This window comes from Schistocerca serialis, chromosome 6 (assembly GCF_023864345.2).
Source record: "Schistocerca serialis cubense isolate TAMUIC-IGC-003099 chromosome 6, iqSchSeri2.2, whole genome shotgun sequence".
Taxonomy (NCBI): domain Eukaryota; kingdom Metazoa; phylum Arthropoda; class Insecta; order Orthoptera; family Acrididae; genus Schistocerca; species Schistocerca serialis.
This window is the reverse complement of record NC_064643.1, coordinates 255,562,588-255,680,988: the sequence shown is the minus strand read 5'-3', so window position 1 is coordinate 255,680,988 and position 118,401 is coordinate 255,562,588. Positions and strand designations below refer to the sequence as shown.

Here is a 118,401-nt window from a genome sequence, read left to right as displayed (position 1 = left end):
AAAATTGCAGAATTACATTGCCAATACACACTCCACATTGTACATCAGAATGTACAGTCATTAACAAACAAAGTTGATGAAATAAATATACCACTCAATAGGGAATGCAAAGACATTTCAGTTTTACGTTTTTGTGAGCACTGGTTACAAAAGGAGTATTTTCAATACTTGAAAATATTGAATTTGAACCTTGCAAACTGCTTTTGTACAATGGAATCAAAACATGGAGGAACTTGTATATATGTAAAAAAAAATGTAGATTATAAGAGTATAGTCTGTGTTTGCAAACTTGGTTTTGAAAAAGACTTTGAAATCTCAGCTGTTGAGTTAATTTTTTTTTTTTGCAAAAAACTGGACCTTGCGTTAGGAAAACTTAAGACAGCTGGGAAAACAGTGGTAGTGTGTGGAGATTTTCATTCTAACTTTCTGAGTCATAGCCCTCACAGGGAAAAGTTCTTAAATACCAATGCCTACAATCTTTGTCGGGCTATTAGCTCTCCAACGCATGTAACAAAAACTAATGTCGCTCTCCTTGATCAGGTATGTGTAAACATGGACATGTGTACATCAGAAACTTTGATACCGGCTATAGTGACCACTTTTCGCAATTACTAACCATACTTGTAAATCACATTTCGAACAGTGTAGCAAATATTACTCACAAAAGGATTTATAGTCAGAAAAATATTGAATACTTACAGTATCTAATCAGCAAACAATCTTGTAGAGAAGTAATACCAATGAAAAGATGGAAAACTTTTTGAACATTTTCAATCATAACTTTGACATAGCTTTTCCATAAAGGAAAGTGATTTCCAGAAGCACAGATAGATTCAGAAACTGAATTACATCAGGCATTAGAGTATCTTGTAAAAGGAAGTGGGAACTTTTTCTGCAGTCAAAAACTGACAGGAATCCTGAATTTATTAGTTATTTCAAAAATGCAAGCTAGTTTTGAAACATGTCATAAAAGAGGCAGAACATCAAGGAAAATGACAAATATATTATGAAGTTATCCAATAAAACTAAGTCCATGTGGAAAGATGTGCAGGATCTTATGGGGAAGAAGACAACTCACAAAAATATTCTGATATTGCACGATAGGAAGCATATTATATACCCTAGGGAGGTTGCAAACAGCTTCAATTCTTAATATACATTTGTTGCTGGAAAATTAGTGAAGGAAAATTTGGTAATCCACCTAATACAACATGGAAAGAACTTTCATCGATTGAAATAAATAATATAACCATGTCCTTGGCCAATAGGCCCAAGAGAGCTCCTGAATATCATTAATTAACTGAAGAGAAACTATTCAACTGGTATTGATGATATTCCAGATTGCATTATAAAAATAACAGCAAGACAAATACTCTCCTTCATTAAACATATGCAATTCATCTTTATCTTGTGGTGCCTTCCTATAGTAACTGAAAATGGCAAAACTAATATCCCTATATAAAAAAGGTGATCAGCAATGTATGGGTAACTATAGGACAGTGTCTCTACTGTCAGGGTTTTCGAAAATTATTGAAAAAATTTACCTTTCACAACTAACTGCATTCTGTGACAAGAATAATATTATTTCTGAATATCAACATGATTTCAGACCAGAGCGATCAAATGAAACAGCCACTTTCAAACTGATCAACCACGTCTTAAATACAGTCGACAACCACAGAAATATCTCAGGTTTATTCTTAGACCTAACAAAAGTTTTTGATGTGATTAATCATTCTGAGCTCCTGAGGAAGCTTGAATGATATGGTCTAGGAGGTGCGCCAAACCAGTGGCTTAAATCATATCTGGAATATCGCTGTCAGGTAACTAAAATTAAGTACATAGAAAGGAATGAACTCTGAGTATACCTTTCAGAGCCATGTGGACTACGTTCTGGTGTTCCACAGGGCTCTATTTTAGGTTAATGATTTCACATTACACGTTAGTGTTTCTGAAATAGTACTGTTTGCAGATGACACCAGTCTATTGATTGAAGGGAATAACGAAGAAAATCCTACTGCACTTGCAAAAGATATTATAAAAGAAGTGTCTGAATGGTTTACCAGATACAGGCTAATAGTTAATCCCCAAAAAACGATACTCATGGATTTCCACAGAGATCAAAATAAAAATGTGGCAAAACCCTTAAAATGTATAGATACCCAGAACATTAGTGCTGTCAATGAAACTAAATTTCTTGGAATTCACATTCAGGAAAATCTTAACTGGCGCACTCATATCACATCCATAAATTCAAAACTAGCAAAAAATGAGCTATGTAGTAAGAATTCCTTGCAAAAATATTTGTGCAGAAACAGTTAGGGGTGTATTCTTTGCTCATGTACATTCAGTACTGAAGTATGGTATCGTTTTCTGGGGGAAATGTACACCAGGCCATAACAGTTTTCAGGAAATAAAAGCAATTATAAAGATAATGAAACAACTGAGGAATAGAAATCATGTGAATCCTTCTTCAAAGATCTAAAGATCTTACCCCTTCCCTGCACTTATATATTGGAAGTAGTCTTGCATGTCAAAAAAAGTGTGCAGAGAAAAGAAAACCTTTCTCCTCAAAACAAAAGTGTCCATGATTACAGTACCAGGTAAGACTGTGCCTTACATGTTAATCATTGTAACACCACATTAAAAAGGTGTATATCATCCAGGAACAAAACTATACAACAGATTACCAAGACATAAAATCTCTTCCTAAACTACAGAGCTTTAAAAAGTCTGTGACAGCCCACCTTGTGAAAAACTGCTACTATTCAATTTCACAGTGTCTTATGCAAGAGAAAATATAGTTTGTATCTTTAATTGTAGAAATAATATATAAATATAAAATATTTAAAAATTGTAATTGTTATCTTTATATATCCAATTTGTTATAAAAATTTACATAATATATGTTTGATGTTTGACAAACCAATAGATAAAAGGTTTTCTGTCCAATATCTTGTATACGATATATGTACTGAAAAATAAATTTATATGGACACATAAATATAAAATAAAGAAACACATAAATAGTATACCCAGAAAAAAGTAGCAGATTGGTGGCGTCCCACATGTGGCATGTAAGTTCCAAATTGTGTACAATGGAATACACGATTTAATAAAGTTGTCAGATTGATACAGATGCAACATTTCCACACATAATAATATTCCATCAAATACAGGACTGCAAAAGATGGTGAATTGTAAGTAGGTATATAATATAGAAGCAACTTCGAAATGCAGTCTGCTTCATGAAATAGTTGGTCTTTCCAATCCCTCCAATAAACAGTAACAACACAGACATCGTGGAGTCTAATTTGATTGAAAATTATGAAAGGTGTTATTGACTAGCTAGCTGTTGTATTTATGTCTTAGACTGATTAATTAATGACAGTAGCAATGGGTGTTCTACAGAACAAACCCGTGCTGAATTACTTAACACTGCTAGTACATTCACTTTTGCGGTTCTTGGGCATATATAAATCCTGTTTCTGTGGTGTTGTGATTATTAATTATATTGAGGGTAGATATGAAGAATAATATTCCAACACTTACAAAATGCAACCTTTATCTTTTTTTATAATCATGGGGTAGAAATGCATCTATGGTATGTATCAAACTGGAGGTTGTTGTTATTGTATCTCACCCTAGGTATTTGAGGAACAGTAACTATTTCATACATAATTTTGGCTTGCGCAATCATCTTAGCAGTTAAATGTCATCTAGGAGGGAAGAGGACAAAACTGGAAGTGAGACTACTTCACTGTGTTCATTCTTCTTCTTTACAGTCATCTCAGTCACCTCAGCATAGCACTGTCGATTTAGTTTTCAGAATAAAAATACCTATTTTCAAATTTGAAAGAAATAGCAGAGTTGCAGACGGTGTTGCTATGAAAGTAGTTTGAGAAGAACCAGAGTGGTGATGAAGAACTGTATTGGTTAAAAACAGAGCATAAAGTACAAAATTAGGAGCAGAAAATAAAATTAATACATGACTTCAGAATAACATATGTAAATCCACGTCGACCCAAAAAAACAGCTTTTCAACAGACAAAAGCATGGAGGAAAGCTCAACAAATGCTATTAGCCCAGGTGGCACCCAATGCACTGTCGTGTTGGATGACACATGCAGGTCTTCAGAGTCTGGGGAGCCTACACCAACACACTTGAAGGTATCAGAGACTCCTGCAAAGATTAAGCACAAACGCCCAAATTACTTTGCCACCTTTAATGCCAACTCACTTCTGAAGGCTGATAAAATGAAACAATTTACAGATACCCTGCAGCAACATAAGATACTAATTGCAGCGATTGAAGAAACAATATTCTCAGATGAACATACCTTTGAATCAGAGGGCTACAGAATATTTAAAGGTAAAACTGGCAAACGCGTTGTAAAAACTATTCCTCATCTTAACATAGGATTTATAGTCAACAAGAAAGTTCTAGATTCGATCATAGACTTTGTCTCATAAAATATCCGAGTATCTACTAATTCTTTCCAAAGCACAAACAAAGTTTGTATCATTATTAATGTTCATTCACCTACCAACCAGGCTAACTATAACACCTCCTACCCAAGATCCCAGACAAACACATCATCATCCTGCTTGGAGATCCCAATGCGCAACTTGGCAAGGAGAGAAAATTCCAAGACATTGTTAGAAATTATCCACCACATAAAAGAACCAACCACCATGGAGAGAGACTCACGGAACTGTGTAAAGCTTTTAACCTAGTCATGAAACCAACAGCATTGAAACACTTGCCAAGAAAACAGAAAACTTGGTCATGCCCAAATCCGAATCTTGGAGAATATCAAATTGATGAAGTTGCCATCACCCAAAAAGCACAATGAAACATCCAGAATGTTAAAGTTCTGAGGAATGCCAATCTGGATTCAGATCGCTGTCTTTAAAAGATTAAAATTAAGGTAATTCCAAGAAATTCCAGCAAAACACAGCAAAGAAGACAGACAGACTTGACACAGAAAAGCTGATGTACAATCGAGAATTCACTCGTAAACTTGAATACTTAGATCCAGATTCTGGTCAGAACGGCAAAGGAAACTGTTCAGCTTCTGAAACCGAAGACACATGCTTGGTGGAACAGTGATTGTGAGGCAGCAGTGAAGCAAAGACAGAAGCGTGGCAGAGATGGAATGCCAAGAAAAATGAAGCTAATGAAACTAACTTCCTGGATGCTAGAAAACACGCTGCAATGATCGTACAGGGAATGAAGCGTACATTTAAGAAAATGCAGTTGCCACAAATTGAATAAGGCTTCCAGAAGACAAATACACGAAACTTCTATAGAACGTTTAAGGCCAATCTCACCAAGTAAAATCCTCCAAGCCTACACTTCAAAGCTACCAATGGGGAGCTAGCTCACAATGATAAAGACCACTACCAGATGTTAGCGAATTACTTTACAGCTCTTCTGAATTGTGAACCTTCAAACTCCACATTCCCTTTACCGACTATGTAGAAGTACACCCAAATTCATCACCATCCACGAAAGAGGAATCAAGCTAATTATTCACTCGCTTAAGAACAACGAACAGGGGAAGATTATACAATTGCTGGGATTTGGAAGCATGCACTGGATAAGGCAGTAGATAAACTAAAAGAAATTATCAGCCAGATTTGGGAAAGACTCCCACATGGCTGGAATTCCGCTCTAATTCATCCTCTTCATAAGAAAGGCGACAGAACAGATGGAAATAACTATCATGATATCTCTCTCATATCAACAACCTACAAGATTCTGTCGAAATCTCTGGAGCTAGGACAGACCCACAGCTACGAGAGTATCAAGGAGGTTTCAGGAAGGGGCGATCATGTGTCAAACAGATAATGAAACTCAAATGCATCTTTCTGTACCTGAAGCCCAAGGAATAAAAATTTTGTTGTGACGTTTGTGGATTTCAAAAAGGCTTACGACTGATCGCAAAGCCCTGGTCAGAATTCTAGAAGAACTTGGCCTACACAAGAAGACCAAAGCGACAATCCAACAAACATTAACCAACACAACCTCGAAAGCTAAATTTAGAGGAGAAACATCAGAAGCTTTTGAAATAAAGACTGGAGTGAGGCAAGGAGATGGGCTCCCACCTCTGATCTTCAATGGTGCCCTTGAGAAGGCGAAACGTGAGTGGCGCACAGAAATGGAAAACCAATTAATTGAAAATGGTGCTCCAGTTGATTACAAGAAAGAAAATCTTGTAATCGATTGTCTCGATTTTGCAGACGATCTTGTAATTTTTTCTGATTCTATGGAAACAGCTGAGAGATAGATTAATGAGCTTAAAGTACATGCACAGAAGACTGACCTCCAAACTTCATTTGAGAAAACCGAGTTTATAACGAACATAAATTCACCACCAAGGGAGCTTGTAGTGGGTCAAGGCAAAATTAAGCGTGTTGAAGAGTTTAAATATTTTGGAGAATGGATAACAGACACATTATAAGTGAAAGAAGCCTTCACATCACGCATGAACAAAACGGAAATGGCATCTACAACAAAAGATCAGTATCATTAAATGCAAAGTTAAGACATTACTGTAGTGTTATCCGTCTGGAGGTCTTGTACGCTTCTGAATGCCTCATAATGAACAAAAACGCCTAATCGAATTACTGGAGGCAAGGAAAGGAAGATTTTGAGAAAGATCTTATGTCCCATCAAAGAGAATGGGGATATAGCAGACGTCATAATTATGAACTGTATTCCCACATAGAGAAGACTCGCCAACCATATGATCACCTACTTTCAGGAGAAGAAAACAAAATGGGCCTGGTTCACAGAGGTGGAGAAAGATCTTAAAGAAGTGGGGATCACACATGATGTCACCTTGGAGTGTGTACCACTCAAGGAGAAACTTCTGGCATGGCAGGTTTTCCAGGAAAATCCAAAACTAAAAACTGGAAAAGCTTGGATCCTGAAGAAGAAGGAGCAACACCAAGAACGAATGCTGGAGAACATATCAGAACATATAAAGCAAGACAGTTGAATTAACGTTGTCCAAATATTCCCTATACGAAATGAATGAATGAATGAATATTAATCCATACATATTTGCTTATTATCTTTTCTTTTAATGTCAACAAAGAACTGAAATAATAAAAAAACTGGCTCTTGTGAATGTTGTCTATCTCATACACATATTTTAATAATCCTGCTGGCTGTCCCTTTGCTAATACCAATGAAGTCTCCAGACAGAAATCACCAGAGGCAAAATATTCGAGTGTCTGTAGTACCTGGTTCATTGGTCGAACAGAATGATTCCTGAAAAAAAGAAAAGAATAACATGAGACAATTAAAGAGAAATTTAAAACCTAACTTACCAGCCACTCTTTCCACTGTATTTATGTAGATTCAATAATTAAAGATTCCTGTTAGCAAAATGACAAATAACTACATTCTTATAACAAAAAGATAACAATTACTATATGATAAATATGAGTGTGGCTAGGTGGATAGTACTAATAAATGAGAAATACGACAGCTATATGCTATAGCTTTCCTTGAAAAGACTGACTTCCCTGTTAACTGTACCATGTTAAATTTATCTTGAGCAAACACAAATAATTTACATGTTGTGTTAATAATGCTAGGAGGTGGGAAATATTGTTACTCTGAAGCATTAACTAAAAGATGTGAAGTAGTTGCCCTAATGAGAGGTAACAGTGAACAGTATTTTCTGGTACAGATGTGGCTGAGTGAATGTGGAGCATTAGTGTACAATCAAATTTTTTGTTAGACTAATCAATCATAATAAGCCATAAATTTCAGAGAAATATTACATCACATAAGTATAACATAACGTATTTAAATTTACGTTACCTTCAACTAGCCACAATTTTACACTGAAAATAAGTTGTTATTCAAGGAAAGTTAAAAACAGCATTGCAAGCATTCCTTCCAAATGTTACAACTATATAGATTCAACAACTAGATTACTGTTCTCCTCTTATAATGTACAAATATAGCTAATATTTTATGGTAAATATTGGTGAGCTTATGTGGCAAATACTAATAATAGAGAAACACAACAGTTATGTTCTATAGCTGGGGAAGCATCACTTAAAAAAAAGAATAAATGCCAACTTTCCTCTTAAACTCTCTGTGTTAAACTTAGCATGAGTAAGCACAAATAGTTCACAGGCTTCAGTGAATAGTGGTAGGGGAGAGACAATGTTGTTACTCTGAAGTGTTAATGGGCCTGTGGTCTCAGTATCTTCACTAAAATACGTGAAGTTGTTCCAACACTGCTGTGTTGTTTACAAAAAGGGCTATACATAATAAAAAACAATGTAGAACAATATTTTCTGCTATTGACATAATGTGGATGAGTCAAATTGGGACACTACTATTTTATCATAGCGTTTTGCAACATGAAAATCGATGTTTTGTCTAAAAGCGGAAAAGCTGTTAACACAAACAGCACACAGAGCTGTTGTAGTTTTACGATTTTTTGTAACACACGCCAGGTAAACAAGGCTATTTTGGCATGAATCGTCATTTTAATGTGCCCAATTTTCAAAAATATCACAACAGAATTCACAAAGTACTGAAATCTAATGCATCACCAACAGATAAACAGTATTATTTAAGAAAACAAAGGCATAGTCGCGCCTGTCCGTCACATGCTCCACTTTCTCACGTGCAAGACTGAAAAGAAGAAGTACAGCTTCCCCTGACATGCAAAATCTAGATATAAATTGAGAATGGGTATTGTCTCATTTTCTTCTCCTTCCTCATCCTCACGAGTAGTTCAGCCAAAATCTCCTTATCTCTGTCTACATCCATCACTGTTCCTGCCATCTTTCAAACTTGTTCCCCAGTTAAGCTCAGTAAGCGACCAGATCTTTTTCTGGAGTTTGTACATCTGGCCCTATGCAGTGTTTTGTGTGCAGGGATGTATTTGTTTACTTCTATAATAAAACTAATTCGCCCAAGTTGTTCTAAGCCTATAATATACAGCGAGTTTTTTGATGATGGTGAAGCTAGCAAAAACCTTCATCATATTTTGTAACATTTCCGAAACTTTAGTGGCAAAAGATCATAAGGTTTTGTGATGGAAAATTTAGTTGCTGCTTGGAATGGATGGTCGAATTCAATTTTTGACTGTTGAATAGGCATTACTCCAATAACTTTTTTTGTTGCTGCCCGGAAAGTAAACACAATATGCTTTTACATTAGCAAGTGTGGATTACAGGTGGAAATGTCTGTAATGCCCTGTGAACAGATAATTATTTATTTTAAATTATAGAAACAAATTGTAATAGAGTATTTTATGCACAAAGTATTTAACACTAAATTCTTCTAGAATCTACATATGTAAATGATGCTCTAAGCCCCCCCCCCTATTCTAACTCCGTCTTTTGCTGTTGCACAAGGATTAAAAAAAAATACGCGAACTGACTCTAATCAACCCTGCCAGTGGCGTAGAAGAGAGTTTGGCACCTGCAATAATTTAATTTGATAAATAAGTTAAATAAACGAAGGTTTCATTAACATAGTGAGGAATGATAGGGTTGCTCTACCGATTAACAGAATGAAAGTTCTGTCCAAAATAACAATATGATTTATTAAGACTAAACACAAAATAATAAACAAAAACACGTGAAACATTTACAGTACATCAAATTGGCTCAAATTGGATACTCAAACAAACGCTGTGAATGTGAAGTTGTCCCTAAACTAGATTGTGGGGATTATGACGAAGTGCTATGTGGTGCCAATTCCTTGCAACTCAAATCTGAAGAGAAAACACATAGCCAACCCAACATTAATTGCTGCTACCCAAGACAGAACAAAGTTAGAAAAAGACGAACAGGCGCGCTCTGCTGAGTTCTGATTATCACCTAGGAAAATCCCTGTCTGCCGGTGCTGCGGACATACCTTACCAATCTGTCTTCTTTAACGAGATTAGTTACGTTTTAGGATTGGAATACACATAAATACATGGAATAATACACATATATATACTGGCTTTCATAAGCTTCATTGCTACTACAATTAAAAAATATTCACTACCCACCAATGAAAAACTCTTTCATCCTTACATGCTGTTGCATGTCTTGAATAAGATTTTAAAAGCATGTTTAAAAGAAATTTTCAGAGCATTCTTAAATCTACGGTTATTTATTATTTCCAAATAGCAATTGTCTTTATATTACTCTTATTCTTAATAGCTACAAGAATGAATAGCACATACTCTTGGAGACTCACTGTCCTTACATGCTAGACTGAAATTAGAACATATGCATATATGAAAAGACACACTATAAACTTAACGTAATATTTACACTTGGAAATATTGCTCTATTGATCAAATTTCTTCAGGTCTTTGAATGGATAGAATCCTTTTATCTCTTCAGATAGGATGTCGCCTAACAAATAGCTACATCTGTGTGGTATGTCCATGATTTTTTAGGGCCTGGCATATACCAGTTGCCATTTCTTATTCTTTTTAACTAACAGTGATGACTTGGGCAGGGTCTTTATTAGCACCAAGTCACTTGGTTGATATATTGTTACCTTTTTTATCTTCTTATCATGTTTCTCCTTTCTGTGCTCCACACATCTCATTAAATTATTAAAGGCCTCAATTCTCATTTGTTCATGAGGTACAACTTGTTGATTTACAGTCAACAAGGGTGATAGCCAGCCATTAATTTCATTCTTTCCAAACATAACTTATAACAGAGTATAACCTGTGGTTGAATGTGGCTATCTATTGTGGAGTTCTACCAAAGTCGAAGCATATTCTATTCATTTAGTGCGGAGATTCGGAATGTAAGTTCGCATGACCCTGTTCAGTTCTTTAAATGTGTGTTCTACAAAACTGCTTTCAGGGTGAAATCGAGCTACAAAAATGTTCCTAATATCTTGACCTTATAGAAACGTTTTCCATTCGAAGCCAGCAAAACAGGTGGCATTATTGGATACAATGATCTGTGGTTTGCTAATATTAACAAAGTAATCTGTTCATAATTTCTGGATGAGGGGTGCGGCCATTGAATTTTTCACAGGGTATAATTTTAGAAATTTTGAAAAGGCATCACACCTGGCAACTATATACTTCAGACCTGCTCTACCAGTGGGTAGTGGTCCTTGAATGTCTAAAGAAACCAGTCTTAATGATTTGTTAGGAACAATAGGTTGTAACTCACTTACAGTGGGCAGATTTGTAGGTTTCGTCTTTTGACAATTTAAACAGGTCCTTACAATGTTCTGAACTATTCTTTTCATATTTGTGAAAGGACACTGTCTTGCTAGAAGAGCTCTACACTTTTCAATGCCCATGTGTTCCCACGAAAGGTGCATGTGCCACATCAGATAATTGATACATATTTCCGCTACACAAATACACCATGAGTACTTGTTAACATCTTTTTGGTAATATAATACCCCATTTTGTACAGAATAATGATTGCCGATTTGATTTCCATCCGAAGCTATGAGTTCTTGTTTGATTTTCCCCAAGACAGGATCTTCATTCTGTAACCTAGGTAGTTGCTTGCATACCTGCAGGAACTTTTTGCAATAAGTATACTCCTTCATGGTTAAAATTTTATATTCTGATGCCTGTTCTAGTGTTTTTGTCAGTTCAGGTAGACCCTGTGGCAAATGGGATAGGGCATCAGGTATTACGTTGTCACAACCTTTTATATACATTATGTGAAATTGATATTACTGCAGTGCAAGCACCCACCTAGTCAACCTGTTGTGCATTAACTTGCATGTCAATGGAAAACTCAAGGCCTGATGATCACAGAAGATTTTTACATTTTTTTCCATGTATATATCTGAACTTCTTCATGGCCCATACCACTGCTAGTGCTTCGAGTTCTATGACTGCATATGATCGTTCATAACTCGACAACTCTCGACTTGCAAAACCGATTATTCTTATGTCCTTGATTCCTTCCTCCTCATCGATTTGGAATGAAAAAGCGCTTATTCCAACAGTGGAAAAGTCTGTAGCAAGGCAAAACTCCTTTGATATGTCAGGAGGTGGCAATAGATTAGCATTTAAAAGTGCTTGTCGTATTTCTTCAAATGACTGCCAACACTGTGCATTCCATATCTTGGGTATATTTTTTCTTAAAAAGTTTAATAGTGTATTATCATTTAGAAGCTGGTTGGGTATGAATCGTCTGAAAAAGGATACTACACCTAGAAATGCATTTAACTCTTTCTTGGTTCTAGGAGGAGGGAAGTTCTCAATTGCTGCCATTTTCTTGGGATCAGGCAGAATACATGTTAGGTGATATTATATGCCCGAGAAATTTTATTCTTTCTCTGCCTAATTTGGATTTAGCGAGGTTTGCGGTTACGCCCACCTCCGAAAATCTTTTTAGTATGCGTCTCAATGTGTCCATGTGGCTTTCCCAATTGGGAGTAGCTATTAATAGGTCGTCTACATACCACGTTACGTGGTCTGACAAATCTGGTCGCAATACTATATCGAGTGCTGCAATGAAGACACCTGCACTAACATTTAATCTAAATGTTAAAACTTTAAATTGGTAATTTCTACCAGCAAACACAAATGCAGCATACTTTCTTGATGATTCAGTTAGTGGGATTTGCCAATAGGACGAACTCAAATCAACAAAGGTCAAATATTTGACGCCAAAAAACTTTCGTATGTGTTTATTAACATTGCGCGCATCAAGCACGAGATGTATACTACCATCCGCTTTCGCTACTGCCACAAGTGGGCTGCTGTACAGAGATAGAGATGGTTCGATTATCCCCCAATCAAGCATTTTTAATATTTCCTTCGTAACTGCTTCCTTCTTTGACCACAGGATGGTGTGGTTTGCGTGACACAAAGTATCGTGAGGCACCACCTTGATGTTATAGGTGTAGCCCTCGATAACACCAGGTTTTTCCGAATGGTTCAAAAATGGTTCAAATGACTCTGAGCACTATGGGACTCAACTGCTGTGGTCATCAGTCCCCTAGAACTTAGAACTACTTAAACCTAACTAACCTAAGGACATCACACACATCCATGCCTGAGGCAGGATTCGAAACTGCGACCGTAGCAGTCGCACGGTTCCGGACTACGCGCCTAGAACCGCGAGACCACCGCGGCCGGCGGTTTTTCCGAGAACTCATCTATAATCTATAAGTAGCTGAGTCAATTCGGTTTGTGGTGCTGTAATCAAATATTCTGACTCCATGACTTTAATGATTATCAGCTTCCATTTTTCCTCCCTGTCTTCAGTAATAGACTATAATATACTTGTCTTGCACTCAAGTCAGAATATAAATTCATCACCTATAGGCCTTCGAATCTAGACTGAAAGCTCCGGCAATATTTACCGTTCATTTCCCGTGTCCTCAATAATGGCAAATTTACACGTCTACCCTCATTCATAATGGTTACTTCCTCTCACAAGAGGCCGATTTTTGCGTCCCTCTGGCGCAAAAATTCTATCCCCAGAATGCTAGCGACTCCTAATCCTACTAGAAACGAGCTTTTCATTACTTCTACATCTACATCTACCTTTATACTCCGCAAGCCACCCAACGGTGTGTGGCGCAGGGTACTTTACGTTCCATGTTATTGCCTCCCTTTCCTGTTCCAGTCGCGCATGATTTGCGGGTAGAACGACTGCCAGAAAGCCTCCGTGCGCACTCGAATCTCCTTAATTTTACATTCGTGATCTCCTCGGGGGGTAGAAGTAGGAGGAAGCACTATATTTGATACCTCATCCAGAAACGCACCCTCTCGAAACCTGAACAGCAAGCTACATCGCGATGCAGAGCGCCTCTCTGAACCGAAAATAGAAATCTTAAAACTATATGCTCTGCAGCAACATCTGGCAGCTGTGAAAAAAAATGTTATTATAATTGTAGCGGGCGAGTTTTTCGCTTCCGCTAATTTTATAAGTTAAGATTGCCACCTAATGCCGTTGTTGGCTGCAATGGCCGCCACAATTGTTGCGCTTTAAATTACTTAAAGGACAAGGAAGCAGACATGAGATAGGGCTCACCTCTTAGAAATTAAAAGTGAATAACATGAAACTAATATATTATATATTATCTGATTAAAGATACAGTATTGCTCACACTCAACGGCACTGGCCAAGAAGACCATCTACTCACAACAAAGGCAAGAGAAGAAGTGATAATGTCTAAAATAAGACAAATATAGCTCCTTTTTTATTTATCTGGTCCGTTTTTGTTTCGAGTGCATCTTTTTATTCTCTGCACTCGAAAATGATTCACAATAGTTTTATGCATAATAATAATATGCATGAGAGAAAATTGTATCTCACCTGAGCGGTTAGTGTTCACTTATAATCTAATATTAAAATGTTTTTTGTTTTTCTTTCACTGTCATTTCCAAGTTATTTGTAATATTTCACTGGGGATGGTGCATGAACTAGGTAGACATAGAGAAAGCTGTAATGACAAAAGGAATTAGTGACAAGTTATGGGGCACATTTGGAATGGTGGACTTACAAGAAAAGTCAGATTACTCTGTAAACATATAACCACTCAACTGGTAACAGCAAGAATGTGGACGAGTATGTGAGCAAGTTAAAAATCCTCATCTAAACGACTGAGAAACACTCGGCTCCAGATTGCCAGTTATTGAGTAGAGACATTATTGCCTGAAAAATGTACACACATGATTGTGAGGATAGAAAGCTTGGGCATACTGATTATGAGACACAGCATAAAAATGAAGATCCTGTATGATGTGAAAAGTATGTCAGTGTACCTTAATTTGGAGAAGGAAACAGCTACAGCTCTTTATTCTAAGAAGGTGCTACAACTTCTGGAAGATGGGTCACATCACATCCCAATGTCACCAAAGTCCAAGTACAAAGGAAAAAGGGTGTGGTGCAAGTAGTCCATGGAGAAGAACGGCCGATCAAAGTAAGGCACACTATATTTATTACACTTTTGGAGTAATGAGTAATAGAAAACCAGAATGGATATTAGATTCAGGAGCATCAGTGAATATTATTAGTGATTATTTGTGGTGCTACTAATAAAACTTGTATGGGTATATCCACAGTGGATGATACTAAGTTACAGTGTTCGATTTCTGGAAAGTTGATCTTAAGATAACTGTAAATGGAGAATGAAAGAATGTTACAACACAGGATATTTACTATCTAAAATGTATTTCAACTAGCTTGTTATCTTAATGTGAAATAGTCAAGAAGGGAAATGGAGTAACTGTTAATATAAAGGGAGCACAAATAGTTAACCAATATGGGCAAGTTATAGCTACAGCGACAGATGAAAGGGGAATTTTCATCTTAGATACTGCTAAAGACATAGGTAAAGTTGTAAAACATTCTGTGTACTATGCAAAAGTTTTCTTATAGCATAGAAGACTTAGGGCACCGAAACAGAAAAGATATGTCATTATTAAAGGATATCATAGTGACAGAAATGGAAGATGGTGGTAAATACTAAGAAATCTGTGAAATATATGTACAAGGGAAACAGATTATATTATATTACGCTTTAAGCCTAGCAAAAGGATAAGCACAGACCTCTTGCAGATAATACATATGGATGTTTGTGAACTGATGGGGTGTGAATCTATAGGAGGCAGTCATGATTTTATAACCTTTATTGACTACTTTTCAAGAGAAAACCGTGTTTTTATTTAAAAAGTTCTAAAGATCAAGTGAGTGGTTTGTTTGAGAATTTTCGTAAAAAGGTAGAAAGAAAAACTGTAAAGAAGATTAAAACTGCCAGACCTAATAATGGGACAGAATATAATTCAAGTATCGCTCTGCGATAGAAATGGAGATACTATTGAAGACAGTTCTGCCAAAGCAGATTTACTAAACACAGCCTTCGAAAATGCCTTCACAAAAGAAGATGAAGTAAACATTCCAGATTCGAATCAAGAACAGATGCCAACATGAGTAACATAGAATTAAATATCCTCAGAGTAGTGATGCAACTTAAATCACTTAATAAAAGCAAGTCTTCTGGTCCAGACTGTATACCAATTAGGTTCCTTTCAGAGGATGCTGACGCAATAGCTCCATACTTAACAATCATATACAACTGTTCGTTCTATGACACATCCATACCCAAAGACTAAAAAGTTGCAGAGGTCACACCAATATTCAAGAAAGGCAATAGGAGTAATCCACTAAATTACAGTCCCATATAATTAACATCGATATGCAGCAGGATTTTGGAACATATATTGTGCTTGAACATTATGAATTACCTTGATGAAAATGGTGTACCGAAACATAGACAACACTTATTTAGAAAACATCATTCTTGTGAAACACAGCTAGCTCTTTACTCGCATGAAGCGTTGAGTGGTATGGACGAGGGATTTCAAACTGATTCCATATTTCTGTATTTCCAGAAGGCTTTTGACACTGTACCACACTAGCAGCTTGTAATGAAATAGCGTGCTTATGGAATATCGCCTCAGTTACGTGACTCGATTCGTGATTTCCTGTCAGAGAGGTCACAGTTTATAGTAACTAACAGGAAGACATCGAGTAAAACAGAAGTGATTTCTGGCTTTCCTCAAGGTAATGTTATAGGCCCTTTGCTGTTCCTTATCTATATAAACGATTTGGGAGATAATATGAGCAGACATCTTAGGGTGTTTGAAGATGACACTGTCGTTTATCGACTAGTTAAGTCATCAGAAGTTCAAAACAAATTGCAAAACGATTTAGAAAAGATATTTGTATGATGTGAAAATTGGAAATTTACCCAAGGGGAACGAAAAGTGTGCGGTCATCCACATGAGTGCTAAAAGAAATCCATTTAACTTCGGCTACACGATAAATCAGTCAAATCTAAAGGCTGTAAATTAAACTAAATATCTATGAATTACAATTATGAACAATTTACATTGGAAGGAACACATAGAAAATGTTGTGGAGAAGTCTAACCAAAAACAGCATTGTAGTGTGCCTACACTACACTTGTCTGTCCTCTTTTAGAATAGTGCTGCACGGTGTGGGTTCCTTACCAGATAGGATTAACGGAGTACATCGAAAACGTATCATTGCAAAGTAGGGGAGCGAGTGTCACTGAAATGATGCAGGATTTGGGGATGGACATCATTAAAACAAAGACTTTTTCGTTGTGGAGCAATCTTCTCACGAAGTTCCAATCAGCAACTATCTCCTCCGAATTCGAAAATAATTTGTTGAAGCCGAACTACATAGGGAGAAACGATCACCATGATAAAATGAGGGAAATCAGAGATAGTATGGAAAGACATAGCTGTTAGTTCTTTCTGTGCACTATACGAGATTGGAATAATAGAGAATTGTGAAGGTAGTTTGATGAACCCTCTGCCAGACACTTAAATGTGATTTGCAGAATAATGATGTAGATGTAGATACAAAACCAGCATTGGATACTGTCTGTCCCAGAATGGAGTAGCAGAGAGAGTAAATAGGACTATTGTTGAAAAAGCAAGAAATATATTCGCTGATGCTGGGTTACCTAAATGTTTTTAATCTGTGGTGGTGTCGACAGCTGTGTATTTGATCAACCGATGGTCTGCCAGAGTGATAACAAATAGAACCCCCTATGAGGTATGGATGGGGTCGAAGCCGTACACAAGAACTCAAAAGTTTTTGGATGCAAGGCTATGGTACAGATCCTGGAACAGTTAAATGGAAACAGGGATCCCAATTCTTAAAAATATGTTTTGTAGGCTGTTACTCAAAGGGTTACCTGACTCATGAATCCTATGAATAAGAACTGACTGGTAGAGATGTTGTTTTTCTTGAAGATAATAAAAACGAAATAAAAGAGGATCATCAAGAGAGTGCAAACACTTCATTATCGTCGTCAAGTCCACAAAATACTAATTCTAGAAAAGAAACAGAAAATGAAGATGAGGAAGGAAAAGATGGCAACGAACACATATATACATTCTATGAAGATGAAGTTTTAGAGGATCAAGAAAAGGAAGAAAATATTTTGAGACATTCTTCTCGTGTATCTAAACCTAAAGCATACACTGATTATGAAATGTATGTAGCCCAACCATTTAATGTTGGACCTACAACAATTGAAGAGGCTATGAGCCCTCTGAATTTTCAACAATAGAGGGAAACTAAGGAAAGAGAATTAGAGTCATTTTATGAAACTGGGTCGAAATGTCAGAAAGGAAAAAACCGTTACAGTCATGATGGGCGTTTAACATAAAAAATCTTGAGAGTGCAACACGAAAATGTAAAGCGTGACTTATAGTCAAGGGATGTTCACAGAAAGAAGGGATAGATTACAGAGAAACGTTTTCGCCACTGGCAAAATATGAATCACTTAGACACATTTTAGCCCTGGCAACGAAATAAGGTTTACTAATTCACCAAATGGATGAGAAGACAGTTAATGATACAGAAAATTAAATGAAGAAATGGATGTGATCCCACCAGAAGAAGCTAGAAAAACTCTTCTAGTTGAAGAAAAATATTAATGGATTGAAACAGAGTGGCCATTGCTTGAACAGATGTTTGCGTGAAACCTTGCTAAAGATGGATATGAAACAATAGATCCTGGTCTCTATTATAGAAGAAGTAAATAAGAGATCACAACAATGACTATGTGACTGGTTGGTTTATTGCTTCTAACTAAAGATGAAGACGAACAATTTTAAAAGATAATTAAAAAACAAGTTTAACATACATGACTTGAGAGAGATGAAACAATACTTGAGTATCAAGATATTTAAAAACAGGAAGGTAGAAGGGTTATGCATAGACCAATCGTCTTAAAGGAAGAAAATGTTGAAAAAGTTTGGCATGAGTTACTGTAAACCCAATTCACTGATGGAACCTGGAGCCAAGTTAACAATCAATGAGTATTTAGTGCAACGAAAACATTTAGAGGCTGTAGGGATTCTTTTATATTTTAACAAACATCAAGCCCTGATATTGCTTTCACCACAAATGTTGTAAGCAGATTCTGAAAAAGCGAAAGAGAGAAACAATGGAGAACTGTTACAAGAATTTTTAGGTGTCTAAAGGGCAAAACAGACTATAAATTATGGTATTGATAAGAAGAAAATGTAAAACTGAAGGGCTATAGCGATGCTTATAGGATAAGTGAGTTGGACAGCAGACATTCCACTACTGGATGTTGTCTTAGATTAATAGGAGGACTTATATCCTGGTCCTATAAGAGACAGAAAACAGTAGCCTTGAGCACTGTAGAAACTGAATGGCTTAGTCACACACAATTCAAGAAGCATTGTGGATCAGGACTATAAAAATCATATAGCACCAAATATCAGTATACAACCCATCAAGATATTCTGTAACAAAAAGGGAGCAATAAACTTAGCCAAAAATAATGTCACTAGTGCCAGAACCAAAGACACTGATATACAGCACCATTTTATAAGCGGTAACATAGAGCAAGGAATGCTGAAGTAGACTATTTGTGTCCAGAAGAGATGTTGATTGATCTACTAATCAGACCCTAGAAGAAGGAGAAATTTCGGAATATAGTGAGACAATATGGTTTGACTTGTGAAAGTGACAACGGAAACATCTGTTCAAAGGGAGTTTTGGGTATATATGAACAATATATCCTCAATGTGAATGTGTGTATGTGGCAAAGTGTAGTGCAAGGAGTGTAATAGACCTCTATGCCCATGCTTTGCATACTCTGTGGCATTACCTTAACGATGTACTCTAATGCATTCTTTTATGTACTTATGGATGTTGAAATATACCTAAATTGTTTGTGTTTAGAATTATTTATTTCGCCATGCTGGTTCCAACAAAACTTCTTTTTTTTCAGAAATACTTTTTCTTGCTATTGTCGATCTGAGTTTTATATCCTCTCTAATGCAGCCATAGTCGTTATTTTATTGCATAGACAACAAAACTCATTTACTACTATTAAGATTCCATTTCTTCATTTACCTCTCTCTTCAATGCCTGATTGAATTCGGGTGCATTACGGTACTCTTGTTTTATTTGAGCTGACATTTATCTTATAAACTCTTTTCAAGACACTATCCAGTCTGCTGACCTGCTCTTTCAAGTCCTTTCCTGTCTCTGACAGAATTATAGTATCATTAGCAAACTATAAAATGTTTATTTCGTTTCACTGATCTTTAATTCCCTTTTCAAATTGCTGCTTACTGTACAGATTGAACACCATCAGAGAAAGGCAACCACATTTCCCTGTTACTGTTTTCCTTTCATGTCCTTCAACTCTTATGATTCAAATAAACTTTTGTTGCACACGTTTTATCCCTGTTCCCTTCAAAATGTCATAGAGTATATTCCAGTCAACATTGCCAAAACATTTTTGTTTGACTGCAACAATTATTAATTTAGTTTTACCTTTCATCAGTCTGTCTTCAGGATTAAGTTGTAGGACTAACATTACTTTCCATATCTATACAGGATAAAATTAAAGCAATAGCAGCCCTCGGTTGCAAAAAAAAAAAAAAAAAAAAAACTTTGGACCTACGTTCCAGCACTGCTATGAGTGCCTTCATCAGAAGTAAAACACTCAAACTGGCCTATAACACAGTTATAGGCCAGTTTGAGTGACATGTATAGAACTAAATATCATATATATATTTATATTGCTTTAATTTTACTTTGTAATTGGCGCTGACCAATAATTTCGCTTGTAATGGAAAACAAACAAACTCTTTCCGTCGATGCTGGGTGTGGTAAAAAGCAGTGAGAAGCAGTACTTGTCTTTTTGGCTGACACAAGCTACACATTGCAATAACGAAATCTCAAATATCTACCGAAACAACAGAGAAAATGCGCCTGACAACCAATAGGAGAGACACCTGGTATACTTTGGTTAACAGAATCTGCAATGTATGTTAGCAAAATAGCTCTACATGCAATCATGCAAGAAAAAATGACAATAAATTCATGTCTGGGGTGCCAGAAGATCTGATTATGAGAAAAGTATCCTTCATAATGGAACAAATTTATACAGTCACCATCCTAACAACATCACATTGATAAAGAAAGAAAAGCTGTTCAAAAAGCTGAAATCACTTTTAATGGACCAAATTTTTTACTCTGTAAATGAATTTCTCACACAATGTAGATAAGTACCATAATGTACAATTTACAATTACTAGTCATGTTATAGCAGTATATGTGTTGTCAGGAGTAAAAAATGACAATAAATTCATGTCTGGGGTGCCAGAAGATCTGATTACGAAAAAAGTATCCTTCATAATGGAACAAAATTATACAGTCACTATCCTAACAACATTACATTGGTAAAGAAAGAAAAGCTGTTCAAAAATCTGAAATCACTTTTAATGGACCAAATTTTTTACTCTGTAAATGAATTTCTCACACAATGTAGAGGAGCAGCATAATGTACAATTTACAATTACTAGTCATGTTATAGCAGTCATATGTGTTGTCAGAAGTAAAAGACCTGACAAATATCCTTCATTGTTGTATAACAGCATGTTACTCATAGCAACATAATAAGATCAACAGCAACTCCTCTAAGAACTTACTTAGCAACACTGATATCATTACATATATATTACGATGTGAAAATGTAATTTAGACTTCCCTTTACACTCTGCAGCAGGGTTCGTATTTTATTATTGACTCAAAGGTTTAACATAGTCTTTTCAATCAATGTTTTTATTCTCAATAACATCTTCACAGGTAGACAATTAGTAAAAATATCTGTTGCTTGATCTTTTACTGAAACGTATTTTACATTTATCTTCTTCTCACTGGCATGAGTACTGTATATACTGATAACATGTTTTAATATGTTTAGAGCTTTTGTAGAGCCCTGTTCCTTTTATGTATTTAATACTGCATTCATTATCACTGCATACTTTAGTAATTGAACTTTCTTCAATAATTGTAATGTTCTTCAATAAATGATCCAGCTACACTAATGATTTGCTTGCCTTACTTGCAGCAATAAATTCAGCTTCCATTGATAACTGTGTAACACATTTTTGAAATTTGCTTTTTCATATTACTGGTCCAGCTCAATACTTAATTAAAACTCCGCTTGTAGAACTTGTAGCAAACTTTTCACCTGCATGAGCAGCGTCACTAAAAGCTTCTATAACAGAATCTGTTAATTCTCTGAACTGAATTCCATCTTCAATTTTGCCTTTTAGATAGTGAATAATTCATTTTAACCAACTGAAGGTGGGCTTCAGCAGGTGAATGTTGTGCTCATGAAGCAACATTGGCAATGTATGTTAGATTTGTGTTCCCAACGTTAAATATGTGAGACTACCAATAATCACTCAGTAAGTGTCACTGTCGCAAGGTGGTGGTGAATCACCAAGTACACATCCAGGTTCAGTCAGTAATGATACTGAATTTTCATCAGTCATACCATACCTTGCCAACACTCTTTTTACACATGCAGTCTTATTAATCTTTACACAATTTTCAAATCTTTGGATTTGGAGACCAAGATAGTAATCCACTTTACTTAACACAATATCAAAGTCTTCCTGTAATTAGTTTTGTAACTATGAACCATTCCATCAAATCCCATTATCAATCCATCATCGACATGAAATAAAAGGGTCCAATGCTCATTAAAGTTCATATATGAATCAGCACTGATCTCCTGTGAATTTTATTTCTTAAGGCACTCTTTCAGCATTCATATCCAGATTTTGCTGCTCACTTCAATCCATACAAGCTTTGCGACAATCCGAAAAGACGACCTGTAGCATCATCAAAACCCTGTGAATATTACACGTAAATTTCTTCTGTTGACGTGCCTTTCAGGCATGATCATTTCACATGAAATTGTTTAATCCTCCAATTGTGTTGAACTGCAACACACAAAAGAGTTCTCATTGTTTCAGATCTTATGACATCAACTCCTGGTCTCTCACTAAATTATTCTACAACTAATATTGCATTGTAGCAGATGATATCATTGTTATTATTCAATTTTGTTGCAGACTCCCAGTGATTGCCAATAGCTATTCTTCTGACTGGCAAATAAACTGATTTCCAAGTACAAAACGTTTGATGTGAGTGCATCTGTTCATCCATACCAGCTTTCCACTATCTTAAGATTTCACCATTTCATCATAGTTCTCTGAAACTTCCAGCAGCATCATCACCTTTAGTTGCTCAGGTTCATTTGGGTAATCATTTCTGTATTGCTCAGTACTCAATGTCCATCTATATTTTCAGCTCCATTTAAAGAGATCTGATTTGCATCTTCAGTAGCTTCGCTTTGATTGTGATGATTCAGCACTTTCTTGTGAGGTTTCCACATCATTTAAATTACATGGTGTTGCATTTTTAAAATCATCCACAGTCGAGACATCAACTAACTTGTTAATATCACTCATCAGTGCTGGTTGTAATGTTCCATTCTTGAATTTTACATCTTGGCTAATAGTAACTGAATACCTGTCTGGAAGGAATACATGATAGCCACAGTTGTCATTGCCAAGTATGCAACCTTTCAAAGGTTTGTCATCGAACTTCTTCCATTTCTGTGCTGAAATCCAGACAAAACATTTTTCCCAAATACTTTCAGATGACCAAAGTGAGTATTCTTCTCAGTAATTCTATTGGTATTTTCTATGTAAATCTTTTTGGTCCAGTTCCTTTCAGAGTGTGAGTTGTATCAAGTACAGCTTCACCACACAACATGTTTGGCATATGCCCAGATGACTGAAGCCACAAACATACCACCTCACATATAATCCTGTTCTCATATTCAGTAACTTTATTTATCTGATGTGTATATTGTGTGGTCAGAGAATGTTTCATTCTAACTGACCCAACATATCTTTTTACATCACAGTTATGAAACACCTTGTCACCATCAGTTCACAGTTCTTTAATATTTAGTTGAGCTCGTGTTTTCATCACCTCAAGAAATACTGGCTACTTCTGTTAAACTTCACCTTTTTGTCATAAAACATGCGTCACTCTGAAACCAGCAAAATCATCCTTCAAAACAAGAAAACACCAATAGCAAGTTAAATTCTTTTCTTCCACTGGACCAGAGAGATAAGCAATGACTAATTCTGCTGAGCCACTTGATTTATCGACTTCGTTGCCAGGAACTAGGTACTTTGTTTACCTAGCAAACAATCTTTACAAAATTCGCCATCAGCATTACATCGATACCATGTCCTGTCAAGAATGGCTGTGCATGACGTTTACTCTCCTGAGCAAATCTTTCATGCCACGTTTGAAGATTATCACTGGCTTCCTATACAACAGACTTTCTTGCTGAATGACCTTCACTACCAAACGACCTAGTTCATTCTTGTTATCAGATAAAGCAACAGCAATTGGTATGTTGTTTCAATAAAATAGCCATACTTTGCCATAACCTTTGATATTTTGATGAGTGTGTTTGTCTCCAGCCTTTGTAACAGTACATAATTTACAAGCACCATCTACAAAGTACCACACATATTGAAAGAATTGTCTAGTCCAAATTTTTCCATCAGACATTTCAACATTAGTATGGTCACTTCCAAATGCTTTGATATGCACATTATTCTTAGGACTCCCCAGTTACTTTGGCATATAAAAAGGATCGTTCGAAACATACCGAGCTTAAAGGTCCATTACTTGATGTGTAGCACCATTATCACTGCACCATTCGTCACACACTGATATATCTAAGGTTTCAGGTATATCAGATTTCTCGAACATACACTCCTGGAAATGGAAAAAAGAACACATTGACACCGGTGTGTCAGACCCACCATACTTGCTCCGAACAGTGCGAGAGGGCTGTACAAGCAATGATCACACGCACGGCACAGCGGACACACCAGGAACCGCGGTGTTGGCCGTCGAATGGCGCTAGCTGCGCAGCATTTGTGCACCGCCGCCGTCAGTGTCAGCCAGTTTGCCGTGGCATACGGAGCTCCATCGCAGTCTTTAACACTGGTAGCATGCCGCGACAGCGTGGACGTGAACCGTATGTGCAGTTGACGGACTTTGAGCGAGGACGTATAGTGGGCATGCGGGAGGCCGGGTGGACGTACCGCCGAATTGCTCAACACGTGGGGCGTGAGGTCTCCACAGTACATCGATGTTGTCGCCAGTGGTCGGCGGAAGGTGCACGTGCCCGTCGACCTGGGACCGGACCGCAGCGACGCACGGATGCACGCCAAGACCGTAGGATCCTACGCAGTGCCGTAGGGGACCGCACCGCCACTTCCCAGCAAATTAGGGACACTGTTGCTCCTGGGGTATCGGCGAGGACCATTCGCAACCGTCTCCATGAAGCTGGGCTACGGTCCCGCACACCGTTAGGCCGTCTTCCGCTCACGCCCCAACATCGTGCAGCCCGCCTCCAGTGGTGTCGCGACAGGCGTGAATGGAGGGACGAATGGAGACGTGTCGTCTTCAGCGATGAGAGACACTTCTGCCTTGGTGCCAATGATGGTCGTATGCGTGTTTGGCGCCGTGCAGGTGAGCGCCACAATCAGGACTGCATACGACCGAGGCACACAGGGCCAACACCCGGCATCATGGTGTGGGGAGCGATCTCCTACACTGGCCGTACACCACTGGTGATCGTCGAGGGGACACTGAATAGTGCACGGTACATCCAAACCGTCATCGAACCCATCGTTCTACCATTCCTAGACCGGCAAGGGAACTTGCTGTTCCAACAGGACAATGCACGTCCGCATGTATCCCGTGCCACCCAACGTGCTCTAGAAGGTGTAAGTCAACTACGCTGGAGAGCAAGATCTCCGGATCTGTCCCCCATTGAGCATGTTTGGGACTGGATGAAGCGTCGTCTCACGCGGTCTGCACGTCCAGCACGAACGCTGGTCCAACTGAAGCGCCAGGTGGAAATGGCATGGCAAGCCGTTCCACAGGACTACATCCAGCATCTCTACGATCGTCTCCATGGGAGAATAGCAGCCTGCATTGCTGCGAAAGGTGGATATACACTGTACTAGTGCCGACATTGTGCATGCTCTGTTGCCTGTGTCTATGTGCCTGTGGTTCTGTCAGTGTGATCATGTGATGTATCTGACCCCAGGAATGTGTCAATAAAGTTTCCCCTTCCTGGGACAATGAATTCACGGTGTTCTTATTTCAATTTCCAGGAGTGTAGTTTTCCCTGGAACTACTGCTGATGATATATTCATAGCTGATAACATCGTAGAATCAGCATGATTGCATTGAACTGCTGATCCACCATGACTAGGACGGTTCTCGGATAGATGACCTTCATGTTTGCATTTAAAGCACACTAAAACTGCTTTGGAATCTTTCGAAATATGTCCATTTTTACCACTTCTTCACATCATGTTTGCTTGAATTTTGGCCTTTTAGCTGTGCTGATATCATCTCTTGGATTCTGAAAACATTGCAGTTGCTAGATTTGTATCATCTGTTCCTTATATGTACAACTCGTAATTTAAGCATTTTTCTGTAATGTATGAGAGTTTTGCACTTCTTGTGGTGCATGTACACAAGTCAGCTCTGCCTATTGGTTTATTTAGGGTAGGAATCTTTGTATTCCTGTTCGATTTCAAGAAACTTATGCTGCAACAAGGCAATATTTTCTGCACATTTACAATCACAGATATTGTGCAACTTTCCCTATATATATATATATATATATATATATATATATATATATATATATATATATATATATATATTGCATTTCCACATGTGTCAAATCAAAGTTACTGTTTTATATCTAATGACAAAACGAAACCTTTCTTTGCCTTGTGATTTGCATTCATCCAGTTAGCTAATTTTTCAACGTAATCTTCAGAATTTAGTTGTGATTTGATGAAAATACCACTTACCACATCATAAACTGCCTCACATACCAATATAGCTTTTGTGTGAATATGTCTTGCTGCCCATTTCTCTCTACAAGTTAATTTTTTGATTTATTATTTTTATTCAGTTATGATGTTTCTCCTTGTCCGCATGTGCCAACCGAAATACTTTCCCTCTTCGTTGTCTTCTTGTATACTTGTAAAGACGTGCAATGGCTTTATTAACTGTCCACAATGATGTGATGTAACATCACAAGTTGTCTGATTGAATTTGTCATTTCCTAGATAACTTTATTAAATTACACACCTAAACAGTTGATCAAATCAGTGTTTGGCAGAATCACACCCATCTGCTACCACGCCAAGAACAAAATACTTACTTAATGTGCAACATAAGCAAAGATTTATATAATGTTATTTATCAACAAATGTAGTCATCTCAACCTAACAACAGCAATAAGACCTCAGCTGGGAACTAACAGGGAAACACTTATATTGGTCACATGCAATAATATATGAACCTGTAATTTGTGCATTCCTTTACATGAAGGGTAAATTGCACTGATGTTATTATATACACGTAATTTTCTGTTATTAATGACCTCTATCTGGATAGGATGTCTCAGGCCCACTACAAAATAAATAAATATACACACCTATCGGCACCTACCTTTTTTAGAATTGGAATTTTTCTGCTTCTAGTTTAATGGCATCTCATCTGCCTAAGTGTCTTGTGTGCTGGGTGTAATAGAGGAGCCACAGTACTGTAAAATGGGGTGAAGTGATACAGTTTGCAAATTAAAAACATATTAACACATATAAAATTTTTAATAATCTATTTAAACCAATGGCTGATTAGATCTATGTTAGGATATCTGTCAACATAATCCTTTTTAATTTTCTTATTTTCTTTATCTATTATTTTTTTATACAACCCCTTGTATCACTTCACCCCAGGTAAGGGGATGGAGTGGCTGCTGTATCATGTTCTAACAGTGCTGGGGTAAACTGAAACACATAGTATGATTTAAAAAAAACTATTTATCCACATAAAAATTATGGTATACGATACTTGACTTCTTACCATACAAAAGTGTCTCTATGGCATCTATACTGTTTTAGAAAACTTACTTGTATAATCCTATTACTACCACTGTTGGTTTCTGACTTGCGAGCAGCACAACTTGTCCTTTTTTGTTATTTGGTCTTTTAGTTTTACAAGCAAAAAGTTTGCTACAGTGTGAGTCATGTAATCGACTTCTCTGGTTGGCTCAACTACTTCAGTTTCTTTCTAACTTTCTTCTGGGGCAGCCATATAGTATCCCTCATTTTCGTCATTGCTGTCCTGAAGCGTCACCAGCTCTTCTTCTGATTCTGGTTCATCTTTTCTAATGTTCTTGACACTTCTTCCAGGTTCAATCTGGAGCTTTTCCGTCCGCCTGGTTCTTGGCCTTGGTTTTTTTTCTTCAATACCAGTAAGATTTGCATCCACTCCTGTGTTAGGCAGCAGATTCAGTATTTAACATGTTGTATTGTAGGGTGGGCAACCACAGCCAAACTATGACATTTTTTCAAAGAAAATTACTCACTGGCTGTATGAATGATTTTTATTAAATCTGCGGCCAGTTTTGCACCACTTAGTGGTACATCCTCAGGCAATCTGTACAAAAAATAATACAAGAAGAGCTCATACAAACTATTCAATCCCCCAATTCTGAGGATGCACCGATAAGTGGTACGATACCGGTCGCAGATTAAATAAAAATCATTCATACAGCCAGTGCAGAATTTTCTTTGAAAAAAAAAAAAGCTTCAGTATTTCCTGACGATCTAATGGAACAATGCCCATTTTTCTTAAACCACTTCTAATGTTGTCTCCACAATTTTTATTCAGCTCTTCAATGAGTTTATTCAACATAGGTGGAAAATGTATCTTCGTCAGAGAGCCTCGGTTACCCTCATTTCTCCATATTTGGAGGAGTGACCTTCACTTACTTTTCAAAAAAGGCCACATCTAGAGGCTGGGCCAAGTGAGTCGAGTGTTTCATCGTAAATGTGATCCCATCACCTCCATAAGATGTCAAAACAGCTTCACAAAAATGGCTTGACAAATTGTGACCAATGAAAAATCTTAGTTGGGGCTGTTTCTGCAGGTAAGGCAAAGCTATTGTAAAATACCAGTCCTCAAAATGTTTTCGGTCAAACCAGCCACTCTTTGTACACCCATAACGCGTGCCCTTAGGCTCTCCAATGCGCCATGAGTCATACAGATTTTCAACTTTGTAAACAACATAAATTGTTAGCAATGTACTATCACCATTGCAAGCAAAGATCAAGCTTGTTGCTGATTTTGCGAAGTCATTTACTTTTTCAAGGTGCTTTTGACCCCTTCTAGAAATAATTTTTTTGTTTCAAGTATCATCTGTGAAATTTGTCTCATCATAGTTTACGATACTGCAAGACTCTACGCCACTAAGTGTTTCTTCAAGATTGTCAAAATAATCATTCATTGTTTTTGTAGAAGTGCCCACTCTGGCCCTTTTGATATTTAGTCTCATTCTTGAGCTAAGCTGCTCTTTGTGTCTCGTCAGAAAGGAAATGACCCAGTCTTCACCTGGTAGATTATTTTCGAACTTCGTTACAGTCCTGCCTTGTTTGCCCAAATATACTTTAAGAACAACATGCAAATCCATGTATGTTAATGGAAAACCTCATTCTCTGAGAAGAATAATTTTATCTGAAAATGAAAAATGTTTAAATAACGTGGTATGTTTGTCTTATTAGATAATTTAATAATAGTATATTATACTTGGCCTAGATGGGTTCTGCCTAAAGATGGTATCTACAACGCTGGCACTGGTAGTGGTACTGTGATTATCTACAGTAATTGTTAATAACTTGGAATGAAACCGGTACTGTATGTGCTGTACTGTACTATAGTGCAGCAAATTAATAGGACCTATCATTCAAAATATACTCTTCCACAGAACTCAAAGTTTTCTGCCTACTGTGAGACTTTTGATGGATGTTTTTGCATTTTCGATATATCTTCATCTTGTCTATGTTATACGTTTCTGAAGCAGCATGCAAAGTTAATTTTCCTTTCTTTACATCATTCACAGCTTCATCTAAATCATCAGCATTGTACTGATTTTGTCCCACGGGGCCTCTTGTAAAACCTAGGCATCATTTTCTAGCCAAAAAAATGAAAAAATATGAATTGCATGGAATTTACATTCAATGGGGTCAAGTGATACATGTACCACTTGACCCCGGGCAAGACAATTTTTTTATTTTTTATTTTTTAGAAAACCTTTTTTAAATATGTAATAACAATAGCAAGTTAATGATCTTAGATGTATTCCTTAACTTTTACGAGAAATTCAGCTTTATTCAAATGTAGGATTTGTGTTTGTTGAGTAAAGTTGCCAGTACCTTAAAAAAAGCATAACATAACCTGTCAAAGTAAACAATACAGCTGAGCAAAAAATTGGTGAGAAAAAACAGTTGACTGTTGCAGGCTTTAGAACAGATCTTGATGGTCAGAGAAACATAATTGTTGCCAACATTTACTTTGAGTTGCTAATACACTGACATATTACAACGAATGTTGCATTTTGTCTCAGTTTACCCCATCGTATCACTTCAACCCAGATTATGGTACTTTCCCCTAAGCATCTGAATAATTCTGGAAGACTGTTGCTTACCCCAGATTCTTTCAACTTACATGTTTGTGTGTTATGTGACATTATTATTGCTGTATGGTGTCTTCTTCCTGTGGTTCCTTCACTTCCTTAAGTTATCTTCTACAATACTGCCTTAAAATGTTTTTCTCTCGCATAACACTTCAACATATTCCTTCCACTTTCCAACTTTCCCTTCTTTTGAAAGTACTGGCCTGCCTCCAGACTTTTGATATCCTAGATGTGCTACTATTTTATCCCAAGACCTCTTCAATTTTCTTATAGGTGTTATCTATTTTCTCATAGTCTTGCAAGTTTCAACATACTTGCATTTCTTCCATAACTATTCCTCCTTGGCCATTTGCACTTGCTGTGGATCTCATTTATGAGACATTTGTATTCCCCTTTCGCTGCTACACCCACTGAATTTTTTCATGTTGTCTCCCTTTCGACAACGTAATTCAGTATCTTATGTTACAGCTCTTATTTCTACAGACTGCTCCCTTGGAAACTTTCAATAAACAGTGCTTTTTTTAAGTTTAGCCATGCTCCATCTCCTTAATTTCTTACATTTCTGCATTTTACAGTTTTAATATGCAGTTCATAAGCAACAAATCCCCATCCATGCCAGGGAATGTTTTATTGTGTAAAATCTAGTTTCGAGATCTCTCGGTGTCCCCAGGGTTCTTCCACGTATACAAAATGCTTTTGTTATTCTCAAGCCAAGTAATAAAATATTTAACTCCTAAAATGTGTTATACATGTTTAGAAAAATAAATGTTCCTTTAAGGAATCTTTTTATTTGTATCGTGAAATCGATTTCCTTCCCAGTTCCAGCAGTTGGTGGTACTTAGATTTACGTTGCCGCGTGCTCTGGTTGTGATCAAACGAAGGTGCCGACGTTGCCAAATGTATCCAAAGTTGAATTTAGTGGCGCCTGTAGACCACGTGTGTTGAAAACATGGAAGAAACAGGTATGAAGGATGTTCATTGCAACTCCATTTAGTTTACAATTATGTTTTTGTTGTAGATATATGAAGAATATTTTGTTAGGATTGTAATTCACAGATAATAGGTTAAGTTAGTTGTAACTTCACCCAGGAGGTCTTATGTTTTACTCGTTTTAAAAGTTGTATAAGTTAATGAAATAAGTGGATATGTCGAAAGCTGATGTCAGTCTTGATATATTTTCTAAATTATACATTGCTAGATCGGTATTTGTGTTGCTTTCGTTTGTGTTTGTGTTCGCCGGTTTTTGTTTACATTCTGTGAGAACGTGCGATTCCTACACATGCGAAAGACCTGTTCATACTGTTATGTGGTAAACGTCGTATATTAATTTTACTTACAAGTACTTACATTGTACACGCAGGTTAACGTATTCAATTTCTTTATATTGTATAGTACTTTATGTGAGTGTGTAATTTATGTTTGATGCTCTCATGTTAACAGAACCTGTGCTTGGGGAGAAGAAAAGTAGGAAAAAAAAGAGGGAGAAGTCAGTTGCAGATATTCAGCATGAAGAATCGTTTCATTTACAGTCTTCAGACAAAGTAGCCAAGCTAGACACATCTGAATGGCCACTTTTGTTAAAGGTGTATTTTTTGTTTAATCTTGGGTGAATTGTGTATAAACCATGTTGCTAGTACTGAGTACTACTTCGCATCAAGTAATTACTATTAGATGTTGAAAATATTCGACAAGATTGTGCATCTTGGTGTCGTCAGTAAGAGCTAATTCTTTTATTTTCAGAACTTTGACAAATTAAATGTTCGCACGAACCACTTTACCCCGTTACCATTTGGATGTTCTCCTCTTCAAAGGAGCATAAAGGATTACATAAAGTATGGATTCATTAACGTTGATAAGCCAGCCAATCCAAGCTCCCATGAAGTAGTTGCATGGATTAAAAGAATTCTCAAGGTGGAAAAAACTGGTCATTCTGGAACATTGGATCCAAAAGTTACAGGTAAGTACAATGCCAATTTTAGTTAAATTATTGAATTGATGAATTAGAAATAATTTGGCTGTTTGCTCATTACACTGCAACTGAAAGTATTGTTTGAAGAATTACGAGAAAGTTGAAACAGAAGGGTGTGAGATAAAGTTAGGTTTCTTAGAGTATGATAAATTTAACTTATCGTACCATCAATGGGATACTTATTCAAATTGTTTAAATTTAAAACAAAATACAGTTGTAGGTGAGTGGGCTTTAGGATCAACTAATCATTTTTACTTACTTCAGTTTTTATTAATAATACATTTGCTTTTAATCATACTATTTTAGACATTTCCAACATCTGCATGTGGGCGGCCCATCATAAACTGTAGCTGATTTCTGTAGTATGTAAATTGTCTGCAATCTGTGAAGTTTGATTTGATTTCAAAGAGGATATTTCATAGGTCAGTGTTATTGCTTTTTCAGTTAAGAATCAGTAGGCCTAAGTACACACATGAGAAGATATTTTTTTCATTTTCTCATAATTGTGGGCTAATGCAGCAACCAGTAAATTAATTTCTAAAACAAAAAACAAATAAAAAATGAGGATATTTAAAGTGTAATTTTTATGTAAAAATTATGAGCTGTTAATATACTTACTTTTATTTATTACCAGTGTGTCATTTTGATCATCAGGCAACAACAAAATCTTTAATGTAACCTATGTATCACTGTTAGTGCTGTGGTCCCAATGAAAATAAAATTATAAGAGGCCATTATGTGTCAGTGCCATGAAAAACAAAAATCTTGCTGCATTTAATGTGCAGTATTTAGGTCACTTTACAGAATTATAAATAATATCAGGGAACTTTGAGGGAAAAAAACGGAAAAATCTCATTTTTGTCTCTGTAGGTGAAATGGTTTGTTTACTGAGATGTCATGAATCGTCGCTGACCAGGCACAGCTGAGTACATGCGCTGCTTCCCTACACCCTCATTCTTACTGCTTCTCCCCATTCTGCCACTACTTCTTGCCACCAGCCTAGCAGCTGCGAATGAGAGGCAGGGAGGGATGGGGAGTGGTTTGTTTGGATTCTCAGAGATTGTTGGCGCAGTGGCTGGAGATGGTTTTCATGTGTGCATGAGTTGTGTCTGAGTCATTGTGTGAATGTGTGTGCACTCTTGTATTCTGACAGAGGCTGTGACCGAAAATTTAATTGTGAGAGTGTGATTGTTTTTTCTACATGCCTGTCTGTGGCTCAGTGATCATCTTTACGGTGAGTTGCTACCTATCCTCGTCACTGCAGGGTGTACACAAAGTACGGGAGCACTTTCAATTATTTATTGCTCAAGAACTAAACATTGTACAGATGTCGTACATATTGCATTTTGGAGAGAAACTCTGACAGTTTTTTTTTTTTTTTTTTTTACAAACATATGAGATGCGAACCATGAGTGACCTGGCAGTTGTCAATATGATAATCGAATTCTTGCCATACCTGTCCCAGCATGGCATCATCAGCTGTGGCAGTCACTTCCTGTATTCTCTCCTGGAGCTCTACAACACTGCGTGGTAGAGGCGGTACGTACCTCAGATCTTTGTGTCTCCATAGAAAAAAGTGACACGGAGTGATATCTGGTGATTGGGGAGGCCATTTTAACAAACAGCTGTCCCCATCTATAGCACAGCCAATCCATTGATGCGGCAGTCCGTGTTCAGGTACCCACGAACTTCACAATGAAAATGGGGTGGAGCCCCATCCTGCTGAAAGATAAATAGTGTGTCCAATTGCATTTGAGGCATCAGCCATTGCCCCGACGCGCCCAAGTAGGAATATCCAGTGACAGTGCTCTCAGCGAAGAAGAATGGCTCATACAGTTTTCGACGTGATAAGACACAAAAAACATTTACCTTGGGGAATCGTGCTCAAATTCAGTGCATTCACGTGGATGTTTTGTACCCCAGAGTCGACAATTATTCCTGTTTACTTTCCCATTAGTGTTGCTTCGTCAATAAAAATTAAGCGATCAACAATGCCATCCCCACCCTCATTCAGTTGTTGCAACTGTAAACAAAACTCAAAATACTTGTCTTTGTTGTCGTCATTGAGCTTCTGCACTAGCTCCAATTTGAATGGTTTCATAGACAGCTTCTGTTGCAAGACTTTCCACACTCATTGGCGCCATTTTGAGTTTACAGGATGCACGACACACCGACGTCTTTGGACATTCTTATGAATGTCTCTCGTAAGCGCTCTTACATTCACTTCACTTACACTGGGACGTCCGCTTTTCTTTGCCGGGCACAGCAACCTGTCATAAAGAATTTGCTGTGCCAGTGGTAAATGGCCTTCCTTGTTGGTGGCTTCTTACCAAACTTGGTTCTAAACATCCGTTGAACAGCTATAGCACACTTATTTTTGTTGAACTCCAACACACAGGAAACTCGCTTCACACCTGAACTCACCATGTTTTCGTCTAGCGCTGACTACCGGCAACTTACCAAACTACGGTGTGGTGGTATACACGGAAAAAAAACTTCCAGGGTTGCTCTTCAAAATTACATGTGTATGATATCTGTACAGTGTTTGGTTCTTGTGCAATAAATAATTGAAAGTGCTCCTGGACTTTATGTACACCCTATATTGATTCTGGTAGTATTTGCACAAGTTATGTGCTGCATGGATTTATCACTGCAGTCTCATTTCATCAGCAGTGTCTGTGACATGTGAATAGCTGGCCACATGAGAGGACTTCCAAGACGATCGGAAACAGCAGGCCATTTCTGTGGGTGCTTCTAACGGATCAGGCCTGCCAATGTGAAGCTGTAGGCCCTGCCTGTCAGATCTAGTCCAACCGATCTGCCTACAGGCTGAGTCTGTCTGTGTGTGGCATAATGCAGCAGATTTTATTGATAATCTATGGTCCCAGGACTGTGGTGCGCCTCGGCAGGCCAGCGGTCACGGGCGATGCATTTCTGGAATTGCAACTGTCTCACTGCAAGTACATTGCACAGTGCAGCATGTGATAGACTCTTATTTATTCTAGTACATTTTGAGACTTCAAAAGTGGTTTATATATGAGAAAGTTTGGACGATAAGAAGAGGAAAATTTTGGCAGTGGCTGGCAGTTTGTACGTTATGCTCTCATATATTTCTTGAAAGAAAAATCACACAACACCTGTAAATGAGTAGACATAACACAATGGGTAATAACTGACAATGATGAACATAGTAGAACCAACATTTTATTGGCGATTGGTTTACACGACTCTTCCCCGGCTTTTACACCTCTTTCAAGAGGCCTATTTTTATTGAGGTATTTTAAATGTGTCTTGCGGCTCCAAGGAAGTGCGTATTTTTGTCACCAAATGTTTTGTTTTATTGAAATAAAATGACAACAGGGTCTTAAAACACACACAACATTTGGCTTGCTTTCTCCACCTAAAAAGAGTCCATTACGAAAGATGGTGATGTTATTACTTAAAATTTTTGCTCACATGGCAGAGAAATATGGAAGTCCTTACATTGTGTTTGTCAGCTTATGCCTCTGCTTACCCTTGGGATCTCAAGAGTTGTCAGGGAAAAATGCTAAGACTTGTCTGGAAACCAGGGACTTTCACTTGGGGAAACTTGTGGCAACCTTGAACAGGGAACATATTGTCTTACAATTGTCAAAATGAATGACATTTGGTTGACATATTCATTATGAAAGGGCTGCTGAAATGTAGCTGAATCATTCATGTAAATACAATAACTCATAATATCAAAATAATATAAACAGCTTAAGTACTTACCAAACACTGTAGTGAGCATGTAGTATATCACATTTGTGCGTAGGGGTACTCCTTTATAACAAGATAAGATTTGTTGCAGAAATGGGAAAAACAAAATACTGTAATAAAGATTAATCATGCAAAAGGAAATGGCACTTAGTTCACAGGCACTTTCTTCGTCAACACTGATGTTACCTGTGCTGTGGCCTGTGGAAGTGTCATTGGATTTGCTCAAATGATATTATATTTTCAACATTACTTTCTGCAGTATCTTCACTCTTCCATGGTTCTTTAATAACCATTTCTATTTAATGTACAACATTACTCCAATTTTTTGGTGTCATTTGTGCCACTGCTTCTGCTAATAGACCTGCTCTGCCTTCTGTAAATCGTCCTTTGTGTAAAGAGTAGTCAAATGAAAAGGTACGAAAAGTCATAACAACCAAACAAGTTGAATTTGTGTATGTCGCTTTGGGATAACATAGTGAGACGTCTAGGGATGTAAACATAGTATTGTCATGTAAGCATGAAAAGTTTCAAAGCTGTGCCCTGGCAAGTGATAATCACTGTCTTATTTTATGTCCAAGCTGTGATACTCATCAATTTCCTTGATAAGGAAAAACTATTAACAGTGATTTATTCTGTGAGGTGGCTCGGGCTGCTCATGGTGGGAGTGATTCTGCTCCATAATAGTGCATGTCCACACGTCAAAAGGTTGCAAAAGTGTGACGGCTAGAATAAAGTGGGAGCAAGTTCAGCATCCACTCTGCAGCCTAGACATGTTACCCTGCAACTCCCGTGCATCTGTTCACTAAAATTACATCTCAAAGGGTAGTGCTTCAGCTTGTACTAGCTTCTGTCATAGGCTCAGGAATTCTGGAAACAGGGAATGTCATGGCTCATGAAACAGTGGGATACTTGTGCTCAGGCCTCTGGTGATTAATTTTGAATGAGACTTCAATTATACCAACACTATTATTTCGTACCTTTTCTTTTGAATACCAGCTCATACTAGGTGTCCGTTACTTATTTAACGAGGCTCTCTCTTCTCTGTGCTGTATTTTTCCTTACAAACATTGATGACAGCGTTTCTATGTGTCTTCAAAGTGTCTGCAGTTCTTTAGGCTACCTTCATTACAGGCAGTAGTTGTATCGTTCTCTCTCTCTCTCTCTCTCCATATCGAAATACTCACACGCTGAGCACACAAACTCCTGTGCCTGCCCGTGCAAAACATGCAGATCACTGAACTTTCTGTTCAGCAACCACACTATTCTACACGTCTGCTGCAAGTTTCAGACATTCTCTAGCGTAAAATAAACTTGCTGCACAGAGAGACAGCACACAGCAAAATAGTCATAACTATTAAGGTTACCAGCTGCAAGCTTTATCTGCAACTGGCTATAGTAGCAGTAGCAAAGAGAAATTTGATAACTCTGAATGGAACAGAAGGTGTGACCAAGTGCATTCTCTGATTGCCTTTCACTATAGTAGCAGCCTTGTAAACAGCTAGATGTAAATCATTTTGTTGTTCTTATCCAGATATAGATGCATGTAAGTAGAGATCTGCGCAGATACAAAAAATTCTATCTGCACCTTATTCACAAGACCCTTTATTTGCATCTGTGAGTTCCATGTCTGCCTTATCAATCATGTCAGCAAAGTCCTGTTACTTTCCAGAGTTGTGTTTGGAAATGGATTTCTCAAGGTGGCGGAGTTCCTGGCAGTGGCAGCGAGTGCCATGGGGCAGGAGCTCTCTGGAGTGCTCGATGCAGTGTGTCTGAAGTTGTGTGGTGTGGATGCTAGGAGTATAAGATTGGTGATCATGTAAGATGCAGCCAACAGTTCTCAGGACTCTGCTGTGCTGGTACATTAGGTTGTTTTTCAGCAAGCAGCAGTGCTCCCAGTGTGCCTGGACACTAAATTGTTCCCAGGGAGTAACAATGTTCCACAGGCTGGAACAGCCTTTTTAAGAATAATAGCCTTTTATTACTATCATGCATTTTAAAAGTTTGAGTAGGCATTTGACAGATCATCATTGTTTAGTTTCATAATATTTCACAAATTTTAAGTCAAAATTTCATGTTGAGAGTAATAAAAATACCAAAAATATCTGTAGTGAGGCATTTATAAAAGGCGTCACAAAGCTTATTACATCTTCCAACTCGTTTGCCAACATTCAAGTCACTTGTGTCGATGTGTCTCGCATGAAATTACTAGAGCATCGAACCACTGAAAGTTAAGTGGCTTACAACATCTCTAGTTTTCTGTTGTATCATGTGACATTCCCCCTTTTCATCAACTTCTGTAGGTCATAAAAAAAGACTGTGACAGTTTGATAAGAATTTGTTACTCTGTGTACATCACTCTTCTTATCATTGCTATCTTAGGGAATTTCACAGTAATTTTTTCATTAGGCATGTGACTTTTAAAAGTTAAGCTTACTACTCTCCTGGTAGTTAATAGTTGTGATGCACTTTCTAACTTATAAATAATCATAGTAATTAAAACAGTTACGATAACCACCAATGACAAGTGAGAATTTTATTTTTGTTTATAAAATAAATTAGTTTGTATATGTTAGGCATGTGACAGAGAATAGACAAGGAAAAGATCATTTTAGAAATTTGAGAAAACCTGAAGTTTTACATATTTGATGTATAATATGTTATGATAGCCAGAACCTTTCATTATGAGTGTATGGTAATGAGACTTTTCCTACATTTCTGCTACTTGCTGTATATTGTTATAGATGCTAGTGCATGTTAGGCATGTGACTGTAAGGTATGTGACACTTTGTACATGAAATTTAATTACATAGAGCTTTAAAAATGACTGAAATATACCACAAGAACACCTTAAAACATGACTAAAGGTTTATTTATTCTATGAATTTACCAGGAAACCCCACGATGATACACTTCACTAAAAGATGAAAATAAGGCTGCAATCATAAACAGACATTAACTATCAAACAATACGACAGTATACTTAAACCAACCACTTAACATGCATTGTATCCAGAAAACTCAAGAGCAAAAAAAAAAAAGTTGGTTCATATAAAACAGACACTATGACAGCATAATCCTTGTTACCTGGCTATACAAAGATGGCACCCTTAGTTTTTAACAAAATCAGTCTCCTCAGTTTTCACCTACATTTGGCATAACAACTGAGATAACACGTAAGTCTATTTGAGACTAAAAAAATTATTATTATTAATCACATCACAGGTCATCTTGCACAATATTATCGGAACTCTTCTTGCACGATGTGTCACCAACAACTCTTGTCTTTTTATCTATCTATGTCTGGATCCCGCTCCAGCTACTGCTGGGTCTGGGTGCTGATGAGTCCTCTCCATTTGACTCGGTCCTCTCACCACTTTTCTTCATCCACTTGCTGCCAAGTTACACCTGTCCTTTCCGCAGATATTCTCACTCCCGTTTTCCACCGTGTTCTTGGGTGCCCTCTAGGTCTTTTTCCATCCATCTTTAGTTCTTCCCTAATTTTGGGAAGTCTTTGCCCATGTGCCCTCTTAACATGCCCATACCATCTTAATCTCTTTTTTTTTCAATTTCTTCTCTCATACTTTCTTATTTAAGGTCCTTTCTAATCTCTACATTCCTTACTCTGTCCATTCATGTTTTTCCCGTAACTGCTCTGAGAAATTTCATTTCCCCTGCTTGCAGTCTGCTCCAGTCCCTTTCTGTCATTGTCCATGTTTCTCCACCATAGGTGACAATAGGGAAGTAATAATTCTTGTACATAAGGAGTTTTGCTTTTTCTGAAACTTTCTTATTCCAAATCAGGTGTTTTATTGTTTGGTAGAAATTGCCTCCCATCTGTAACCTCCTATTAATTTCATTGGTTATTCTTCCATCCCTAGATATTTCACTCCCTAAATAAGTGAAACTTTCTACCACATTGAGGGGGTTCTCCATTCAAGGTAATATTTCCATTGATCCCTTTCTATCTTCCAAATACCATTACTTCACTCTTATCTTTATTTATTTTTAATCCGTACTTTGTCTTTTTATGGTTGACATAAATATGCTTTAGCATGACTGCCTGCTCTACAGTTTGCTTCTCGCACTTATTGTAGAGAAATTTTATGAACATTTGTGTCTTGTTCCTGCTTTGGAAGTTTTCTCACTGTTGCTGTTAAAGTTTCCTTTCTGTGCCTCGTTTGCACCTCTTCTTTTCCTGCCAGTGTCGCACTACTTTTCATCTTTTGGTGACACTCTCTGTCTCTCTCTTACTGCTTCACTTTACAATGTTTTTTGTCTACACAAGCTAGCTTCTTCCTCCAATTTTGCCAGTTTACATTCCCAGGTGCATGACATATGGCCACTAGACTTGGTCAATGTTTTGGAGGAAGAACAGGCTTGTCATACGCCTAACAAAATGAAATTTATAGAATGCTCCACCTCATATTTCAGAAACAAACATAATTAGATGAGAATTAATTATTCCTGTAGACTCACTTGTGATGAAATTAGAGCATGGAAATTCTCAATCCAGAAGGCATTGCTTCACAGCTCAAGCATGGAAAAATTAACTTAGATTATAAACATGTGACCAGAACCATGTGTCCAAACAGTATTGTCACCCATTTTGAATAATTTGGTTGGTGTTGACATGTAAGATTCATGGATGCTGTGTGGAACTATCAATGGCACCAGCTTTTGAAAATCCTTTCCCCCTGATGTGGGAAGGAGAAAAAATTGTCATGTGCCAAACAGCAATTTTACATTTTTCTTATTTACTGTTACACCAGTCTTCGTACATGAATTTCTGGCAGTTAATTTTGTTATATTTGGGAAGTATATATAATTACCTTTCACTTCGTATGCTAGTTTCTTGAAAATTAAAACATGCCTATCTTGTCCAAAATATTTTGAAATGTGCCTCTCATTCACTTACCACAGGTAACACAATTTTATAAAAAGTGTTTAATAATTATATTGCCCTTGAATTTTTAACTACAAAGAAATAATTATTGTGTATGTACGCACATATCTGCAACAGCTCACACTTTTGTCTGCGAGGTGACGATTGCTGCGGCTATCCACATTCTCATGCCTCTATATATAGGACTAGTGGAGATGGTGATTCACTTTTTATAATGACGTCTCATAACGTTGTTTCCATTATTGATCACTCACCTATAGTACTATGCAGAATGCAATAAAATATATTTGTATTGCCTTATGATTGTAAAACTTGATAACTGGTTACAAGAGAGGTTTGTTTATTAACAGCTCATTGTATTGCAGAAAACTGACTTTCTTTGAATATTTATGAACTGTGAAGGTGCTGGCTGATGGGGAGGGGAGAATTGAAGCATGTGGAAATCAGAATAACTTCTTTTAACACATATATGACATTGACATTGGTGGGTGTGTAAGTGACTAGAATTGCAATTCTGTAAGACAGGTAGAATGTACACCAATGTGCATTACTGTTGCTTGTATTTATTGTTGTTACCACTCCTGTTAGAGTATACAAGTGGGCTAGAACTTGATCAGGTGTTGAGTGATTAGAGCGAAGTACGCAGAGGTGATGTGCACACATGTGAGACATTATCAGCAACTGAAAGAGCTTGAAGTCCTTATTGTGGGTCTCTGTTTGACTCACTGGTTGAATTGTGCAATATCAAGATTTGTGGGGCATTCAAATGTGACAAGTGGTCCTGTGTTGGAATGTATGGGAGTATGAGGACAGACGTACCCATTGTCAAGGTTCTAGTCAAGCACATGTGACCACTTTAAAGGAGGATTGCTGTTCCATGTATCAAGCACATTGTAACACACATCTGGATTTGCCATTCAAGAGCAAGTAATGGACTCACTGTAACATTCCGTCACCCCACATCATTGGTCAGAGACTAGCAGCAGTCGGACTTGGCAATTACAGTCCTGTGAATGGGCTGCTGTTAATACCATGACACAAACAGCTGCGTTTGGAGTGGTGCAGTGGCCGGGAAGCTTGGACTACTGATGAAGGCACCTCACGGTGGTTTGCAGAATATACATGTAGATGCAGAATTGTGTTGCATCATGTCCAGTGATGTATTATGGTTCTGCACTATCCCTGAAGACCATTATTGGCAAGTATGGCAGTGGCCTTGAATGAAATCTCATTGTTTTGGAGAAAGGCATTAGTGTTAATCTTGACGTCATTGTGTACCGTATTTACTGGAATCTAAGCCGCACTCGAATCTAAGCCACACCTGAAAAATGAGACTCGAAATAAAGGAAAAAAAAGGTCCTGAATCTAAGCCGCACCTGAAATTTGAGACTCGGAATTCAAGGGGTGAGAAAAGTTTTAGGCCGCACCTCCAAATCGAAACAAAGTTGGTCCATTGTAATATGAGACACAATTTAGGTCGAATGAAAGATGATACAGCTACAGTAGTTTGGTTCGAGTCGTAAGCTTAGCAATTAAGCTTTACCAGGTAGCCATTGTTATGCGTCAGGCGCTCAGTCCGCACTTATACGGGTACCCTTCCTTTTTCACGTGCATCGTCTGGTTTGAATCGATTACTTATTTTGCTTTGATCTGATAAGTGCCGTTTTCTTTGTTATAGGTGTTTACGTGACTCTAAGCTGAAAATGCATTACTGTACTGTGTCATGCATTGTTTGTCGCATTTTGATAGTGCGTGTTTACGGCCTGTCGCCGCTTGCGGCATGACTTGCTTTTGTGCTACCGCCGCTTAAAAAAAAAAAAAGAGGAATCGTCTCATTAGCGAAACAATGGCAAGAGACTGCTATTTGTTGTTACTTACACTGCTGCTTTATTTGATAATGATCAACAAGAACTAAATTATAGACTGCGTATAATAGAACATGTTCTGAACGAGAGTTTAGCGAAAATTTTTCTCCGTTTGAAAATCTTTGCGGCCGCTTCTTTAGTACATCAAATTCTACACAGAAATTTGTCATCTTACATTTAAAATCTAGTCAGTTGCCGTGCTTCATTTCTGACTGTATCACTATTCGGCATAAGAATAATACGAATATAAACAAGACACGATACGTATATTCTTCCGCGTTTGCTGTTGTCTCACTCTAGTTTCGTAGTTTATTAGGCAGACAGGATTTAAATGAGATAGCAGCAAACACGAAAGAATACATGGCAAAATGTTTATATTCGTATTATTCTTATGGTGAAGAGAATACTGCATGTGATTCACATTTCATCAGGTTCCTATTAGCAACCATCTCTTCTCACAGGTAGGAAAAAACTCTGAACGTAGAGTTGGCCATATTGACAAACATCCCTAACAGTCTTGCCAGTCGGATTTTCGTAGTACATTGAAGTTCTGCTACATTCGAAGATGAACAATACGGAATTTGTATTTACTTCGTTGGATAATGTATGAAAATGCAGTGGTCGAAACTCGGGGCGGAGAAAAAAAAAGCTCGTCTTCTACCTTTTTTTTAATTTATTTACTGATGCAGAGGTTTTGGCGCAAGTATTTATTTTTGTGCCCACAAAGCATGCCTGTGTAGCGCTACATATATTCGACGGCAGAAGTTAGTTGTGGCGGCACCTACCAACATTTTTCAGAACTTCCGCTTGCTTTGCACTCGATTCTAAGCCGCAGGCGCTTTTTTGGATTACAAAAACCGGAAAAAAAGTGCGGCTTAGATTCGAGTAAATACGGTAGGGGTCCATCGGGTATGACTTCAGGTTACAGCTGGTAGTGATTGAGTGAACTTTTGACAGCACAGTTGTACATTAAACACATGATGCCTTCACATGCTACCTCTCTTGTGACAGCATTGTGGTGCCAGTTTTCAACATGACAGTGTTCATCCACACGTGGTATATGCCTCTGTGAACTGTCTGCTTGATGAGGTGCTGTGGCCAGTGAAATTCCCAAACCTGTCCTCACTAGAATGAGTGTGGTCCTTGCTCAGATGTCGGTTCTGTCTCCGTGCCAATACCCAGAATGTCAAGGACCTGTTGGGGCAAGTTTGCCTCAGAGAGGATAAAACTGCCTTGACAGCGTTCCCAATGAATCAGTTCATGCATCCAGGCCAGTGGGGATGAAACACTGTACTGGTATGTGACTTCATACTCCCAAAAAAGTTTGTAAATTTGACTTAATTTTTAATCGCTGAAATGGCATCAAATTCCCTCTCAAGCCATGAAGTTTTTTTCCTTGAGTCCTTTTCAGATGATTCACTTTTTTTTGTCAGCATGTATATTAAGAGGACATTGTGTAGCAAGTGAACATTTATGAAATATTTATTGTCAAGTAGATGTGATAACAGTCATATATTGACTGTACAGTTTCAAAAAGGTATGAATAATGAGCGACTATTCATCTCATTGGTCTCAAAATTGAGGAAATAACAATTGTAGCAGCATTTATTAATGGCCTAATCAAAATTAACAATATCTGAAGGATTGTATCCTAAATAATGATCACTAATGAGAATTGGAAAAGTTATGCAAAAATAATTGATATTTAAAAACTTTATTTTCTTGAGAAAATTAGGCCTATAAACATAAAAAAAAAAAAAAAAAAATTCTGCTACCTTTCTTCAGACGGCAGCTGTGACATGTTGGGTTAGTACAGTGGTTTGTTGTTTTATATAGTTATTGACAGTCAATATGTTGATGTTATGTATCAGATTCTGATGTTCAGTTTAGGTATTTTTGTAGCAGCTAGTGATGAATCAGTATAGTTTTCAAAAAGTAAAAAATGATGGCTGTATGTTGATAATGGTACTGGGTGCACTCAGCTTCGTGAGACCTACTGAGGAGCTACTCGGCAGACAAGTAACCATTACAAGTATAAGAAACCTGCCAATGACCGGAGGAGTGGTGTGCTGGGCACATGCCCCTCCTTAATGCGTCCAATGGTACCATTGGCAAAGGATGACACTGTGGGCTGTTGGTTCCAATTGGCCAAGCTAGGACCGGAACATGGAACTTATATTGATATTGATTCTTCAGAGTATTATCTGGTTACTGATGTGTTTTTTCTGGATAACTTCATGCCAACATTCTTGTCCATTCCATTTACCTTGTGAATATGCAGAAAAAAGAAATTTGTTTGACAGGAGCCACATGGGAAAGTCAACTACAGTTAGAACTGGTCTCCTGCTATTCTGCTCATTAGTTGGGTCAAAACCAGTCCTCTTTGTCATATGCCTATGAAAATCAATCCACTTTTGCAGTCGGTAAAGTATAATACACTCATTAAAAAAAAAAAAAAAAAAAAGATGACACACCACAAAGGAATTATCCAAATTGGACAGAAATCAATAGATGTGATATACAGGCACAGACAAACAAATGATTACAATTTCAGAAAAATTGGATGGTTTATTCAAGAGAAAGAGCTTTACAAACTCACAAGTCAGTAGTACATTGGGCCACATCTGGCTGTTACCCAAGCAGTTATTCGACTTGGCATTGTCTGATAGGTGTTGCATACCCTGGGGGATATTGTGCCGAATGCTGTTCAGTCACATCGCCAGATTCCAAGCCAGTTGGAGGGCCCTGCCCAAAATGCTCCAAATATTCTCAATTAAGAATAGATCCAGCGATGTTGCTGTCCAAGGTAGGGTTTGACAAGCAATAGAAAGTCTCACTGTGTGCAGGTGGATGTTATCTTGCTGAAGTGTAAGCCCGGGAAGGTTTGCCATGTAGGGCAACAAAATGGGGTGTAGAATATCATCAGTGTACCCCTGTACTGTAAGGCTGCCACGGGTGACAACCAAAGGGGTCTTGCTATCAAATGAAATGGTACACCAGCCTACCACTCCCGGTTGTTGGGCCGTATGGCAGGCAACAGTCAGCTTGGTACCCCATCACCGCCTGAGGTGTCTCCAGACACATCTTTACTGGTCATTGGGCCTCAGTTTGAAGTGGAACTAGTCGCTGAAGACAGTCCTATTCCATTCAATAAGATCCCAGGACAGAGATATGTCTGGAGATGCCTCGTACCGTGTGGGATATAACCAGGCTGTCGCTCGCCACATGGCCCAACAACCAGGCGTGATAATCCGGGGACACCATTCCTTTTCACAGCAGGACCTCTTTGGCTGTTGTGGCACCTTTACAACACAGTGGTACATTGACGATATTCTGTGTTTTATTGGCCTTCACAGCAAACCATCCTGGGCTTACATTTCAGCATGATAAAGCCTATCTGCACACATCGAAATTTCTACTGCTTGTCTTCGTGCTTGCCAAACTCTACCTTGGCCAGGAAGGTAGTTGAATCTGTTCATCAACAAGAATGTTTGGAGCATTATGGTCAGGGTCCTCCAACCAGCTTGGAATTTTGATGATATAACGTGCCAATTGGATAGAATTTGACATGATTACCGTCAAGAGGAGATCCAACAACTCCATTAGTTGATGCCAAGCTGAATAACGTCTTGCATAAGGGCTAGAAGAGAACCAGCATGTATATGGCTTGGTCAGTTTGTAAAACTTTCTCTGGAATGAATCATCACAAATTTTCTGAAATTGTGATCATTGGTGTTCAGTACATGTACATCGCATCTACTGATTTCCGTCCCATTTGGATAATGCCTTCCCATTTCGATAATGCCTTTGTGCCCCCCCCCTCCCCGTAGCGTGTACTTGGTGGCATGTGTTGGATGTAAACAATTTTCATGAGGGTGTTAAAAATTAAGTTTAATGTGTGAAAACAATAAAATAATAAATATGGGAGGTGCTTTTGTCATTATTGCTGAGAGTAGTTGGCTTTTGAAGAATGCATCGTAATGTTGTTTCAATATTTTTTCTGTGACTGCTGGGACTGTAATTTTTTCAGGTGAACTGCTGTTAAACAACAACCATTGTTACTTTTGAAGTCACTATACTCTGATTAAAATTAATTGGTGATTGACAGATAGCACTGGTGGGGAGCAGAATTGCAGTCACATGCACAACATTCCACATGCTAGTACAGTCAATAGTTGTGGATGCACCAAAACAGAAAAAAGTCATCTACTTTTCGATTGTTGCCGATGTCTTTGCAGGTAATAGAGAGGACTGTGGTGGGAACTGTAGGTATGACGATGCACAAGATATCTCAGTCACATGTTATAGACAAATAACAGCAATAAGATGAGCATTCCCTTAGACACATCTGAACGTAACAAATTATCTAAATAGATGGCGAAATGGATACAAAGTAGTTATATGTGAATAACTTTCACTATTGCCTGTGTGGTCTCTAGAAGTGCTGTTAGAGTTGAATGAAATAATAAGTTGTTCAATATTATTTTCCACCACATATTAATTCTACCATCTGACAATAAAGTTTGGTTTATAGCATTCTTTGTTAGTCATTACACTTCTGTGAGCATACAGTTTTGGTGTTCCATGCCACGTAACCCTTAACTTGAGCTGATATGAGTTCAATGGAATTGAAATGACAGTGATTTGATGGCAATCTGAGAACCTTAGAGCCATAGTTTTTGCTAGTTTATCACCCTTTCTACAGTCTTTTTTGGTGTTCCATGCCACGTAACCCTTAACTTGAGCTGATATGAGTTCAATGGAATTGAAATGACAGTGATTTGATGGCAATCTGAGAACCTTAGAGCCATAGTTTTTGCTAGTTTATCACCCTTTCTACAGTCTTTTGGTATGGGAATGTTTTGTTGTAGATGGCTGATAATGTCTGCTTTTCGGGAAGGTACTGTAGGCTCCTTATCAAGGATATTCAAATGACATAAGGCAATGTCCATAACTGATACTGAAGCTTGGCTTAAATTTTTGATATCGACAAGTGCTACAGAAATTCAATAGTTTTATGCAGACACTAGAATGTTTACCTAAGTGCTAACTTCAGCAGCAGATACAGTTTTTCCTCATTTACATAGAGATATTTTTATAGTGACACAACAGAACGTGAAAAAATCACTGTATATTTGATGTTTTTTTTCCCCTCCCCTTCTGTATTTGGGGTCTGCACTACCTGGCCCCTAATAACCCCTACTGGAAGCATCACCTTACAAGGTTTGTATCTGTATAATACACAACACAGCGAGTGTGTGGAGGCAAAGAAATGGCTGCAGTTTGCTGGGACCTGGCCCCTACCACATGACTCCCCGAAATATCAATCACAAAGCAATTTTAATTGGTGTATAATGTGATAATTGGTAACTTGTTTTATCCGGATGCTTCTGTCAGGCTCCGATACGTTAACTTGCTTATGCCAGATGCTTCTTGCAGCTTAGAAAGACTAGCTGTTACAACGTTAGAGTGAATATGTAAGAAACTTCCCAATTATGGAGTTTTATAGCTTCACAACCTGTGATTGATCCCTCTGGAACCAGCAACTAGTGTTACAGATAAGCTATTTATTTGACAATAGCAGTGAAGATATCTTAAGATAGCATATGCCCTTTACCCATCTCAGTGCATTCAGTAAACTGAGAACTACTAATTAGCTTGCACAAGTTAATGTTTCCATTTCTGTGTGTATCTTGCTATAAATATTGAAGAAGGAGTCTAACTAAATCTGCGCATAATGTGTCGTAACATAAAAACGCTTATTGTGCCTTCATAAAAGAAAACAGCCATTAAATATGTTAACATAGGCACTACTGTAAAATTAGCATGCTTTATAAAAAAAATGTTGTTTGTTTGCTTACAGGTTGTTTAATAGTATGCATAGATAGAGCTACGCGACTTGTAAAATCACAGCAAAATGCTGGGAAAGAGTACATATGCATATTCAAGTTGCATTCTGCAGTAGAGAGTGCTCAAAAGGTAAGCTGCATAGTTGAAATGTGTGGAATGTCGTTTTTGTTGTCTATAAACCATTTTGTAAAAAGGGTGTTGTCAACCAACAGTTTCACATACGTAGACTGTAACTGAAACCTGTACACACATTTCTCAACGTAAGAGAGAGACCCTTTCCACTGTTACGAAAAAGAAACTGCAAGGTGCTTTCTTGTACTAATACATGGAAGCATTGCAGTTAGTTGGAGGTAACATTTCCCAAGCACAATAAAGTGTGATACAGTTCTTAAATGTTGCACTACTGCACAAATATACTGTGCCTTGTAGGACAGTCTTCAGCTAAGGAAGAACATTCCGAAGTGTTCAGGTATTATTTCAAATTATTAAATTTGTCCATGTCATGTGTGTTAATACATGGCTACTGTCCTTGCGCTCTTTTGCGGCTAGGAAGGAGAGGTTAGGCCCTGCAACTTTAGGATTTTGGTGAACTACTTGCCTGTAACAGCCGAAAGTAACTACTGTGACAGGGTTTATGCCATTAAAGTTCAGTTTTTGAAAATCAGAGTTATCACGCAGGATCAGATGGAATTATTAAAGTCATCAAAAATAAGGATGGCTGAAGATATGGGGATTGGCCTGACACAGCTGTAACATTTCAGCTGGTGCCGTAAATGAATTTCTGTATGACACTCAACTTCATCAGTGGGCAGCATCATGTTGGCCTAGTTCTCCAAGTGGCATGCTATATCGCTGTGGTATGGTGTTTTCCGTGTGTACCAGGATTGGTGACATATACCTGCAAACAAATTAAAAAAATAATTACTTCACTTTCAAACAATGGAAAGTCCATGTTGGAATATCAACTCACTGTGAAGATGAGATATTGAGTGACAAGGTGATAATTGAAACGTTGGCTAACCCTCATAAAAGGGTTTGTATCTTTATGTTTAAAAAAAGTATTTTATGAAGTGTGAATTGACTATTACTTTAAAGAAGGCCTTGTATCACTTGATCACCACCCCAGTTTGAGGGACTTACCTTTCTAAGTATACGAACAATTGGTGAGAATCTTTATTTTACTTCAGGATCTGTCACAGTCGCGATAATAATCATATCCGTGTGGGCAATAATGTCTTGTCATTAAATGACACCACCTATAATTGTAAATACTGCTCCTATAGAGACTGATGACCTCAGATGTTAAGTCCCATAGTGCCAAGAGCCATTTAAGCTACTGCTCCTATAGGTAACATGTAATGGAAGCTCGCTACAACATAATAAATGTCATGTAGGACAATATCAAGAGATGAATTTGCTGATACTGTTAATCCAGTTTCAGACGCCTTTTCTTTGTCAAATTGGAAGAAATTGACATTGTATGCTCGTAAGAGACTTGTCACGTTGTATCTGTTTAATGATTAATAGTGAGCAGTAGTGCATATTTGATTATTCACGTATACGTTGGTGGGAGCAATATGATTATACTTCCGCCTAAGGTCACTGTTTGAAAAATAGATGTGATTTTCTGAAACTAGTAGCGACAAAGTAGTGACTTACTATCACAACTGTGATGGTTATTGAAGGAAAATAAAGATTTTAATAGCCCAAGTTACTGGTCCTATCACCCATCAGAATTTTGAAACTTCATAAATTGGTGAGTATCACTAATTATTCCCTTTTTTCTTCAGAACCATTTAAATTGCAGGCTTGATATTGAAAGGATTCTAATGATTCCATTGAATCCAAAACTCATATGGGGTCATAAACTTTGACCTTCTTTTTTTCTTTTTCTCTTAGAAATAGATGCGTGGTGACAAAAATCCTTTTTTACAGAAATTAATTTAGTTTGGTCCCAGATTAGTGTGCACAAGCTTGCAGAAATTGGTGGATAGTAAGGGCTGACATCTCATTGTAAGATGCCTCTGGTAGAACTGAATTCATTGTGCTCAGTGTTTTGACAGACATGACTATCAAATGTGAATTTACTAGTATTTTAACAGAATAAAATTAATATTCCATCAACTTGCACTTGCTTGCTTATAGCTGTGAAGCCATCTTTCAATAAGTATGTGTCCTAAACATATTAGTTCACAGGACTCAGAAACTCTCAAACCAAGAGAGTTTAATGGTTGAGTTGCAGCAAATACATATGGTTTTTCTGTAACAAAAGTTGCTACAACTGCCAGATTCAGCATTTTATAAAGACAAAGATGCTTAGGCCAGTACTTGACAGATTAAGAGGAGATACGTTCTATAAAAGTATATATCCCTTGTGTTGGCAATGAACGCCTCACCAGACTGTTACGGTCTAAGAGATGTCTGTCAGCCGCTATATCATCCTCTGCCATGCAGTGTCATGTGAACGTGGTATGGGGGACCATTTTGCAGAATTTCCAGACTATGGAACCACTATATTTGATCAAGTAGCTCCCCAGTTGGCATCACAAGGCTGATTGCATCCCGTATCAGTCCCCCTAACAAGAAAAAATCCTTGGCAATACTGGGAGCCAAATCTGGGTCCTTTTCATGGCAGCCATCTACGCTGACCACTTAGCTCTGGAGGCAGACTTACGTTGCGAATACATTGGTGAAAACTGTAAGACTACATTGGAAATACGTGAAGTGCATGTTTTGCCACAATGTAAAATGAAAGCATTGGTGATTTCGATTAAGGGCGATATAGGACTCTGGAAGTCAGGAATTTGCAGTGTCCTGTGCCAGATTGGGAAAATATACATAGCCCAGACTACCCAAATAGTACAGAGGGTAAGTGCCACATATGTAAAGGACAACCAACAACAAGTCTTGCAAGCACTGTCAGTTTAAGTGACTACCCAAATAGTACAGAGGGTAAGTGCCACATATGTAAAGGACAACCAACAACAAGTCTTGCAAGCACTGTCAGTTTAAGTGACACACTGTGAATTATGACAGCACACTGGGTCATAATAATAGGATAAATAATCTGAGGTAGTCGCTTATTAAACAGTAGAGATCAGACTTCATTATTATCTTGTAAACACATTACTTTCCAGCTAAATAAGGCTTGGGACCCAGCCTTGTGCATGCTGCATGCAAGCAAGCTGGAACAGTCTGACTTACAGTATTGTTGTTGCTGTTGATTGTGTTTCATTTTTTGTTACTTTTCACAATTTTCAGTAATTTATGAGAAAATGGCTAAATTTATTTTGTTTTTGTGTGTGTGTTAGTTGTCATCCTTCTCCCCCACCCTCACCACAATGCTGTCTAAAAGAGAGCAATTTTTTACTTGTTGGATATAAGCAAATTCTGAAGTTCATGCTGTAGATTGTGGTTCTGAAGTTCTGCATTAATAAAAATCCACATAAGCATTGTCACCTCACATTTTGTGAGGGAATGAAACAGCATATCTTAATTTTTTTGGTTATACGGTGAAATAGTTAGTTGATCATATTTTTTTCCATTTGGTACTACAAAACTATCAATTTTTACAGGTCAGCCAGACGTTGGAGAAACTTCGTGGTGCATTATTCCAGAGACCCCCATTGATATCTGCAGTGAAAAGACAATTGAGGGTCAGAACAATATATGATAGTAAACTTCTGGAGTACGATGAAGAAAGCAATATGGGTATGTCATTCAGAAAGAATTGTCATGGAAGTAGTGATTCAGGTGGTAGTTTGGAGGTGGCAACATAGATAATTTGTAAAGAGGGTGTCAGTGTATCTTGGAGTGAAATGAAAGCAACTTAATTTTGTGCTTGGTTGTTACTTGTTTAGTGAGTGTCATTATTATAGAATGCATTTCAGTTTGGTATGCTTCTTGTTGGGACAGAGTTACTCTGTAGTAGTGTATTCTTTAGTTACTCTTTATTTGGGAGTTTGTTCTTTACTTCGTTAATGATTTTGCTGTTTGACTTAGGTCTGCATGGCTTTAGGCTTATGTAAACAGTACATTTTTCTGTGTTGTCTACTGACTTTGGTATATATTGGTAACACAGCTGGTGCTGGAAATAACTGCAGTGTTGTGAAAACCCTCCACATGTAGCGCTTTTCACATTAAAAGAAGTGTGGCATTTGGTCATCCTGCTTCTCTCATTCAGATACTTTAGAATGATGATTCTGCAGTAATTGTGAGGATATAAGGAACAGTAACAGTTCGCAGAGGCATTTTAGCTGTTGAAAATGTTACTCGCACTGGAGAAAGTGATGGCATGTCAAACTATATTCAGTACATTTTACATGTAGCCATCACTGAGAAGCCAAATGGGCATGCCAGGAACAGAAGTAGTTCTATTTCTGTACAAGGTTTAGTTTCATGTTTGTTCTCACATACTTCTGCAAAGAAATGAAATTTGTCGTGTGTTTTTACTGTCCTCACTAGTGTGCACTAATTGAGAAAAAGTTTTAGTGTGAACAGTAGTGTGTTGGGATTGTGTGAGCTTTCTTTGGAGTGTAGTACAAACCAAAAGCAGCATCGCAGAACAAATTAGATTGAATCCAGTGATTTCTTGGGAAGTTCTATGGTCCTTGCCTGTTGTGTATGCATACAAGGAGAATTGGCCACTACCCGTAAAATGCTGGATGCTGTATTGGCCATGGCTGACAGGCTGCAGGCTGCTGCCATGAGCTGTGGTAATGTTTGAGCATCTGAGGTGAATCCTTCAGCACCTTGGTGCACTGCATGCGGGAATTTGCTACTATTATAGTGACGTACATGTGGCATGCATTTGTGGGTGTTGTGGTGCAGAGAACTCCTTTCACAGGCCTAATAATATATACAGAGTTATTACAAATGATTAAAGCGATTTCACAGCTCTACAATAACTTTATTATTTGAGATATTTTCACAGTGCTTTGCACACACATACAAAAACTCAAAAAGTTTTTTTAGGCATTCACAAATGTTCGATATGTGCCCCTTTAGTGATTTGGCAGACATCAAGCCGATAATCACGTTCCTGCCACACTCGGCGCAGCATGTCCCCATCAATGAGTTCGAAAGCATCGTTGATGCGAGCTCGCAGTTCTGGCACGTTTCTTGGTAGAGGAGGTTTAAACACTGAATCTTTCACATAACCCCACAAAAGAAATCGCATGGGGTTAAGTCAGGAGAGTGTGGAAGCCATGACATGAATTGCTGATCACGATCTCCACCACGACCAATCCATCGGTTTTCCAATCTCCTGTTTAAGAAATGCCGAACATCATGATGGAAGTGCGGTGGAGCACCATCCTGTTGAAAGATGAAGTCGGCGCTGTCGGTCTCCAGTTGTGGCATGAGCCAATTTTCCAGCATGTCCAGATACATGTGTCCTGTAACGTTTTTTTCGCAGAAGAAAAAGGGGCTGTAAACTTTAAACTGTGAGATTGCACAAAACATGTTAACTTTTGGTGAATTGCAAATTTGCTGCACGAATGCGTGAGGATTCTCTACCGCCCAGATTCGCACATTGTGTCTGTTCACTTCACCATTAAGAAAAAAATGTTGCTTCATCACTGAAAACAAGTTTCGCACTGAATGCATCCTCTTCCATGAGCTGTTGCAACCGCGCCGAAAATTCAAAGCGTTTGACTTTGTCATCGGGTGTCAGGGCTTGTAGCAATTGTAAACGGTAAGGCTTCTGCTTTAGCCTTTTCCGTAAGATTTTCCAAACAGTCGGCTATGGTATGTTTAGCTCCCTGCTTGCTTATTTGTCGACTTCCACATGCTACGCGTGAAACTTACCCGCACGCGTTCAACCGTTTCTTCGCTCACTGCAAGCCGACCTGTTGATTTCCCCTTACAGAGGCATCCAGAAGCTTTAAACTGCGCGTACCATTGCCGAATGGAGTAAGCAGTTGGTGGATCTTTGCTGAACTTTGTCCTGAAGTGTCGTTGCACTGTTATGACTGACTGATTTGAGTGCATTCCAAGCACGACATACGCTTTCTCGGCTCCTGTCGCCATTTTGTCTCACTGCGCTCTCGAGCGCTCTGGCAGCAGAAACCTGAAGTGCGGCTTCAGCCGAACAAAACTTTATGAGTTTTTCTAGGTATCTGTAGTGTGTCGTGACCATATGTCAATGAATGGAGCTACAGTGAATTTATATAAATTGCTTCAATCATTTGTAATAGCCTTGTATAATAGAGGGAAACATTCCACGTGGGGAAAAATATATCTAAAAACAAAGATGATGTGACTTACCAAACGAAAGCGCTGGCTTGTTGATAGACACACAAACAAACACAAACATACACACAAAATTCAAGCTTTCGCAACAAACTGTTGCCTCATCAGGAAAGAGGGAAGGAGAGGGAAAGACGAAAGGATGTGGGTTTTAAGGGAGAGGGTAAGGAGTCATTCCAATCCCGGGAGCGGAAAGACTTACCTTAGGGGGAAAAAAGGACAGGTATACACTCTCGCGCGCTCGCGCACACACACACACACACACACACACACACACACACACAAGCAGATATATTTAAAGACAAAGGGTTTGCCCAAACTCTTTGCCTCGCGTGCGTGCGCGCACACACACATCCATCCGCACATACACGGACACAAGCAGACATTTGTAAAGGCAAAGAGTTTAGGGCAGAGATGTCAGTCGAGGCGGAAGTGCAGAGGCAAAGATGTTGTTGAATGACAGGTGAGGTACGAGTGGCGGCAAATTGAAATTAGCGGAGATTGAGGCCTGGAGGATAATGGGAAGAGAGGATATATTGAAGAGCAAGTTCCCATCTCCGGAGTTCGGATAGGTTGGTGTTAGTGGGAAGTATCCAGATAACCCGGACGGTGTAACACTGTGCCAGGATGTGCTGGCCGTGCACCGAGGCATGTTTAGCCACAGGGTGATCCTCATTACCAACAAACACTGTCTGCCTGTGTCCATTCATGCGAATGGACAGTTTGTTGCTGGTCATTCCCACATAGAATGCGTGACAGTGTAGGCAGGTCAGTTGGTAGATCACTTGGGTGCTTTCACATGTGGCTTTGCCTTTGATCGTGTATACCTTCCGGGTTACAGGACTGGAGTAGGTGGTGATGGAAGGGTGCATGGGATAGGTTTTACACCGGGGGCGGTTACAAGGGTAGGAGCCAGAGGGTAGGGAAGGTGGTAGGGGATTTCATAGGGATGAACTAAGAGGTTACGAAGGTTAGGTGGACGGCGGAAAGACACTCTTGGTGGAGTGGGAAGGATTTCATGAAGGATGGATCTCATTTCAGGGCAGGATTTGAGGAAGTCGTATCCCTGCTGGAGAGCCACATTCAGAGTCTGATCCAGTCCCGGAAAGTATCCTGTCACAAGTGGGGCACTTTTGTGGTTCTTCTGTGGGAGGTTCTGGGTTTGAGAGGATGAGGAAGTGGCTCTGGTTATTTGCTTCTGTACCAGGTCGGGAGGGTAGTTGCGGGGTGCAAAGGCTGTTGTCAGGTTGTTGGTGTAAAGGTTCAGGGATTCTGGACTGGAGCAGATTCGTTTGCCACGAAGACCTAGGCTGTAGGGAAGGGACTGTTTGATGTGGAATGGGTGGCAGCTGTCGTAATGGAGGTACTGTTGCTTGTTGGTGGGTTTGATGTGGACGGACGTGTGAAGCTGGCCATTGGTAACCAGCTACAATGGGGCGGCCGGGATGATTGGGTTTGTGAATTTTAGGAACAAGGTAGAAGGTAGAGGTGCGGGGTGTCGGTGGGGTCAGGAGGTTGATGGAGTCAGGTGAAAGGTTTTGTAGGGGGCGTAAGGTTCGGAGGATTCCTTGACGCTCCACCTGGACATCAGGAATGGGATTACCTTGGCAAACTTTGTATGTGGTGTTGTCTGAAAGCTGGCGCAGTCCCTCAGCCACATACTCCCGACGATCAAGTACCATGGTCGTGGAACCCTTGTCCGCAGGAAGAATGACGATGGACCGGTCAGCCTTCAGATCACGGATAGCCTGGGCTTCAGCAGTGGTGATGTTGGGAGTAGGATTAAGGTTTTTTAAGAAGGATTGAGAGGCAAGGCTGGAAGTCAGAAATTCCTGGAAGGTTTGGAGAAGGTGATTGTGAGGAAGAGGAGGTGGGTCCCGCTGTGACGGAGGATGGAACTGTTCCAGGCAGGGTTCGATTTGGATAGTGTCTTGGGGAGTTGGATCATTAGGGGTAGGATTAGGATCATTTTTCTTCGTGGCAAAGTGATACTTCCAGCAGAGAGTACGAGTGTAGGACAGTAAATCTTTGACGAGGGCTGTTTGGTTGAATCTGGGAGTGGGGCTGAAGGTGAGGCCTTTGGATAGGACAGAGGTTTCGGATTGGGAGAGAGGTTTTTGAGGAAAGGTTAACTACTGAATTAGTGTGTTGTGGTACCGGATTGTGTTGATTATAATTTTGAGGTTTTGGAGGGAGTGGAGCTGGAAGTGGGAGACTGAGTAGATGGGAGAGACTGGGTTTGTGTGCAATGAGAGGAGGTTGAGGTTTGCTGGAAAGGTTGTGAAGGGTAAGTGAGTTGCCTTTCCGGAGGTGGGAAACCAGGAGATTGGATAGTTTTTTGAGGTGAAGGGTGGCATCCTGTTCTAATTTGCGGTTGGCGTGTAGGAGGATGCTCTGAACAGCCGGTGTGGATGTGGGAGAGGAAAGATTGAGGACTTTCATTAAGGATAGGAGTTGACGGGTGCGTTCATTGGCTGAGTTGATGTTTAGGTGAAGGATTAGGTGGGTGAGGACAATGGATTGTTCAGTTTGGAACTGGTATAGGGACTGATGGAAAGAAGGGTTGCAGCCAGAGATGGGAACTAAGTGTGATGCCTTTGGGGGTTATGCCAAATGTCAGACAAGCCTGGGAAAATAAAATATGTGAGCGTAATCTAGCTAGGGTGAAGGCATGTTTGCGGAGGGAATGTAAATAAAACTTAATGGGGTCGTTGTGGGGGTGTTGTAAGGATGACATGGTATTAGAAGGTGGAAAGTGTAACATGAGGTTGACATGAAAATGAAAATAACTGGAGAAAGTAACTGGAGATCTGTTGTGAAAAAAGGCAGAAAAGTGTTGGTTAAAGCTGGGCTATGTTGATCCTGTGGTGAACTTGGGTTGGTAGACAACGATGTGCACAAAGGTTAGGTGGTTGTGTTGCCGCCAAAACACGTTAAAGGATGGAGAAATTTGGGAAAATTTGGAAAAAACTACGTGTAAATGTATTAAAAGGAGTGGTTTTGTGGTGGCAGATTATGAAAATGGGACTAACAATTGTCTGGCGAAGAAATAATGACATTAAAACCTGTGGGAAGCGGCTAAAAATTATCAGTGATGTGCGAAAAACGGAAATGGAAATAAAGCGAAAGTTATCAGAACTAGACGAAATGGTTGTTTAATAGGTGAAAGGAACTGTTTGTGGACTAGAAACGGTGGATTTTATAGCAGCGGTAGTGTTGAAAGCGGAAAAACAAATTTTTTTTTGGTTATGGTTTGGAAGTGTGTGACGTATTATTGAGTATATATAGGTGGGATAAAATTGTATAGTAGATTACGGTAAAAAGGAGAAGGTGAATACAAAGTGAAACTACTGGCAAAAACAAAAAGAGAAAATAAGACGACAGAAAAGATTTCGAAATGCAACAGTGACAATAACAAACGTAATTGTTGGGTTCCAGTTAATGATATGAATATAATAGAGGGAAACATTCCACGTGGGAAAAAATATATCTAAAAACAAAGATGATGTGACTTACCAAACGAAAGCGCTGGCACGTCGATAGACACACAAACAAGCACAAACATACACACAAAATTCTAGCTTTGGCAACCAACGGTTGCCTCGTCAGGAAAGAGGGAAGGAGAGGGAAAGATGAAAGGATTTGGGTTTTAAGGGAGAGGGTAAGGAGTCATTCCAATCCCGGGAGCGGAAAGACTTACCTTAGGGGGAAAAAAGGACGGGTATACACTCGCGCGCACACACACACACATATCCATCCACACATATACAGACACAAGCAGACATATACAGAGGCAAAGAGTTTGGGCAGAGATGTCAGTCGAGGCGGAAGCGCAGAGGCAAAGATGTTGTTGAATAACAGGTGAGGTATGAGTGGCGGCAACTTGAAATTAGCGGAGATTGAGGCCTGGAGGATAACGGGGAGATCCAACTCCCCAAGACACTATCAAAATCGAACCCTGCCTGGAACAGTTCCGTCCTCCGTCACAGCGGGACCCACCTCCTCGTCCTCAAAATCACCCTCTCCAAACATTCCAGGAATTTCTGACTTCCAGCCTTGCCTCTCAATCCTTCTTAAAAAACCTTAATCCTACTCCCAACATCACCACTGCTGAAGCCCAGGCTATCTGTGATCTGAAGGCTGACCGGTCCATCGTCATTCTTCCGGCAGACAAGGGTTCCACGGCCGTGGTACTTGATCGTCAGGAGTATGTGGCTGAGGGACTGCGCCAGCTTTCAGACGACACCACATACAAAGTTTGCCAAGGTAATCCCATTCCTGAGGTCCAGGCGGAGCTTCAAGGAATCCTCAGAACCTTAGGCCCCCTACAAAACCTTTCACCTGACTCCATCAACCTCCTGACCCCACCGACACCCCACACCCCTGCCTTCTACCTTCTTCCTAAAATTCACAAACCCAATCATCCCGGCCACCCCATTGTAGCTGGTTACCAAGCCCCCACAGAACGTATCTCTGCCTACGTAGATCAACACCTTCAACCCATTACATGCAGTCTACCATCCTTCATCAAAGACACCAACCACTTTCTCGGATGCCTGGAATCCTTACCCAATCCGTTACCTCCGGAAACCATCCTTGTAACCATTGATGCCACTTACTTATACACAAATATTCCGCACGTCCAGGACCTCGATGCGATGGAGCACTTCCTTTCACGCCGATCACCTGCCACCCTACCTAAAACTTCTTTCCTCATTACCTTAGCCAGCTTCATCCTGACCCACAACTTCTTCACTTTTGAAGACCAGACATACCAACAATTAAAGGGAACAGCCATGGGCACCAGGATGTCCCCCTCGTACGCCAACCTATTCATGGGTCGCTTAGAGGAAGCCTTCTTGGTTACCCAGGCCTGCCAACCCAAAGTTTGGTACAGATTTATTGATGACATCTTCATGATCTGGACTCACAGTGAAGTAGTACTCCAGAATTTCTGCTGTGTTAGTGACAATATGTGTACAGTGACCAAGAGAGCCACAGAAATGGAAGCACCGCAACACATCACATTCCTTAAGAAGTTCTTGTAGGAATGCCAATAGGCATTTAACTTCTTGGGCAATGCTGTCATTGACTGTCATATATTGAGGTTTTACCTCATATTTGCTGATTATTCTATGTATGTGGCCTGTTGGTGTGCAACACACCATAATGCACAAGGAAAAAATTATATTTTGTGTCAACGAGATCATTTGTGTAATGTGATGGGAAAGATCAGTTAAGTTGTGTGTGTGTGTGTGTGTGTGTGTGTGTGTGTGTGTGTGTGTGTGTGTGTGTGTGTGTGTGTGACCAAATAAGGAATTGCTTGATAAAATGAATTGTGGAGTTTTTTGTGCAAGATGCTGAAGGAGCATCACGTTGAAAGGCTTGCACTGGCAAAACATGCCCTCTCCCCCCATGCCCTCCTCCATAGACCTCTCAATTTCTTGTGACTGTGTATGTGTTGTGGCAAGCATGGTGCCCCCTGAGCCATAGCAGTATGCCTTCCTCTCATGTACTGCAAGCCTGCTTGCCGAATGTTCCTTTTCTCTAACTTCGTCCGGTAGACTGCTTCCTTGTTGACAACCAGGCTATGGTTGCTTGCTTACTTTACTTTTTCCAGACTTACTTTTACCCACACATTTTGACTAATTTTCTTTTGATCCCAACATTTGGGTTTGACTTCCAGTCTCTCAAAATTATACAATAATACAGGCCAAGCAGGGAAGGTTGCTCAATGTGGTGCATGTTCCAGCCACTGGGCAACCCAATCTTAACCACTCGTGTGAGCAGATCAAATTAGGTGGCCAAATTCTAACATGATAGCCTGTTATTTGTGGGTTAGCATGTGGGGAGGGTGTTCTTCAGGTCGCAGTCATATCTACCTGCCCACCACCCCCTCCCTTAACATTGCAAGGAGTGCACTGTAGGTGCCAGAGCTGAAAACTCCTCATGAAATTGGAGGAGGAAGAGTTAGTCATGTTTGGTGCAAGGGGACTTTGAGCATGTGTGTTTGTAGCAGAGTGGTGCCCTTGGGGACATCCTCCAGTCAGTGAGGGTGAGTGTGCCACGATCAATAATTTGCAGTGAAAAGAGATCAACTTTTTCATGCTGGTGGCTGCAAGATCCTACCATCTTGCGAGAGAGCATAGACCATTTCACTGCAGAGAGATAAGATCCCAGGACTCTCCCTTCCTTGGACATGACATAGGGGAAGCATATTCAAAATAAATTGTGAGAAATACTCTCTTATGCACCTAGTTTACACCCACAGTTGCAGTTGCAATTGGGAGGGAATCCTGAAACACGTCTGTTGTTAGAAGGCAGCTAAGGACAAGATACGCTAATAGCTTGTGAAAAGCACAATTGCGGTATAGAAATAAATTTGTTACGTTGTTGCAAACCCATCTAAATTTTCCTTTCTCCGACTATTGATGGCCCCTAAAAATTAAATTTTCCATAGAAAAATGTATAGTTAACTTCTGTAATCCAATATTTAACAAAAATTCACGTATTGACCATATGACAAAATACTCCATTTTTACATGCCACCATGTGCCAAAAAGTAGTTTCAAGTGTTTTGAACTTTATGATATGTGATGGACTTCAGGAATAATTTACTGTCACTATTGTGGGGCACACAGGCAGAAGTGAGTGCACTACATACAGTCAATTTTCTCTGATTTGAGATGTCTCCTGCCAAGTTTAAAGAAAAATTCAAGATTTTGCCTCGTTTTGTAAGCTGCAGGGTATGACCTAACTACCATCAAATGTAAGTTCGTTGTTTTCACTGCAAACTTATGCTGTTTTGTATGGTAGGTTATCATATTTTATCGACTATAAGACACCACGGACTACAAGATGCACCTTAATTTTTAAGCTTTATTATTTTTTAAAAAGAAATCTTACCATTTTTATTATTAGATTGCAAAGCCAGACTAAAGGAGATTCTTACTTCATGCAACCAAACTGACCTTTAAAATTCCTGAAAATTGTGATCTGAACATTCTTCTTCTTTTTCTTCCTCCTCCCCCTCCCCCTCCTCCTCCCCCATTGGCATCATTATTGTCTTCACATATTTAAGATGGCCTTCACTGCCATTGAGAATGTTACATAAGCCACACTTCTTGAAAGATGTAACAATAATGTCTTCTCTCACTCTAGACCAAGACTGTTTTATCCACTGACACACTTGTTTGATGGTAGGTCACTTTAAAGCTACCTTTGGCATGAATTTATGTTGGGTTTCATCCATTTGTTCCATTCCTCTTTCTTATTCACTTTAAATGGTTTCTTTATTAAGACATCAAGAGGTTGCAGTTATGAAGAAGCAAGTCCTCCTGGAACAACAGCAAGCTCTTAATTTCCCTGTCTCAGTTTCTCTTTCACAAAGTTTTTCAAATGACTACTAAATTGGGCTTTCCCTCCCACACACGGTTAATCCAAAATTTTATACCAGCTTCGTCCATTCCACCCTTGTAATGTACGTAAACACCACCACCTGGTGGTATTTCAGAAGGTTTCGGCATTGTTTTGCCTTTGAAAACAGTTATTGGATTTAGTACCATCAGCACTACATGAAAGGACAACAGTGTAGTGCACTTTTTCTTGTCCACTTGTTTTTATAGTTACAGTTTTAACACCTTTCATGGCAACAGTTCTGTTACCCACCACATCAAATGTCGGAGGGGCTTTGTTCCTATTCACTATTTGGCCTACTTCCACACTGGTTTTCTTTCAATGTTGAATAATAAAGCGACGGAAAGTTAGTGTCTTCTTTTCATAATATTGTGACATTTTCTGAGATATTTTGGTTTTGGTTCACATGCTAAGTCCATAACACTAAATAAACCTAGCACCAACCAACTCCACCCTTAGTCTAGACTAAGTTCCACGTAGTGCTAGCTTCCGAGCATGTGTTGGAATTTATCTTTGTTTTAATTCCAATACCATTTTGACGGTGTCATTTAATCCGTCTTAACACGTCATCTTCTAGTTTTGTCCATTTTTCACTCAGTACTTTACTTGCACATTTAGTCTTCCTCATTTTTTTCATTTCTTCTTTACTAATCTGTTGGTGGAGGGCCAAAATGTCACTCACCTACTCTGCTTCCATGTTATTCTGAATATGCTATTACTTTCAATTTATAGCCTGCATCTTGTGAATACCTTTTAATTTTTTCTGTAGCTACTAACAAAAATATTGTACTGTTGTTGATAACAAATAGCTTTCAATTAAAGTTCATGGAACCATGGACTGCAATGATGCATCATAGAGCACACAGTGTTCTGGGTTTGTGATGATGGGGCGGAAGAAAGACAGTCTTAGCACGCAAACTCATGTTTGTTGTATTGGTGCACTGCTGCTGCCTGTTGAATCCAATGTTACCAGACAGAGATAGGTTTCCTGTGGCACTTTTAAGACTGGCGGAAATTGTAAAAGAAACACACAAGATTTTTATGTTAATTTCGAGTATAAGACATACCTGAATTTTGGAGGCAATTTTTTTAAGAAAAAAGTGCACCTTATAGTTTAAAATATGGTATTGAAATACTGCAATAATTAAGATCATGAACGAAAATATACACAGTTCAGTCTTCTGAGAAAGATAGCAGACCAGCCAAGTTATGTGTGGCATGCTACTTGTACTGATTCTGCTGCGTGGACTGGCAGCCAGTCTCATCTGAGTGCACCTTCATGTGAGCAGAACTGCAATGTTCCACATGGGGATTCAGGATTCTTTCTTTGTATTCTCACTCTAAGGCTTTTAGAACTTGAAATGTATTTTTGCTCATTTGAAGAGTTTAAAAAACTGAAGGTTGAAGATTTCTTGTAAACCGTTACCTCAACCCATACCCCAACATCGTTTTGTGTATGCAAAACAATTAGGTTTTCAAAGTTTTAGGTTCAGATTTCTAGCGAAGTTCTTTTAAAACTTCATAGTATCCAAGTTGTGTGTTACGGTGCTTAAAAAGTCTCTTTTTTTGTGAAAGAATGTTTAAAATAAATCTGAGTGTATCAAGTAATAAAAGTGAGTTTGGCAGTGTGATCTGGAATTAAAATCTTCCTGATGACAGTGTTTTTGATAACAGGTCTTTAGCATCAGCTCTGAGCAAGGTGATAGTGATATGTGTGTCCCTTGTTGGACAATTGGATTGCACTTAGCTTCAGTTATTGTTTGTAGATATGGTCTGCAACATATCTAAAATACATTTGTCACCTGTTTGTTTTTAATTCATCCTGGCTTCAGAAATTCCATCGAAACAACTGTATTATGCTTCCATGAGATGTGCCTTATAATATAATGAACAAAACTGCACCATAGCAACAGAGCTACTTTTTCATTCAGAATTCCAAGGGACACAAGAGTTTCTGTTCTTGTAGCTACTTTTGGGCTCTAAAGTGTAAATATTTCTAAATTTGACCTTCTGTTTGCTATTTCAGGAATTTTCTGGGTCAGTTGTGAGGCTGGAACATACGTCCGTACATTGTGTGTTCACCTAGGGCTGATGTTGGGGGTGGGTGGCCAAATGTTGGAACTGAGGAGAAACAGATCAGGTAAGAAATAGAATTTTAACTGACCTGTAATTTCTTTTTTTCCTGTGACATCAGATTCTTATTTTTGAAAGTAACATTTACCAGTTTGTTTACAAAGGAGGGAACTTTATATTTAAGTATATCGTAAATTTGTTATAGGAATTCAGAGTGAGAAAAAGGGAATGGTTACTCTTCATGACGTCATGGATGCACAGTGGTTGTATGAGAACCATAAAGATGAATCATATTTACGTAGAGTTGTTCGACCACTAGAAGAACTTCTGACGTCACATAAGAGGATAATTATGAAGGACAGTGCAGTAAGTGGCCTATGTTTTTTTGTTTGTGGTTTGCAATAAATTTGATATGTTGGCAAGCAGGTCTAAATACATTTTGAAGAGGTCATAAATTAATGAAAAATATAAAGCCCTCCCAAACCAATGTAGTTACATGTTGTTTGTTGTATTTGTGATCCATTCAGAAGCATCATTCATTCCGTAATTCTTCTGTTTTGCTCACTGCATACCTATGAAAAGGATATATACAGACATTATTAACAGACATAGGTGTAATGATACACACATAAAAAACACAAAACTAAGAATTACTTCGAAATAAATGTTTGTGTGTGTCTTTGCTGCTACACCACTGGTATTAAAATTGCTACACCATGAAGATAACGTGCTACAGATGCGAAATTTAACCGACAGGAAGAAGATACTGTGATATGCAAATGATCAGCTTTTCAGAGCATTCACTCAAGGTTGGCGCCGGTGGCGACACCTACAACGTGCTGACATGAGGAAAGTTTCCAACCGATTTCTCATACACAAACAGCAGTCGACCGGCGTTGCCTGGTGAAACGTTGTTGTGATGCCTTGTGTAAGGAGGAGAATGGCGTACCATCACGTTTGCGACTTTGATAAAGGTCAGATTGTAGCCTTTCGCGATTGCGGTTTATCGTATCGCGACATTGCTGTTCGTGTTGGTAGAGTTCCAATGACTGTTAGCAGAATATGGAATCGGTGGGTTCAGGAGGGTAATACAGAATGCCGTGCTGAATCCCAATGGCCTTGTATCACTAGCAGTCGAGATGACAGGCATCTTATCCGCATGGCCGTAACGGATCATGCAGCCACGTCTTGATCCCCGAGTCGACAAATGGGAACATTTTCAAGACAACCACCATCTGCACGAACAGTTCGACGACATTTGCAGCAGCATGGACTATCAGCTCGGAGACCATAGGTGTGGTTTACCTTGACGCTGCATCACAGACCGGAGCGCCTGCGATGGTGTACTCAACGACGAACCTGGGTGCGCGAATGACAAAACATCATTTTTTTTGGATGAATCCAGGTTCTGTTTACAGCATCATGATGGTTGCATCCGTGTTTGGCATCATCGCGGTTAACGCACATTGGAAGTGTGTATTCGTCATCGCCATACTGGCGTATCACCTGGCGTGATGGTATGGGTTACCATTGGTTACACGTCTCGGTCACCTCTTGTTCGGATTGACGGCACTTTCAACAGTGGACGTTACATTTCAGATGTGTTAGGACCTGTGGCTCTACCCTTCATTCGATCCCTGCGAAACCCTACATTTTAGCAGGATAATGCATGACCGCATGTTGCAAGTCCTGTACGGGCCTTTCTGGATACAGAAAATGTCAGACTGCTGCCCTGTCCAGCACATTCTCCAGATCTCTCACCAGTTGAAAATGTCTGGTCAATGGTAGCCGAGCAACTGGCTCGTCACAATACGCCAGTCACTACTTTTGATGAACTGTGGAATCGTGTTGAAGCTGCATGGGCAGCTGTACCTGTACACTCCATCCAAGCTCTGTTTGACTCAATGCCCAGATGTATCGAGGCCATTATTACGGCCAGAAATGGTTGTTCTGGGTATTGATTTCTCAGGATCTATGCATCCAAATTGCATGAAAATGTAATCACATATCAGTTCTAGTATAATATATTTATCCAATGAATACCCATTATCATCTGCATTTCTTCTTGGTGTAGCAATTTTAATCTCCAGTAGTGTACGTTATACATTGTGCGTATATCTGTTAAAGAAACAGGTAGTGTACTACTTAATCTGTTATAAGTGCACACACGCAGCAGAACCTCTGTAAAAACATAAGAATGCCATAGAAACCAAGCAGGACAGATAAAACTTTTCTGTCATTATTGAAATTCAGAAATAGGAAAAGAAAATGTGCATCTGGATACCTAGATTTTGCCTTTAACCAAAAAGTTAATAGTATTCAGACAACAACTAAAAATTAATGTCATTTTTATTAAAATGCTGGGTTCCAGATTAAAAATATTGAAAAAGAAAGAAAACACTGGTTTTCTATGCTGTGTGTAACATAAAACTACTTTTGGAACAATAATGCATTACATTGGAGACTAATTTTACCCTCTGTGCATTTGGGGGGAAAAGTGTTAATAAGTTGTTTAAAAAAATAAGTTGGGAGATCTGCCTACTCAGTGGTTCGTTACTTCAATTTGTTATTTTGGAAATCTGGCTGTTAATAAAAAAAAGATTGCAAATGTATCATGTAATTTATAAATGAAACCATTCCATTTATTCCTCGTACATTTACAAATCTATCCTTTCCTGTGTTGCAGGAGGCTGGTTTTTTAATAGGTAGAGAAGTAAATTTGATACATAGAAAAAATAAAAGTAAATACGATCCTCAGGGGAATGACACTTGGCTTCTGGACATGTCATATTGTGCTCTTGACGTGAAGTAAAATTAATTAATTTATTAATTGAGTAATTAATTGCCACTCCTTTTGCTAATATGATATTTACTTATGTTCATGACTGTTTTCAGCCTTCACATCCAGGTCATTTTCAAGTGAATTTGAAAATTGGGTCTGGCAAAGCAGTATAAACATTTATCCATAATAAATACTTATTTGGTTTTGGTTGAGAATATGTGATATGCATGCTAGATTCACCATCAAGCCAAATATTAAAAGGGTATAATAAAAAGTACACACACCATACACAGCCAATAATCACATCCAAGGTGGCACCATTTATACTGGCTAGCAACTGTTTGTGTTACTATTATCACTTGGCAAGAAGAAGAAATATTTGCCTGAAAACCAGGAATGCTCTTTGTTGTTTGTGTCTGTCAATGCCTCAGCACCTCAACTATTACCATCAGTCCTGCCATCATATATATTCTGCCAAGGACATTCCATTATCACATTTAGAAAGTTTTGATGGTAGTAAACCTCCTGAAATTGCCAATAAGAAAATTACCACAAACAATTTAGCCATGTTAATACATATTAACTTTGTCATTTCATCCCATTTACATGATTTCTTAGTTGCTTAATAATATTCATGAATATGTATGCCATCATTTCCAGCTAAATGAAAGGCAGTATGTTCTTTGCCACATGTGTATCACTTCTTGTATTTGTGAAGCATATGCAGTGTCCTGTAATGTGTATATAATAAATGTATTCTTCACTAGTTACAAACGCTACATTGTATTTTGTCTTGCTATTCTCTTGTTTTTCATGTTAGAAATAAGTTTTGCAGTGCAAGTTACACGAGGTTAAAAAAGTTAAAAAAAGCCAATCCGTTTATCCACCTCTCTCTCTCTCTCTCTCTCTCTCTCTCTCTCTCTCTCTCTCTCTCTCTCTCTCACACACACACACACACACACACACAGAGTAAATGAACAAATATTGAACTACACCTAGATACCAGAATAAAAATAAAAGATGAAGGATAAACACACAATGGCAGTTGGTAACTCTACACACTGTAAACACACACATTCAGTACACAATGATAAGTTGCTGAAATGAAGTGGTGAAGTGTTGAAATAAAAGTGGTTAAGAACCCACTGAAAAAATAGCCATTTGGAGTGTGTGGATTGAGTGAATACATCTCCAGAATTAAACAGTCTGGATTAACATCATCAGAAAAGTAAGAAAGACCAAATGAAAATTTAACGTCATATAAATTAGTAGAGTAGGGACACTACGAATGTAGTGTATGGTCATATAAGGTGAGAATGTGGGTCTCACGGGAGGCGTGCGCAAGATAGTCCCTGCAGTTGCGCTATCCTCTGTGCCCTCTGTGGCTCAGATGGATGAGAGCATCTGCCATGTAAGCAGGAGATCCCAGGTTCGAGTCCTGGTCAGGGCACACATTTTCACCTGTCCCTGTCAGCAGGTGAAGGTATTAATATATAATTCTAATCATATAAGTTCGGCTGGAAAAGTTGTTTCTAACATGACAAACAAGAGGGAACATAATGTAGTAATATATTTGTAACTGCTATGGAATGCATTATATACAGAAAAACCAACAATGGAAAATCCAAGATGGAATGTAACAATATGTGTGGCAGTTTGGTTTCAGTTGACTGAGACTGCAGTTTGTGTGTGTGTCTGTTTGTTTTTGTCGTCTATTGTTGACAAAGGCCTTAATGTCCGAAAGCTTTATTTGTGATAGTCTTTTTGTTGTGATTATCAGTGACTCAGCATCTCTGCTGTAAGGTGAGTAGCAACTTTCCTTCTCAATATAGATACTTAAAACAAATATTACGGGCCATTGAAGAGGCTTCATGAATAAAAGAAATGAAACACTTGTATTGCAGTGTGTGTGTGTGTGTGTGTGTGTGTGTGTGTGTGTGTGTGTGTGTGTGTGTGAGAGAGAGAGAGAGAGAGAGAGAGAGAGAGAGAGAGAGAGAGAGAGAGAGACACGTTGAGTTGCAGACAGGCACAACAGAACACCGTTACACATTTGAGCTTTCAGCCAAAGCCTTCTTCAGAAAGGAACACGCACTCATTCTGAACGCTGAAGAGGCATGAAGTCAAAGGCTTTCACCGGCAACACAACAGCCCAATGTGGTGCATGTTCTGCCCACTGGGCAATGCTATCTTAACCACTGGTTGTGTGAATGGATCTAATTAGGTGCTCAGATTCAATATGATAGCCAATTAGTGAGGGTTTGGAGTGCGGAGGGTGTTGTGTCTTCAGGTCACAGACCTATCTCGGGGTGTATATGACCTGGGACAACCGGGAAATTTGGTAAAAACCCAGGAATTTTTTCATCCGGGAGAAAACCGGGAAAAACCCAGGAATTTTTCAGAATTCCGGGAATTTTTCATTGTTTTAGCTTTCAGTTAAATTTTTGTAATTTTGACTGCAGAACTGATTCTCTAGTAAAGAATGTTATTGTATCCTGCTACTGGAGAATGGTACTGCAGCAATAAAATATAAACGAGACGGGAAAAAAATAAAACTTAAGTGGCAAAGGAAATGTGCAATTTGTAACAAAACACCGTGCACGCACAAGCGTCTGCAAATAGCAAAAATATGTCAAAGGCTGTATGGCGCAGACTGTAATTCTTCGTAACAATAAACTGCTTGCTGAGAGCATGACGTCATAACTGTTCACCTTAGGTTCGTTTGACCAATTGCTAGCGGTCTGTTGCGCATGCGCATTTGACTCGCGTATAAGCAGTACCTTCTCCCGCTTCCCGCTACTTGAAGTTTGGCTTTTAGCTGTATCGGTAGTAGCTACAAGCAGCCAGATGCAAACGAGAAAAATTTTTCTCGCGTGCCCTAGCTGCCAGATTCGCGCTTGCACAGAGTAGTCTGAGTTGTAGTGGGGAGGGGGTTAACCTCCACGTGACCCATGTTTACGTTAAGTGATTTCGCTGCTCCTCTTCGCGTACAGTTCCCCCGTCAAATGAAAACAAAACGGATTTCTGTGGCCGGGATCTATCAAGTGAATTAAAATACATTCACATAATTACGGAGGGCAAAAAAATATTTTTAATTTCAGTTTTCTGATTTTATTTTATTTCCAAGTTAGTAGCAGTCAAGCATTAATCGCCTTGCAGAACATTGAAGTTATTTTTGCAAGTTTGCTAATGAAATTTGGCTTGATTAATCTTTCCGCTGCGGCAATCATTTTATTTGAAACGAAGTGTCTCATTCTACAGTATTGGCTTGTTCCAACTGTTCGCTGAATTTCAAGTGCACGTTATCATCTTCTGCCATGTATGGCATAATGCCATAATAAAGAACCAAAAATGAGATCGTAGAGTACCCGTACTCCAAGAAAATTTACATCCCAAAAACCACACTGAAAAGCTTAATATCAGATGGGACCTACTTCATAGTGAATCTGGAAAAAGCCAATTTGCACTTCAAACTGAATTATGCATTTTAGTATGGTTTACGAAATTCCGATGTTCTTTGGAGTATCCTCTGTTGCCCTGTTTCTTTTATGGTGTAATGTAAGCTCTCTTGGTGCTTTATACGCAAGAACATGGGCTTCCTACACCACTGCAGTTGCACACGCACAATAGTGCCTGTTTTCTGGCGCTCTCTGGCAACTGGTAATTGAACCTATTTCTAACAGTCTCCGGATAGTATTGCGAACGGTGGTTAGAAAGCGTTACTTGCAAAGTAAATTTCATTTTATGCAAGATGAATTATGTTACGTATGCGAAAGTGGGATGGATATCTCAATCACAGAGCATTCGAAACTGAACAGTTTGAGGACCATCCGCTCACAAGAATATCGAGCCACGAGACATTTACGTCATAATTTTAAATTTACTGGCACATTTGTGTGATGTATCTTAAAGTATAACACATGCAAAAAAAGATCAATATTACATGTGAAAGCTTAGCTTCTGTTGTAGAGTGTTAATCTTAGAGACCAATATTATATGTGAAAGCTTAGTTTTTCTTGTAGAGATACGGTACTGTGTACTTTAATGTAAACCGTTAACTTTTCCTCTTGTATGTTCGCGCTATGTAACCAGTGATCTTGCTTTTGGCTGACTATAATACGTGTCCTATGCTCTGAATAGCTGCTGTCATCGGCTGGCGAGATCTCGTGGCTTGAGCTATGACTTGCTTACAAAAGGACATCTCAACCTTGGTTTCAATGCTCCGGAAACTAACGCGCTGTGTTAGGTGCAATTCGAATTTATACTTTCGTAATACGAAAATATGCAGCGTATATGTTGCTGCAAATCAAAGGTCTATTCAAATCTTCTCTCCTTTTTCTTTTTTTCCCCATTAAAAGTCTCCCCAAAACTTCTCTGCCTCGTCTTTTCTATTTTTTTCCGGGAAGTTCTACGCGATTGTATAAAACGTTAACCATTAAAAGGATTGATAAGTTGTACAGTTCTGAGGGAAAATCTATGGAAAACCTACAGTATGTTAACTGTAAGACGGCAGAGTTGTGAGGGGAGTGCGGGGAGAAGAGGAAGCAAGCATTGGCTGGCGAGGGGAGGGGAGAGGAGCCGTTGGGGGGACAAGGCACGCCTACCAGTTGCAGTGCCGACACTACAAATTGCGCGTCATGCTTACACGAAAGCAGACGAAAGGCTTGGAAGTAAAACTCGCTTTAAATGTTGTTCGTAAACGAAACTGAAATCGTCGTGTACATTAAAATATTCCCATTCGCAGCATTCAATCACACGCAATATAATTTTGCGAGCATCGCTACGTAATACTAGTTTCCTTCTAACCATAGGCCTACCGGTAGGGGTTGTTGGTGACTTTCGAGATGGGCCAGAAACTGCCTCTTCACTCATTTTGATAATGTTTAGCACACTGCACAATAAAAACACGCAGAACAGTACAGCGCAAAACAATAACGAAGCAGGCGACAATGGCTACTTTGTACAACACAGTCAGCTACGTAATGTTGGCAGCAGTCGAAACTGCGTGCCTACCGAAGCCTCCCGACGTTTACTGACTTCTACCGATTCAGGATTAGGGAAAGGTCTGCCATCTAAAAGTTTACACACTGTACTATCACTTAGCACAGAAAACGTGTATTTTTGCCTGGGAAAAAGCATATTTTTCAAACGAGATATCCGGGAGAAATCCGGGATTTTTTTTTCCTTGTCTCCGTATACACCCTGTATCTGCCTGCCCACTATCCCCTCCCTTAAAGTGCAAGCAGTGCACTGTAGATGCTGAAAGTTCCCCTTGCACTCAGAGGAGTATGTGTTAGTCATGTTTGGTGCAAGGGGACTTCAAGCAGCTGTTGGTGTGGCAGGGTGGTGCCCATGGTGACATCCTCCAGTCAGTGAGGGCACCATGATGGATAATTTGCAGGAAAGTGGCTTTCTCATGCTGGTGGCTACAAGATTCAGCCATAATGCCAAGAGTGTAGATCATTTCAGTGCAGAGAGATATTCTTGGTATTTCATTCTAAACTGCCCTCCATTTAGGTTCAAAGAAGAAATACACCTCCTTGAACACATTAACTTAACAGATAGAACCAACAGTTCATGCTAATTTCAGCACAAGACCAGTTGTACTGAATCTATGCCATGTAGTGCTCTATGATGTAAGTTGATACGTCTCACGCAGTCAACCAGTAACAACTTGCCTCACTGTACCAGCATCATATATCATAAACACTAAAGTCTTCTGGAAACAAGTGGATGGTGGAGTCAAAATGTTTCATGTTTTGCAATTTAGCAATTGTGAGTGCAGTATGTGCCAGATCTACTGAACAGAGCTCTTGAGGTGTGCATTTTAGAACACATGTTTACTAAACTTTTTTGCTTCGAATGATCATTCCTGTCATGTCCCTGAATATTGACCATTCCTGCTTGCAACCTGTTCAGCGACCTGTTCAATTACTTGGGGTTATTTGCAACTAAGGTGCATTTTTAAAAAGTAAGCAATCATATCCATCTGTCAGTATCAGCACAAATATCCAATTGAAATCTGAGCTGCAGTGATGCAGGTTACTTAAGCAATATAATGCAGTAAAATATGAAATGGGTTATATAAAATCTAAATATTATGCATTACTGACCCGTTCATTAACCGTTGTTGTTGAGTGCCAACAATTGGCACTAATAGTTACCAGAATCAGTGTTATGTGCATGAAAAGTGGGCTATAATTGTTAATGTAATTCATAATAGGCACCTGAAATATAATTTACACAGAATCCAAAGTAACTGGTCATTTGAACATAAAGCCGCCTCTTGGTTTAATACTTTCAAGCTAAATTAGTAGTTCAAAATTTATATAATAACACCAAATGTGACTGAATAGTAATCACAAACTGTCTCCCCACTGTGTATCTTGGCTGCTAATTTTTAAAATCTTTTATGAAACTCCTATTCCTCAATTCCTTCAATTAATTAAGAGTAATACCTGTATGTAAATAAATGTGTCTGTGTATTTCTCTTTCCCCATAACACCAAGTAATCTCATTTTATTTGCTTCATGTCGGACCATAAGGTGATTCTTAATGTCTCCTGCAGTCTGTTTTTGTTGTCTTGGGTGAGACCAAAAGATGAGTGATTATGTCACTCAAATAAGTATGTTTCCTGAATCTTTGCTTTCAATCTGTCCCACACACACTTGATCACAGTTGATGCTCTGAAGTCTGACACCTGATTATAAATACTGTCGTATTCCCCTCCCCCGGGGCTCATGGCTCTTTTGTGAGTTCATGTGTGGTGCCCATGGGGCCCAGAGCTTTCTGGTCTGCACTTCGTTCCCCGTGCCCTTCCCTCCTCATCCTTGCTCCTTCCCCACTGCCTCCTCCTTCCCCTCTCTTCTTGTTCTTACTTAAGTTGGCCTGACTATCCACCCATTTCTTGTATTCCTTGTGGTTTTGTTCCCCTTGCCTTTTCTGTTTCATCCTTCCTTTTTGGCATTTTTGGTCCCACTTTGTGGATTGACCTCGACTTCTAGGAAGAACTTCCTCCCTAGTGTCTATGGCATGGATTTGTCTCCTCTCTTCCTTTCCCGCCACAGCCCCCCTCCAGTCCGCTAGGTCATCAGTGCGTTTAGCCAGTTTGTGTGGTGTGGTTGTTGTGTACATATCTGGCTGAGCCCTCCTGACAACACAGGGATCACACTACTGATAGCTGAGCTGTTGCCCCTCCAGATACGCATAGCAGAGGTTGCTTGTCATTCTGGACCATTGGAACTCCAGGCAATGGCCACTATGCCAGACGGCTCTCCCTGTGTCTGGTGACGCCAATGGGAAGAGGCCCTTGATCAGAGTGGACGGTATCAGAGCAGATTCTTTGGATATGAAACGTATAAAGTTCCAAAAATCTGGCCATCTCTGTGGTTGGTAATGGATCATTGAATGCTTATGACCTTACGGCCTTTCCTTCCATGGCTGCTCTCAGGGAAGAGGGCCAGGCTTGCCGGCTTAGGGTGAAACACATTGCCCGCTACCTGGTCTGTACTAAGACCGACAGTGATACATTCATCGCCACAAATCTTTTGTTTCCTGTGGAAACTATCAAGACAAGTTTGGCAGCGTGGAGTCTTTCAGTATGATGCTGGCGGGTTTACTGGTGATTAAAACTACTTCTGCCGCCCAATCTGCAGCCCTTCGTGCTTGTGATCATCTTGGCGATGTCCTGGTGTCCATTACACCTCACCAGTCTTTGAATATGGTTGAAGGAGTCATTTTACATAGGGATCTCATCCTTCAAACAATGAGAAACTCTGGATCAATCTGGAGCGATGGAGTTTTCATTTTGTTTGGCATGTGCTGAAGGGTCGTAAGGGAAATCATGCCGATACTGGGCTATTTTTTCTGGCTTTTGAGGGAGGTACCTTCCCTAGAACGAGGTTGTGTGTTATCAGTGTGATGTGATGTGATGTGATGTGATGTGATGGCATGCATCCTGCCACCCATGAGGTGTGTTTGGTGCTTTCAGTGCTTACATTTCGGGCACGTCTTCCCGACGTACAGCCATGTGAATTGTGACAAGGCGCCTCAGATCGTGCGACTGATTTCATGGTCCCAGCTCCTGGTTTCCTATGCCATCACTGTCCCCTCTTCCCCTACACACCTGTCCTATTCTGTTCTTTTCTTGGCTTCGGGCTGTCACCAGCCTGCTGCCTGCCCTCGGATCGGTTTACTGACTGGGCTTTGTCTCACTTCTCTCCGCCGTGACTTCCATCTCCGCTCCTAGTCCTCTTCCCCATATTCTCTACTGACCATCCCCTTTTAGTAAATTTCTTAGCCTGGGGTCCGAAAGCCTCCAATGCTCCAATGGTGTTCCATTGTTTGTTCCAAACACTCTTATGTGTGTTTCGGGATGTCATTGTTTCTTACACTGATGGCTCTAAATCTACCGATCAATGTGGGATATGTCTTCTCTTGGCATGGAACACCATCTCTTGCCTGCCACGTGTATGTGGTTTACTGTGGAGTTGATGGCAGTCTGTTAGGCCTTGTGCTTCATTGAACGGTTCTCGCTCACACCAACCCCATTCCTCTTCTTTCCTCTTTTTGCTGCCATGATGTCCATTTTCCCCCATGTTTGCCCATTATCCCTTCCCCGTAACTGGACTGCTGTTTGTGTCGTTCCTCCCTTGATTTCTGGCATCTTAGATCATGGGACTGATGACCTCACTGTTTGGCCCCCATCCATCCAACCAACCATCCTTCCATCCAGTCGTATTCTCCACTCTAAAGCGGATTCTTAATTTAATCTTGTGAAATAAATGGCTGATTCCATCAAATATGCACCCTTTATATAGTAGTACAGTGAAATCATAAGTCCGTGCAAACAGATGGTTTCTATTCGTATTCCTGATTTCTCCTATCTATTTTTTACAGGTGAATGCTGTTTGCTATGGTGCTAAAATAATGCTTCCTGGAGTTCTCCGTTATGAAGATGGCATTGAGCTTAACATGGAAGTTGTTATTGTTACAACAAAGGGAGAAGCTATTGCGCTGGGTGAGAGTTATCACTTCCAATCAGAAAACTTGTTGTTTCTTTTTGTAGATTACTCTAATTAAGTGTGGAGTTTTGTTTTTTCAGGCATTGCTCTAATGACTACTGCTACTATTGCAAGTTGTGACCACGGCGTTGTTGCCAAGATAAAACGTGTTATCATGGATCGGGACACATACCCCAGGAAGTGGGGTCTGGGACCTAAGGTATAGATTAGTTCCATTAACTATACCTGCCTGGTGTCCTACAGATGTATTTTGTGGTAGAAGGTTCTAGACCTCTCTAATTTTTGTTTATATTTATGACAAGGGACACACATATCACTGCTCAAAACAATTAGAGGGACAAGAATGTGATAATATACCATGTATGTAGTCTGTGATTAATATACATACTGTTACTCTTTGTCTTCCGAAGTGTTTTAGTAATGAGACTAATCCTCCGCAATACATTTGAAAGCCATGTCTTATTGGTGGTATTCAAAAGTATCATGCTGCGCCTAAGAGTGAAATGGATGAGCAGTGTCTCTGCCACCTAATGAATGTAAGTAGTGAGTGTGTCTCTGCAGTCTTTGTGTACATTTCATCAGTCAGCGTCAGGCATCTGACTGAGACAGAATGTGTTTGGGCAGTGACATTGCTGCAGGAAGATTGGCCTATTTGTGCAGTGTCTGCAGAGCTTAATGTAGCTTTCTCTGTTGTCGGGAGGATCAGAAATGATTTCATGAAACTGGTACATATATAAGACAGCCAGGGCAAGTAAGAAAATGGAAAATCTCCTAGAGATGACAGTTATGTAGGTAATTGTTACCTCTGCTGGCACATTGCAACTGCCAGGGACCAACAAAAAAGATCGAAGAGCAGCAGCTGGTTGTAGTGTCAGTGGTCAGACAACACACAACAGACTCGGAGAGACTGCTTTAAGACCAAGACGACTTCCTCACATCCCTCAATTAACTGCTCGGCATGTGAAAGATAGACTTCGATTTGCTGAGAAATGTGGGCATTGGCACAATGTATTGTTTAAAGATGAGTCTCGTGTTCATCTGACACAGTGTGATGGGTGTGTACATGTATGTTGTTGTCACTATAAATGTGACAATGGAGTGGTCCAGAAAATGTACAGGTTTGGCTGTCGTTTTGTCGTGGCTGGGTTGGTGTCACTATTGATGGTCGATCAGACCGTCAGATATTCATAGACCGACGTTACACTTAAAGGTACATCAACAAGAGTGTACTGGCTTATGGTATGCACAATATAGTTGTGCTGGGTCACCAGTTCACCCAGCAACAAGACAGTGTGAGAGTGCATTCAGCAGCAGCCAACGTGGTAGCGTTACAGGACCTCTCGATTCAAATGTGAGACTGACCCAGTCTGACTCCTGACCTCAGTCCTATTCAGCATCTATGTGATAACCCGGACAGATGACTTGGAGCCTGTCCTATGGCGCCTCAGACTCTTGAACAAGTCGCAGAGGTCTTTATTGAGGAGAAAGGAAAAAGTTCACAAGAATGTGTTTGCATACATGCCAGGAGCATGCCTCGAAGATATGAGGCAGTAATACAGGCACGTAAAGGGTCTGGCAGATATGCAAATTTTTCTTTTTGCACATCATGTGACTTAAGTGAAGAAGTTTCCACTTTGGATTATGACATTCTGATGAATTTCTGGTCATAGCATCAAGATGTGTGATGAGAGGAGAACAGGATCTGTACATTTTTGTTAAAGGTTTTACTTTCCAGATCAAAAATCTGTTTCACTCCAAACATTCTTGAAATGTAATGCAGGTGTTTAAAATGTTGTCCCCCATAATTTTTTTGAGCTGAATATTTAAAGCCTTTAAAATTTATTCACGAACAAAATAAGTGCTTATTTTGTATGTAAATTAAAAATAAGGGGAAGTAATGGATTATTGTTGTGTAAAAAGTCTGGATTTATCGTAAACAGTATATATTGTAGTTGCCTAGTGACTTTTGGCTGCACTCACTTGGTCAGATACCTTCTGTAGAAATTATATACTGTGGTGGGGTGCCTTACGGATGGAGTTTGTTTTCTGTTCATGGATTTTTTTTTTAAAAAAGTCTAATAGTGTGCCCACTGGATATTGATACCCAGATTCCAGTTCTCTGATCATGCAGTGACGTTTCAAACACAACTCAAGGAATCTCATGTGACCAGAATTGTGTGTTAACGTGGCCAGAAAGATGGACCATGGTGTCATCTGTATAGAAGGTGACATCAAGAATATAAATGGTATTCTACTCAGTAAAATGTGACCATTTGCAGTACTGATTTGATTTTTTACAATCCGCATCTTTCAATTCATACACTGCTGTCTCTTAATTCGGGAGCAATTTCATTGTTTACCTAACCACCCTGTGTGATTTAAAGCCCAATAACATTTTCTTTTGCCAAGTTTAGCAATTATTTTGCTGGGCTCTGCTGTGTAGTCAGAAATATCCAACCATTCTGTTTAGTTTAGGTTGTCTTCTGGTTCATTTGGCACCTAACACTGAGCCTGCCCCTCGAAATTTCTCAAAGTCGACAAACCGCTTTACAATGATGTACGGCTCTTTCTGGGAATTATTCATCAGATGCTTCCTGCACTAAATCTTTGTATTTGTCACCTTGTTGAAATATATGTTCAAAAATAAGAAGTGTTCCTTTGTGGAAAGTGCCATAGTTTATGAACAAATTATGTGGCTTTCATCAGCAGAATGAAACAGTTAAATGTTGTGCAACAGTAGAACAAATTTAAAAACAGTCTTGTAAATATGAAAAAAACATTCTGCCAACTTTGTTTTGAACTTCCGACGTAATCTAAATCTGTAATCCAGTGCACAGTAATTTTCTAAACACAGCATGCAAAACTGTAATACAGTACATCATAATTTGATACTCTGCAAAATATTTACTCAAACTAAAAGCTGATTGTGTCTCATCCACAAGGAGTACTGATTTATGAGAGAAATAATGAAATGAAATAATAAACATAACAGAATAGTGTTCACAAGAAGACAGCAGAGTGCAAACTGATCGTCTTACTACAATGTAAGTCTCAGCTCTTTTTCATGGCAGCGATGACCCAGCATAGGCCAGCTGCAACAAAATTGAATTTTGATCAAATTCAGTCTGACTGGGATTTAGTGCATCCAGAATTGTTACTTGTATTGACGAATTGATTTTCAGCACTTTTTCTAATGTTGTTGTATTGAAATAGTAAATAAGTGAATTATTTGACATTTATCACTGGTTCTCTCTGTAGTAATTAGCCTTTGTTTTCCTGATTGTAGGCATCACTGAAGAAGAACATGATTAAGCAAGGTCTTCTGGACAAATATGGAAAGCCCAATGATAAAACTCCTGGTGAATGGCTAAATGAGTATGAAGATTACAGGTGAGGACAAGAGATTGTAAGGTAAAATATTGCTTCCTCCCTTTTTTTCAGATGTCAAGTGAACAGGTTTATGGTAGGTGATTTAAAATATATTAAATATTTTTAATTGAAAAGAAATATGAAGTCAATTTAATGTAAAGCTGATGATAAAGCTTAATGAGCAACTACGCTTATTCAGGAACTGCTAAGTTTCAGTTCAGATTAGCAATTCTGATTACGTTGTTTTCCAGGGTTTTCTCAAGACAAATGGAAAACATAAAGGCAGACAGTGGCCTACATAATTTTTGTTTCTCGTAACTATGAAAGGGATAAATTGGTTTCACCTTTCACACAAAGTCCTCCTCCAGAAGCAGAAGGAAAACCACACACACACACACACACACACACACGGCTACCGTCTTGGAGCCGACTGTGGGTTGTACCGGTGCCAAGCAGCAGCTGCAGTAACCCAAGGTGGGTGGTTGTGGTAACTAGGAGGCATTGTGTGGGGGGAAGATGTGCTGCTGTGGTAGCAAGCAGTGACATGATGGGGACTGGATGCAGAGATGCTGGTGGAGGATGAAAGGCAGAGAGTGTGAGCATGGAGGCAGGAGGGGGGGAGGGGGGGGGGGAGGTGTTCAAAGCTCACTTTTTATGTTTTTCTTGAATAACTCGAAAATTATAGCAAAAATGTTTGTCAGTACAAAATTAAACTACAGTACATTTCCTATGAAAAACATCCTATTCTTTTTTGTCTAGAAATACTAGCTTCTGTGTTGTATGGCATTGAAAAATTGCAGATTATCACTAATAATGACAATACTATGACAAGGATAGATTGCTACTCACTACATAGCTGAGATGCTGAGTCGCAGATAGGCACAACAAAAATACTGTCACACAATAAGCTTTCAGCCAACAAGGCCTTTGTCAAAAATAGACCCCCCCCCTCCACACACACACACACACACTAGCACACACACACACACACACACACACACACACACACACACACACACTAGCACACGACCAGTCTCTCACTGTCGAGGCCAGACTGCGAGCAGCGGTGCACAATGGGAGAAATAGTCCTGGTGGTGGTAGACGTGAGGAGGCGGCTCTGGTGGTGAGGGGGAGGGTGAAGTGCTGTTTGTGGGAACATACTGGGACGAGATGAAGATAGGGTAGGGCAACTAGATTCAGCTGGGAGGGCAGATGGAAAGCAGGGGAGCAGAGGGGGAGAGGCAGTGGAAAAGTAGAGAAGTAAAAAGACTGTGAGTGTGTTGGTGGAATACAGGGCTGTTTAGTGGCAGAATGCGAACAGGGAAGGGGATAGGTGGATGTAGGACAATGACAGATGAAGGTTGAGGCCAGGGAACGCATGATATACTGCAGGGAGAGTTCCCACCTTTGCAATTCAGAAAAGTCAGTGTTGGTACAAAGGATCCATATGGCACAGGCTGTGAAACAGTCATTAAAATGGAGACTGTTACCTTGGGGAGCGTACTCGGTGTTTAGTGGTCTGACTGTTACTTGGCTTCAGTCTGTAGGTAGCCATTCATGCGGACAGACAACTATTCATGGGCCAGCTAGAGGAATCCTATCTAACCATCTAGAGCCCAAAATATTTCATCTGATTCATGTTCATTGATGAAATCTTCATGATCTGGATTGAGGTTGAGGGCACTCTATCCACATTTGTCCAGAACCTCAACACCTTCTCCCCCATTCACTTCACCTGTCCTCTTCGACCTAACAAGCAGCCTTCCTTGATGTTGATCTCCACCTCAGTGATGGCTACAGTAGTGCCTCCATCCATATCAAACCTACCATCCACCAGCTATACCTCCATTTTGACAGCTGCCACCCATTCCATACCAAGAAGATCGTTCCATACAGCTTAGCCACCCATGGTCGTTGCATCTGTAGAGACTAGCAGTCCCTCTTAATATATACCTCCCCCCCCCCCCCCCCCCCTCCACCCTTGTACACAAACAGAAATCCTGTGGCTTATCTCTCCAGTCACCTCCCACTATCCGGCCACAAAGGATCATTCCCCTTGTGACTCCTCAGTACCACCCAGACTTGCGCAGTAGAATTACATTCTCTGCCAGCATTTTGACTACCTGTCTTATGTCCTGAAATGAGGAATGTCCTACCAACAATCCTTTCCACCCATCCCACAGTGATATTCCTTTGCCCACTCCTTGTCCATCCCTACACCACACCTGCTCCCAACCCCTTGCCTCATGGCTCATATCCCTGTGATAGATTTAGATGCTAGACCTGTCCCACACATCCTCCCACCAACACCTACACCAATCCGGTCACAAGCATCTCCTGTCCTATCAGTGGCAGGGCTACTTGCGAAACCAGTCATGTGATCTACAAGCTAAGCTGGAACAATTGTGCTGTGTTTCACGTGAGCATGACAACCAACAAGCTGTCTGTCCGCTTGAATAGCCACCAACAAATTGTGGCCAAGAAACAGCTGGACCACCCTGTTGCTGAGACACTGCCCAACACAACCTTCATTTCAGTGACTGCTTCACAGCCTGTGCAGTCTGGATTCTTCCTATCAACTCCAGCTTTTCTGAATTGCGCAGATGGGAATTGTCCCTGCAGTATATACTACATCGCGTAACCCTCCTGGCGTCAACCTTCGTTAGTTATTATCCTACACCCATTATTCTCTTCCCTGTTGCCACTCTGCCACTATGCAGCCCTCTATTCCATCAGCGCACTAAGTCCTTTTAATTCCCTACTTCTCCACTGCCCCCCCCCCCCCTCCCTGTGCCCTCTGCCTAACTTCCTGACTGCGCCTAGCCGCTCTACCCTCTCTCCACCCCATTCCTGTATTCTCCCACAAACAGCACTTTACCATCCCCCACCCCTAACCTCCCCCCTGCGGGTCCGGGGGTTAGAATAGGCCCGAGGTATTCCTGCCTGTCGTAAGAGGCGACTAAAAGGAGTCCCTCCCGTCAAGGGGGTAGTTAGCGCCTGCGTCCGGAGACAGACGGTCCCACGACCTATATTTGCGGTCATTTTGGTTTTTCCCTTCTTCTTGTTTCTTCCTTCCTTTGGTTGGTTCCTTTCTTTCTTCTTCTCCATCTCACTGTCTTACTTACTCTTTCCCTTGCCTTCTTCTCCTTGCCTTCTCTGGTCTCCACCTTGGCGTTTGAGACAGTCTGTCCTCTCTCCCCCTCTCTCTCTTCTTTTTCCTCTTCTTCCTTCGTCCCTGTGCGCGCCTGAAGGCCGACCCACGCGTTCGCACGCGTAGCCGGTGACGGGGTAACGTAATTCCCCACCCTGGGTAGACAAGTAAGGCACACACGTACCCCTGGTAAAGGCCAGGCCCAGGGAGAGGTGATTGCCTGAGCTGATACCTTCTGACCATGCCGATTGGTCCCTCCGTCTGTTTCTCGGGAGGTGTGACCTGAGGTGTAAACATTCACCTAAGGCGGGAGTGCCCTCTGAGAGGGTCCCCATAAAGAAGGAGCACGCCATCGGAGACGCTGGCAATCATGGGGGATTCCTCCGCAATGGATTTCTCTTCTTCTCTCTCGACTTCTGCCCACAAACGGAAACTTGACCAGCCACCAGTGACAAAAGTACTACCGCCTGCCCCACAGTTCCTCGTAGTTTCTCGATATGGGGACAGAAAGGATTTTTCCTCTGTCAACCCTTTCGTTATCCAGAAGGGCGTAGATGCCATAGCCGGATCTGTCAAGTCTTATACCAGGTTACGTAACGGTACCTTGTTACTAGAAACTGAGAGCGCCTTTCAGGCACAGAAACTGCTTCGGGCCACACTCCTGTATATGTTCCCTGTCCGGGTGGAGGCTCACCGCACTTTGAATTCGTCTCGTGGAGTGGTATATACTAGATCACTCGACGGATTGACTGACGAGGAGATTCAGTCTTTCCTCGCTGAGCAGGGTGTGACGGCTGTCCATAGGGTCATGGAAAAGGTCAACAATGACCTTGTACCGACCCGGACACTTTTCTTGACCTTTGATAGTGTTCAGCTGCCGTCGCGCATCAAAGCGGGCCTACGAGGTTATTTCTGTTCGCCCCTATGTCCCGACACCTACGCGCTGCTACCAGTGTCAGTGTTTTAATCACACTCGCCAGTCTTGTTCCAATGCGGCTAAATGTGTCACTTGTGGCAGGGATGCCCATGAGGGTGACTGTCCACCTCCGTCTCCCCGTTGTGTGAACTGTCAGGGTGACCATGCAGCGTCCTCCCGCGACTGTCCCATCTACAAGGAAGAACACTGTATCCAAGAAATTCGGGTCAAAGAGAAAGTGTCCACCTCGGCTGCTTGCAAGCAATTTGCTAGTAGGAAGCCCACGCTGCTCCCAGCGGGGAAATACAGTACTGTCCTCGCCTCTCCTCGGACTACCAGGAGGTGGCGATGCAGACATACGATCTGATCTTCAGCACTACGGTCTTCCGTTCGGCCAGTGCTAAGATCGCGCAGTCAACGTCTCCTCTTCCTCCCGTCACCCCTCAGACACGAGAACCTTCATCAGCTTCTGCCAAGACGAAGACCCAGAAGTCAGATGCGTGGGCCTTCAAGAAGGAATCGTCCCAACAAGATGGCCGATGAACCTATAGAACCAATGGACGATGACTGTCCGCCTACTGATAGCGGCGACAGTGCTCGCTCGAAGTCAGGCCCTCAGTGGCCTTCGAGGTGACCCCTTCTTTCATCTTCCTTTTCTTCTCACGATGGCACTTATTCACTGGAACATTCGCAGCATTCGCTCCAACCGAGAGGACTTAAAGTTGCTGCTCCGCTTGCACCGTCCGCTCGTCGTAGCCCTCCAGGAAACGAAGCTACGTCCATGCGATCATATTGCCTTGGCACACTACACCTCTGTGCGTTTTGACCTACCCCCTGTGGCAGGTATTCCGGCTCGTGGAGCGGTTATGTTGCTGGTCCGGGATGATATTTACTACGATCCCATCACATTACACACCGGCCTGCAGGCAGTTGCCGTCCGAATTACTCTCCCCACTTTTACATTTTCCATTTGTACCGTTTACACCCCATCGTCCTCTGCCATTACCAGGGCAGACATGATGCAAATTATTGCTCAGCTACCTGCACCATTTTTGTTAACTGGAGTCTTCAATGCCCACTATCCCCTTTGGGGCTCTCCAGCATCCTGCCCGAGGGGCTCCCTGTTAGCAGACCTTTTCAACCAGCTCAATCTTGTCTGCCTCGGTACTGGCGCCCCTACTTTTCTTTCGGACACATCTCACACCTATTCCCATTTAGACGTCTCTATATGTACTACCCAACTTGGACGCTGGTTTGAGTGGTATGCACTTTCTGATACAAATTCGAGCGACCACTTCCCATGTGTTATCCATCTCCTGCATCATACCCACTCTCCGTGTTCAACTAGTTGGAACATCTCCAAAGCAGACTGGGGGCTCTTCTCTTCCAGGGCGACCTTTTAGGATCAAACCTTCACAAGCTGCGATAGTCAGGTCGCACATCTCACGGAAGTCATTCTCACTGCTGCTGATGAATATTCCATTCCTCACACTACTTCTTCTCCATGTCGTGTACTGGTCCCCTGGTGGACCGCAGCATGTAGAGACGCTTTACGTGCTCGTCGACGTGCTTTACGCACCTTTAAACGCCATCCTACAGTGGTGAATTGTATCAATTATAAACGATTACGTGCGCAGCGTCGTCGTGTTATTAAAGAAAGCAAGAAAGCCAGCTGGGCTGCTTTCACAAGCACCTTCAACAGTTTTACTCCTTCTTCTGTTGTCTGGGGTAGCCTGCGCCGGCTATCTGGCACTAAGGTCCACTCACCAGTTTCTGGCTTGACGGTCGCGAATGATGTCCTTGTGGCCCCTGACGATGTCTCCAATGCCTTCGGCCGCTTTTTCGCAGAGCTTTCGAGCTCCGCTCATTACCACCCTGCCTTCCTCCCCCGAAAACAGGCAGAGGAGGCTAGGCCACCTAACTTCCGCTCCTCGAATCGTGAAAGTTATAATGCCCCATTCACCATGCGGGAACTTGAAAATGCACTTGCCCGGTCACGGTCCTCCGCTCCAGGGCCTGATTCTATTCATATTCAGATGCTGAAGAACCTTTCTCCTGCGGGTAAAGATTTCCTTCTTCGTACTTATAATCGCATCTGGATTGAGGGACATGTTCCCGCATGCTGGCACGAGTCTATTGTTGTACCGATTCCTAAGCCGGGGAAGGACAAGCACTTGCCTTCCAGTTATCGACCCATCTCGCTTACCAGCTGTGTCTGTAAGGTGATGGAGCGAATGGTTAACTCTCGTTTGGTTTGGCTGCTCGAATCTCGACGCCTACTTACCAATGTACAATTCGGATTTTGTAGGCGTCGCTCTGCTGTTGACCATCTGGTTACCTTGTCGACCTTCATTATGAATAACTTCTTGCTGAAGCGCCCGACTGCGGCTGTGTTCTTTGATTTGGAGAAGGCTTAAGACACCTATTGGAGGGTGGGCATTCTCCGCACCATGCATACATGGGGCTTTCGCGGTCGCCTCCCTCTTTTTATTCGTTCATTTTTAATGGATCGACAGTTCAGGGTACGTGTGGGTTCTGCCCTGTCAGACACCTTTCGCCAGGAGAATGGGGTGCCACAAGGCTCAGATTTGAGCGTCGCTCTCTTCGCCATAGCGATCAATTCAATAATGGATTGCCTCCCAGCTGATGTATCAGGCTCCCTTTTCGTGGACGATTTTACCACCTATTGCAGTGCGCAGCGACGTGTTTTCTGGAGCGCTGTCTTCAGCGTTCTCTTGACCGTCTTTACTCCTGGACTGTCGCCAATGGCTTCCGTTTTTCTGCCGAGAAGATGGTCTGTTTTAACTTCTGGCGCTACAAAGAGTTTCTCCCACCGTCCTTACGACTGGTCCCGTTGCTCTCCCATTCGTGGAGACAACAAAATTTTTAGTAGGTCTTACATTTGACAGGAAACTTAGCTGGTCTCCACATGAGTCATATTTGGCTGCCCGTTGTACCTGTTCTCTAAATGTCCTCCGTATTCTCAGTGGTATGTCGTGGGGAGCGGATCGAACCGTCCTACTTTGCCTGTATCGGTCGATCGTCCGCTCCAAGCTGGATTATGGGAGCTTCGTATACTCCTCTGCATGGCCGACCATCTTACGCCGCCTCAACTCCATACAATATCGGGGTTTACGTATTGCGATTGGAGTGTTTTATACTAGTCCCGTCGAAAGTCTTCATGCTGAAGCCGGTGAATTGCCACTCACCTACCGGCGCGATATACTGCTTTGTCGGTATGCCTGTCGGCTACTGTCAATGCCCGACCACCCGTCTTATCATTCCTTTTTTGACAACTCTCTCGACCGTCAATACGGGTTGTATGTCTCTGCCCAGCTCCCCCCTGGAGTTTGCTTTCGTCGCCTCCTTCAACACCTTGATTTTTCACTCCCTGCAACCTTTAGAGTGGGCGAGAGCCACACGCCGCCTTGGCTCCAGGCTCAGGTTCACGTTCACCTTGACCTCAGCTCGCTCCCAAAGGAGGTTACCCCTGGTTCGGTATACCGCTCCCGGTTTGTCGAACTTCGTTAGAAGTTCATTAATATGATCTTCCTTTATACAGATGGCTCTAAGACCAATGACGGGGTCGGGTGTTCTTTTATTGTCAGGGCACAAAGTTTCAAATACCAGCTCCATGGCCATTGTTCGGTCTTCACAGCTGAGCTCTTTGCCCTCTACCAGGCTGTTCTTTACATCTGCCGCCACCGGCATTCTGCTTATGTCATCTGCTCCGATTCCCTGAGCGCCATCCAGAGCCTCAGTGATCCGTATCACCCTTTCATGCACCGGATCCAACGCACTCTTCAGCAGCTGGTGGACAACGGTTCTCCGGTTAGCTTTATGTGGGTTCCTGGCCATGTCGGTATCCCTGGGAACGAAGCTGCAGATGCCGCGGCCAAGGCTGCGGTTCTCCAGCCTCGGACGGCTTCGTGTTGCGTCTCTTCATCAGATTGTAGCAGGGTCATTTGTCGGCGCATTTTATCGCTGTGGCATGCCGATTGGGCTGCACTTACGGACAACAAGCTTCGGGCCTTGAAACCTCTTCCTGCGGCTTGGACGTCATCCTCACGCCCTTCTCGGCGGGAGGAGGTCGTTTTGGCCTGGTTACAAATTGGACACTGCCGGTTCAGCCATCGCCATCTGCTGACGGCTGCGCCGGCGCCCTTCTGCCCATGTGCGCAATTGCTGACGGTCCGCCACATTTTAACGTCCTGTCCGGATTTTACTACACTGCGTCTTGATCTTGACCTGCAATGTACTCTGGATGCCATTTTAGCAGATGACCTAGGAGCAGCTGCTTGCTTTCTTCGTTTTATCAACTTCCTAGCTTAGTCTGGGCGCTAATGACCATTGTAGTTGTGCGCCCTAAAACAACAAAAAAAAAATCCCGCCCCTAACCTGCCAACCCTCCCCCTTCCTGCCCAACCTCCTCCTTATCCCAACCACCCAGATTGCTTCTCATTTCATGCGATGTGCTCACAGTCTGGCCTTCGCAGCCAGAGACTGGTTTCGTGTGTGCGAGCACACGTCTGCACTGTCCCTTAAAAAGAGCTAATGCTGAAATTCTAGTGTGAATACTGTTTTCTGCTATGTGTTTCTGTGCTTCGTGCATTGACCCATTATTGGTGAGTGGTTACTTTTCCCTTATTTCACATACTGCTTCATCCAGCGATTTCTGTTATTGTTGAAATAATCTTTTGTATTCCATGTAGTGTTCAGAAAATAAACACCCTCTGGCATGTTTGTGCATTGTGTCACCAGTGATTGACAAAGCACAATAGAAAACTCTGCATATCTCCATGAAACACCATGTGGTTGCTTCTTGCGATGTAGTGGTGTAGATAGAGCATGGTATCACCTGCTCACCTTAATTTTGCTGACCTATGGAAAATGGAAGTGCATGACCACAATCCGGTGACCTACATTCTTCCATGTTTTTACCATTGAGATCTCCACCTTCTTACACCCGCAGAACACTATTTCTCTTTTAATGTGGCTCTATTACACTTAGATATGGTAACAATTTAATATTTGTTCTTAACCCACTTCATTTAACAGTAAGCATTATTAATTTTATAATGTTAATACATTATTTTTAATAATCTGTGAATTTTCCATGCTCAGCAACACCAAAACTATTACTCCTAGAGAAAAATGAATAGGACCTTTTTTGTAGAAAATTTAATGTAGTTTAATTTTGTACTGAAAAAACGTTTTCACTAGAAATCGCAGTTTTAGTTATTGAAGAAAAACTTAAGTGATCTTTAAATGCCCCCTCCCCCTCCCCTTGCTCCACCTCCAGGCTGACACCCCACCAGTGGAGGTTTTAGTATTTTGTTTGATATGCCCTGTTACTGCTGTACAAAACCTGTTCAACTGTCATTGACTGGGCTGCTATGTCAAACTGCAGTTGCAGTGTAGGCAAGGCATTAGTATTCTATAGACACCTCAGAAATGTTTCCTTTGCTAAATGATTTTTGTTGCTTTCCTATTCTTCTACAACATCTCACTATATCCATGTGGTGTTTAACTTGTATCAGGAGGAGGAGTATTTGGATCATCTATTGTGAAACATTTTTGGGAAATATAATCCAGTACGTCTGCTTTCTCTACATTATCCTCTGTTTCAGGGTCTGGGTTACTGTATAGTTGATTTGAATCTTTTGACTAATTTCATGTATGATTGAAATTCAATATTTTCCATCAAAGTGGCAGATAAAGTTTTACTTGGGTGTAGATGTAACATTTTATCACATTGCTTACCTTGTATTCATTTTGGTTTCATTCAGCTTTTGTCTGTCAATGAGGTGTCAGCTTTGCAGAAATCTGCGCTGTAGCTATTTTTGCATTTGTATCAACTTTCTATATCCCTCGTAACATTAGTAGTCACTCATCTGACAAGGACCTTATTGTCACTTATTCCCTCCTCTGCATTAATTAAATGAAAAAAATTGGGCCTGTTACTTATTGATATACTTAAGTTTTTCCCCTGATAGATTTCTAATTGCTCAAGACATAAATTTTTAAAGTTTACAACACACTCTCAAATGATAGTCCCTAGTGGCTGTTTTACCCTCACAATCTTCTCGTTCAGTAATAGTAAAATTAAAATGTCACCATGCTCTAGTAATGTGAGCAGGAAATTTAGCCACAGTATTTTCCAGTTTCCTTCTGAAACCCTGTGGCACTAAACCTCTAGAGGCCGGTAGCCTATAGAGGCAATCGATTTGACCCACCTTTGATGATGCCATCACCTAGGCTATTTTGTATTCTGAATCTGTAATGATGTCAATAGATATAATGTAGTTATTTATTGCAATAAATAATATTGTTGCATGTGGCATCCAACCCATCATTGCGATATAAGCCCACTTGGAACTTAATATATCAACAAAAGCAACCAGTTATTGAAAATATAAATGTAATTGGATGTTGCCTCATCAGGAAAGAGGGAAGGAGAGGGAAAGACGAAAGGATGTGGGTTTTAAGGGAGAGGGTAAGGAGTCATTCCAATCCCGGGAGCGGAAAGACTTACCTTAGGGGGAAAAAATGACGGGTATACACTCACGCGCACACACACACATATCCATCCACACATATACAGACACAAGCAGACATATTTAAAGACAAAGAGTTTGGGCAGAGATGTCAGTCGAGGCAGAAGTGCAGAGGCAAAGATGTTGTTGAATGACAGATGAGGTATGAGTGGCGGCAACTTGAAATTAGTGGAGATTGAGGCCTGGTGGATAACGGGAAGAGAGGATATATTGAAGAGCAAGTTCCCATCTCCGGAGTTCGGGTAGGTTGGTGTTGGTGGGAAGTATCCAGATAACCCGGACCGTGTAACACTGTGCCTAGATGTGCAGGCCGTGCACCAAGGCATGTTTAGCCACAGGGTGATCCTCATTACCAACAAACACTGTCTGCCTGTGTCCATTCATGCGAATGGACAGTTTGTTGCTGGTCACTCCCACATAGAATGTGTCACAGTGTAGGCAGGTCAGTTGGTAGATCACGTGGGTGCTTTCACACGTGGCTCTGCCTTTGATCGTGTACACCTTCCGGGTTACAGGACTGGAGTAGGTGGTGGTGGGAGGGTGCATGGGACAGGTTTTACACTGGGGGCGGTTACAAGGGTAGGAGCCAGAGGGTAGGGAAGGTGGTTTGGGGATTTCATAGGGATGAACTAAGAGGTTACGAAGGTTAGGTGGACGGTGGAAAGACAGTCTTGGTGGAGTGTGGAGGATTTCATGAAGGATAGATCTCATTTCAGGGCAGGATTTGAGGAAGTCGTATCCCTGCTGGAGAGTCACATTCAGAATCTGATCCAGTCCCGGAAAGTATCCTGTCACAAGTGGGGCACTTTTGTGGTTCTTCTGTGGGAGGTTCTGGGTTTGAGAGGATGAGGAAGTGGCTCTGGTCAATTGCTTCTGTACCAGGTCGGGAGGGTATTTGCGGGATGCGAAAGCTGTTGTCAGGTTGTTGGTGTAATGGTTCAGGGATTCCGGACTGGAGCAGATTCGTTTGCCACGAAGACCTAGGCTGTAGGGAAGGGACCGTTTGATGTGGAATGGGTGGCAGCTGTCATAATGGAGGTACTGTTGCTTGTTGGTGGGTTTGATGTGGACGGACGTGTGGAGCTGGCCATTGGAAAGGTGGAGGTCAACATCAAGGAAAGTGGCATGGGATTTGGAGTAGGATCAGGTGAATCTGATGGAACCAAAGGAGTTGAGGTTGGAGAGGAAATTCTGGAGTTCTTCTTCACTGTGAATCCAGATCATGAAGATGTCATCAATAAATCTGTACCAAACTTTGGGTTGGCAGGCCTGGGTAACCAAGAAGGCTTCCTCTAAGCGACCCATGAATAGGTTGGCGTACGAAGGGGCCATCCTGGTACCCATGGCTGTTCCCTTTAATTGTTGGTATGTCTGGCCTTCAAAAGTGAAGAAGTTGTGGGTTAGGATGAAGCTGGCTAAGGTAATGAGGAAAGAAGTTTTAGGTAGGGTGGCAGGTGATCGGCGTGAAAGGAAGTGCTCCATCGCAGCGAGGCCCTGGACGTGCGGGATATTTGTGTATAAGTAAGTGGCATCAATGGTTACAAGGATGGTTTCTGGGGGTAACGGATTGGGTAAGGATTCCAGGCGATCGAGAAAGTGGTTGGTGTCTTTGATGAAGGATGGGAGACTGCACGTAATGGGTTGAAGGTGTTGATCGTGTTGATCTACGTAGGCAGAGATACGTTCTGTATGTGGCTGAGGGACTGCGTCAGCTTTCAGACAACACCACATACAAAGTTTGCCAAGGTAATCCCATTCCTGATGTCCAGGCCGAGCTTCAAGGAATCCTCAGAACCTTAGGCCCCCTACAAAACCTTTCACCTGACTCCATTAACCTCCTGACCCCACCGACACCCTGCACCCCTACCTTCTACCTTCTTCCTAAAATTCACAAACCCAATCATCCCGGCCGCCCCATTGTAGCTGGTTACCAATATGCCTTTTTTCATACCAGATCTCCAGTTACTTTCTAGTTCACCCTTATCTCTCCCCATATATTTTTTTCTTTCATTTTCATTTCAACCTCATGTTACACTTTCCACCTTCTAATACCATGTCACCCTCACAACACCCCCACAACGACCACATAAAGTTTTATTTACATTCCCTCCGCAAACATGCCTTCACCCTAGCTAGATTACGCTCACATATTTTATTTTCCCAGGCTTGTCTGACATTTGGCATAACCCCCAAAGGCATCACACTTAGTTCCCATCTCTGGCTGCAACCCTTCTTTCCATCAGTCCCTATACCAGTTCCAAACTGAACAATCCATTGCCCTCACCCACCTAATCCTTCACCTACACATCAACTCAGCCAATGAACACACCCGTCAACTCCTATCCTTAATAAAAGTCCTCAATCTTTCCTCTCCCACATGCACACCGGCTATTCAGAGCATCCTCCTACAGGCCAACCGCAAATTAGAACAGCATGCCACCCTTCACCTCAAAAAACTATCCAATCTCCTGGTTTCCCACCTCCAGCAAAGGAAACTCACTCACCCTTCACAACCTTTCCAGCAAACCTCAACCTCCTCTCATTGCACACAAACCCAGTCTCTCCCATCTTCTCAGTCTCCCACTTCCAGCTCCACTCCCTCCATAACCTCAAAATTCCAATCAACACTCTCTGGCACCACAACACCCTAATTCAGTAGTTAACCTTTCCTCCAAACCTGTCTCCCAATCCGAAATCTCTGTCCTATCCAAAGGCCTCACCTTCAGCCCCACTCCCAGATTCAACCAAACAGCCCTCGTCAAAGATTTACTGTCCTACACTCGTACTCTCTGCTGGAAGTATCACTTTGCCACGAAGAAAAATGATCCTAATCCTACCCCTAATGATCCAACTCCCCAAGACACTATCCAAATTGAACCCTGCCTGGAACAGTTCCGTCCTCCGTCACAGCGGGACCCACCTCCTCTTCCTCAAAATCACCCTCTCCAAACCTTCCAGGAATTTCTGACTTCCAGCCTTGCCTCTCAATCCTTCTTAAAAAACCTTAATCCTACTCCCAACATCACCACTGCTGAAGCCCAGGCTATCCGTGATCTGAAGGTTGACCGGTCCATCGTCATTCTTCCTCCATTACGACAGCTGCCACCCATTCCACATCAAACGGTCCCTTCCCTACAGCCTAGGTCTTCGTGGCAAACGAATCTGCTCCAGTCCGGAATCCCTGAACCATTACACCAACAACCTGACAACAGCTTTCGCATCCCGCAAATACCCTCCCGACCTGGTACAGAAGCAATTAACCAGAGCCACTTCCTCATCCTCTCAAACCCAGAACCTCCCACAGAAGAACCACAAAAGTGCCCCACTTGTGACAGGATACTTTCCGGGACTGGATCAGATTCTGAATGTGACTCTCCAGCAGGGATACGACTTCCTCAAATCCTGCCCTGAAATGAGATCTATCCTTCATGAAATCCTCCACACTCCACCAAGACTGTCTTTCCACCGTCCACCTAACCTTCGTAACCTCTTAGTTCATCCCTATGAAATCCCCAACCCACCTTCCCTACCCTCTGGCTCCTACCCTTGTAACCGCCCCCAGTGTAAAACCTGTCCCATGCACCCTCCCACCACCACCTACTCCAGTCCTGTAACCCGGAAGGTGTACACGATCAAAGGCAGAGCCACGTGTGAAAGCACCCACGTGATCTACCAACTGACCTGCCTACACTGTGACGCATTCTATGTGGGAATGACCAGCAACAAACTGTCCATTCGCATGAATGGACACAGGCAGACAGTGTTTGTTGGTAATGAGGATCACCCTGTGGCTAAACATGCCTTGGTGCACGGCCTGCACATCTAGGCACAGTGTTACACGGTCCGGGTTATCTGGATACTTCCCACCAACACCAACCTACCCGAACTCCGGAGATGGGAACTTGCTCTTCAATATATCCTCTCTTCCCGTTATCCACCAGGCCTCAATCTCCGCTAATTTCAAGTTGCCGCCACTCATACCTCATCTGTCATTCAACAACATCTTTGCCTCTGCACTTCTGCCTCGACTGACATCTCTGCCCAAACTCTTTGTCTTTAAATATGTCTGCTTGTGTCTGTATATGTGTGGATGGATATGTGTGTGTGTGTGTGTGTGTGTGTGTGTGTGTGTGTGTGTGTGTTTCCCCCTAAGGTAAGTCTTTCTGCTCCCGGGATTGGAATGACTCCTTACTCTCTCCCTTAAAACCCACATCCTTTCGTCTTTCCCTCTCCTTCCCTCTTTCCTGATGAGGCAACAGTTTGTTGCCAAAGCTTGAATTTTGTGTGTGTGTTTGTGTTTGTTTGTGTGTCTGTCGACCTGCCAGCACTTTCATTTGGTAAGTCACTATATATATATATATATATATATATATATATATATATATATATATATAAAAAAATAGAGGGAAACATTCCACGTGGGAAAAATATATCTAAAAATATATCTAAAAAGTACGAGGGCCTGGTGAGAAATTTCGCCTGAAGCTATGCAGCCAACATTACATAACTGTCGTGCTGTTTCGTCTTCACGAAACTCTTTGCCTTTACAAATGTCTGCTTGTGTCTGTATGTGTGGATGGATATGTGCGTGTGTGCGAGTGTATACCTGTCCTTTTTTCCCCCAAGGTATGTCTTTCCGCTCCCGGGATTGGAATGACTCCTTACCCTCTCCCTTAAAACCCACTTCCTTTCGTCTTCCCCTCTCCTTCCCTCTTTCCTGATGAGGCAACAGTTTGTTGCGAAAGCTTGAATTTTGTGTGTGTGTTTGTGTTTGTTTGTGTGTCTATCGACCTGCCAGCGCTTTTGTTCGGTAAGTCACCTCATCTTTGTTTTTTTATATATATATATATATATATATATATATATATATATATATATATATATATATATATATATATATACGAGGGTTATTCCTAAAGTAAGGTCCGATCGGTCGCGAAATGGAAACGACTATGAAAATCCGATAAAGCTTTGCACAGATGTGTTGGGTAGTGTCTCTAGTATAACCCCAGTTAGCATCACGTCGCTCTTCTCATTTCTGAGCTCGCAGTGAGTGCGTAAAGAAGTCTAGAAAATAGTGTCTGCCGCCAAGTACGAGGGCCTGGTGAGAAATTTCGCCTGAAGCTATGCAGCCAACATTACATAACTGTCGTGCTGTTTCGTCTTCACGACAATTCTCAGCCGCATTCTGCAGGGGCAATGAAGATGCTCCTGCATCGTTTTCAAATGGAAATGTTAGATTACCCACAATACAGTCCGCAATTGTCTCCCCCTGAGTTTCATCTTTGGTCACATGAACCGCTGTCTTTGAAGACAACATTTTGACACAGACAACGAGGTGTAGGCCAGCGTGGAGAATTGGCGGAAAGCACTGGCGGCTGCCTTCTATGATGAGGCTATTGAAAAGTTGGTACAACGCTATGACAAAAGTCTAAGTCAGAACGGCGACTACGTAGTGAAGTAGCTGAAAGGTGTAGCTAATTGTTACAAGTAAAACATTTCTGATGTTCACTGTGGTTTCAATTTGGCAATCAATCGGACCTTACTTTTGGAATAACCCTCGTGTGTGTATATATATATATATATATATAAAAAAACAAGGATGATGTGACTTACGAAATGAAAGTGCTGGCAGGTCGACAGACACACAAAATTCAAGCTTTCGCAACAAACTGTTGCCTCATCAGGAAAGAAGGAAGGAGAGGGAAAGACGAAAGGAAGTGGGTTTTAAGGGAGAGGGTAAGGAGTCATTCCAATCCCGGGAGCGGAAAGACTTACCTTAGGGGGAAAAAAGGACGGGTATACACTCGCGCGCGCGCACACACACACACACACACACACACACACACATATCCATCCACACATATACAGACACAAGCAGACATATTTAAAGACAAAGAGTTTGGGGAGAGATGTCAGTCGAGGCAGAAGTGCAGAGGCAAAGATATATATATATATATATATAAAAACAAAGATGAGGTGACTTACCGAACAAAAGTGCTGGCAGGTCGATAGACACACAAACAAACACAAACATACACACAAAATTCAAGCTTTCACAACAAACTGTTGCCTCATCAGGAAAGAGGGAAGGAGAGGGGAAGACGAAAGGAAGTGGGTTTTAAGGGAGAGGGTAAGGAGTCATTCCAATCCCGGGAGCGGAAAGACTTACCTTAGGGGGAAAAAAGGACAGGTATACACTCGCACACACGCACATATCCATCCACACATACAGACACAAGCAGACATATTTAAATATGTTGACTATCAACTTATCTGACACAATGTTTAGTGTGTTTTGATGATATTTTGAGGCTGGCATTGTCTATTGCAACTTCATATTCACTTACAAAGAGTCCTTGTATATTGAAATTGCTATCAATTACATCTGTTCATTGTATGTGTAACAGCATTCATTCATTCATTCATTAACTGTTCATCCTCCATTCTGTGTCACTCTGATGTCAAGAAATGTATTCATATGATTCTTATGTATTCTTTGAAAATGTTGAGGTTTCTGTAAACAAAGACAAAAATTTGCAAATTAGTGAGTGTATGATAAGAAATCCAGAATGAATGTTCCAATCTGTAGCAGTGTGTGTGGTATTGTGCAACTTCTTGGCAGATTAAAACTGTGCCGTATAGAATTTGAACCTGCAGCTCAGCCTTTTTTGGATAATGCCCTTACCAACTAAGCTATTCAAGCATGACTCTTGACCCAGCCTCCCAGCTCTTCTGCCAGAACATGTCTCCTACCTTCCTGATGCCAGTGCTCAATACTTACCAAACTTAACTTTTACAGGGATTTTCTGCCACTAGTGAATATGCCATTACTAACCAAGACAGTATTTTTAAAACCAGATTTTATTATTTAAGTTAAAGCTTGCAACCTTAGTCAGCTCCAGGGAGCTCCATTTCCAATTTTGTATTGTTTGATGTTTTGCAGCATATGTTTTATTTCATTGCTAATATTTTGCAGCCTTCCAAAACCAGAGAGTGAAATTGCAACAGCGGCTCCATCTGAAGTTCCTGAAGAAACGGAGACAAGAAAGGTAGTGACAGTCATTAATTTTTTCTACTTTTAGTTATTTACAGCTACCACAAACGAATACTGAAATATTACAATTAAATACAATAAGTGGTGCTGTTCTTTCTTGTCTGAACGACAACAGCACATTAAAGCACACACTTACATATTTTTAGATTTAAATATTAAATGGGCGTTCTGTGGGGCCTGTGAAAAAGAATGTAGTATAGGGTAGCAGGGGGAAAGCAAGAACAAATTTGTACCTCCTGTAAAATGTAATGTGGTAGACAGACTGCTTATATTGTTAATGCAGTCATAAGCTGTACTGCAGACACGATTACTGTTGGACTTGGGGAGGGGGGAGACACACTGTATCAGTTTCTGTGTAGCACAGGGATAGCCAAGAACTCTGCACACATATGGATATATCTCACTTTCCCCCTTCACTATGGTGTTTGAGTGTGAAGAAGGGTTAACTACGAACATGCTGCATTTGATGGTAGAGCAACTGTTCATGGAACACTGAATAGATTGTGTGGGGCTACGTTTGTTATTATGATGTATTAGCAAATTCGAAAATCTGAAGCTATATACAACATACCATGATGAGCAATATTGTACTGTTACTGGCGGTTGGTACAAGAGAATATACGTAAAAAAATTAAAATTTATTCGTGCAACATTTAAGCTGAGATATAAAAAGAGGCAAAAGCAAATAATTTCTACAGCATGCTATTAAAGGCGGAATAAATGATTTTAACTACGTGTGAAAGAAACAAATTTTATTATCTACGACTTCTCTACTGACATTGCAGTGGCTAAAATTTTCAACAATATACCTCTCAAAATTTCACCATTATTTATTTTTGTGTTACTGAAGATATACTATAATTTATATCTGGCACACAGATAGGTGTGGACAGTTTCACAGAGTTTCCTCTCTCAGGTTGTGTTCGCAGCTTGTGATCTAGTGTTTAGTGTCGCTGCCTCTGGATCACGGGGTCCTGGGCTTGATTCCCAGCCATGTTGGGGGTTTTCTCTGTACAGGGACTGGGTTTTTGTGTTGTCATCATCATCATCATCATCATCATCATCATTCTTGACAGTGACTCGATTGGACTGTGGAAAGAATTGGGCAGTGCGAAGAATTGGACATCGTAAAGAATTGGGACTTCGTTCGTAGAGAATTGGGACTTCGTTCGTAGAGAATTGGGACTTCGTTTGTAGAGAATTGGGACTTCGTCCGTAGAGAATTGGTACTTCGTTCGGGCTCTGATGCCTGCGCAGTTGAGCACCCCACAAACCAAAGATCATCTTTCAGGTTCCTCTATAATCATGATCCATGTTGTTTAATTATTGAGAAAACTGTCACACACATGTTGATCCAATCATTGACCACTTTTGCAGCCTCATTATGCAGACGTGAAAAATTTTCCCAAACAAACCTATGTAGAACTCCAGGACAGTTTTAATGTGAAAGAACCTGTTTTTTAAACTGAATGCAGCAGGTCGATCAGTTCAATGTGCAAATGCATAGGAGTGCTTCCAGTCAAAATTGCAAACGATCTCCAAAAGACCACAAAAACTGATGTGAGGTTGGCAGGATCCTGAAAAGTTTTGAAAACTGTTCCCGTATTTTTCAAAACCAAAATGAATTCACTTTCTTCAAGACCAAAGAGCTTAGGGAAATGGGTGGAATTCTTTTTCAGGCATTGTGCTTTCACAGTAGCAATTTTTTTTACGTACATAAATTTTTTCATGAGTTCTGCCGCCTCAGTAAATCATTCTTTTATGAACTGAAAAGTTTATTTGATATGGAAAGTTTAAGCAATATGCTGTAGCTTGCTTTTAATGGTGGCCTGGTGTAGTTGGTTACTGGCTAAGAACAAGAAACAGTGAAACTGACTGTGAATACGTTGGAGTTCTACAAGCAAATACGTACAAATAAAAACAGCAAAAACTCTGTGATTTGTATATTTGTTTGGGTTTCTCACACTGGGATCGGATTGCGTCCTTTTAGGTCTGCCAACTCCTTTTCTCTGTCATTGCAAATTAAATCTTTAAATTCTTTATACTTTGTATTGTAATGCCACTCACACTCACAGCAAATTTTCTGTGCCTGGCCATTATGTGACTGACTGCTTAATAGACATTGAGATTTCTCGTTGTTTGTTTGGGGGGGGACATTGAGTCTGTAATTTTCAAAGCCTTGTGACAATAGGTTGATAGATTACATCTTTTTGAGTATGTACTGTTGCAACAACCACTGCACTTTCAAATTCCTTTAAACCACAAACAAATAGTGCGGCATAAAAATCAGTGGCACTTTGATTCTGCCAAGTTGAATCATGTTGATCGAAAAATACTGCACCATATGTCTGAAGAAACAGTGCTGTATTGCACTGCTCCACAAAATGCTGCTCTGTACCGAGTGGTTCCGAGAAGTACTAAGTACAGCCAAAATAGGTCTAAGGAAGCAGAGACATACAGAGTAACTGTGAGCCAGGCTTAGTTATGTCAGAAAACACTTAAGATAATTTCAGAAATACATTTTTTGTCCTGTTATCTAAAGTTATATTTTTTATGATGATGGTTTGACTTCAGTCTTTTAAGGAGGGAATGAGAGGTCAATACACCACTTTAATTTCTCTCATAAAATTTCATTATATCAATATTCATTGTCTTGGTGACACCACAGAAAATTAGAGTCTTTTATGTACGAGGGCGGTTCAGAAAGTAACCTCTGATTGGTCACAGTGCGGGTTGTGGGGGGAGTAGCGACGCCATCTGTGCGTTCACGCACTCAACAGGTCAGTCGGCATCAAGCCGTGGTCGAGTGAACGTCGTACCTGCGCTAGTTTAGTTTTTGTGGCAGTTTGAAATGTGTGCTGCAATAGAAAACCCCGCCAAATGTGAAGTGCGTGCTGTCATAAGGTTTTTTTACAGCCAAAGGATATTCTGCAGCAGCTATTCATCGTGAGCTTTGTGCCGTGTACGGACCAAGAGTTATGAGTGAAGGAGTTGTCCGTGAATGGGTACGTTTATTTAAAAGTGGACGAGAAAACGTTCATGATGAAGAGATTAGTGGTAGACCATCATTGGTGACTGACGAACTCGTTCAGACAGTTGATTCAAAAGTTCGTGAAAATCGACGTTTCTCAATGTCGGAGTTGTCTACTGGTTTTCCACAGATTTCTAAGACTCTCTTGTACGAGATAGTGACAGCAAGATTGGGTTACCGTAAGTTCTGTGCACGATGGGTGCCCAAAATTCTTACCGACCACCACAAAACTCAAAGAATGGCCTCTGCATTAGACTTTCTGTCACGTTATGAGGACGAAGGAGAACCATTGTTAAACAGAATCGTGACCGGTGACGAAACCTGGATTAAGTATGTGAACCCTGAGACAAAAGAACAATCAAGGATGTGGGCACATTCAAATTCGCCTACCAAACCAAGAAAAGCCTCGCAAGATTTTTCTGCCAGAAAACTGATGGCAACCGTGTTTTGGGATGCCAAAGGGGTGTTGTTGGTTGAATTCATGGAACGTGGTATGACTATTAATCAAGACGTGTACTGTGAAACAATAAAAAAGTTACGACGGGCTATACAGAACAAACGCTGTGGTACGCTGACTTCCGGTATCGTTTTTTTGCACGATAACGCCCGTCCTCGCTCTGCTCGCAGAACAACGGCTCTTCTTGAGTCCTTCAAGTGGGACATTATCAACCATCCACCTTACAGCCCAGACCTGGCGCCAAGTGATTATCACCTCTTCATGCATTTGAAGAAATGGCTCGGGTCACAGCGGTTTGATGACGACGAAGAGCTCAAAGATGCGGTCACAGGCTGGCTCCAGGCACAAGTGGGTGATTTTTATGCAGAAGGAATTTCAAAGCTTGTGAAGAGATACGATAAGTGCCTCAATCGCTATGGAGACTATGTAGAAAAATAGTGCAAAGATGTAGTTGTAAGATGTTTATATTAAAATATTTTTATTTAACTTGGTGTATTTTTTTAAATCAACCGGAGGTTACTTTCTGAACGGCCCTCGTAACTCTCTCAAAACTGTCTTAGTTATCCCAGAATGACAGTGTATTGGTTGTTCTTTACGGAAAGAAGACAGAGGTTGAAATATTTCCAATGAATTTCCACTGTATTGTATAACAATTGCATTTATTACATGAGGATTTACTAGTGTACTTGAAGTGTGAATATCTGAGTACAGTTAAAACAAAACTAATAGCTTCTCCTTTTTATCTGAATTGTATTTTTAATATACGATCTTGTAATGTGATCCCCACTGTTGCCTCCTTTGAGGCTCCCCTTCCGTGTCTGTGCAGTGTTGGAAACTCCATGTTGTACTTTCTGTCCTGTAAATATGTCAGCTGGCAAACTTGCCACTGCATGCCACGTAAACAAATAACAATAAAACACAAACAAATATTTGAACTAATATAGCATATTCTATGCAAAAATGTGGAGCTATGTGCTGTTTGAAATATGCACTTTAGTATACTATTAATAAACGACACAATTACTTGTTTAAAAATGAAGATGAGGGAATGGAAGACTTTGCAAGTCTGACTCAGAGAAATGTACTGAATTTTAATTACGTAAAAATTTTGTACTTCAGACTGTCATGGACTACTTTGTAAAATGATGGAAATAATGTAATCTGTGAGAGATCTCTGTTCTCCCACCCATGTTTAAAAATATTTCGCATGACTTTTTCGATATTTTTGGAGCAACATCTCCTTACAACGGCGAGTACGGTTTTACTGTTCTGTTTGTAATCTCATTCAACTTTGTGTCTCAGTTGCTACTTTGAGTTGAACATTTCGTCTAGTGTTTACAAAATAAATTTCTTCTCCAAGGCCTTTGTGCTTGCAAATGGACTTGAAATAATATTGTGTGATTAATAACAATATGAATTGTGATTGATTGGTACTCACCACACGAGAAATGTTGAATGGTAGTCACACATATAAAAGTAGACTACCGTATTTACTCGAATCTAAGCCGCACGCGAATCTAAGCCACACCTGAAAAATGAGACTTGAAATGAAGGAAAAAAATTTTCTGGACTCTAAGCCGCACCTGAAATTTGAGACTCGAAATTCAAGGGGAGAGAGAAATTTTAGGCCGCATCTCCAAATCGAAACAAAGTTGGTCCATTGTAATATGAGACACAATTTAGGTCAAATGAATGACGATACAGCTACAGTAGTTTGGTTCGAGTCGTAAGCTTAGCAGTTAAGCTTTACCAGGTAGCCATTGCTATGCGTCAGGCGCTCCGTCTGTATTTATACGGGTACCCTTCCTTTTTCATGTGCTTCGTCTGGTTTGAATCGATTGCTTATTTTTCTTTGATCTGATAAGCGCCGTTTTCTATGTTATAGGTGTTTGCGTCACTCTAAGCTGAAAATTCATTACTGTACTGTGTCATGCATTGTTTGTCGCATTCCGATAGTGCGTGTTTACGGCCTGTCGCCGCTCGCGGCATGGCTTGCTTTTGTGCGCACTACCGCCACTTTAAATTAAAAAAATAGAGAGAGAGAGAGAGAGAGAGAGAGAGAGAGAGAGAGAGAGAGGAATCGTCTCATTAGCGAAACAATGGCAAAAGACTTCTATTTGTTGTTACTTACACTGCTGCTTTCTTTGATAATGATCAAAAAGAACCAAATAATAGACTGCGTATGATAGAATATGTGCTGAACGAGAGTTTAACAAAAATTTCTCCATTTGAAAATCTTTGCGGGCGCCTCTTTAGTACATTACATTCTGCACAGAAATTAGAGTGGTCTTAGATCTAGTCAATTGCTGTGCTTCATTTCTGACTGTATCACTATTAGGCATAAGAATAATACAAATATAAACATGACATGATATGTATATTCTTCCGCGTTTGCTGTTGCCTCACTCTAGTTTCGTAGTTTATTAGGCAGACAGGATTTAAATGAGATAGCAGCAAACACGAAACAATACATGGCAAAATGTTTATATTCGTATTATTCTTGTGGTGAAGAGAATACAGCATGTGATTCACAATTCATAAAAGTTCCTATTAGCAACCATCTCTTCTCACAGGTAGGAAAAAATTCAAAATGTAGAGTTGGCCATATTGACGAGTAAAGTTGGCCACATTGACACACATCCCAAACAGTCTTGCCAGTCGCCATCGGATTTACGTAGTACATTGAAGTGCTGCTACATTCGAAGATGAACAATACGGAATTTGTATTTACTTCATTGGATAATGTATGAAAATGCAGTGGTCGAAACTCGGGGTGGAGAAAAAAGCTCGTCTTCCACCTTTTTTTAAATTTATTTACTGACGCAGAGGATTTGGTGCCAGTATTTATCTTTGTGCCTACAAAGCATGCCTGTGTAGCGCTACATATATTCGACGGCAGAAGTTAGTTGTGGCGGCATACACCAACATTTTTCAGAACTTCCGCTTGCTTTGCACTCGATTCTAAGCCGCAGGCGGTTTTTTGGATTACAAAAACCAGAAAAAAGTGCGGTTTAGATTCGAGTAAATACGGTAAGCTTTCTGATGAAGTCCGTTTGCTAGTTTCAGTAAAACACGCACACACACACACACACACACACACACACACACACACACACACACAAAGCGTCTCCACCCTATGCCGTCATGAGAAAGTCGCTACCCCTTCACTAGCATAGTAGGCTTCAACCAAAACCCATTTTAAGGATTATTTAAAGAATGACCCCCATCACCTCTGGAGAATAGCTCATGTTCCATGCATACTGGAAAATAGACCTGGTGTCTATAATAGTGAACTGAACAGGCCCGCAGGTATGACCTGAAATGATGAGTTACAACTTTAGCTGAGTAGCTACCTTTCACCCCAATTCAGCACCATCAGACTGATATATTAGATCTTCAGAGTACAGCAGTATTAACTGTATAAAAATCTTGTTTGTATTTCAGCTGTGACTTGTACACTATCAAAACAATTAACATTCATGTTTGTCACTTCACTAATACAGCATACAGAGACCTGAACATAATTCATTGGAATGTTGGACATCAATTTCACTCTGCTTTGTGGAGGAATAGGTACTTTCCTGTAAAGTTCATCAGTTGCGGACTACAGTAATACACAAACATTGTATACTTGACAAGATGTTGCTGTTCACAATACAAAGATAATGTAATAAGCTTCATAATAACATATGGTGATCGTGTAAAGGTGTAGCTTGGAAGCTGATCCTGTAGAGGGGATTGATCTCACAGGTCTGATGGAAACTTTGTCTAGCACTGCATTACGTCATCTTTCTTCAAGCAAAATCTGCCCAACTAACTATTGTAATGATTCATTGGGCATTATATATTCAGTCTATTGTTGGCATGTTTACTCTTCCTCTGGGCCCATACACCTGAAAGTCTGGGCTGGTGTAATGAAATAGTGCTCTGTAGTTCCAAATGTTACTTTAGTATGTTTCATCAGTATATACATAAGTAGCTTTTAGCTGCTCTTAAATGTATAATGACTTATATGCACAGGAATTATCCAGAACACTAAAACATTGATTAACTAAATATGCTATAGAGCCAAAATCAGATAATGCTGGTATATTAAATGGCTAATTACATCATTTTATTTGCAGCGAACATTGAGTACAAGCAGTTCGAGTTTGCAGAGTGACCTAGATAAATCAGGAGCGTCTACTGAGAAAGTAAAAAAAGAGAAGAAAAAGAAGAAGAAAAAGAAGCCCAAACTGGAGCTAGAAAGTGCAGAGGAGACAGCACAAGCTGCAGAAGGGTTAGAGGCTAGTACAGAGGTTAGTATTTTGTAATTCTAAAATTGTGAACCATGTAGAATGAAATGTAATTATGTATTTGGACAGTTCACTTCTCCCACACTGAGTAACAGGAATGTAGATAAGAATAAAAACTCACTAAGTTTCTGGGGACAGTCTTTTGCCACAGTTAAAACACACGTATATCAAGACACACATGCAAGAGGACATAGCTTTTCTGCACTACAAAGGTAACATAGAGCATGGCAATTGTGAGACTATTGTAATCTGCACTGTGGTATATAATTCCCATTTCTCCATATGAAACAGTTTTGTAAATTACGTGAGTTACTTGAGTGCACCTCATTCATATTTGTTACAATATCTTGCAAAGCCTCACAAATCACTAAAAAGAAATTATATTTCCAATTTAAATTTGCTTTCTGCCTGGTAGAACACTTTCCTGATACTAGAATAAAGCAATTACAGTATGACTTTTGAATTTTGGTGAGGGTCTTACGTACCACAGTAAAATAACGCTGTCCTAAATGGATCAGAAAGACCCTGTAGCATGTCCGCTGTGGCCTTCCGTGGGTTTTGGAATGCAGGAAATTTATCAGGTAGTATGCATTCGGCAAGTTCAGTGACACATGATGTCTGGGTAGAAATGCAGTGTGCATTTTCTCTGTCATTGGTTTGACCCATCTGTGTATTATCAGTTCTGTTAGGTATTTTGTAAGTGATGTCATATCAGATAGTTGTGACACTGAGATTGGTATCCCTCATAATTCTGTTTAAAGTGATACTACACTCCAGCTCGATCATTAGAAGTAATGGAGTACTTACTTGTTAATGATATTGCATGTATATTTACATGTCTATGCTTCTCTTCCATCTAACAATACGAGAGAAGGAAAGTTGATACTCACCATATAGCAGAGATGCTGAGCTGCGGTAGACACAATAAAAAGATTCACATAATCATAGCTTTCGGCCATTAAGGCCTTTGTCAGCAGTAGACACACCTACATACACACGTGCGCGCGCACACACACACACACACACACACACACACACACACACACACACACACACACACACACACACAAGCGCAACTTGCGCACACATCTGCAGTCTCAGAGAGCTGACACTCTCTAATTTGACAAATTTGCCTGGTGTTGTAACAAAAAAAAAGGAGGGGGGCAGGGGCCACTTCCAGAGTATAGTTTCAGCTCTCTGAGACTGCTGATGGTTGCGCTTGCGTGTGCGTGCGTGTGTGTGTGTGTGTGTGTGTGTGTGTGTGTGTGTGTGTGTATACTGCTGATAAAGGCATTAATGGCCGAAAGTTATGATTGTGTCAATCTTTTTATTGTGCCTATCGCGGCTCAGCGTCTCCGCTATATGGTGAGTGGTAACTTTCCTTCTCTCGTGTTGTTACATTCCATCCTGGATTTTCCATTGTTTGACTTCTCTTCCGTCTATGTGAGAATGCCTCAACAGTTAAAAGATTAACAGAAACTGTAGGGATGTACATCCAGTTAGATTATAGGTAGTATTTGGAGAAGAATAGGGGGGGAGGAAAAATGGAAAAAGGTGTCAGTTTTCTTTTTTTGTAATTATTTGAGGTCTCTCATTTGACAAATGTGCTTGGTGTTGTAAAGGTACAGTACAATTCTAGTTAATGTAGTAAACAGCACGATGAGCAGAATTGTAAGAATTAGAGGAATAATGTCGTCTTCTCTTTTTTTTTTAATTTTTTTTAAAATTATATATATAAAGATAATTGCTTAATGATTACAATGGTATCCTCTGTTTGGACATATCTGTCAAACAAAGTTCTTTTACTGTCACCGTTTGAATTTTTTTTATAATTTACAGAAAAAATTTTTGTTTTGAAAATGCCAATCCAGAAAAGTTAGATTTTTTCTGTGGATTAGTACCATGTAGTACTATATTCTATGTAAAGGAGAGTTTCCACTTTTAAGTCGGACAGATTTTATTTTTAAAAAGCATTTTTTTTTTTTAACGTTCAGGGGTAATGTGTCTTCACTGAAGTTTTCTTACTAATTTCTTTGTTACAGTGTTCATTTCTGTTGTCTTTGTTGTAGTTATTTCTTATCACTTCTTTGTTGCAGTTATTTCTTATCACTTTCTTTGTTGCAGTTATTTCTTATCACTTTCTTTGTTGCAGTTATTTCTTTTCACGTTCATTGTTGCAGATATTTCTTACACTTTGTTGTAGTTTCTTTGTCATGGTTGTTCATTGCGGATTTCTGCATTGTAGTTGTTTAGTGTTAATTTGTTTACTGAAGCTGATTCTAAGAAATCTTAGACCATCCAGTGAGTTCTGTGTTTCCGCGAGGAATTTGCCGGTTGATACAGTTGCAGTGTGTTTCGTGAAAAGGACTGGTGTAAATGTCTTCTGACGGGGGCCACAGGAGAGTGAAGTGTGCTATTTGCATATCCATAAAAGAGTGATAAAAAAAAAAAAAAAAAAACACAGATAGTATCTGAACAAGGTGAAGCCTCCGATGGTGTAAATGATACAGATTTTGCATCAGTAGAGGAAGAATTAAATACCCTACTACAGAGGTAGGTGTTAGTCCTGTTAAGAATCTGTGGTCAGTGAAGTAGAGTCATAAGCTCTATGCATCAAGAAAGCGCAGAGAACTTACTAAAGCTATGGATGAACAATACAGCAAAACTGACCACACTCTTCAAAGTAGAAATTCCATCTTCAGAAGAAAATGAACCAAAGCACTCTTGCACCTCTTGCCAGGAATTTTTCATAAATATCAATTCAGCTGTTGAATATTGTGCATCCTGCAGTGAAAAAATGCAAGTTTTAACTATTATTCTAGAGACATTTTCAAAGAGAACATTTTTGAACCATGTTCCATCAGTATCAAAGTACATGGTAGACAAATCAAGAAATGTGAGGTCTGTAAAAGGAGTCTTTGGAAGACCAGATCACTATTTTGGTCATGCTGTAGAAGCATCTCAAGTTCAGATAGTGCAGAACTCTTAAGATAAATGGGTTTGTTCTCACCAGAGTGACAACAAAAAAGACACTATAACTGTAACAGTTACAGGTAAAATAGTTGTGAATGTGAAGAGGTACATGACTCGCAGCATTAAAGAAACTTTTGCAGTTTATAAGAGCAACTATACAACTTCAAATCTTGGAAGATCAAAATTTTATGTACTACAAACTGAGTGGATAGTTCCACACCCATCTAGATGTCTGTTTAGGTGTGAACTGTGTGAATGTTGAACTTTGTGTGGTAACTTTGAAGAACTTACCAGAACATGTGACGTATGACACCTTGGTTGAGCATGTGAAGTCATTAGTAGTCTGTGACACAAAGCGAGAGACTTGTTTGTTTCAAGAATGTGGTGACTGCCCTGGAAAGGGAGGACTGTCTTTACAGACACTTGGCCTGGAAGACGTAGCAGATAACTCTGCAGAAATTACATATGCGACATTAGAGCAAAATAAACTAATTAGGAAAACTGTTGCCTTTGACAGTTTCATTGATGAACTTGGTAAATGGTCAGTGAAAGCAGTAACACACCAGCATCTGAAGAAATTGCAACAACACAGTGCAGAAGTGAAAGGGTGTGTACAGGCTGAAGAGCTATGTTTAGTGCTTCACTGTGATTTTGCTGAGAACTGAACTGTAATTCTCCCAAAAGAAGTACAAGACACATTTTTGGACTCAAAGTGATTGACGAACTTATAATGCATGCACTTTAAAGAGCATGTAAGAAGAAATTTCATTCATTCGGCGAACACCTCAGAAACAGCAGGATAATATTCATATTCACAACCTGAGAAGGGGTATGTTTGTGGTGTGTGTGACTGTGAGTGGTGGCAGAGATAATAGACACCAGTTATGAGTTAAACGAAATTGTTGTAATGACCAGGTTTCACTTTTTACAGGAGTGACATATTTCCAAAACAAGACCACAAGTGTTGCAGTTATAAGTGAGGACACAGGACATGACTCAGCACATGCTTTACTAGCAATACGCAAAATTCTTCAACTCTAAACAGGCACAGACAAGATCATCATCATTTCTGATGGTGCTCCTAGCCATTTTAAAAATTATTACCAGCTGTTTGAATTGAGTAAATCACTTCTGCCAACTGACCGGGTATGCAGTGGTACTGGTCATGGGAAGGGGCCTTGTGATGGTGTTGGAGGCTTGCTGAAGTACCATGCTACAAAACATAATCCTTCCAGATCAAATACAGCTGTGATTCGGAATGCTGAGGATTCTACGAGAGTCGTGAAATCTTACACATCCACAGCCCTCATTCTTTTGTCCAAAGAGGAAATCGAAGAACTCTGTGAGTAGAAAAAAGAATGGTCCAAACAAACTACTCCTGTGAAAGGAATTCAGAAGACACATTTTTGGACTCAAAGTGATTGACGAACTTATAATGCATGCACTTTAAAGAGCATGTAAGAAGAAATTTCATTCATTCGGCGAACACCTCAGAAACAGCAGGATAATATTCATATTCACAACCTGAGAAGGGGTATGTTTGTGGTGTGTGTGACTGTGAGTGGTGGCAGAGATAATAGACACCAGTTATGAGTTAAACGAAATTGTAGTGAACTTCATGCTACCACATGAACCAGCTGCTTTATATAGGTTACCAGCTAGAGGACAGCAACAATGTCATCAGTGCTCACTTCCTGTTCACAATGTTTTGAAGATTGTAAGTGCTCCACTTCCTTTTGGTTCATCAGGAAGGCATCACTCTATGTCAAAGGGAGATACTGAAGCAGTGGAACACATTTTTAATTAATTGACTGGCTAATTTCAGTACAAAACAGAGTCCACAGAAGTTGTATAAATTGAAACCTTTAAGTCTTTGGATATTTCACATACATTTCGGAACCATTTAAAATGCTTAAAACGTGAGTCTCTTACTCATCTTTCAAAACTAAAATTATGTTAAAGAAGGCTAAGTTTTGATTTTTATGAGCCTGTTATGTAATAATGTGGTAATAAAACAGGTTTTATGTATGGCAAAAATTGCAATTGTTTATAAAACCTGTACCATCTAAAAGTGGAAGCTCTCCTTTTCAGAGAATGTAGAACTATATGGCATTAAACAACAGGAAAAAATCAAAATTTTGTGGACTGGTGTTTTTGAAAAAAAAAAAAAAAAATCCTATAAATTGTAAAGAAAGTTCAGAACACTGTAGTAAAAGAGTTTTGACAGATAAATCCAAATGGAAGTTTTCTTTGTAATCATAAAGCAGTTATCTTTAAAATAAAAAAAAAACAACAAAATATCTAGAATTGTTCCAGAGATACAGCATTTTAAAATTTTTTCCAAAATTTGCATCTTCAAAATGGTATGTGCAGTGTCATCTTTGGAGGGCTGTATCTCGGAACAGTGTTTTTTTGAGAAAACAATAAATGTGTTCCTTACTTAGTCCTTCATTTTAACATATGTTAAATTCGATAATGTCCGAGACTATGAAGGTAAGATTTTTTCCTAGCCTGCCTGAATTGATATGGACTATGCGTAGAATGAGCTTGTTAAATACTTCTGTTGCAGGCCATAAGTACATTTGATTCAATATAAAAGGCTTCTGTTAGGTTTTCAGATCCATTATATTTTGTTTCCTCAGCAGTAGCATTCTGTGTCATTTCATACCATTTAAGTAGGTTTTCATGAATTGCCTGCAAATAGTAGGGTAATGGGTCTGTTGTTTCCTTGGATTTATGTCAATAGATTTTAATCATGATAGCAATGTAGCATCTAAAATGCAGTCCGTCCATCACTCACATGTCTAAGCTTCTTGAACATTCTTAGAGCAGTTCAATCAATATGCCCAAGAGAAAAACACACCTATAACATCCACAACCTGTTTTATGTCTAACTATGCTTGTAAAATATATCTAAAAACAAAGATGATGTGACTTACCAAACGAAAGCGCTGGCAGGTCGATAGACACACAAACAAACAAAAACATACACACAAAATTCAAGCTTTCGCAACCAACGGTTGCTTCATCAGGAAAGAGGGAAGGAGAGGGAAAGACGAAAGGATGTGGGTTTTAAGGGAGAGGGTAAGGAGTTATTCCAATCCCGGGAGCGGAAAGACGTACCTTAGGGGGGAAAAAGGACAGGTATACACTCGCACACACACCCATATCCAGCCGCACATACACATACACAGACACAAGCAGACATTTGTCAAGGCAAAGACTGGTACTCATGCTGCTAGTCACCAGTTACATTCATATTCGACAAATGAGCACTGTCAAGAAGACCTGTGTGGTTGACATGGTGGTATGAAGTGCAGTTTCTATGCTGTAGGCTTGTTGTCACAGAGGATGTGTGGTGGATGGTAAGAATAATTACAGGCTGTTTGTGGGATTAGTAGCCTAGCTTTGAAATACTGCCTCATTACTAATCAGGAGAGATGATGAAATTTGAATGTGCTTGAAGCCAGGTCACCCCTTTCTTGGAGAAGAGACCAACAATTGCTTGGTTGCTTGGTGCAAATTGTGTGGTAGTTTCAGCATACATTTTAATTATCTGCCACTTGTCACATTATCCACTCTTTCTTTGACTGATTTGTGTTCATTTTAATAGTCTTAACTATACTGCTGTATCTCATTTTTGTAGCTCCTTCAGAGCTCTTCTTTTGAATATCTCCAAGCTAATATAGTCCTGGTCTAAATCAGTTGTCCTCCTTGCTTACTGAAATAAAGTAAATAATCCCATAGTTATTGAAATTTGCTTTTCTCATGTTCTAAATTCAAAACCCAATTCTTCAAGCTGTGAGAGACAAATAGCATCTTTCAAATGCTTGTACGTGTTGCATCTGTTATTTTCCAGTGTAGAATATATTGAACTATGGGGATGGATTTGCTTTTGACAGAAGAAAAGATAAGATAAAATTCCACAGCTTTGTAAACTACTCAAATTGCAGTAGTTTGTGTAGCAAGTGTTACCCAACAAAATTCCAGGCTCGTGGTTGGTGTTAACAACTGATGATTCTTCAATAGTAAGGACTTAAATAAACAGCAGCTTCAGAAGCAAGTAGTTAGCTTACTCTGTGTTGTCTTTAAACGATTAAAAGACAAACCTCTTTGGAAGGGGGGGGGGAGGAGGAGGCAGATGCTTCCTTCTCCTGTTGTATAGAATGTACCTCATTTCAGCAGGACATGATTCAGGTCCCTGGTATACCTAACAATTTTTGTTAATATAAAAATAAATATTTTGAGTGCACATAAAAATTTATTAATTAGCATTATTAATTAGCTTCTAACATATCTTTCCAACAATTCGATGACGGTGAATGTGACAACTTCAAATCACAAAATTAGTGCAGCTAGATTCTAATCAGTATAATAGTGATTTTTGAATAGAAATGACTGCAAACTGTAACAGAAAACTTTACTTAAGCAACATGAACTTTTTTTGTTAATATTACACATTTAAACAATTAATGAAGGCTACAATGCTGTGGCTGTGAATACAAAATTTAAGGTTTACCAAGCATTTGTCTACTTTTTTGTTGTCACTGCATGGAACACAAGCAGTTTTTGTAATTTTTTTTGAATGTTTTATGCATGTTCTTTTTTGTATATCTCACGGGATATACTAAACTTTCTGTCAAACTTTCTTGGACTCAGCTGACATCGGCGTCTTTTTGAAAGCTGGAGTTCAGTGGGAGGTTCACTATATTGTCTTCCCGTACCCCAGGTTCTCGAACAAGACTTTTTTGATTACAGTTATCATCTTCGTATGTCCTCTGGGCTATTCAAATCCTTGCCAACATTCAGCAGAAAATTTCTCCTCTCTTGCATAGAACTTCATGGAAGAATTTGATTTTCTTTTTCCATAACGTATAAGCATTCAAATATCCTATGTCGACAATGTTGAGAAATAAGAAGTAAGGCCATCTTCTTGTGGTTCTTTTCAAAGAATATTCATTAACATCTTGTCCGTTGTATCTACATCCTCTTTGATTGTGCTATAAAGCAAAATTATGTTTGATTTGTAGCTTTCAGTGTCACCGCCTACATTTATGTTGTTATGCTCAGTACTACAAAGTCAAAGCACTGGGACATGTACACCAAAGTAACCACATTATAAAAAAGATGAAAAGACAGATGATATTACTTTCTTTATAGGGTTTGGTAACAAAGCTTCAGGTATTTTTTGCTTATTCTTCCTCATTGATTCTCTTGCAACATTAAATTGCAATTGGAAGAGACATAAAAAAAATTGGTAGTGATGCTGTAACCTGCTCTGGGACAGCTAGTTAGATCCAGCTTGATGCTTTGTCCTTAATTTATTTTATTTATTTATTTTTTTTCTTCTTGAGCACTCCCTTCTTTCTTTTCCAGTGTACTCTTGCAAGCTCAGTGCATAATTTGATTCAGCATCAACAAAAGCCCATACTTACACACTCTACGTAAGTTTCGACTTCATATAACCCTCAGAAAGAGAAAAATTGTTTATCTATTGAAACATACGAATGAGAATTGTAATTTGACTTGAGTTGGTTGACAAACAATTTGACATTGTCTCAGATAGCAGCACGTTCATCATTTTTTCTCCTTTTGTTTCTTGTAGTGATGTCATCAAATCTGATGAACATAGACGACTGCTGAAATCAAATTTGAGACATTGAAGCAAGGAAAATGTCTCCTTTGTACATAGCGTCTGTGATCCACAACAGTTCTATAGACTCCTGTTTAATTTTCTGAACACGCGCAGTTATCAGCACTCCAAAATATGAGTACATTTCATCAACATCTTTCGGCAACCACTGTTTCTTCTTTTTCTGGATATCTTGCATTTCATTCCTCATAATATCTGTATACCTTTTTGTTGGTGAAGTCCACAAGGAATTCTTAAAATGCTGTTGTCAAAGAACTACTTGAAAGCTTCACTTGCTGATTTAGCTCCACTAGATGCTCCTGTAACTCCTGGAAGCACTTCAATATTATTATGAACTGATTGATGCGTAGCTTTTCGTGGATTTATCGACCAAGATCTTCCATTTTTACTTATAAGATTTTTATCACTTGGTATATTATCATCATCATAATCATCATCATCAACAACACTATTTCCTATTTCATCTGCTATTTCTTCTATTACCTCTATCACATACTCATTTCCTGAAGATTCTGATTCAATGTTATTATTTAGTTCTTCACTATCACTATCATTCTGTGTCATGGAAATTACTTCACTAAGGTTCTCTGGGTTATTTAGGTCATACATGTTGTGGTACCTTTATGACATTTTTGTTTCAGTAACACAAACAACACTTTTAACACCTCAGATCAGTGAATAAAATCTTCTCAGTTTTCAAACCGCGTCTATTGAAATAAAATTCCCGAGCTTTTGATGGCTGTCTCTGCCATTGTTGTTAGGAGTAAAACCTATGATTGCTGGGGCTGCCGCAGTTTTCTGCATATAGGTTGTGATTGCAGCTGAGGATGTCAGACTAACCTCCAGCCGTATACTAATGAAAGCTAAGCCACCGAAATCTAATATTAGCCAATAGGAATGATGTGGCTTACACTTATTGCGTGAGAATGACAACTTGACTGTCTTGTCATCTGACAAAGGAAATGACACCGTGGTTCTGAACACTGAAGGTACTACATTTATTAGATGACTTAAACCGGAAGCTTAGTCGCAGTCAGACACAGGCCATCATCAGAAAGACAGTGAAGTTATTAAAAGACTGCGGGTTACCAGAAAAGGTGGTTAAGAAATTAAGGCCTTGTACTGCAAGACCTCCCAGGCTTATTTATTGCTGAAGATACACAAAGAAAATGTCCCCCTTACACACATTGTTAGTGCAATCAGTTTGCCCACCTACAGACTGGCAAAACATTTTGCAGGATTATTAGTGCCAAAACTGAAACAATATGAACACCATGTTGAAATACTCAAGAAAATGAAAATAGGCCAAAATGATGTAATGGTTAGCCTGGACATTATCACTTTTTACAAGGGTGCCAGTTCAGGATACACTAGATATTTTGGCCCCACAGTTTCCACCTGGAAGTGTCAAGTTGTTCCATCATATTTGAATGACAACAGACTTCTTGTATTGCAATGAATATTATGAAATGATGGATGGCACAGTGATGGGATCGATGGGATCACCATTGTCTCTGGCAGTAGTGAATTTCTTCATGGAGCACTTTGAGGAGTTTGCTCTGAACTTTGCGGCATTGCGTCCATCTTGCTTCCTAAGGTATGTTGAAGACACCATCCTGATATTGCCTCACAGTGAAAGTTCACTGCAGCAGTTCATTGATTGCATTAACAGTGTCCATTCCAACATTAAATTCACCATCAAGGTGGAGAAGGATGGGAAGCTACCGTTCTTGTATGTTTTAGTTTGCAAAAGGCAGGAGGCCGGCTTGGTCATTCAGTATACAGGAAACTGACACACACTAATCAATCCGTCAACACCCATAGGTTTCACCAACCCATACACAAGAAAGAGGTCTTAAACATCTTAATACATGGAGCAAAAGTTATTTCTGATGACAATCACCTACAGTCTGAATTGCAGCACTTGAGACATGTATCCAGAGAGAATGGTTATAACAAGAGAGACATTGCAAACACTTTCAGGTGCCACCAAAGATGAATCAGCAGAAGAGGCCAAGCCAGCTGCTTTCCTGCCATAATGTTGGACAAGGAGCATCAAGTTAGGGTGTGTGCTACAGAGACATGGATTTAGACCGGTGTTCCGTTCAGCCGCCAAGATACGAAGTGTCTTCACCCTGTCAAAGACGACACAGTCCTTTGTGTGTCTAGTATATATGGTGTCCATTGCAAATGCGATAACATCTATGTAGATCACAGGTTTGCACAGTTGCACAATGTTGTATCGAGTACAAGCAGCATATTAAACAAAGTGAGCACAAGTTGGCCATGTCCAGCACTGTTTGGAAAATGGGCACAAATGCAGTTTGAAAACATGGGAGTTTTGGCTCATGTGTCAACATATTGGAATATTCCACGACTGGGAAATGAATAATAAGCAACAATTTTAACTGAGACCCCGGGATATCCAGTTCGTAGGGTGTGGGGGGTGAGCTTCGGATGTCGAGAGGAAGCAAAGACAGATGCTTGATGCTTGTATAGAGGCAGAAATGGCAGTTTCAAATGTGGCTCCGGCCCCTCACATCACCTGATGTCACTTGGTCCCTGGTGGGCTGGAGCTGCTATGAGCTGCCGAACTCACTTTCCACATATGTGTTGTTTTTACCCTCTCTGATTGGTGTTAGAGGCTGCAATTTCACTTATATAAGTGGAAAACCATGCCAAAATGGCAGTCAGTGGTTTTACTCATGATGATGATGGCAGAGAGAGCCCTCAAAAGCTCGAGAATTTTATTCAAATTGACGTGATTTGAAAATGGAGATTATTTTATTCAGGCATGCTGCAACGAAGACTCTGAAGTCTCAGATAAGTGCCAAATAATAAACTAAACGAAGTTGGACAAAACAACTAGTCATACTGCCAGTGTTGAAGGTACTGAAATGTTTGTTAGTGGCATAATTAATTTGGTGACATGAAATATTTTATAACAATTCCTGTGGCACAGTTCTTATGATAATTTTTCAATAATGTGTATTTTACCAACAATGAAACAGTTCCTTGTTTGCCCCTTGCATTTGTCACAAATATGCAAAGTGTTTATGGGATGACAAAGACAGACATTTTCCTTAGATCAGGCACACCAGTGGAATGAAGACAAATCATATCCTGAAAAATAAATTCTCATCTTAATCTCTTAGTTATGTAACCAACACAAGAGGCGTGAGGTAACAAGTGTATCTGAAAATAAGAGAAAGTGTCATTAAGTACAACCACCGATTTCGTGTCAAAATAAGAAAAAATATAGCTTTCGGTTCTTGACTTTCCCCACTTGGTAGGCTCAAGTTAACTTGCATTTTTAAAAATGAATTAGTTGTCAGCAGTCGGGAAGTGTTTCTTTTTTGAGTCGTTTAGAATATTGTCATTAAAGAAAGCACATGGAATTTTCTGACTGGTGAAAGGATTAAAATCCTTGTTTGTATAGCTACATCATGATTTAAAATGCTTTAATACTCAAATGACAGATTTCTAAGAGTATTACAGTTGCTTTCCTCAAGGTGTAAACTATACATATCCCGAGAGAGGCTGCTGTGACATGCTGTAACTGTCTGCTATTGTACTATTTAGATAAAGTAATTGTTGAAAAGAATATTGTGAAGCATCCTATTCTTATTTATCAGCACACTTACCAGTGGTACTTTCACTCCACGAGATGAGATTCTTACAGTATTAGTTGCAATGCTGCTAACAGGTTACCAAATATGTTACTGAACTTTTTTTCTCCAAATCAAGTATTTATGTCCATTATTTCTGAATTTCCATGAATTTATGATAACTATTAGTTCTCTTTTTCTGAGGCAGTGCTCTACAATATTGCATTTGGGAGCGTTGGCTGTAAAAACGTGGAAGATCTTTATTAAGGTACGAATGATTTGGGCTCAGCAGTCTAAAAAGCTGATCTAACACCCACAAGAGGACACACTATAAAAATATCATTAATTATACAAATGTGTAAGTCCTTTATGGTGTTTTGTTTCAGGAACCTACTAAGGAGAAAAAGAAAAAAAAGAAGAAAGATAAAGAAAAAAGGAAGGAAGAAGGTGAGGCAGCGTGAAATTTATGGAGTGAGCCATTTGAAAGAGAAATAGGTTTTTCATTTAGGACTGCTATATTGTGTGATTATTCTGTTTAAATTAAACAGATAATAAATGTGGCGTGGTGGTTTTAAAGACAGTGAAAGTAAAAATGGCAGCCCAGGCACTGTCATTTGTTATTTGTACAAATAAATTTTTTATATATGTATTTGTATCTGTTGTTTTTAACTTTCACATAGGTGCAGCAGAAAAATAAAACCTTTTCTGTGCAAACCCCTCACCTTATCCATGTAAAAATAATTACTATAAATGACTGACTGGTAATAAGTTCATATACTTACTGTTGCTGTATTTTGAATTTCCATTTATGCGTTACTAAATGTGCTTGAATTTGAAAATATTGTCAAAAAGAGATGTGAAGCTCCTGCCATAGTGGCAGCAGTCTAATCTTTACACCTGAGAAAGGAGGACTGCGGTTGCAACAGTGTTTGCTTCTGTATTCTTAAAAAGACTAGCATTGTCATATGATAGGTGTGAACAACTAAGTTTTGATTGTCACT

At 40.0% G+C, this 118,401-nt stretch overlaps 1 protein-coding gene across 2 annotated transcripts; it reads left to right on the top strand.

The window, feature by feature from the left end:
• The first annotated feature begins 31,284 nt into the window (after nucleotides 1-31,284).
• LOC126484212 (H/ACA ribonucleoprotein complex subunit 4) lies at nucleotides 31,285-118,049 on the top strand. Of its 2 annotated transcripts, XM_050107625.1 has the most exons (13): nucleotides 31,285-31,427; nucleotides 31,906-32,048; nucleotides 32,206-32,422; nucleotides 48,807-48,922; nucleotides 52,369-52,504; nucleotides 64,485-64,598; nucleotides 64,737-64,897; nucleotides 76,209-76,329; nucleotides 76,414-76,532; nucleotides 79,620-79,723; nucleotides 97,306-97,378; nucleotides 104,996-105,169; nucleotides 117,787-118,049. In XM_050107625.1, exons 1-13 carry the CDS (start codon nucleotides 31,415-31,417, stop codon nucleotides 117,859-117,861), a joined length of 1,566 nt encoding a protein of 521 aa, XP_049963582.1. In that variant the 5' UTR covers nucleotides 31,285-31,414; the 3' UTR covers nucleotides 117,862-118,049. The 2 variants fall into 2 exon arrangements, with proteins under 2 accessions (XP_049963582.1, XP_049963581.1); XM_050107624.1 differs by lacking the exon at nucleotides 31,285-31,427 and having other exon boundaries at nucleotides 31,881-32,048.
• Nucleotides 118,050-118,401: the final 352 nt, after the last annotated feature.

Coding starts and splice junctions, on each gene's coding strand:
- LOC126484212 (XM_050107624.1), top strand. CDS start 31,881: ATGTTTGATGCTCTCATGTTAACAGAACCTGTGCTTGGGGAGAAGAAA. Junction 32,423..48,806: donor ATTGGATCCAAAAGTTACAG/GTAAGTACAATG, acceptor GTTTGCTTACAG/GTTGTTTAATAGTATGCATA. Junction 48,923..52,368: donor CAGTAGAGAGTGCTCAAAAG/GTAAGCTGCATA, acceptor CAATTTTTACAG/GTCAGCCAGACGTTGGAGAA.